The sequence below is a fragment of the Amblyomma americanum genome, chromosome 3 (genome assembly GCF_052857255.1).
Source record: "Amblyomma americanum isolate KBUSLIRL-KWMA chromosome 3, ASM5285725v1, whole genome shotgun sequence".
Lineage (NCBI taxonomy): Eukaryota > Metazoa > Arthropoda > Arachnida > Ixodida > Ixodidae > Amblyomma > Amblyomma americanum.
The window spans coordinates 164,863,179-165,007,357 of NC_135499.1; the positions used below are offsets into that span (position 1 = coordinate 164,863,179).

Genomic DNA, 144,179 nt, shown 5'->3' on the forward strand with positions numbered 1-144,179 from the left:
GTCAGCACCGGCGAATCTTTGTAGTGTTCGTTCTTCAAAGCTGCCGGTACGCCGCTTTATCGCTTTGTTTACGATGCAAGACGCGACCAGATTTATCTCGATTGATCTCATCCAGGCGGAGCCGATTCTAGTTGGTCCAGAATGTTGCAGTAACTTTGCATGGTTTATCTCGAAAGTTCGCTATCAGCTTTAAGTTGAGCACGGCCGAGAGCGCCGAGGATTCTGTTCGACGACCGCCGAGCACGCTTGTTGCCACGCCGCCGCCGAGTGGTTCAGTTCATTGTGTGCGCAAGGGTCGTTTAGACTCCATTTTCGCCGTCTTTCTGCTCTGGATTGCAGTCACCACTTCGTGACATATCTGACCAGCTTCGAAGAATGAACAAACAAAACTTAGCTTCGATTAATACCATCCGAACCGCTGGTGATGCTGCAGTCAACAGCAGAGGTGGGCATTTGACCTCAAAAATCTTGACCTCACGTCAACCTCAAAAAGAATTTGCCGACCTCACTCAACCTCAAGACGCCCTCACCTCACTTTTCCTGGGGCTACTGCTGACCTCACTCAATTTCACCTCAACCTCAAATTGTGAGGTTGAGGTCGGCTAATAATTGGTTTTGGGGGAAAGGAAATGGCGCAGTATCTGTCTCCTATAACGTTGGACACCTGAACCGCGCCGTAAGGGAAGGGATAAGGGAGGGAGTGAAAGAAGAAAGGTGCCGTAGTGGAGGGCTCCGGAATAATTTCGACCACCTGGGGATCTTTAACGTGCACTGACATCGCACAGCACACGGGCGCCTTAGCGTTTTTCCTTCATAAAAACGCAGCCGCCGCGGTCGGGTTCGAACCCGGGAACTCCAGATCAGTAGTCGAGCGCCCTAACCACTGTCGGCTGCTTGACCTCAAAAAACAAACGGAAAACAAAACAAAAAGCGATTAAGAAACTTTTCGCAGTTAAAAACAATTCTGAGAATCCTGTGAGACAGGAAAGCCAAAATGATGATGGTATAATAAGGTGTGTACAGACAATATTGATGTGCACGCAAAAAGAGAAGCTCGTAATCTGGGTGAACCCTCAGAGAGTATATGGCCTGCGGGCACGGGTGTCCCATACGCGGTTACCATGCACCAGTACGTCGGTGAGTACTTTATATGTGTCAATATTTGGCAACCTGCTTCGTGTATACTTGTTCGTATTGGAAGCCTCTCGCTCATTCACGCACGAATGTTCGTATTGGAAGCCTCTCGCTCATTCACGCACGAATTAACGCTCATTCACACCATCTACCATAAATTGGGAGGAGGGGGAGGTACTCACAATACTTTTTTCAGGTTTCAGAATAGTTACCGAATGTAAAGATACTGGTCGTCGATGCACTTCTCAATGCGACGGTTATGCAGACGCACATCAGTATAATTCGTTTTTCTAGCTATATCCGGCTTAGCGAGGATGCTCTTCTCAGTCCTCTGTATGTTGCCTTCGAAAACACTTAACAAGCTGCGACTGTAGTGCACCAACAGGGGCGTGTTATATTTATGTCTGCGTAGAAGCGAGCGGCTTCTTTTATTAATGCGAAAGCATTAGATGGCTCACTTTCAAGGTCATGTCCGCAAGAAACGGCGCCTTACGACGTCACAAGCCGACGAGTCGCGCGACGATGATGACGTCACATAATTATTGAATACTAATTAATATAATTAGGTAACACTAATACTGATTAGTGATGACATCGTATGAGTGTGACGTCATACCAGGTCACTTTACAGCGATGTAATGTGCCATCAAACCTAGTCACGTGACGACGCTGTAATATGACATCACACCTACTCACGTGACAGCGATGTAATTTCTTGTCATACTAGGCCCCCATCCACCCCCATTTCAAGACCCATATGGATCCCACATTACTACACATGCGCGCATGACGCATTACAAAGAGTGCCCACAACCCGGTCCACATTAATGACATTCGGATTGTCCAGAAGGTAAACGCGCCAGTTCTCATGTATGACATACTGCAAAGATCATGAAACGACACATGCCTTTGACTCCCGAGATGATGGCGATGATGATCACGCTAACAGTGTATCCTTATGAGCCCGGAGAAGTCTGATATAACGCTACAAAATTAAATGTTGCCAGAATATTTATTAAACATTGTACATTACCCAGCAACCGAAGACAATTATTGTGCGGGAAAATGGGAATACCTGCAGCTAATAATTAAGGATGATGATGCTGATGTTCCTGGGAGGTCAAGACCCTCCCCCGTTCCCGCCACTTCCCTACCTCACTTCGCAAGTACGTTCATTATGCAAAGTACAGCCGATTTCACCGAGCGTTGCTGGTTGGCCTTCAAGTGAGCCAGAGGTCAAGTGTGACTATAGGCGCTTTTACCATATGCGGTACACCATGGTGTCGCACCACTTGACCTTTCGATTCGCCGGTAGAGGGCGGTAGAATAAGCCGCAGCGTTCATTGGGTGGCCAACCACACGCGATCAACCATTAACTTAACTGCCACCTTCCACGGTGGGCGCTTTCCCTATCCAGTGTGTGGAACGCACTCAATGTTACAGACGCCAAGCCGCGTCTACTTGCCCAATACACCACAGCTCTCGCTCTTTAACCAGGTTCAGCAGTAGTTAAACCGCAGCTAATTTTTGTTCTCGATACGTAGGGGCCTTCCCGCTTTGCGTCGTTCTGCCTCTACATCTCGTTCTAGATGCACAGAATCCACGCATGCGACGGCAGGCGGCAGCGTTTGTTGTTAGTGCCGCAGCCTGTTCATAAATCTCCGCGCGGAGGTTCCGCACGTATGCACCTGTCAGGTTCCTCTTCCGGCGAGCGAACAGGCTTCGCAGGAGGTAACCCCTACACTACGTAGCTTCCTTCGCCATTAGTAACTATAAGGCGAGAGATTATTGTTTTATTTTCATTTCGTTTGATTGCAGTCGTGAGGTAGTGATAATGCGGCGCGCCTTCCCGCGTGCCATGTGCGCATGCAGGCATGGCACCGACCGACTTGTCCGCTCCACCCGAGGTCGGTATAATAATAAAAATAACTGGTTTTTGAGGAAAGGAAATGGCGCGGTATCTGCCTCATATATCTTTGGACACTTGAACCGCGCCGTAAGGGAAGGGATAAAGGAGGGAGTGAAAGAAGAGAGTAAGAAAGAAGTGCCGTAGTGGAGGGCTCCGGAATAATGTCGACCACCTGGGGATCTTTAACGTGCACTGACATTGCACAGCACACGGGCGCCTTAGCGTTTTGCCTCCATAAAAACGCAGCCGCCGCGGTCGGGTTCGAACCCGGTATAAATGGCTGCCATCGGTAAAGTAGACAAGACACCAAGAGCGCTCACGAAGGCAGTCTCGAACCTCCTGCGAGCTTCTTATAACTACCGTTTGAACTCCTATACGTTTTCGTGTAGGTTTTAAAAATTATGGCAGCATGTTTTCTGTTGCCCGCTTTCAACTGTATTTTCTGCGCTGATTATTAGTGTTTGCCTAACTGCAAATAACGTCTTTTCGGCTCTCTATCGTTTGCTGGTAATTACAGCCATGTGTTTGCGCTTTGAAGCACTTTTCTGAAAAATAATTTACACTTTGTGATGGGTCATAAAAAATTGCCAGTGGTTTGGCTCTGGTTAACCCTGGTCGAACGCGGAAAGCTGCATCTCCCTGGCTATATACGCTCGGGGTCGGACGACTGGCGTTTCCATAGACAGCCATACTGACACACACACACACACACACACACACACAGTAGGCATTTTTTATTTGTTAAACATCTTGCTTTTTTCCGAAACATTAAGGGCGCTCACACAAGGCAGCATATATTTAATATAGCTTCGGTGATATTTACAACTGTACTATTGGTCTTTGTATGCGGTCATATGGAACCAAATCCGGGTCCAAACGACGCGCAAACCCTGCATATAATTACAGAAAGCCAAATTGAAAAAGAAATTGTTTTTTTTTTGGGGGGGGGGAGGAAATGACGCAGTGTGAGGCGTTTTTTTTTTTTTCTGGGGGGGGGGGGGGGGGGGGGAGTGGCGCAGTGTCTGTCTCGCGTGTCGGCGGGCGCCTGGGCCGCGCCGTGGTTGAGGGCTCCGGAATGATTTCGACCATCTGGGGATCTTTAACGTGCACTTACATCGCACAGCAAACAGGCGCCTTAGGGCTCATTCACACTTGAGAGTCGCAGAGGTCGCGCGACCAGCAGTCGCCTGCGACTACACCGCAGTTCGACAACACCGATGTTCACACTTGCAAAGGCGACCTGCGGGTCGCATTCTCGTTCGACTCTCGTTTGAAATGAGAACTCTTGGGAATGACGCCGCTCGCACGCTTTCGAGAGTTTCGTCTGCTTTGGCCGCGTCTCCTGCGCTCGCGCTAGATTCTCGAAAGTGCTCTGGCCCCTCGATATTAGCAATACGTACTGCGACGACCTGAGCGAAGAGGAGGATGTAGCGGCAATGTGCACCGCGGCCGTTCAAGCGGCCTGCCAGCCAGCCTGGATGCCGGCCGCTAGCGTCGGAAAAATGTGCTAGTATGTTGTTTGTTCCCGTTCATACCATGCTCTGGGAAGTCGAAATTTAAAAATGAATCAGTTTTGAGGGTCGTTGGCCAATACCGAGCTGCTGGATACAAGCGAATTTCTTCTTATAGCCGCCTTGCTGCTGTTGCCCAAAGCGGCTCGATCGCCTGGCGTCTGCTTCCTCCGCTGCTGAAGGCGTCGCGGAAATCGAGCATATTTTTATATTACCATGAGACGGGGTTCACAATAAAGGCGTGACGAAAGTAGCATCTTGGTTGCAGCGCTGGTCAGTTCCGAAACGCCTTCAGCTGCGGCATCGACGTGAAACCGGCTAGGCTTAGCGGCTTAGCGACGACTACGGCAGCCAAGCAGTTCGTCGTTCGGCGCACCCGCGAGCGGCGTCGCTGCCGAAAGCTCGGATCGCTCGCTGATTGGTTCAGCGGTTTGCGACTCGCAGTCGCGGGGCTGCAAAATCGAGCAGCGAGCGACCGGCCCGCGACTGTCGCTTTTCAACCAACGCGACCGTTTGCGACTGTCGCTTTTCGACCAAAACAGTCGCGCGACCTCTGCGACTCTCAAGTGTGAATGGGCCTTAGTGTGAATGGGCCTTAGGCCCATTCACACTTGAGAGTCGCAGAGGTCGCGCGACTGTTTTGGTCGAAAAGCGACAGTCGCGGCCCAGTCGCTCGCTGCTCGATTTTGCTGCCTCGCGACCGCGAGTCGCAAACCGCTGAACCAATCAGCGAGCGAGCCGAGCTTTTGGCAACGACGCCGCTCGCGGGTGCGCCGAACGACGAACTGCTTGGCTGCCGTAGTCGTCGCTAAGCCTAGCAGGTTTCACGTCGATGCCGCAGCTGAGGGCGTTTCGGAACTGACCAGCGCTGTAACCAAGATGCTACTTTCGTCACGGCTTTATTGTGAACCCAGTCTCATGGTAACATAAAAATATGCTCGATTTCCGCGACGCCTTCAGCAGCGGAGAAAGCAGACGCCAGGCGATCGAGCCGCTTTGGGCAACAGCAGCAAAGCGCGCCTGTGAGAAGAAATTTGCTTGTATCCAACAGCTCGGTATTGGTCAACGATCCTCAAAATTGATTCATTTTTAAATTTCGACTTCCCAGAGCATGGTATGAACGGGAACAAACAACATATGGGCGAATGTTTCTGACGCTAGCGGCCGGCATCCAGGCTGGCTGGCAGGCCGCTTGTACGGCCACGGTGCACATTGCCGCTACATCCTCCTCTTCGCTCAGGTCGTCGCAGTACATTGCTAATATCGAGGGACCAGAGCACTTTCGAGGGCCTAGCGCGAGCGCAGGATTCGCTGCCAAAGCACACAAAACTCTCGAAAGCGCGCGAACGGCGACATTCCCGACCGCGGCGGCTGCGTTTTTATGGAGGAAAAACGCTAAGGCGCCCGTGTGCTGTGCGATGTCAGTGCACGTTAAAGATCCCCAGGTGGTCGAAATTATTCCGGAGCCCTCCACTACGGACCTATTTGTTCCTCCCTTCTTTCACTCCCTCCTTTATCCCTTCCCTTACGGCGCGGTTCAGGTGTCCAACGATATATGAGACAGATACTGCGCCATTTCCTTTCCACCAAAAACCAATTATTATTATTATTATTATTATTATTATTATTATTATTATTATTATTCCCAAGAGTTCTCATTTCGAACGAGATTCGAACGAGAAGGCGACAGGCAGGTCGCCCTTGCAAGTGTGAACATCGGTGTACTCGAACTGCGGTGTAGTCGCAAGCGACTGCTGGTCGCGCGACCTCTGCGACTCTCAAATGTGAATGAGCGTTTCGCCTCCATCTAAACGCAGCCGCCACGGTAGGGTTTGAACCAGGGTACTCCGGATCAGTTAGCGAGCGCCCTAACCACTGAGCTACCGCGGAGCGTCGCAGTGAGATGTTCAGTGCTGAGTTTTGCGTGAACTTAAATAACCAATACATTCCTACAATTATTCGGTTTGCGTCGACTTAGCTTGAATTTTACGAACGATGCACGTACAGACCTAAAGCCAAATGGTTTTCGAGTACATGTGTTTGTGATTGCACTGGGCGCTTGACGTACGCTAAAATACAAGCGTTGGAAGAACATGACCATATCTGAATTTATGTTCACGCAACATCAATTTAGGAACAGACCTTGCACTCCTGACGCCACATATTTTTCGAGCACGCGCGGCACCATTTCCAGTTCGCACGCTCGCCGAACTCACGGGTAATTTCAGCTGATGTTCTCTAATTACTTATCGATCTTTACTGCCATGCAACTTAGATGGCAGGGTCATAATTATCATTTTGCAGGCAGCTCATTTCAAGTAAGAAACAAATGTGTTGAGGTATACTCACTCTGGAATACTTCGAAGCAATCAACTCACGATGTATTGAGCGCATCCACTGCTGGCGCCGTTCTTCCCGGAAACTCCGGGTACTACCGGGAACTCCGGATCAGTAGCCGAGCGCCTAACCACTGAGCAACGCATTTTACTTCGCTTGCGGCGCGGTTAGGTTGTCCGCCGAGATATGTGAGACAGGCGTCAATTCCTTGTTTGACCTCTAGTTACCAACCTGTACACATTTCTTATTGTGTGAATAGTTTGCGTATATTACCTCTGTCCCTACCCTTTCTATCTATCCCCTCACCTCTTTCATTTCTCCATTCTGCCTGCTATCCTTTATTTCCGCTGCCCCAGCTCAGGTGCTTCAGTATCGATAGCAGATGCCGGGGCTATCAAAAATCTTTTCCTTCCATTTATTATTATTTCAATAAAATCACTCACTATCTTGATGTTCCTGGGAGGTGAAGACCCTCCCCCGTTCCCACCCCTTCCCTCCAGGTGGCGACGGTAATGGTTTCGAAGACTCGGTGAAACCGCGGCATTTTGAAAGAAAGCGCTAGATTACGTCTTCGGACACTGTGCCAACTATTAAAATCACACGGGTCAAAACAACTGGCCTAGATTGGGCAGCGTGAGCCGCTCTCTCTGTCAAGAGCACCATGGCTCTCAGCTCAAGTTTTCCCGTAGCGAAAAAAGGACAAGGAATCAGCTACCACATCACCATGCATTCATTATAGCTTTGTATTTTTTCGCCGCTGTAACACCGCTATATGGCGCGTTCGCCTCGTGTTGGGGTGTTTCGGCATAATAAGCGAATTTCCGAGAAGTTACAAGGAACCAAAAGAGAGGTTATTCGGAAGGATAAAAAAGTGATATTATATTTGCATCTTCTTGCATTACGGAACGGTAACATACAGAATTGGTGTGAGAATCGAAAGGGGAAGTCACCGATCAAAAGCTTCGACGGTGTTATACAGGTTTTTTCTGGCTTCGTGCTTTTTTAATCAGATCAGCAGGTGTCCCTATTAGGCCCCCACCTGAATCACATTCTCTCGCCTGTGCCGACTACTCAAGTTTTTGTTAAGTAAGCTTGTAATGTACAGCAGGATCCCCTTTATTCGGCTGCAAGGCAAGAGCCATGACGTCAGCGCCGGCAACGCATGAACACGAAGCAGTCTTGCTTGGGGCCATCCTTGCTGCGACGAATTTATTGCGTGCTTGTTGGGCTGAACTGATTTGTTTGAACAAATTGTTGTATTGAACAAAGCTACCGCGGGTCAACGTGAGTTACGTTCTTTGCGCGCTCCCGGGAGTTTGAGGCGACCGCAGGCAGCCGGGTGCTACGCCAGCGGGGCAGGGGGGGAGAGAGTGGCGTGCTGTGACAGTTCCGGGAAGACCAAAGGGGTGCGTCTTCCTGTAGTAGTATTTATAGGGACCCTACCTGTAGGCTCGGACTGAACGGACATTACGCAGCACCGGAAGCTATGAGGGAACTGTGGCATCCGGTTGTCCAAACAGGGGAACCGAACACCAAGCGTCATTGCATGAACACTGCGGTGATGCGCTGCAACTCCGCTTCGGAAGCGGCACTCGTCAGAGTAAGACGCGGCAACTGCAAAAAGTCTCGACCTCACTCAAACTCACGCGTGAGGTTGAGGTCTGATTTGCTGACCTCACAAAATTTCGAGCCGTCGCCGACCTCACCTCAACCTCACGACGTGAGGGTGAGGTCGACCTCATGAGGTTGCCCACCTCTAGTCAAACAGTGACTCTGTAAAGCTAGGGCAGCAAAGCGTCAACACCATGTAGAGCAATGAACGTTTTATGGTTATGGTTAAGAAGTCATATAGGGACTTCAGTTGTAGCGGAAGGGTCGGTCGTCGTCATCGTCGTCGTCCGTAGCAGGAAATGATTGGTTATCAGAAAATGAAAGGCGCACTAACTGTCTCTTCTTGGTGGACGCCTAAACCGCGCCGTGAGTGAAGGAGGAAGGTGGGAGTGAAAGAGGAATGAGGTACCGTAGTGAAGGGCTCCAAAATAATTTCGACCTCCTGGGGATCTTTAACGTGCACTGACATCGCACTGGCGTCTTTTGCGTTCCGCCTCCATCAAAACGCGGCCGGGCTCGAACCCCAGTTATAGTACTCCGGCTCAGTATAGCGAAGCAGGAAATAACGCACGCGGACAAGAGCAAGAGGAATGCGCAGGGAATAGTAATTAAGCGAGTTGCGAAGGGAATGAATATAAGAATGAAAATTGGCTATGAGGAAGGAGTGACGCAATGACTATATATATATATATATATATATATATATATATATATATATATATATATATATATATATATATATATATATATATATATATATATAAGGTAGAATTCGTTTTCGGGTGTTATATTTTTTCAAATTCGGGTGGGTGGGGGGGGGGGTGAAAAATCTGGAGCTATTTTCCAACTTGATAATAGAGGAGAAATCTGGTTTTTCGTGGAAACATTCCGAAATTCGGGTTTGTTCGGGCTAAATTGACAAGCTGTAATACTTTATTCGATTTTTTTTTCAATCGGAGGGTAACAATTAGGGCTATGTTTGAGACTGGTAAGCGGTGGAAATCGGTGTTCTCAAGAAAATTTTCCGGAATTAGGCGTTTCTTTGGTAATTAATAATTACTAGTAAAGAGCCTATATATGTTTTGGGACATGAAACATTTTATTCACACAAGCTGGTCACTGACTTCTTACATGTCCTTGTTAACATACCTAATCATCCGCATGCTCAGCATTTCGGTTTCCATACGAGACCTGTCCGGTCTTTGGAGGTATCTCGGCTGAGAGAACGTTCTCTATGAATACCAAGGAACACACGAGCAACTACTAGAGGAAGTCAAGGTCAAATGCTACGGCAAAGACCAAGTCGAAAGTTATAAAGAAGAATACCGCGGAGAAGATAACCCCACGATGGACAGACCCATCACGAGAGAAGAAGTGATGGAAGCGGTCGCGTCGGCAACAAAAAACACAGCGGCAGGAGCAGACAAGATCCGAAACTCCTTAATTCGCAACCTCAACGACGATGCAATAGACCAACTGACCAAATATCTAAACACGCTATGGCAGGAAGGAAGAGTCCCGGCGGAATGGAAACACGCCGTCGTCGTGATGATCCCGAAACCAGGCAAGAAACTCCAGATAGAGAACCTCAGGCCGATATCACTCACGTCGTGCCTGGGGAAGCTCTATGAGAAAATAATAACCAGAAGAATCCAAAATCATCTAGAAAAGGAGCCACTGTACCCGGACAGCATGTTTGGGTTCAGAGCCAACCTATCCACGCAAGACGTGCTACTCCAACTCAAGGAAGAAGTGCTCGAAACGATGCCGAAAGCGGGCGAAAACGTGGTCATGGCCATCGACATAAAGGGGGCCTTTGACAACGTGAGCCACGTGGCCATCATGGAGGGCCTGAACAACGCCAACTGCGGAAAGAGAACCCACGGCTACGTCAGGGACTTTCTCAGCAACAGAACGGCAACGGTGGGGCTAGGCGAGCTAAGAAGCGACGTCTTCCACACCCCGTGTAAAGGCACACCTCAAGGCTCGGTCATCTCGCCCGTCCTCTTCAACGTGGCAATGATTGGACTAGCAAACAAACTAAAGAGGATCGAGGGAATTCAGCACGCGATGTACGCCGACGACATCACGGTCTGGACCACCCGGGGATCCCTAGGCGAAAAACAAGAAAGGCTGCAAGAAGCTGCCACCTGCGTGGAAAATTACACAAAGGAAAGAGGACTGCGGTGCTCGACAGAGAAATCGGAGCTCCTCAGAATCGGCAGACATCCCACCCAAGCAACCCTGGAAGTCACCCTCGAGGGTCAACTCATACCCGAAAAGAACATGATAAGAATCTTGGGCATGTGGCTACAAGGCAGCCGCAAATGCAGTCACACCATTAGCCTGCTAAGCAAAGCGGCAGAGCAGGTGGGCCGCATGATCAACCGCGTCTCTCAAAAGAGATACGGCATGAGAGAGGAAGACACCCTCAAGCTAGTAAACAGCCTCATAGTCAGCCGAGTTGCGTACTCCCTGCCGTACCACGCAACCACCAAGGCGGAAAGAGAACAAGCCGACACCATCCTGAGGAAGGCTTACAAGACGGCTCTCCACTTACCCAGAAACACGTCAACCGAGAAACTGCTACAATTAGGCATCAGCAACACTTTCGACGAACTCGCGGAAGCGCTGCTGGAAGCACAAAAAGTCAGACTAAGAGGCACTCCTGCGGGACGGGCGCTCCTGAAAAGGCTGGGTCGGGACACTCGCGGACTGACAGACAGATACGCGGAGATGCCGGACCACCTTAGAGAAACCTTTAACGTTAAGCCTACACCGCGAAATATGGACCCTAACCTTCACGCAAACCGACGCAAGGCTAGGGCGGAGTACGTAGAGAAAACGCTAGCCTCGGAAGAAAACACAGTATACACGGACGCTGCCGTCTACCCGTGCGGGTCAGAACACGCAGCCGCACTGGTAGTCGTAGACAGCAAAGGAAGAATGCTAACGAGCGCCGCAGCAAAAGTCGCGGGCGCAGCGGAGGCCGAGGAAATTGCCGTCGCGCTGGCGGCAGCAGAAGGCTACAGAACCGGTCGCCCACTCAACATACTAACAGATTCGAAAGAAACGTGCAAAAACTATACAAAGGGCAGAGCCAGCAAAACGGCCCTTAGGATACTCGGCGAGGTAGCCCCTGCAGGGTTGGAAAAACTCAGACATAATTTAATTTGGATCCCAGGCCACGCGGGAATAGAGGGGAACGAAAGGGCAGACAGCTTAGCTCGAGGGGAAGCAATCCGAGCCGGGCAGTCACACGCCCCGGGTCTTCACCTTCAAGCCTGCGAGGGGGGATACTCAGAACTTTTAAACCTATGCAAAGGCGTCAGGATTAGATACCCGCCACCACACAAAGCTCTGACAAAGGAGGAGGCCACTGCTTGGCGCAGATTGCAAACGAACTCCTTCCCCAATTTATATATACTAAGCAAAATGTACCCATCGCAATACAGGGACACCTGTCCGTGGTGCGGAGCCATACCCACACTCTACCACATCTCATGGGAATGCGAACGTAACGACGCATTTCACAAACACAAACACCCGAGTGCGGAGCAATGGGAGAGCCGTCTCACCAGCAGCGAGCTCACGGCCCAGAGGGCCTTTATAGAGCACGCGACCGGTGCAGCACGACTCAGTGGAGCCTTGGAATAGGGGCCCACCCTTGCTGAAAGAAGACTCTAGTCGCCGGCACAAGCACGAAGACGACGGAGCCTTCGATCCGCGAATCCCTTTGGAAATCAATAAATGTTTTCACTCACTCACTCACTCTCTCAACATCACAGCTGCCATTGCTATGCATGGCAATGTCCACGCGGCATTTACTAGCCGGCGTAGCGCAGAGTTGCGTCGTGCGTACCAATAGTCCATGACCTCAACACCTGTATTAGTATAGGACTGCTTTCAGCAAGTGCTGGTTAAACTCCTCGCAAAGTGATTCTACATCGTCGACCACGGAAATCAAGATAGGTCGGTAGTCATCAAACGACCGACTCAGCAGCCCCTTCTGCAATGGATCCAGTACGGCTCTCGTTGTTGTTGACCTCACACAATGGCACATACCCACAAGGGGGATTGGCCATAACCAGGCGGTGACTATTTAAATGACCAGTTGCATGTGGCAAGCATGGGATGACCTACCAAAATTTGGATCGCACAGTTTCAATTTCCATAACGTCAACTGCTTTTCTTTGTCGGCCACCTCTCGCCCGCACGCCAACTGGGGGCAGAGTAGTTTCCGCGGGAGTAGTGCCAGAAATCGGGATCAGGAATATGTTCGATCGGGGTGCAAAAATAGAATAAAATCGGGTTTTACCCGAAAACTAAGAACCCTATATATATATATCTCACCTTTGCTCGAAACCTAAATCGCATAGTGATGCCATGAGGGAAGGATGAAAGAAGGAGTGAAAGGAAGAGGAAAAAAAGGCGCCATCGATCCCGCGTCCTTGTGCTCAGGAGCCCTCGAAGTGACCAAACATGTATAACGCATGAACCACCCCGGCGGGCGTTTGGGGGGAGGGGGGGGGGGGCGAGTGGTGGACTGACGACAGGCTCCTCAGTGCAGCAGCTTTCGCAGCAGCGATTTCCTGATCTGTAGCAGAAAAAATATGGCATGTTATAGCAGGTGTTCCAGCTGCAAATTTCTGCTTTTGAAGCCGGAAAGTTCACTCATTCACTACGATAGCTGTAGGACAAAAACGTAAAAACATGAACTCATACGGTCTTTGCAGCACAGGTGGTTCCTTAAAGCCCTCAAATGCGCTAAATGAATATGGTTTTGCAGAAAACCATTTACATTCAGGACGACTAAGAACAAACATAATAAACTGCACAAAATGCAAAAAAATCGAATGAATATATCCTTGAAGTTGAGAATTGCAGGTATTAATTCTTGCGTGTTTTCATTAACTCTAGATCAAAATATGGAACTGGCGGAATGATGTTAGTCATTGCTATAGGAAGGGCAAAAGGCAGCGTATGATATGGCGAAACGCAACAACACGACTCGCGAAACCAGCGATAAGATGCAGCTTGGGCTAGAACACGCAACGCATCGAGACAAGCAACAACTCTGGAAAGCCGCTCCAAATGCGACATCCTTCACGAGGCTACATAGTGCTCTAGAATACCAGGCTAGCCCGATTAGCGCTTGCGTATCGTAATTTCCGCGATGGGCCAATAAATGCTCTCATATTTGTGAGATAATCAGCTAGCCTATAGTGATTTTGTTAGCCTATAGTAAGCTGCAATTCCGCGTGGCAATTGTCTTGCCGCTGTTTGAAGACTGTTTTCACAAGAGCGCCAGCAAGCAACATATTGAGAATCTTTCAGGATTTTTTTTATTGCGAAAGCAATACTGCTCGAGGTTTCCGCTTTTGGCCGTCGTCCCGGAGAATCCACCATTGACCTTTAGCGTGACCTAGGTGTGACGTCATACCAGCTGTGGAAAAGCGGGGCCCCAACTCGGCTCGTTACGATCGTCCCAGCGAATCCTCCATGCTGCAGCTGCGCGCCGCTGCCGCGAGGTGCGCTCGCTGTACGTGAAGTCATGCCAGCTGTGGAAAAGCGCCCCCCCCCCCCCCCCCAACTCGGCTCGTCGCGATCGTCCAAGCGAATCCTCCACGCGCCGCTGCCGTGGGGGAGGCGCTCGCTCTACGTGACATCATGCCAGCTGTGGAAAAGCGGCCCTCCAACTCGACTCGCCGCAGTCGTCCCAGCGAATCCTCCACGGTATGTCGGATGATGTGTATAAGGTGAAGCTGCAACGATGTGCTGCAGCTAACAAGCGGCGGCGTGCGGAAGAAACGGATGAAGAGCGGGAACAACGTTTAGCTAAACGGCGTGCATATTGTAGTCGTTATGGAGAGCGCGAAGGATCCGCAACAAGGACAGAACGAAGCGAGCAAGAGACAACGCGCTCAAGAGACGCCAGAAGAACGTGCCGCAAGACTCGAGAAGCGTCGTAACGCAGTTGCGGCTAGAAGTGACACCTCCCTTAGTGACTCTTCAACTGCGGAAGAGACCGCTTTGAATTCTCGAGAGCGTCGGAATGAGACGCTGCGTAGACGACGTGCCGAGGAAACGAAGCTTTCGCAATTCGAATTGGGTTAACCAGAGCTAAACCACAGACATTTTTTTTTTAATGACGCTCCATGTGCTCGGGGCGACAAGTTCTGTTGCGGCTATTGATGTACAGTTACATCCTTATAACGAAGCTGAACAGGCCCAGCGTTTACTTCGTTATAGCCCGTGTTCACCGAGCTTCCAAAAAAGAGGAATCGTAATCCGTCCGTTATATTCGTTATAACAAGGTTCGACTGGAATTCCATTGACGCAGTGAAGAGAGCGCGCGTACCATGGCACGCAATGATGAAAATTGGTTTTTGGGGAAAGGAAATGGCGCAGCATCTGTCTCACATATCGGATGGCGCGAAAACGAAACTAAGCGTAAGGGAGAGTGCGTGCAGGTCGTGATGCGCGAGGTACAACCACGTACAACTGCATGTGCTGGCTCCGGATATTTGTTTCCGCCATCCGCTTCGGTCGCCGCGACCGCATTCCGCTGCTTCAGCAGGCGCCGCTATCTTCCTCAAGCCCCGCTTCTATGCGCACCACGCATCTTACCATGTAGTAGTCGAAAACAATAGCACAGGCGCTCGTGTGCATACTTCACTGGTGCATTCACGGCACGTTGCCGACTTTCTCGCGGTGCAATGATGTGTCGGCACATGCTGCAGTCTCTATGGCCATCAGCGCATTTCTTTTCTGCCAACCTTAGCATTATCGTGTTCGGTTTTGCTGCACAAGTTCCTTTATGAGGTGTGTGTATCGGACACCCTTAGGTCGGAAGTATGGGGGAAAGTTGTTCTGGTCTCGCAGAAGATGCCATCGATTTAACAAGCTGAAGAACCCTTAACTACCAAGTGAAGACGGGGTGGGGTGGCCATTTGGTGGCCAGCTTATGCCGGTCGCCAGACAGAGAATGGGTTGAAGTCAAACGTTCACAGTGCAACAAAGTTTAACAGTGGAGAGACGATACACAGCAGTTACACCTGACACATCAGAACACATGCAGAAAGTGAACTTACCAGAGGATATACGATGCAAAAAGAGAGACGTTACACCAACGATGCATTAATATGTGAGAGGGGAAAACAACAGATGCGCAGATTGCTCGCCGGAAATCGCGACAGTCTGAAGACCGCGGGATCACGGAAGTGGCCGTCCTGAAGACTGGCGCGCATTCCTTCGCTGGTCCCTTGGCTGAGCTTGACTGGCCCCCTGGACAGCGGGGCTGATCCCGGGAGTCGCGTGATAGCACTTTCCCCATAGCAACCGAAACGGCATACCTGCGGAACGGCTAGACGCCCTTTATTTACATATAGGTGCCCCGTCTGTTACTTCGCATACTCGACGGCGCGATTCTCTTGGCGCCTCACCTATTCGTAAACGTGCGCCGAACTTTGTGGCAACAAGCATAATAAACCATCAAGCGCCGTTCAGAAACGTCACGAAGCTAATCTGCGAAGGGCGAGGTATAGCATAGCTCCTCAAATTGAACTGCAACGGCCGCCAAAACACGTTAACCCGAATGTCGCCTAGTGACATGCAATACGGTAGGTATACCGGAGCAAAAGCAATCTACCATTTCATTACTCCGTAGGTATATATGAGGCACAAGAACCCTTTTGTTTTTTATACAGGTTTGCTCTGGACGAAAAGTTTAATCTACAAGTCGACATTTTTAGCATCAGTACAGAAAGAAGAAAATTCGTTTTGAGTGCAAACTACACGAATTCGTCACTTTATATCACACCCACTGAGTGCATTCAATTCGAGTGTATAAATCGAGGCATTCTCACAATTTCTTTTGTTTTGTTTCCGCGCACTGAACAAAGCGCGCAAAACGCCGAAGGCGGGCTGTTATTTACAGAATACCTGCGTCGCCTCGAAGGCATTATCGCAGGGGAGACAGTTTGAAAACAACGTGTTCTTTTCACAGAAAAAGCAACAAGAACATTAAGCGAAGTTAACATCTAAGTAAAACAAAACAATCAGTGAACATTATTAAAGGTAACAGAAAGCTTGAACAATAGTAAGACAGGAGTAGGTTCTTAGGAATACAGACGAGAATAAAAATCGCGATTATCAAACACACTCTTCCGGCAACAAGTTCGTCTTTCACAGTTTGTGGAAAGAAAGATTTAAAAAACTGTTTGTATTGGAATTGTATTCGCGCACCTTCTTGGAGTGGTCGTGCCGAGTCGAGACGTAAGTTGCCTCCAAAAGGTAGTCAATTCCTGTTTGATTATAGAAGATGCGGTGGAAAAATTTAAGTCGTAAATTTCTTCTTCTGATGTTTAACGGTTCCCAGCCCAGCAATGATTTTATCTCAGTGATACTTTGGAAGTGGTTATAATTATTGGATACGAAGCGTGCAGTCTGATTTTGGAGTTTTTCTATTGCTTCAATCAAGTATGCCCGATATGGGTCCCAAATAATGGAGGCGTAATCGAGGATGGATCTCACGTGCAAGAAATAAAGTGTTTCTTTAACGAATCTTTTGATGCTGATTTGAAATTTCTACGAATAAAGAACATTTTACTTGCCTTAGATATTGACTGCTGCATGTGTGTGTTCCATTTAAGAGTCTGCATAAAATAAACACCAAGGTACTTGCACTCTGAGACGCTTTCCATGGTTATGTTTTCAAAAATGGACGTGATTACATTTATTAATATTCAGATTCATCTGCCAACGCTGACACCAGTTTACTATTTTATCAAGGTCGCTCTGCAGGTGAATTTATCTGATGGTGTATTTATTTCTCTGTAAACAACGCAGTCATCCGCAAACAGTTTTATAGGGGACTGTATGCCATTTACAATGTCATTTATACAGATCAGGAATAAGAGTGGCCCCAGGACACTGCCCTGGGGCACTCCTGAAGTTACGGTTATGTATGATGAGCTACAGCCGTTCAGAACAACACACTGTTTACGATTGTTTAAGTAATTACACATCCAGTTATGGGTTTTATTATGTATATTCAAACAGGTTAACTTGATACTTAGCAAGGGATGCGAAACTGCGTCAAACGCTTTTTTGAAATCTAGGAATATTGCATCTACATGTTTATTCTTGTCGAGGGAGTTACCTACAAAGTGCTGAAATTCGACTAATTGTGTGCTGCATGAGTGCCCATTACAAAAACCATGCTGCGAAGCAGTAAACAAGTTAATGGATTCAAGGTATTTAAATAACTGACTGTACAATATATGCACAAAAATTTTACAGGAAACTGAAGTCAAGGATATAGGCCTATAATTTTCCACCAATTTCTTGTCCCCTGATTTGAAGATCGGATTGACATCCGCGACTTTCCAGTCCTGTGGAACCAACCCAGTATCGAGCGAGGCTTTAAATATGATACAGAGATACTGTGCTATAATGCTGTGGCATTTCTTTAGAGCGACGGATAGGATTCTATCAGGACCCATAGATTTAGAGGGGTCCAGTTCTCGTAAAAGAGTCAATACCATGTACATAGATGATTATTTCAGGCATGCAGTGATCAGTGGCACAGTTAGGAGGAAGTGATGCGGTTGTGGCAGGCATCAGCCCCTCAGAAAACACCGATTTAAAGTACTGATTAAACATTTCAACCTTTTCAGCGTCTGTCTTTATAGTGGTATCATTCGATTTTAGTGCGGGAATGGAAGTGTCATCGGTTCTACTTGTCTACATTTTTCCAGAATGGTTTAGGGTTTTGTTTAAGATATGTGTTTAACCGGGCAAAAAATAAGCTCTTCGCTTTCTTGATACCTAATTTTACCATCCGGTTCGCATCCTTTAAATGTTGGCGGCTGAGGGAAGTGTTACATTTAGAGCACTTTTTGTACGCGCTTCTAGCTTTCCGTATCAACCTACGTTTATGTTTATGTTTTTTTCTTAGCCGCAGGACTTTTTTAGGGACATATTTCTCTAGGAGTTCCGATACTCTCATGCGAAACGCGGACCATAAATGCTCAGTGTTGCTACTTTCTGAGAGACACTGAAAGATTGGCAAGTAAGATACTAATTGTCTCTGGATGGCGTCAAAATTACCTTTCTCATATATAAATACCTGCCGTGGGGGTTGCAGACGAGTTGGTACTACTGAAATGCTTAAGTTCGTAATCACTGTGTCATGATCAATGAGGCCAGGCTGAGTAGACACTTTGGTCACAACTTTGGGGTTGTTACAAAGTACGCGGTCTAATGTAGCCTGTTGTCTAGTAGGAACTAATACATATTGGGTTAAATTATTTAATGTAATCAGTTCACAAAAAATTGTATTAATTCGTGCTTTATTAGTTATTGCACCTTCGGAAGTCCATGTTATCTCCGGGAGATTAAAATCTTCGCCCAGAAAAACTGTATCAGAGAGCACAGATAAAGTGTCAGCAAGATTATGAATTGGAGTTTCATTATTATCGGGTGGACGGTAGAAGGATCCAAATACTAGTCTATTTCCCTTTGGGAGGCTCACTCGACACCACACGGATTCCGCAGCACTGTCAAATTGAAGTTCCTCGCTAGGCAGGTCGTTTGATATTAAAATAAAGACGCCTCCACCATGCCGATGTTTATCTTTACGGTACACAGTAAACCCCGGTGGGAATATTTCGCTATTCATAATACTGTTGTCTAACCAGGACTCGGTGCCTAGTACGTTTGGTTGCACTGTTGCAACCATTAAGGAAAAAGCGTCAGTCTTATTTTTGATGCTTCTGCAGTTTACCAAGAGCACCGAAAATTATTTGGGTTCAACCAAGTCGATGATGTGGCTTTGATGTGTCTTATGATCTGCATGTCATTCCCCTTTGTTTGAATGCACACGCGCCCTCAGTAAAGCAGGTTGCCTCATGTCAAAGTCCTATATATATGCGTTGCCATTTATAATTGCCTTATCATATTTTAGTTGTACACGAATTTTCTTTCTATCTCGTTTTTCTTTTGTATATTTCCAGAGAAGACGCCGTTTTTCTTGGACAGTGCGACTAGTCTTCCGAGACACTAAAAGTGGGGTCTTTAAATTTTAGCGCATTTTGTAGTACACTATCCCGTGCTTTCCAACTCGCAAAGTTCGCTATGATCGACCGGTTTTTCCCTTCCCAGTATGCTCCCACCCGGTGCGCCCTTTCGATAGGTATGTTATCAAGTTCTAGGTTGTCTTGGCAGATGCCTTTGACTAGTTCTTCGGATCTTTGCCATGTTTCCTTCGGCTCGTTGTCGCCGATTCCAAAAAAAAAACAGATTTAGTCTCCTGCTCCTGTTTTCGAGATCGTCCAGTCTAGCTTCAAGCTTCCGCTACGATTCTTCGACTAGCATAATACGATTCTCAATTGCAGTAGACTTCGCAATTACGCTGTCGATCTTCTTTTCGAGTTCTATTTGGTTAGTTTCGATGGTTGTTAGCTTTGTCAGAATGGTTGCCTGGTCTGCTTTAAGCTGAGTGAGTACCTGTGCGATCTGTTCAAGCTGTTCCGCTTCGGCTTTTGTCATGGGACCGGGGTTTAGCTCTACATCCCCGTACAGAAGCAACAGCTCGCAAAACGACAGATATGAGTCAAAAGTCAAGCATTTCAGCCCAGACAATATACCAACACCAGAGCAAATAACTCAATGGCACAACAAACGCTTGTTCAGGGGACAAGACACTCTTACAAGTAGAACGTTATTCGATCGGTAACAAAGCAAATATTTCATGTAACCAACCTGGTACACAGAGCGAGGTGAGTACAGGCCGTGAAGAGTGCCGTGTCCCAGTTGTTGCTGGCAAGATGAGCTGCTTTTATGGCTACAGTAGAACGGAAGCGTTCCACGATGCTTTGCCACGTATCCATCGGTGATCAGACACAGATTGCCCGAGACCACGCATTGCTCAGAAGGATGACGTTAGTGCGCAGTTAGAGGATGCGATCGCGCAATTTGGGTGGAAACAGCAAAAGTTTTACGAGGGGCAGTATATGTGCGCCTCTCCGTGCGAGATTTCAAGGAAGGCGCTCATGCTTCAGACGCTTTAATAATTTTCGCGTGCACTATCTCGAAAGGTTTGCTCGCTTTCTGAAAAGGGAGCCACCACAAAAATGACGCCCCATATATGGGCTAATAAGAAAGCTCTTCACTTCGGTTGCTGTTCGTTCATCCTGGAGACATTTGCCCCTGATAGCACATAAGCCAGGATGCCTTGACTTCACCCGGTTAATTACGTCAACCTCAGGACAAGGCCTGTGCCATGGACCTCCAGTTAGGCCTGTCCTAATGCGGCTACTTAATTTCCGAAAATTATCTCCCACTCTGTCTCCCTGTTGTCCCGTGCCTACCTGTTCCTTCTCTTGAATGCACTCCGTTACCTTAACGGACCATCGGGTATCTGTTCTCCGCCTTACATATGCCGCCGAACATTGGCCCAAAATTTTATTACCCAAGATAACAAGCCCTAGCATAAAGAAGTGGGAGGCCCTCCTGACTGACTTCAACCCGAGCACACAGCTTATGGTGGTAATGAGGGCCAAGGCGGCGGCGGAGGCCAACGGGATCCTGGAATAGGGAAGACCGATCACTGAAGGTCCAAATCCATCACTCCCCCACTCCCAAGCCCTTAACTTTTCTCTTCCAAAATAAATTTTTTGCTGGGACTGCTTGAGGGGAAGCGCGTGACTCTCTCCCTTTCGGATGATAAATTTTCCTCCGAAAAACGACATTAGTCCCCATCTTCTGTTAGAAAAAAGGAGAGGGGGGGGTGTTAGCTTGATTTTCCTTTGGAAGAGGTTATCGATCGCAAGAGCGAGATATACATCGTTCTCGCATAGGTCATGCTCATGTGCGAAGAAACTCATCACGAAACCAGGAAAGTATATAGGCATCATAATGCCCACAACGTATTGATTTCAGGATCCGAATGGTGAGCGATTTAATTACCTTTGATAAAGGGCATTTTATTCTTGAGAGCTATCAGGTGCAATGAAGATACGCGCAATTATTGCGCTAAATACCATAAGCTAGCAGTTTGTTCAGACTGTCTACATGCAATTTTTTACTTGCATGTTGCCTTTATATGTCTGTGAATATGATAGTTCGCTGCTGTTTTCTTCTTTCCTTGTTCATGTCAATAAAATATCACTGCCGCAAGGCCACCGCTTGTATCTGAATGAATCAATTGGAAAGCCAGAGCGTGGTCGCTAAGGTCTTTGCCAGCAGAACATATCACTTCCTCTTAGTCAATATTCATGTTATCACATCTCCTTTAGAGGATGATCTGAATGTGAGCCCACTCCCACAACTCAAATCATAATCTGAATGCGAGTCTGTATTCATTCACGACTCAGATCATAATCTGAAATGAGCCAGAGTAAGTTGCCTCACGAGTGAGTCCGCCAACAGTCTCAACCTCTCCGCATTCGCCACGACTGTTGGTTGCTGGAATAGTATTTTGGCACAGCCTTGGTGCAATTTAATCAAAAACCCCCAATTTGTAGCATGTAGCAGAGTTAATGCAATGGTGCAGGTTGGCACAATTGGTGCAGCATTCCCACCACTGTAAATGCGGAAAAAGGTGCATCTGATTTGCTCTAAATTTTTTATTAAATCTGCAATTTCTACGAAATAATGTGCAAAAGAACGGACCAGCTTATGTCCCATACAAAAATGAGCACTTAAGAGTAAATACCAGCTGATACCAGCGTGAAGTTATTGTACATGTGGTAACGAGATTAGACACATCTATGACTATCGGCAGCTGCGGCTTCAGAGCAGAGCACGTTAGGCCTAGCGACACTGAGGGAGCGGTCATTTGGCGGGCTGCTAGTGCATTCATGTTGCAGGCGATAATCGCGTTTTATTTTTTAATTTGTGATGCGAATTCCTATTGGGGTACTGCTGCCTGCTGCTGCAGAGTGACAGCGGTTCTAGAAGTCTGAACAGAAAGACATGTCGCTGGCATGGTCGTACAACACGCCGCAAAACAACTTTGAAGAGTCGGAACAGCCATATCTCTGGCGCTTGGTCCAAATCAGTTTTCGAGGTGCATATGACGTGTACTTGACAGGCAGGGAAGGGAGCGCACGTGCGCATCATTTAAAGCCGCCTCTTTGGCGCCAAGAAGTCTGGCTGTGCATGGTCTCAGGACTAAATCTCATAGAACGGAAACGGGCGCTTTTACAGTTAAACCTGGATATAACAAAGTTGAAAAAAGTCCGAGATTTTTCGTTACATGCAGTTTTTGTAAGAACACACCCGAAAGGACAATGCAGAATGGAAACCAAAATAAGAAATAAATGTAGGTGAAATCACATTGAAAATGTTTACAGAAAACCCCATTACTCGAAGTCATAAACGCAGAGAAATGTTCAGTGATCATGCTGATAGCACAACTGCTGCAGCAGCTGCCGCCACCTCCGCTGCAGCTCGCGCAACGCCACTATGAGTGGGGTCGAGAGAGAGAGGGGAGGGGGCACCGGGTGAGCTAGAGGAGAGTGCACACGGCTGCACTGTTGCCACAGACCGGCCGTGGAGGCACATGTTTCTTCCCGCATTTTCCCTCTCTCGGTCTGCCTGCCACTGTTGCTTCAGGAAATGGACTCTGCGCCTTGCTTTGCTGGCACTCTCCACCATCCCTGCTGCAGTCTCTAGATGCGTGAGGGCTATCAGCACTGAAATCATGCGAGCATCGTACTGCGCTGCGGCAATGAGCGCGCACTGCCCGTGCCGTTTCGTTTTTGATATGCCCTATCATTTTTCGCAGAGCAGAATGTTGACTCAACTGCGGTCGCTCGTTGCGATCGTTAGCATTCCTCTCATGTCAGTTTGTGCCGTATCGTTGTGAAAGTTTCCTCCCTAATTTTCGTAACTCAGTGCAAGCTAACAGATGGTCAGCTTAGCGAGTTTGTATATCAAGGTCAACCGCCACTGTGTGTTCGTTACATGGAGGTCACAAATACACACACTTCAATGGGGGCAGCGTTGGGGAGAAACTTCGTTACATCGAGAAATTCGCTATATGAAGGTTCGTTACATCCAGGTTTAACTGTATAACATGCGGGAAAAAGAATTTAAATGGTTTTTGAAAGCTAGAGTAGTGGATGCATTTATTATGCGAATGTGTCAGTCAGATTTTCGATTATACGACGGTTTCACGCGGTCCCCTGAAAGTCGTATAATCGAGGTTCTAGTGTATTTCCACAACTTCTCACTTGCTTCTAAATGCACACTGCCTAGTAGTGCTCTAGTTGTATTCAAACTGTCGCATCTGAACACAAAAATACTTTGTAAGCAAAAAAACTACACCAACAAACAAATGCTAGTGCGACTGTACAAGATATAGAGAGATGTGATGATGCTTTTCAGTTTCAATGTTGACAAACCAGTACTACTCTTATAAACATTAATATTATTTGTTTTGCATGAGCGTTTTACACAGCATTTGAAGAACTCTTTCCCCAAACTAACAGGACCATCTGTACATGTGCTACAGCATAACATATAAATACTTTAGGAATATAATAGCCTATGGCAAAATATATACACAGTGTGAGAACCTACATACAAGCACACATACCACTTCTCAGCTATGTACATAAACTCAGCTCCTTGACAGCACAAGTCAATGTCACCGAAACAATGCCAGCCGGTGCACTGCATTCAAGTCTCTCACGAGGCCCTTGAGGGACAACTTCAGCCGCAGCATGTCCTCTTCTTCTGTTATGCTTGAGTCTGTGCCGTTGATGGAGCTTTCATGCTCAAGCACTGCGTTGAAAGGAATGCAACAAAATGGGCCAAATTGCATCAGAATGAATGAATTAACTGCGTAGCAAGTTAAGGAAACAACAGTATCATCATGCAGGCTTGCATATCAGCAAGAATGCACTTTCTTTTTCGGGTTTAGCTCCATGTAGTATGCATAGTATTCGTGAAGAAACTAACAATGTATTGTACCCTACTAATTGCAAGCATACAAACCATGACTTGGGTACATGGGGGGGAAGAGACTGAGGTGTTTTATCCAGAGTCCAACTCCGCTACAACCAAGTACTAGCGATTCCCTGCCGGCAAACCATATAGAGCAATGCCATTAGTTCCCCCACATCAAACAATTTTCAGATTGTGGTTCCAATTCAACAAAGTTTCCGTGAGCTAGCAGCCAATTTTTTTTTTTTTTTCAGATCCAAATATGCTCACAGAGTTTAATATCTTATGTCGTTTCACCAAAAACGGCTGGCGACATCACTTTCCACTTTCAGTGGTGCGTTACTGACATTACTGCAGAAATGTGCACAAAGCGATGCGATCCGGCGCACAACTGCCTGCAACGGTTTTTCCAACTGCTTGGACCAACGTAGCATGGACTCTACGAGCGTGCAACTCACAGTTGCCGCAGCTGTTGGTGCAAGGCGGCTTTCGGCTGGCCTGCTTTTCACTCATTTCGTTGACAAAGGCATGATGGAAATCACTGTACTGTAAAACCTCGTTAATTCAGACTTCAAGGAAGAGGAAAAAACGCCCGAAATATCCGTATGACGAATTAGCGAATGCCCCCCCCCCCCCCCCCCCACCCCCCCCCAAACTGCCAAAAACTGTTGCGTGAAAGTGAAATTTATTTTGTAGGAACCTGGGCAATTGTTTCATTTTGAGATGGAAACTGTGCGACAACAGCGATTTCTCGCCGTTCCATCAAATTTTTCATTTTGTGCATGCTATCGGGAGTGGCGGAAGCAGAACTGGTGCACAATGGTAAGGGTCTCCGCGGCTTCTTTCAGCGTCCGAAACAATAGTGCTGGAGCCTCTTCGCGCGTGGCATCGTGGGGATCGACTTAAAATCGAAACCAAAGCATCACACCATAAAAAATAAAGGCGAGACAAATGAGATACAGTAGCCGACGGGTGATTCAGACTCCAATAATTCGGACCTTTAGGATATTTCGGGCCTCGATGAGGCACCGTAAGTCACCCCATAGAAGCGCATACATATTCGCAACGGATATTTTGGACTTCAAAAGTCCGAATTTTGATTTTTTTGGACTAATTTCAGTCGCCTGTGGGCCAAAATAGGCCATCTGAACGGCTTTTCGCCGACGCAAAAGGCATCTTGGATTGAGGTGGATTTACTCTGCAGTTGGATTGGCTTGACATAATTTGACATAAAAGTATTGTGAGAGTACTGCGGAAATTTTTTCACAGAGTCCATTTAAAACACCTGGCCTACAGGGTTCTGTATCACTCCAGTAACCAATCACAGCAGCAAATGAAATCAACATTTTAATGTTTCACTCTACTGAACAAGCCAGAGGAATCAAAATACTTGGTTTTAATTTCGTCTTGTGATTAGCATTTTGTTCACACAACAAGAGAAGCATCAACAATGGACTAAATTCCCTTGTTCCGGAGGAACAGTGTGTGGCGGTCACGAACTACCTCTTCATCAGCCTGACTACGCCCAGTGCAGGGCACAGGCTTCTCCAATGTATCCAATGTATCTCCCGTTTTTTGCCAGCTGCGGCCACTGTATCCCCGCAAAACTTCTTATCCCACCCGTGCACCCAACACTCTGCAGCCCTGCTATGCTTGCCCTCTCTTGGAATCCACTCCATTACCTAAGGACCCATCACTGATAAATCTAACTGTACTAATAAAGCAGTGCCCTCACCTCTAAGCTGCTCCTCCATGGCATCCATCCTCTCTTCCAGCTGGTCCTGCATGTCAAGGGCATGGTGCAGCAAGTTCACCTTGCACGCTTCGACATCCAGGCTGCTCTCTCCTGCCTCTGTGCCGTTGGCATGTCTGGCTGCCGTCGTGCTCCTCGAAGAGGAAACTGCAGATGTCTCAGCTAGGGCTGCACTGCTGCTGCTGCCACCCTTGGTATCTTCTTCGGCTCCCACCAAAGTGATCTCCTCTTCACCACCGATGACATCCAGTTCCTCGCCCTTGTTGACAACCTCTTCGATGCAACCCACCTCAAAGGCCTCCATAGCCATGTCCTGCGAAGGACATTGCAATAGACTAGCAGACTAGCAGTTCTGGCTCCAGAAAACATGTACAATTAGAACTCTGAGCCACGTTGACACTTTCCCTGGTATACAGTCGACAGCTGATTTTTCGGACCCTCTAGGGACCGCAAAAACAACCGAAAAATCACAGTCCGGAAAATAAATTTCACCAAAAAAAATCATGAATTTATTGCCATTATGCTGGAGGAAGAGGTCAGTTGTGTTGCACACATTCTAAAGCTCCTAATGACTAAATATCGGCACGCGACACGTGCACAGACGACGGGCAGCGACCGCTTTCACGAGCTCGGCCTGGTTGCGCTGCCCTCAGCATTGCGCCAATGAACGCACGGGTTGGAACAAAGTCTAAACGGGAAAGCGAACACGCCGCTGCGGGAACTGCATTGTGCTTACAGTACGGTGGGCCCAGAACAAGAACGCAAAGATGGCGAAACAATGAGCCGAGAAACGGCTGAAGGAAGCACTCCGTCGGCATTGGCCTCTGTCATTAGGCCTAGTGACTAGAGCCAAAATCTACATCGTATTATGCGATATGCACTCTGCGGTGGCTTGCGTATAATGAGGGGTGTCTTGCCTGTCATCGAAACGCCACTTATTTACGGTTTTACGATAGAAAAGTCAGGGTTGCGGTGCGTTTTGCCGCGGGTACTCTGGCCTCGCTTTAAAATGCACCGTTTCCTCCCGCGCTTGCCGTCTCCGTGAAGCCGTATGCCTCCCACCCGCTTCGTCGCTACCTCTTTCCGTATTCGGAATGAAAGACTCGGCATAGATGAATTCCGCGAACTCTGACTGCTTTTAAAAAAGTTCGTGCGGCGGTAGACGTTTGAGAACCGTACGAATTCGAAACCATGCGCAATGTGCCGACTCGCGCAGAATTTCAGTATCGCAAGAGGCCCCCTTTAAGCTTAAATTTTGTTTTATTTGATCAATTTTTCGATCTCTTCTGCTGTTTGAAGTAATGAGGTTCCACTGTACACATTATATGGTGGCTTGCTTATTGGCGGCGAGTGCGAACGAGGTCCGAAAAATCGAGCAGTGAGTTGCGGTGCGTCCGAAATTTCAGGCGCTCTTATACATTGGCTCTATGGGCCATGTGGCGGTGCCGCGAAAAAGTCCGAATAATCAAGCATGTCCAAAAAATTAGGCGTCCGAATTTTTGGTCGTCGACTGTATTTAACGTCCCAAAGTGACTCAGGCTATGAGGGATGCCGTACTGGAGGGCTATAGAAAATTTCAACCACCTGCAGTTTCTTAATGTGCTCTGACATCGCACGGTGCATGGGTCTCTAGCACATCGCCTCCATCAAAATGTGACCACCGTGGCTGGGATCAAACCTGCGTCTTTCAGGTCAGCAGCCAAGCTTCATAACTGAGCCACCGCGGCAGCACAAATGGTCTCCCTAGATGGCTGTTTGTATACGTTCTTGAAGTTAGTCCTTCTAGAAGCAGAAATGCTCTCCCTAGATGGCTGTTTGTATATGTTCTTCAAGTTAGTTCTCAAGTTTTCTTCATGCATTTTGATCGCATGTGCTCTACAGCCCTACATTGAAGTCCACATGTACAATAAAAAAAGATATGCATAGCATATAAACAGATGCCATTTGTCTTCAGAATGATTGTCCTGATGCATGTTAAAGTTGCTTCAATAACCAGCAGCAGTATAACAGCAAATGTGGCATACACTGAAAAACATGCTAGCCATCTGGTTAACACAATGGCCAAATAGCTTTGTTTCTGCTGCATCAAGTAAAAACAGAAAGGAACATGAAAGGCAGCGCAGCTAGTGAGAAAGGCCTGCTGAATGCAGTGCACTGCAACAAAACATCAGGGTTCCCTGACCACGTTTACGAATCCATTTATACCATAGTAGATTTCAAGCAAACGAAAGATAAAAGAAAAGGAATCTCAATCACGGGACCGCACCAAATTTGAATGAAGCCATTGTTGCAGGCACAGTGAATGTGATGAGTGGTTTGAAGTCCAAGAGCTTGAGGTTTTCCTCAATGCAGTTATTGCGCTGCAGAGTGTTTGCCACCCTGAACAGCCACAAATGTCATGTACTTGCGGTTGCCATAGCAGCAAATGTAAGACAATATAACAGTTCTGCAAACTGTCCCGATAAGCAAACAGATGATGGAGCAACATTGGCTTGCTGTTTTCATTTGTGTAACTAACTCAGTTGACCAATCTGGATGCAAAACGGGAAGGCAGGGCAGCAGTCTCACACATTATAGGGCAGATAGCAGAGGCAATGAAAGCAACAGCAAAAGACGGGGTGCTGGGCTATAAAGAAAATGTGCAAGAGCCATCCAATCGCTGAACAACTGCCATGGCTCTCCACCACACAAATGAGCGCTTTTGTGATGTTGGCGATGAGGGCAGATAGTTATGCCATAAGAAACACGTAAGGGCCCATTTTTCAAGGAAGATATTCAAGCAGAAAATTTTGTTGAGCTGGTTGGTACACATTACAGAAACGCCACATGAACAAACTTAAGAGTGTGACACGGACAAGCAGTTGTCCGTTTTGCTCTCCTCCATTTGTTCGTGTTGGCACTTCTTTCTGTAATATTTTTCCACTTATCCCTGCCTTTGCTAACTTTTGAATTCCCAAGGTTCACCAGTATGCAATCTTGACACACTGCCTGCATTATATTTGTTGTGTAGGCAGTACGCAGTTTTAATTTACAAACAACTTATTCCTGCAATCCCCCCCCTCCACATCCCCATCCCAACCTTACAAAAAAAGTCTGCACACATGAGTCGAGAACACAGGCTTCCAAGCACATTCTTCACAGAAATACCTTGCCACCTCCACATTCAGACTTGTGCTGCAGCATCCATAGGCTGGTGAACACACACTGGCTCACTCAGGTTCATTTCAGATCATGATCTGAGTCATGAGTGAGTCTGGAATCACTTTCAGATCGTGATATGAGTCGTGACAGAGCCCAGATTCACATTCAAACCATGATCTGCGTCATGAGTGAGTCCGGACTCGCATTCAGACTGCGATCCGAGACCTCGCCAGTCCGGTAGAGCCTAGGCCTATCAAACCAAATAAGTCCATGATGTGAGGTTGAAAAATCCCATGATCCCAAGTGAATCCATGATGCAGATTGGGGACGAGTTTGTAATGTTCATAAATGCGAGTTTCCCGTGCACTCGTAATACTGAATACGCTTTGGGTCGAGATGATGATGCAGAGCCATTTAATTGTTTCGTGGTATGTAATTTTTGTGGCTGCTGCAGTCTAGAACATTAGTAAAGGGCAAGAAAAGTTGACTAGTTGCCGCACTTGGTCTTAGTAAATATTAGCTGTGGCTTGCTGTATCACGGCTGCTCTCGTTCTTCCTTTCCTTTTTCAATTGGAAGCAGAACACGCTCAGTGGCATTAGATATTAAAGTGCTGCGAGCAGCAACTACAGGCCTCTAGGCCTCTCAGCCAGGCCTGGCTGCAGGCTAGCTGCAGTTAAGGGCTCACAGCATCACCATGTTTTTAACTTTTTTTTTTTACATTTTAAGCATGTAACTGGGGCCGTTGGGTGTAAAAATGATTCAGCTGTACGATGTGTGAGCTTATCAAGGTAGGCTCGCAGCTTCTGAGTCAAGGTAAGCCAGAATAAGTGAGCACAGATGAGTAGTGAGTCAAAAGAGGTGACCGAGTCCAGATGAGCACAAAGTTGAAATGAGTGAACCCAGACGAATCCCTAGTCAAAGTTAGCGAGTCCAGGCGAGTCGAAATGAGTGAGCCCAGATGAGTCGCGAGTTGAAATGAGTAAGCGAGTCCAAAGAGTCGTGAGTTGAAATGAGTGTGTGAGCCTAGGTGAATCGCAAGTCAGAGTGAGACATGAGTCGCTACGGGTGGTTGACCCCCTGGATGACTGGTGAGTGAGTGAGCCTAAGTCAGTTGTGACCCTAAATGAGTTTGGGTTGTGCTGTGCTGGGTTTAATGGCTCATAAGCAGCTAAGGTTACCATGAGCCAAGCTCAAGGTATAGGGAAATTGTTTTCTGCAGATTTTTACTAATATGCGAACAAAAATGGTGGTGTACCCTAAATGAGTGAGTTCATGAGCTCAAGTGAGCCTGGGCTTCTGCGAGTGTGAGTTCGAGAGAGCCTTTAGGTTGTCCAAACTTTTGTGAGTGAGCCTGAGTGAGCATTCATGGTTTTGCCTAGGTAAGGCTGCATCATAAGCACGTCCTGACAACATATGCATTTGTCACATAACTGGCCTGTGCCAGGGTTACCATGGCCTCTGGACAAAGCACATACAGCAGAATCTCTGTGATACGAACACAGTTGATACGAAGTTCGCGATGATATGAATTCGCAAAATTCCCCGACCGGAGTGCATTGTGCACAACGTACGGAATTCCGGATGTTCCGAACTCTCTCCCGCGCCACATCGGATGATACGAACAAGCGAGCCGCAATCGCACCCTCGAGCACCAACCGCGGCCCTCACATTGCCGAAATCGCGATCACTAATCGCGTCATACACACTGCGAGCAGCGGACCGCGATCGCTAATTGCATGGTACACACTGCGAGCAGCAGCAGTGTGCGGCCCTCACATCGCCGAAATTGTGCGGTACGCACTGCAAGCAGTGAACGGTGGTGCGCGGCCCTCGCATCGCCGAAATCGCGATCGCTAATTGTGCGGTATGCACCGTGAGTAGCGTGGCTGCACGGCTGTGAATAAATCCCATAAGCCGTAAACAGATCTGCATGGTTGCATTTTCTATGCTTCTGCACATGAGTTTTGTTCGTTTGGATGATACGAATTTTTGCGCGACCCTGCGAGATTCGCATCACCGAGATTCTACTCTATACTGTCATGTTCAGATGCTCTTGCAGCTTTACTGCAGCATACGCACCAGCCTTGAAAAACTAAGACTGATGTAAAGCCCATTTATTTGTTAATATAAGGCAAGTCAGACAAAATTTGAGAAACCTAAGCTGTTTTTTTTACTCTACTTGAGCAATCATTTGGGTACGAAAACATGCTCCGCATTCGTAATAAATCAGCAGGTCCCAGCGGTAAAATTTCTGAAGCGTTCCTTTGCATCCAGTCAGTCGCCTACTGAATTTTCAGATCCGACAGGACCCAGAAAATGGTTCGAATCAGTGTATCTGTGCATTTACTCTGCTTGAACAATCATGTGGGCTTGCAGCAGAGTTTGCTTAAGAAACATAGCAATGTAACATTGCACTTAAGTTATGCATTAGGTAAAATGAATGTAAACAGGCAACTGTCACAAACTTGTGCAGCAAGAATTGCAGACAGGTATGTATGGAAAAATAGTTCTGAGCTAAACTTGTTGTCCACTTGTTGTAACTAACTTGTTAGTTAGTTGTCTATACCGAGATTACAGAATATATATCATAAAAGATGGGACACCGCGCTCACTATCAATTAATTTATTAGGATCTGATTTACTTGTTCATTTGTCTGTTGGGTATAAAACATGCTTAGCATTCATAATAAATCAGTAGGTGGCCAGTGGTAAATTTCTGAAGCGTTCCTTTGCACCCAGTCAGTCGCCGACTGCATTTTAAGATTCGGCAGGACCCAGAAAATGGTTCGGATCAGTGTATCTGTGCATCAGTGCATCTGTAAGCATGCACTGATAACAGTGGGGAAAGACGAAATGTCTAGAAATCTAAACATGAAATGCTTGCAGAAATAACTGCATACAGAACAAGCGAATTAGAGGCAGCTGGCAGATGTTTGTTACCTGCACCAGAAGGTCGCCTGCACTGCTATCACCACCAGTGCTGACAATGACATCTGGCGCTTCCTTGCCCAGTTCTGCGGCTCCGTCCTTTTCGGGTGCAAAGTAGGCATGGTCGTAAGTTGACAGGTGCATGTTCCCACCTGCCCTTGATAGGTCTCCGCTGGAGCTACTTGGTGGAACATCTTGCTTCGCAAGAGACCCCAATGCTTCGCTGGTAAAATTTCTTTTCACCCATGGAGTAGTGAAGTGCCTCAGGTCAGGATGGTTCTTTTCACTAAAAGAAAAAGATGCAATCCTTAAAAGAGGGCTAGTGTTTATCAGTCATTCACTGGTAATGGCAAAAACTGCAACCAAGATCAGTAGATAGCATAGACATAAGGCACACACACAGTGCAGTCCTAGGCTATTTTTTTCTAATGGAGAAAACAATTCTGTCCATATGGAGCTGAACAGAAGAAATTTAGCAAAATGCTACCAAAAATGGCAAAGCAAGCCAAGTAACTACAATGGCAGAATACAGCTTTATGCAGCAGTTTGGCATGCATTTCTCAACGCAATGTACACAAACCGATGTGGCACGATGTGTGTATTAGTGACATGGCAGATTACTGACAGCATCCATCCTACCTATTTACAAACAGTAAGAGTTAATACGTTTTCTTCAGCGCTAACCAGCTTGCCCTGCTTACATCCAGTGTATACATCGTCCCACCCTTTATGTTGATTTGTGAACATGACTTTCTAAGCAGCACACCAAACGAAATGTTACATCAACTAGCCTCCGTATGAACGCTGCTTATTGTGATTGCACTCGATCACAGAATGCACATGACATGTGGACATGCCACAAGGAGGATGCGCTTTAAGTGCAGCTGTCAAATATTGTTGTACTTGCAGTGCGAGCTATTTTAGCCCATTTTCCCCCACCTTGCCATGTTGATCTTGTGCGTGATGCTGTGCAGCACGGCTCGGACATTGTGCATAGAACACATCAGGTCATGAGTAGCCTTGATGGGCTCTGGGTTTGGGAGGTTTGCAGGCCTCTCTTTGAGGAAGCCAAAGGAGGCCATTTTTCCATGCTGGAACCATTCTTGGTCTTGCCTGAACCGGGAACTTTCTCGCATGCCTACTCAGAATTGAAAAAAAAAAAAAAAGGGGGGGGGGGGGGGGAAGGGACAGGCCACAGAGGGAGGGGAGAAAAGACAAGTCAACCCTCATCAACACTGCACAAAAGGGACAAGTGCTCACAGACTGCAGACTGTGTAAAATTGAACTGAAAATGTAAAGAATTACATTTGAAGCTACAGACAACACAATGCTGCTAGGCAACTTTCTAAAATCACCACAAAAGAAGTGTTATAGCAAACCGTTCTGCATAGTGGTCATCCAAGCGAAACAACTTTCAAACTTCTCCCAACAGAATGGAATTCCTGCCAGTTAACCTTCCATGCCAGATATTTATTAGCTGTTCAAAGTTCTCGGTTCCCAACAAGATTTCTGTTTCAGATGCATGACCTCACAACAATAATCACAAACGGTAAAAAAACAAATTTGGCTTCGAGGTCAAACGAACTAGCATGCCTCGGTTACTTTAATATCATGTTACATATCAAGCAAGGTCATAATCAGTGAGCAAGAAAAAGAAAATAAATCACATCCCTTGCATGTAAGAATCTCACAGAAACAATCAAAGGTTACCGTATTTACTCGTATGTAACGAGAGTTTTTTCTCGGATTTTTTCCCCTTAAAGTCTACCCTCGCGTTATAATCGAATACCGCACTTCGACTGGCCTAAAGCAGTGCCGCAGTGCAGCCATTTCAAAGCAATCAGCCTGGTTTCGGATTCCGCAGTTTTGCGATCTTATGCTGACAACATGGGTACCACGGAAGCCAAATCCTCATCCATCCAAAGTCAAAGCATTGTTCTGTCATTTTGTTGTGTTCGTTGCGACCTTGCGCTCTTGTGGCGTCGCCCGTGGTGTATTGATTCTGTGCGCATGATGGCAGCGCATCGTGATCAATACGACGCTCGTTTTAAGAGAAAAGCGATTCTGTTAGCTGAAGAGGTGGTGAATTCTGCGGCAGCTAGAAGACTTGACCTCAACGAGTAAACCATCCGCGGATGGCGGCTGCAGCGTGAGGGGCTTTTTAAATGTGAGCCCGACCGCATAAGATTTTGTGGGCCTCGCCACGGCCATCACGTCGAGCTGGAGAAAAAAGTGGTGGACTTTATAATCAAGCAGCGCAACCGTCTCATGGGGGTCAGCGTCGAGCTGATCTGTTGGAAAGTTGAGACGTTGCTTGGGAGATAGGAAGTTCAGAGCATCTCGTGGGTGGTCCCAAACGTTCATGAAGAGGAATGGATTCTTTCTGCAGCGAACAACATCGATACGGCAGAAGTTACCGGGAGACTTCGATAGCAAAAAGTAGGACTCCGTTTCCGAGAACTCAGCCTCCGAAAGCGAGGAAGATGAATAAACATGTCGGCACGATGTCTATTAAAGGTACTTCGTTTTGCGTCCACAAGCCTAGCGTTACATTCGCGGTTTTATTTTTTCCCGCTGGGCAGCATGTAAGGTCATCCCTCGCGTTACATTTGCAGTCGCATTACATTCGAGTAAATATGGTATGTGAGCCTATAAAATGGTCATAAAAGTTGTATGCAGGCCACTCGAACTTAAAAGTACGTTAAAAACAAAACAATGACTGTTAGAAATAATAGTTTATGCAAGAGAAAAAAAGCAGAACTGAAGCAATAAAATTTTTTTAGAGAACTCGATTTTTTAGGTGCCGGCTTCCAGACAAACATGCTTTTAGATTAACTGCAGGCAGAAGCATTAAGAGAAAAGCAAAACAGTGGCAGCCATACGATAAAAGTGCCAGTTCACAAATGAACAAGAGCAAAAAAGACAAACAAACAGGCGCGCAGTGAAAGCATCAAAGAAATTAAACACCTTGGTCAAGATCTTGGTTGCACTCCGTCACGGCCTGCAAGTCCACATTATCTAAAAATGAGAATCAACAAAGGTTTCACGTAATTTAGGAAGGACTGCAAGGGCTTTCCAATCGCTTTATTTGGCAAGAACAAAACAAACTGGCCACAAAACTACAGCTGCCACATGTTGAACATAAACTAACTTCTGTCAACTTTTGGAATTTGGGAGACATCAATTGGCATTACAATAGCTTTCAAGGACTACGGCAAATAGAGGAGGGAGTGGAACAGCAATACCAATGAATACCACAGAAAGAGTCTTCTAAAGATAATGAAAAAAAAAGAAGGGCTGGCTTTGGGAACAAAATAAAAGAGAAACAGGCAGCCAATATGATAGCACATGTGTATGAATGGCTCCGAGTAATTTGTACCAATACTGATCGTGCACAAAACATTTCCCCAAGGTTCGGATATTGCGCATTTGTGCTTGATGACATGGCTGCTCTTTTAAGTTTTTGACAGGGCAAAGAGGTTTAGAGCCACCATCAACTAGGTTGCTTGTTAGCCATATTGCTGCAGTAAAAACTTTCAAAGAAAACTTTGGATGCATTTTTCCTGGTACACGAAATGAGATATACACTTTGCACGATAGCCCTGCAAAAGGACACGACAGTGTAAAAATGAGCGACAGCCGTGCAAAATTAGCTCAAGCCATACGTCAGCATCTACTAAAGATGCAGAGTGTTTCTAAGCCTACGCATGCTGTTTCAATGTGCAGCAGCCTTAAGCCTTGCATGCATGTGGCAATAAAGCATAACTAACGGCACCAAATAAGCAGAGCTTAAAGAGGCCTTTTAACATTTTACCTTTAGGTGGAAGACACAAGTAGCAGATGTACTTGTCTGGAACATCTTTCTCCTCCTCAATTTTGAAGCATGCTCCGTGCTGCCATGTCAGGCATACTTCGCACTGTTCGAAAGGACAACAAAAACACACAAGCTTTAGTGTGACACATCTACAATGTGCTGCAGCAACCTGACAAAAATGCATGAATTGGCAGAAAGAGAAATACGTAGGCCTTAACTAATTAAAAGAATTCAGAAATTTTTTAAATTATCCCCTGGCACCTAATTAAATTAACCTAGTCATACTCTAGTCATTGTCATAGTACAGCTCTCGTTCTGTTCCCTCACTGCATCCGTGTTTGTTTTCTGGGCTATTATGTCTTTCCGAAATACCCTTAAAGTTTAGTTTCATCCATGCTGACGACAATACAATAAATTATATACTGCATTACATACAACCGATAACATGAGCCGTATGCAGAAAAACAGATTGCTGCTAACCACATGCAACTAAATAGGCACTTAACATGAGCATTTTTTTTTCCTACTGCTCAGCACGGACAGTAAGAACAAAGCTGCTTCATATCCTTTACGAGTTTAAACTGTTCAGTTCAATATGTACTCATCAAAACAGAGCATAGTCAAAACAAGTACTGCTTAAATGCTTTTGTTAGCTGTAATCCGAACTCTTGCTGGCTGCAAAAGCAAAAAAAAAAAAAAAACAATGGTTTCTGTCTGAAACAAGCATAGATGCACTCAAACCAAGGGCAGAAATGAATGTACATAATGATGAGTAATTCTGCAGCTCCTTCATGTGATTAAAAAAGGCCATAATAAGTCAGAAGGGTGGCATGACTAAAAATTTCTTTCACGTGGTGTGTGAGAAAGCCAAGTTAATGATAGACCTCAAAAAAAGTAAAAGGACCTGACAAAGCTGCCAGAAAACCTGTACCTGCATCATCAGACCACTTTCCTCTTCACAGTTGCAAACACACATCACAACTTCGTCACTCTTGACCTCTACAGGTGATTCACCGGGGTCGCTTGTAGGCATGCTTTCAAAAGCATGTCCCTGGCTTTCCTTGGCTGCACAAAGAGGTGTATGCACAACTCAGCACAAAAATCTGTCGGCAGCAAAAATCTGAGTGCAAAAAGAGTGCATGCAACAACAAAGAAAAAAGCAAACTACTTGCCAAAATGGTACTGCATACTGCTAGGTACTGGCTTTTAAGAGAAGCAATTTCAGGCTCAAAAGCCAAATAAAGTTGACTCGAAGTACTGCAACTCTGAGAAGTAAAAGCAAGGCTTCCTTGCATGAGATGATGAGTGAGTAAAGTAACAAGTGCAAGAATAGGCCTGCCCTTGTGCTTCTCTGCACACTATTAATACTGTGAGTAGAGCTGAAGGTCCAGAAAAAAAGAAATAGCACCTTCAATGAAAAGCTTTTCCGGGTTTTGTCGTGGAGAGGCAGCAAAAAATGGCAAGGAGCAGTGGCAAGCTGCGCAGCAGAGCCAAACACCTCCACATAGCCATTCATCTTCTATTCATCTTCCGCTACTTGTTCACCAGTCAGGCTTTGTTCCCAAAAGACAAAATCAATCCTCACCAATTTCAGAAGTCCTCGCCTTGCGGCCTTCTTCCTTAAAGGTTGCACAGCGCTTGCTGCCGTCGTCAGATTTGTCGCTGCGTGTGCTTGACGTACGCTTGCGCTTGCGATCACTGCTGGTCCCAGCCGAAGTCCTGCGGTTGGCCGCAGCCTCCATGTCAGCAATGAGTGCCTTCTCCGTCTTGGCTATCTTGCGTTTCTCTCGGCCTTCCACCAAGCTTGTGAAATGGGGGATGAAGCGCATGCGTCGTGGCTTGGCGAGAGAAATTGTGGGAGCAGCAGCAGTGGCGGGAGGGACAGTGGCTACTACTGTACCCTGTGCTTCGACGGCACCAGATCCTGTTGGTACAGCTAGGAACTGCTCTGGCACCGCTGGTTGGCCTGGTGGCGCTGCTGGTACCTGCTGCTGCTGCTCAGAAATGGGTGGAACTGTGCAATGCCAAAAGGAAAGGCCATGGAATGCACTTCTTAGCTAGGAGATGCAACAAACATCCCAGAAAGAACACTGAAAAGAAGCTCTTGACAGACCGATCATTAAAGCAAAGAGAAAATTGAAACAACAACAAAAAACAAGTGAAGTCTAGAGGTTAAGAAGAAATGGTATAAAATAGGCCCCTAAAAAGAGAGAGAGATGCAAATCTGCTGTTCAGTTTTCTAACAAATAGAGAAGGTGGGAAGGAAAACAGTGCAACACTGTGAGACCAGTGCTTTCACAACATATTTAATGCTGTAATGCAGTCTCGGGTTTGTGCACCAGATTTCTGCCTATTTCCACATAGCACAGGACAGCATGCCAGCCCTTCAAGCAGCAACAACATGGCACTGAAACTCCCCCATCTATCCAAGTCAATCCGCCTGCTTATTGAATATTTTAAATCCAAGACGCGTTTTGCACGATGGTGATGGGTAGGCCGATTATCGCAGCAGTTCTCGCTCACGACCAGTTGACTCTGAGAAATCACTTCTGGGCTCTACTGGTTGCGTGCTGCCACTCTTGGTATGACTTGCATGCACGAACAGTGGCCTGGGCTAGCTGCAGGGCAATTTAGTGGCTCAGACAAGTGACAAGCCAGAGAACAAAAAGGACAGGGTTTCCACAGTCCAAATGTTCTCACTCCCCTGCTCTTTTTTTCCCAGACTGCCCATCACTCCAGAGAGTCAAGACGTCAGCACAGCAATGAGTGTGCTCCGCCTGCCTGAGGCAGATTGCTTTGACTTCTTTTGCTTTGACTTCTAGCCTATATTCCACTCAATCCCTGGCTTTGTTTTTTAGCAACAAAAGGGAAGCAAACACAAGGCAATGGCCTTGTGGCTGCTGATGCATGCATGCACTTGCTCCCAATGCAGTGATTAGGCAGGTTCTGAGAAGCGAATGCATGAGTTGTTGAATTCCTCTTCAAGAATTATTCACAATGCTACATCACCCTTGTCAAAGGAAGACTGATATTCATCCTCAACAGCATAATCCATGCATACAGGTGTGAAGGCCACCTCTCTAATGCCTCTCAAAATTGGCGTCCCTTGGCAACAAGCACTGCCAAAGACTACTGTTCGGAGCAACAACTGGCACTGCTCTGAAAATATTTATGCATAAGTGCAAAATTTTTGCAAAGAAAAAGAACTAAGGCTTCTTTGTGATTTTGCTAGGCAATTAGGTGCATTCCAATATTGCTAACTCGGGCCTGTCATTCCACTTATCAACATTTTATAGCCATAAGTACAATCACATTATAAGCGTTGAGGAAGGGCACGAGAGCGGCCTTTAGAATGCAACTGCCTATAACAAATATTAGGTAGCTCTGACTAACTACTATCTGATTTGTGTTTTGGAGTAATGAATTTTTGTTCCTACTGAGGTTGAAATCATGCACGTCGCAGATGACTCCGCTACCAAATAAAGGAAGTCATTGCAAATTTCGTTGGTAATATCCTTGAAAATACTTATAATTGCAACGGGGATGAGTTCTGGCCCCGATTCAGTTTTCTGCAGTTAAGGTGAACAGGATTACGTCTGCAACAACCCTCATGCGTTTCCTGCACAGAGTACGAGCAGTGAACTGTGTCTGGCTTCGTTCATCAAACATTTCATCGCCAGTTTTCTTACTGCACCACAGTGGTATTGCCTTCTACTTGGTCAAAACCAATCCACGGCAGCAGTGCCAAGCATGCTCATCTATGCACCAAACTCATCTCTACAGGAGGAAGCAGTGTGTTGGGGACACATGAGAGGGAGGAAGCTTCGGCAGTTCGAAATAGCAAAACCTTCTTCTTTTTACTCTCGAAGGCATTGCATTTCAGTCACACCAACTTGCCCTGCAGCGTGCTTGGGCCACTGTTTGTGTGTTGCGTGTCACACTGAGCATGACTGTACATGTTCCTATAAGGTGTGTCACGGTTTCCCAACAAAGTGCAAAAAATTGTACACGTCCGAATTATAGAAGTTCCAAAATCGGTTGTCAGTTGTACATAGCCACATAGGTAGGTAGGCTATCCAGATGAGACCACAAGGAAAGGATGAAGAGGAATGGAGTGGAAGACAGCCTTGATAGAAAACACGAGCTCCTGTGGACAATCAGTGGGAATGCATTTTTGCGGCAGTTGCACCCAGTATTTCACGTGCGTATCTGCAAAATCTGTTTTCCTTTCTTTTTTCCCGAGAACTCGAACTTTCCCCTTACGTTATATTTGTGGTCACGTTGTAGTCACACAAATATACATCTTGTGCTTTTTCAAGGCTTCTCTACTCGATGCTGTTCCAACTGCTCCATTTTTAGTAAACAGCACCAAAGTTAGGATGCCACATGAGTGCTTCATTCAGTTTGCTATCAAGCACTGGCTCAATGCCGTTAAAAGAAAAACGATCCACACCAATCAGACCCTCCTTGAACGACGGCTAACTACCTGCATCAGTCATCCTTTCCTCCAGCACTGTTGATGGCTCCTGCTTGATTTCAGTTGGCAGGACAGCTGCCACACTAGTAGATGCCACCTCCTCATCTTCAGCTGGCATGTTTTCCTCGTCAAACTTGGGATGGGCCTCACCTAAGTCTTGCAGCCCAGTCTCATGCAGGAAGGTGTCTGATGGAGGCCCTGGCTTGATGATTTGCACCATTGGCTCTTCTAGCTCCACGGTGTCAGAAGAAGTCGGACCAGGGCTGCTAAAAGGCGATCCCAGGAGGATGCCATCATGTGCTGTCATCGCATGTGATGCTGAGGTTCGTCTGCCCCCATGGTAGTGCTTGAGGTGCGAGGCCAGAAGTGGTTCCTTGCGGAAGCTTTTATTGCACCCCTCAAAATGGCACTTGAAGTGGTTGTGGTCCTCCTCGATGATGAACTCCTTGGGGGCAACTGTGAATTGAAAAAGGTATAACACCAAGACAAACCACCAGGCCAGCAATCGCTTATACCCTATCGATACAGTTCAACTTCTATTTGACCTCTGTGTTCTTCTAACAAACCAGATATACTGTGTCTGGTCTGCAAGCGCCCACATGAAGTGTACCGGAAAGGAGAAAATGGCCAGCATAGGTGCTCATGGAACCAACAAGAGCAGCCCACTTGAGAACACCTGGCTCAGCATATTCAACTAACTAAAACCTAGAAAACGAAATATAAACTAGTAATGCATATCAAGCATAAGAATTCCAGCTAGTCCCTATGAGAACCTTGCATTTTTTTCACATCTCCATATAATGTTGCCCCTAAAGGCAAACACAGCCCTGGTCAAAAGTCTTCAGGACACAGAGTTTTCTCCTGGGCCGTTCAGCTGGGCCAGCTTGTGGAATCATTGACATTTGCTCGAGAAGTCTAGATGAATTAGTAGCGCGAGATTTGTACTTATCATCCAGAAATATCCCGTTTCAGGGCTGCAGTAAATCCACCGCTAAATGGCTCGGGAGCGAACTCTATGGCCCGAAAATTTGACTATAGTGAGATGAACTGCACTTTCATCAGAAGGTCTGAGGTGTGAAATGCAACGAAATGGTCAATAAGACATGAAGAATGACATTCTAAATACAACACAGGCGTGACGCCGCTCATGTTCCTCCTACATTGCACGTGATGCCGCAATGAAGGATATTCTGTGAATGTGTGCTCTATAACCCTATAAATTGTATATATGGAGGCAGCCCACCTATCAGAATGATCAATCCACTTATTAGAATATATCGGAGGGCTTATGACCCCCAATGTATTCTGACAAGTGGACAGAACTAGCATATTAGACAACATTAGTACAACATGCACAGTTACGATTTCAGATTGAAAACACAGATATTTGTTTCAAGATGATAACATGACAGATGGCTTGGCTAGTTAATGCATGCAGGGGCATTTTGCATAGACCAACCAAGCAGAATCTCGATGATACGGATCTCTAGGTGTTGTGAAAAATATTTGTACCACCCAAAATTCTTACCACCACAAACAAACGAAATCAGTAGTACAAACAAAATCAGCATGCTGAAGCACAAGAAGTGATGATGATGATGAATTTTTATGGCGCAAGGGCATCTGTGGCCAAAGAGCGCCATGACGCAAGGTTGTTTCTTCTACTCAAGGTGGGGCGAATGACCCATCCCCCAAGCATTTCACCCTAACGAAGCTGAGCACCAGGCAGGGGATAGCTTGTGCCCACTGTATGACCAGTGGGTGTGGGTACCTGGCGGCACTGGGGATCGAACCCCGCACCTCCCGCATGCGCGGTGGATGCTCAAACGACCAGGCTACTGCTGCAGTGAGGCATAGGAAGTGCACTCACGCAAGTCTATTTATGGCTGACAATTTATTTGCAGCAGCTTGCAGCATATACTGCACGTCTGCGGTGTTGCTGATGAGTGGCTGTGCGAGTGGTATCACAGAAATGCACCAACGCTCTGTGCTTGTGTACTGCATGACTGGCTATTATGGCATTGCTGATGCTCCTGGTTTGAAATCCCGAAAAATGGCCCAAAAATTTATTTGTTGAAAATCATTTTATCAGGTTGTATGCCTTGTTTTTATGCTTTCCCGAAGTTTGCTTCCCTGAAGTGATGAATATAATGTAGTTCCTGTCTCGCAGCACGGCAGTTTCATTGCAAATAGTCAATATACGCTCTTGCCAATATGTCTGGCGACAGTCAGCGCAATAAGCAACATTGTGAGCAAGAACTGAGGCTAGCAAAATGTCAAATGCAATTGGGACGAGTAGCAGACAAGCCGCATGTGGGCGCCAGGAGAAGAACTGCAGCGCCATTTATGTCGTCATGAAACGCAGGCGTGTGGAACCACGCTTTGAGCCTTGCCAGTCTGCACACTTACTCGTCTAGACACCTTAGTGTTTGGAACACCCGAACCCGAATGTTTGCTCACTGTACACAATGCACTTCAGTTGCAGAATTTGAGAAATTCCAAATTTGCATCATACTGAAATTCATATAATCCGTGATCATATATCATCGAGATTCCACTCTTCATGAATCATGAAAAGATTTTCTGGTCAATGCAAACTCTTCAATGTTGGGCATGCAATTGTGTGGGTGTGCTTGCTAGCAGATGTTAAACAGAGTGACGTCGACAGTGCGAAGAAGACAAGGGCTTACTGCGTCTGCCATCTGGTGTATACTGCGCAGGTGCTGACACCTCTAAACCTTGGCAAGTTAAAAAGAAAAAAGAGAGAGAAAAAGGGGAGTCAGTTAAAGGGCACTTTATAATAATTATAATAATGATAACAATAATAAAAAAGGACCACTTCTAACGACCGCAAGGCACCCACACAAATTTACGATTCTCAGTGCAATGTGCATGCACTCGGAGCTCTAATAAATTGCCAGCTGGAAGACTCTCTGAATTATGCAAACAAGGTTTTCCTCCAAAAGAAAGCTTTATTTGCAAAATGTCGGCTCGACCATGACAATGAACATAATGCTGGCCAATAACAATTTTCTTCACCAAAAATATGCAACACGCAGGCCAATGGCTGTAAAAACAAATACTGTCACAAATTTCACAGACCAAACGGAAGGCTGCTTTTCCACACAAATGTGCCATAATAAGGCTAGGAGTATGCAGCGCTCCTAAAAATAAAAGAGAAAAAAAGAGGAAAAGTGTCCTACCGGTGGATCCATAGTAATCTTGACTTGCACTGGGATGTGCAAGGTCGAGCGAAGTACAAAAACTACCATCTGTAAAATCTGTTAATGAAAGCATTGCATGCAGTTAGCAAAGCAGAAAGCCCAGTGAAAGCAAACAAAGCAGTGTCAGCTAAACTGAAATGGCAACAAATGCGGCATGGTGTTGCACTCTCGTGTGTGAAAGTGTTTCTGTGTTTGCACAGACAACCAACTGCGAAACCAACTGTGTGATCCAACCAACATTTACCTTTGTTTTTATTGTAGTGCCGCTATTTTATTTTCTTCCACAACTGAATGAAATTATAACATGCATGTACCAAGGAAGAATGCGTGTAGTGCAGTTGCAACCATAGTATACGTAGCACGCTTTGGCGAATAAGCGAAGCTCGTGTATTACCTTTAGGAGATACTCTATACGTAGGCTAGCAAGCGACGCTGGTGCGCTTGCCTGTAAACACAAAACATTTTCATACCTTCTTTGCGTAACACGTGAGAAATGCTCAAACACCAATCTGTGCACCGTAATATTTTGGCCGCCTTTGTACATCAGATTCTATGGCACTATCGGCATATGAATTTCATGACGCTAAGAACCGGAAAAGTGCAAAAGTGCATCAATGGGGCGTCACAAAGTACTGGATGCAGCATTTTGGTCAGAATAGTTACAGTAAGAGCTCGTCACTTCAATCACCATTAATTCGAAAATCCGAATAATTCGAACACCTATTCAAGTCTACGCTGTCAGACTCGAAAATTCGGATACTAAGGGTCTCCCAATGGTTAATTCGAACACGCTCTCGACGGAAGGCCATGTCTATGTATTACCAGCACAGCAAGCGATCGTCAAAATAGCCCTCCTCAAACCTTAATTGCATGCTGCAGTGGTGTTTGCTCTTTGTGTAGTAAAGCATCCTCGCATGCAATGCAGCTGCTTGTGACGGGGCTCCACCGCAACTACGTTGCACTGTGATGAGTGCCGAAGAGGCCCTTACCAGTTTGGAGCAGTTCTGCTTCGACACTTCTGACAGTGTGCACGCAATAGGGCGTTGATGCAAATGTGAAAAATAGTTTTTTTGCACCACTCTCATCTCTAGAGAAGGCATGCATTACCCAGTCTTTCACTAAATAAATTTACTGCGAGTTAAGCGGTTCTTGTCAGTTTTTTCAGGGCCTTTCTATAATTCGAACTTCACATAATTCTAACATTTTTTCTGGCTCCTTGAAGTTCGAATTAACAAGCTTTTACTGTATCAGAAAAAGCAGACTATAAGTAGTTTATAAGCTATATCATACAAGTGAACAAGAATTTACCCAGAAAGTACTTGAGACTGTTGCTCTTTCATGCTTTAAATGACTACAGATATCTAATTTTAGTAGCATGATTTTCTTCTCTGTACTGATGCATATGACATTAGAATACAGTCGAACCTCGTTATAACGAAGTAGCATCGGGACCGTAAATCAGTTCGTTATATCCGATATTCGTTGTAACAGTAGACATAAATATCGGCTGTGACAAATTCGTAATTTGGCTCGCGCAAATATTCTAGACACTAAAATGCATTATATACTTGGCTTTGAACCCACTACAAACGTGGTAATCCTTACCTGTCTCCTTGTGGCATTCAATCAAAATAGGCCGGAATATGGGAAGGTTGACACGACTGTTCTTACGTCGCCGCGCACGTGAAAGTGCGTGGCGCGAAACGACTGCACCATGTGTCTGCGCATAGGCGACTTGGTGTAGAGAGAGGAACTCGAGTGAGACACAGCGGGAACCATCGCGCCTGCGTGCTCTGCCGAAGCGCGATTGGTGGCCCCGAGAGGGACCGTTGAAAAAAAAAAGCTGCCAAAGCAGCTTTGAGAGAAGAGGAGGAGGAGGAGAGGGGGCGTTGGGCGAGAAGAGAAGGAGGAGAGGCGGCGTTGGGCGAGGAGACATATGCAACGCCAGCCCGGGATCAGACAAACAGGTTTGCATTCGTTCATTTGAAGAAAGATGTTATCTTCGTCCGGTGGCTTTTCACAGCGCTGCGCAGAATGAAGTTTTCTACATTGTACATGCTCAAGAGGGCCTTTTCTACGTCAGCAGTTTTCGTCGTCGGGAGTTTTTCCAAATATCCTTTCAGCCTCCTGGCCATGTCCGCGGCATCCGCACTGCTCATCGTTGGTTCATCCCGTTCACTCTCACCGCTGTCGCTGCTGCTGTCATCCTCGGGCAACAAAACGCGATCCACAATTTCTTGATCCGTCAGCTCGGGCGCCACGGCCAAGTTCTCATCGGCCGAAACGAAATCGTCGAATTCGACGCCTGGGACTGCCAGCCGATCCCAAGTTCTGTCCAGCTCTGCCTGGTCTTCGGGCTGCACTTCTTCTTCGTCGGCAGGCAGAACAAAACCGGCATCCGCGAAACAGTTCCTTATTGTCGACTGCCTCACCTCATTCCATGACCCGTACAACATTTCAAGTGTCGTCTTGATGTTTATTGTTGTCGATCTATGTCGATCGATGTCAAACACCAGTTGCGTCACCAAACGCTTCCTATAATTGCACTTAAGCGAACGAATAATGCCTTTGTCTAAAGGCTGCAAAGCAGAAGTTGCGTTCGGTGGCAAAAACTGCAAGCGAACTGCCTTCAGCACGATCGAAACTTTATGCGCCGAACAGTTGTCCAAAAGCAACAGGACCTTCCTGTGCTGCCTCTCCATGTCCTGGTCGAACGCTCTCAGCCAGTCCTCGAAAAGCTTGGTCGTCATCCACGCTTTTTTGTTTGACGTGTATTGAACCTGCAAATTCCGGACGCCTTTCAGGCACCTCGGATGTGCCGACTTGCCGATGACGGTGAGCCGTCTTTTGTCGGAGCCGTCCATGTTCACGGCAACGACGACAGTCACCCGGTCTTTGTTTTTCTTGCCCCCATGGCAGGTCTCGTTCTTCATCGCCAGTGACCGCTCTGGCAACAACTTGAAAAACACGCCGGTTTCGTCGACGTTGTATACGTCGCACTCGTCGTACTCCTGGAGCAGAGGACGAAAATTCTCCAGCCACGTTTGACATGTCTCCATGTCGACAGCGGACCCTTCGCCAGACAAAGTGTGGCACGCGATCTCGTGCCTATCTTTGAAACGTTGCAGCCAACCGCTGCTTGCACAGAAATCGTCATGCCCCAGTACGCAGGCCAGGCTGTGGGCCTTCCGTTGAAGAAGTGCTCCCGACACCGGCAAATTTCGCGCCCTCACATCTTTAAACCAAGAAAGCAAAGCCGCTTCCACGTCCGGGTGATGGCAAGGCCTAACTCGTTTACGGTCGGCTTTTATGGCGTCCTCGGTGTTGCCCTCAATCTTCTTTCTAGTGGCCAAAATGGTGGATAACGTACTTGGAGGAACGCCGAATTCCGAAGCAATATCCTTTTTCTTGCGGCCACTGTCCACAGCTCTCAGTATCTGCAGCTTTGTCTGGAGCGAGATCGCTTTCCTCTTCGATGCCATTTCGAGCGCTGCAACAACAAGACTGGCCGCTGTGCTGATGTCAGAACGCCGGCCTCAAAGTTGCCAATGTTGCTGCGCTTGCCTTTCTTTACCGCTGGACAAGTGGCGCCGCCTTTCGGCCCTCTGTCATGTCATGAGCTTTCAGAGTTTTTGCGCTCTGTTCACAGGTGGCGCGACCATCCAAACGCGATTTTTGTGCCAGACGGCAAAACTTTTTCAAACGATAAAAAAAAAAAAAATTCAGCTGTGTATCGGCCTTCGATTTTCATTTTGGTTTTTGTTTTTTTTTATGCTACTTTCAAGTTCTGAGCCTCGTGTAAACCAAATATTTCTTCGTTACAGCCGATATCGCGGCGGATCTCGCGTTTTCGGTTTCGTTATAGAAGAATAAATGTCACTGAAATGAAGCATGACCAACCAAAATTCGTAATTAGTTCGCTATAACCGATAATTCGCTATATCAGTGTTCGTTATAACGAGGTTCGACTGTACATGGATCACCACATGGTATTTGCCAATGTCACTAAATAATTTACAGATGAATTTATTCTTTCATGTGTTTCAGTTTCATCAACCATACAATGGCTATGACATGTTGGGAGTGCTTAGATCATGAGTCATGCAAAAAACTGCAATAAAATTGCCAATAGATAGTTTTAATTCACTATAATGTTTAAGCCTGCCTGCTTCAAGAGCTGGTGATAACGTTGCGGATTTTTTTGCGCCTTACGTGACCTAAACATTCTTTATGCGTTTCAGCCATCGTTCAGTTGATGAAATCGAAAGTGAAACAGCGTCAAGAAATTCAGTAACAAATTATTTTGAGCTCCTAGCGGAATTATAATGTCTAACGCAACATTTCAAAGAAGAAAACGTGCAAATAAGAGCGGAAAAATTACAGGCAACACAACCAGCATGGAAACACCTTACCTCTTCCTGTGATTGAAGTCTTTCTCTCCCGCTTCGGTGAAGGTTCATCTCCAGTGAGGCTTGCTTTACGCTTGTTCTGCACAGAGACAAGCATGAAGATGTCAACGTCATTTCACCAGATGGCATCTGATAGGTCAACAGCTATGGCTCAAATGAAGATGGCACAAAGCCAAATTACAAAGACCAGTCCTTAAGGACATCTGATTGATTCACAAAGCTTTGCATGAAGAGGTAGCAGCGCCATGCTCCTTGGCTTGCAGGTTTATGCAGTTTATGCAACATGGTTAATAAATGTGTTCCTGGACACTTTTAATGTGGGCTGCACAAAATGCTACTAAACTAGACACTTACATCGCTTCTGCGCTTGTAGCTTGTCGGTGTTTCTGAGCGGTTAGCCTTCTTGGCCATAAATTTACCTCCTACAAGGAGTATCTTCTTCTTGGACTGTGAGGACGTACTTGAGGTGCTTGTGGCAGGTGAAGCGCTGGCCTCTGCAAGCGAACAAAAACCCTCCCTGGCATGGCATACCACTGAAGCAAGGCATGGGCATTTTTGACATTTCTAGCTCGCTTCGTTGGAAAGGGACCTGAAGTGTGACGAGTTAACATTATTAACCACAACTCCTTATGCTGCCTCGTTCCAGGTTTGCAATGGGTGCCTCACACTACGCTGCTCACAGCACAGTAGTACTTCATCCATGCACTGAAGACCAAGAATGACTGGCACTGCTTACACTGTGACTGAGACAAGCCGAGAAGGAAAACGAAAATGGAACGACAAAAATCACTGACATAATGATGAAAGAGCCGACACTGAAGCACCATGTCACAAGTACACAGTCCTCACTTTACAGAGCGTCATTTTTCCTTGTGCATGGTTTAGGCATTACCGTATGCCTCCTAGGGTTTACTGCTGTTTCATCTTCACATATTTAGGATGAGGTGGCTGTGGTCAAGAGAGTTTCACGAACCTAACTAGAAGTTTGCTCAGTTGTGCAAGCACAGTGATGACATGTGCACATGCACTGTGTTACTGCGTGCTGCCGAGCCACTGGGATGTTGGCTCCGGACCACGAAGTAGCACCCGTGGGCTCAAACATTTGCTAGTATTCCAAAATAACGAAGCTCCGCTCTAAAAAAACTGTGGCTGCTGCCTCCAAATGTCTAAATAGTAAACCAGGAACCCTTGAGATCAGGCTACAATGCCTGTACTCTGCACATTCTTACTTTCATGACACCTTGGCAACACTCAAGACTATGGGCACACGAGCACATACCTCTCTTTTCCTGCCTTCTGCTCTCTGATTTGGAGCTCTGCTTGGGTGGCCGGGATTTGGCTGTCTTGTCACCGGTCTTCTTGGTGTCCATAGACACTTGTGCCTTCCCAGCCTCAGGATGTGGCTTTCTAGACTCCTGTGACAATTTGCGCTGCTCCCCATGTTTGGCATGACCCTTCTTCGAAGAGTCACTTGACGAGTCACGCTGACGCTTGCTTTCAAATTCTTTTTGAGGTGCCCGAGGAAACACCTGTACAATTACCACAAACAGACGAGGTTGCCCATTATGTGACCATGTGAACAACAATGTGCAAAATGTGGTGCCATAAATATCACAACAGTGCTTGCTAACAGCTAAAAACACTAATAACCTTTATCACTGTAGCCAAGTTGAATTAAGTGAAATATACAGAAATTAAAAGTGCAAGCTCTTATTACGGCATTTTGTGGGCTAATGAAACACCCCTCTCAACATCTTCACCTTATCTGGACCATACCTTGATTATTCTTCAGCTCAGAAGTGCCAAGTAAAGCTGAGAGCAATCCTAATGATCATGACACGAGAGCGTGCTGTACAATAATTAAAGTGACCATGTCCCTTTATAGTAACTCATCCCATGACTGCAGTGTGTGTCATGGCATTTTAAAGCGACAGCGTTGAAGACCCCATTCTCCAGAAAATCCGGTGTCCGCATTGTGAGCAAAAAATCACGGGCATGGCAGGCGGTCCACAGAAAGCAACCTAGGAGACAGGTGGCCCACCCAGGTCACATAACCTTGCGGCGTCATCACAACCTGCCCACCGGATAGTGAGCAAACTGCCCACCGTGGCAGGTGGCAGTTTAATTAACGCCCGACAGCTCGGGAAGAGCAACCAGGATCGCACAAGGCCCACCGCTGGGAGCACCTGCCATTGCTGGGCAATGGCACATCGCTTAAACAACACACCACTGCGCCAGGAGGGGTATGAGGACTCCCAGGGATCTATGAATGTAAAATAAACAATGACCTTCTGCATATACGGAAATTAACCCATTACGCTATCGAGTCATACCGTTAAGGCGGAGCTTAAGTGGGACTTCAATCCCTAAACCATTGCACTATTAAAAAGCATGCTCTGTGTTTGAGCAGTACATTTAACATATGTGGCCATACTGTTCCAAATGTAACTTGAAAACAATGACCATGTGAGGTCAACCAGTTGGGAAATGCCACAGAAGCGGCAGGAGAGAAGCAGCACAAGGCACACTCGCATTTAAAAAAAAAACAAGCAAAAAAGGAAATGAAGTATGAGGAGCCATTTAAAATAAAACTTGTCAGGCAAGCCTAGTAAATTTGCAGATTTTTGTCTAGAGGAAGGAAGGAAGAAAGAAAACAGCAAGTTGCTGAAATTGATGCACTGATTCTTGTTGAAATGCAATAAGATGAATGAGCAGATGATGTAGCTCGTACTAAGACATGAAGAGGTGAAGCAACCCTATGGCTTGTGCAGAATATGCTTTATGGCTGTTAACGTGTGGAGGCTAGGGCAGCACTAACTACTCAGCCCACGATTTTCTCCAGGCATTGCAAAGGAATGCAGAGGGGATGCAAGGGGCAGCCTTCTCGCCACTCGCATTGTGGTTGAAGGTTACATCTATGCCCTCTTCCGAGAGCTTTTGTGACTGCTCAGCACCCAGCTAACATTGCAGACGAAAGTGCTGCTGGCTGTTTATTTTGGGAGTTGTCTTGCTGCATTTCACCATGCAAACACTATTCTTATTGTCCTGCGGCCTCATTAGCATGTTAATGTCGTGCTTCCTGGGCACATTTACATTTGTGCTCGAGATGTCTTTTTTCTCTCACAACTGCTTGTACTAGGTGGCTGAGTTTCCTTCAGAGAACTATTCTGTTCAGCGATCTGTTACAAGGCAGGCTGATGGCTTTGGTGGGAAGGCTTCAATAAGTGTGATATTGAATTACAAGTCTTTTGGTGGGTAGTATGTGCTATGCAGGAGTTTAACACACCAAAGTGACATATGGTGGGCTATGAGGGACAGCATAGCAGAGTGCTCTGGACATTTAGACTACCAGGAGTCCCATAAAGCAAACGGAAATTGCACAGAACAACGGTTTTTGCATTTCGCCTCAACTGAAATGCAGCCACCATGGCAGGAATTCGATCCCATGACCCTGAGTTTCGCAGCCAAACGCCAAAGCCACTGAGACGCTGTGCAAGAGGGGAGGGGGGGGGGGGGGGGGGGGGGGGGGGGGGGACTTTTACAAGTCTTGTTGGCTGACAATGCAATGCATCGCACCTAACAGCTAAGACATTACTCTGTTGTCACCCCTTTCAGAATAGTCTATTCAGATCTTCAGATCCCATACATCCAACATCCGGTGCCCTGCTTCAACATCTGCTGACAGGGATGCACACAGTGCAAACAACTCAGGAGGTGGACCCCTGGCAATGCGGAAGCAATTGAACTACCTGCCTTGCAGGCATCAAACAGAGTTCACAGTTTTAAATGGCGAGCAGTTTGTTTCACATAGAGTCCTGCCTTGAGAGGAGAAAAAAAGAAGGATGATTAGCTTTAGGCTTCTTGGTGGGCTTTGCTTCTGATCTTGACGCTTGCCGAGAAAAAAAAAAAGGGAATTAATGAGAGGAAAGGAGAGAGGTCGGCCGGTGGTAACATGACCCTGGCCCGATGTTAGGCCTTGCAGATCTCTAACAAAGCAAGTCATTTATTTATCTGAGGCAATTTAACAGCAAAACAGAAAAAAGGGAAGTGTATGGGCATCTGGACTTCTGGCTACACCCAGCATGTTTTAAGAATCATAGTGGTGCTCTTTGAACCACCTTAAAAAGCATGTAGTAATGTTGCCGTACTCATAACAGAGTGTGGCAATAATAAATACAAATTGTCATCCTTCATTTCTGTCTCATTTGTGTTGCCAGCTATAAACAACATAAACATGCTAATTTTGAGACCAACCATGATGACAGGCATGGGCTTTTGTTTTCATAGTGATGCAAGAACTTTATGATTAAAAACAGCATGTGCCAGTGGCAACCTTGTCTAGATCAACTGCTACACACCTCGGAGTTCAAATCAGCGGACGCTTCTCCATGTCACAATGCACACACAACTGTGGCACAGCTGGAGCAGCCGCTAGACTATACAAACACCCTAAATACTTATGAATTCAAAGTATGCTGCAATATCAAAATTTTTACCTTAGAAGCATTCAGTACAGCCTGGTTACTATGCTAGGTAAGTTCATTCAATGTCAACAAATTTTTTTTTTTAGAAATGAGAACAAAATTCTCCTGCACAAACTGTCTGCATTTCGCAATAAACCTACGTTGCAAGTTAGAGCTTGTCTGTCCGTCATGTTTCCTTTGTGCTTCAATTCACCATGGACATTTTACTAAGTGCTTGCTTTCTGCCCCAGAATGTCACAATAGTGACAAACAGAGCTCTATCACTAGCAGCATGTGACGAGCCACTAAAAATGGCACCACATAGTGCCATTCGCACCCTGAATGATAGCATCTTTCCACTCCACACACAAAAAGTACAAATATAAGCATGTGAATAAGGACATGGCACACTTCATCTTAGCAATGCGGCCAGTCATTACATGCTGGGATCTGAAACAAGAACCAATTTGCTTCTACTGCTCAAATTAAAAAGTACTCGATTTTTCTTCTCATGCTACAGCTCACCACCAGTTTACTATTACTATGCCAAGATAAGATCATGCAGAATAAACCACAAAAGAAAGACTTACCACACTGCCTTTCTGATCACTGGGCATCTTCTCCACCTTAATAGCTTTCAAAGTCTTCACAATCCCATCATAAAAAAGTACTGAGTAAGTTCCTGTAACAAGCAACACGACCAGGCTATCTCACCTTTATCGTGAAAGCACACTTACGAATCAGAATAACTACAATAATTAGGTAACTATGAAACATTTATGGTAGAAAAAATGACCATACGGTACCTCCTTCATTTACCTCCAATATTTTAGCTGGGTACTTTTTACGGTCGCCCCAGCGTGCCAGCACCTCTTCCCCTTTCTTGTATTCCTATTGAAGAATCCCAAGTAAAGTAAATTTCCGCAGGTGTTAAACAACATTAAACAAATTATTGCAAAAAAGAAAAGTAACAGGTTGCTGCATGCATTAATGCACAAGAAAAAAAATTTGTACAAACATGCAACACACTTAAAAAAAAAGTGTTTCCTGATCCCTATTTTCCCTCACATCTTAATGGTCATGTTCAATGACAGCCTTCTACATTTCACGGAAAGACGGCACATTTTCTCTACACAAGACAGAGCACTAAGCATGCAAGCAATCTACTCTTCACCAATATAAGCTGTACTATTGTCTTACAAGCAACACATCGTGGAAGCAACGTGTCCCAGCACTGTGACTAAACAAGATCAGTTGCAAGAGCATGCTACCCATATGCCAAACTCTGATTTTAGAGGCACAAGGGTTATATACAGATGAAAAAGAAGACGTTTCTTGATGACAACATTCAAGAAAGAATAAAAAAGGGGAAAAATGACAGTGGAAGAAGAAAAGCGAAATTTAATAAAATAAGGTCTATAACAAGAATATTCTATGTAAAATAACTAAAAGAAAAGTTTTCAGTTGAAGTTAGGAAACAATCCGATATCAACAAACTTTCCACGGGTCACACAAGCTGTCAACAACAGCGTAAACCAGGTGTTGCATTTGTCACACCAACAATCAGTTGTGCGCACCAAATAGAGCCTTGAAAAAGAACTAGTACATGGTTGTTGCAACGTGGACTGGACCTACTACCTACGACAGGCTTACAGAAATCCAATGTAGCAGATGTGCATCCTGTGTAGCTTCTCTACCTTGTGCCCATGTTTTTTGTGACGTTGCGAAAAGATTAAAAATGATGGTCCTCCTCAACCCCTTCAAATCATACACACTGAAGTGCCAGAAATAAAAAAATATAGAAAACAGGCTGGGATTGCACCCCACCTAGACAAGAAGACTCACTGATTGCCCCCTGATGTCAATGGGTAGGGGTGGCTAATAATGCACGGCGAGGTGTTGTTCTAATCGATTTTGGAAGCATGAACTGTTGATTCATTATGCAAAATGAGTTGGCTTTGCACGATGAACATGAAGCAGTGCAATGGCACATGGCCTAAGAAGAGAGCAGAGGGAAGAGAAGGAATTGACACAACACAGCGCTCAACTATGTGCATAAATAAAGGTAAGGCAAAAAAAAGAAAATGGTCGGCAGTAAATTGGTTTTAAGGAAAGGAAATGACGCCTGCCTCATAATTCTGGTTGGACACCTGTACTCCACCATAGGGGAAGGAAAATCCCTTCCCTTACGGCGCGGTTCAGGTGTCCACCGAGATGCGCCATTTTTTTCTGGACATGAGCTCCTTAACGCTGTCGCATTAAAACACCCTTACGGCGCGGTTCAGGTGTCCGAGATGCGCCATTTTTTTCTGGACATGAGCTCCTTAACGCTGTCGCATTAAAACAAAGCTCAGCTATGCCAAAAAATAATCGAGGCCATAGAGATCAAAAAGCAGGGTGATAATGATAGCTGTGTAAGTGCTCCGTCAATCTCATTATCAGAAAAAGAATTTCGTTTCTTGACTGCGTCTTAGCCATTGTTGCCTTGTGGGATTGCGGTGTCATTTTTTTGATTGCCTTACCTGTATTTATGCGCAGCGCGCCAAATGAATGCCAGTTGCTAGTTCAGTGCCGTGTCATGTGGATTTCTCTTCCCTCAGCTCTCTTCTTAGGCCGTGTGCCGTTGCGCTACTTCACATCCACCTGGTTGGTTGCAAGCTACTGCGAGCAGCTATTTTTAAAAATGACTTGTAAATTACAGGGTCCATTCAGAGCTATTAAATTTTTCTCAAATACTCACCCTGACCACCTCTACAGATATGCAGCACTAGGATATGACCATCAAAAACATTTCAGGGTCCTTTTAATATGCTGACATGAACCAATTCACAACATGCAATAATTGTGAAATATGAAGAATTATTTTTACACATCATGCCTGTGATGTAAAAAGGTGCGAAATGCAAACATGAAATGCCCTGGCGTGCTTTTTCTTTTGAGCAAAATGTTTTGACTGCCTTCCACTATCATTCCCATGGAAGCTGTATAGGATAGCAGGGACCCTCAGATTTCAAAGTACTGGATGTTATGTTGCGCTACAAGGGAGAACTACGAAGAGACTTTTAACACAAGTCATATATGTCCTAGCTGAAATAAAAATGAAGCAATGGATGTGGGCAGGTCATGTGTCCATTAGGGTTAACACAATGGATTCCAAGGTATGGTAAAGCTAGCGGAAAGTAGCAAAGAGTCAGGTGGGTGGACAAGATTAGGAAATTTGCAGGGATAGAATGGCAGCAGCCAGTGCAAGAGAGGGTTTGGTTATTTGGAAGTCAATGGGAGGGGCCTTTGTCCTGCAGTGGACATAGGTGGGCGGATGACGATGACAAGGGAGTCAAATATGTTCAGATATTCAAGGGTCTATCCGATTATGTGTGGATCCAGAAGGATGACCGACACCTTTCCACAGTAAAAATGCACGAGAAATTATTGATCTCAACTTGCTTATGCTTTGCAAAATGCGATGTGTTGTGCAAACCGCGAATAACTTCTTGACAACTGCACTGAAATTTGAAATGTAATAGTAATGTGAAGTTCCTCAACATACCGAGCTAAGCCAATTTTACACTGCTGAAAAACCATACAAAATTTCATCAGTGGTCAGAAGACCTCACAGAAATGTTTTGATTTTTATAAAGACAAAAGTGGCAATAAGCACATGTGCGAGTGGTGTTCACCATACAGCATGTTAAAGGACAAGGGAAAGTGGAAGAACAACAGAAAGGGGCAAGCGTAAACGTCGAGTGCTCACTGATTTTTTGGAATGGGCCTTCACTTCCTTGCGTGTGTGAAGGTGAACCGCAAGCCGCAGCCGCGGACTATCCATCGGAAGCCACTCATCGTAGCGAGAACTCCAACCCTCGAAGTGAATAAGCACGTCGCCATCCTCTTCATCAACACTCACAACCTTAGCAGCATACCTGGACGACAACAAACAGCGGCAATTAAATTACTGTGATGCTGGGCCATGTCACGCCTCAGCAACGGCTATACACATGCCACCCAACTGGATATGGTGGCAGTGTGTTTTAGATAGTATGTTGCAGTCAGATACAAGCATACAGAATTTTCAAGCACATGTTGGCCTACCTCTCAAACAAACTGATCAATGTTTTTCATGCATGGAACGGACAGAATTATTTTTCAGCACCTTGATTAACTATTGCTGCATCTGTAATTGACGCAGTATGGTGTCATGGCCACAAAAGTCCATGTGCAACTGTAGACCACTGTCAGAATAAACAACGATTTCAAGAGTGTAGGTATCAAAGGCCAAATGCTTGACAAACAGCATGAAAATATTCGTCATTCAGCTTTCCGTGATTTTCTTTCCTGGCCAAACAGGGCTATATTCTTCCTGGCTGAACAGCCCTTTTCTTTTATACGCATTAGAAATATGTCTACAAAAAAAAATTACTATCATTAGCAGAAGATAAACTTCCTTCTTTAGTGTTTAAAGAGCAAGCAGTGCGTACTTATCAGTTGTTCTTGCTCTGCTGACTGCGAACTAGTGTTCAGATCAATCTTTCATGGGTACAGGCATGAACAGAGTTAGGTACAGGGGCACGCACTCCGCACCTGCTGACTGATTACACATATTTTTTTCGTCACATAAGCATAAATCTTTTCTGAAGCCCATCCTCACTCACTTAATCCCTTTCAATTTTATCTGCATCATGCTTTTCTGCTGCACTGGTCAGTCTGTGAACCACGTTGAACAAATGTTCCAAAAACCTCAAGTTAAAAGTCTATACAAAACACATGCAAAGAAAAGACTGTGTGCAGGGTACACATTGTGAACTACGCTACACTAACTGGCCACACCCTGAAGCCTTATTGCTTCAGAAATCAACATACATTTAACCTGGCATGAATAAAGTTAACGTATGTTGTTGTAGACTGCTAGGCTACAATTAAACTCTATTACTACAGTAAGGTAGGCAGCAAACAAGAGCATGCACTTATGGTATTGCTATCTAGTCCTTAGTCTAAGGCAGATCCAAAAAAATTGTTCAATGCATTGCAGTGACCCTAGTAGGCTGCCCTTTACATGACGTACAAGGGGAATTATTACTTTTTGTTTCACAAGACCCACACAGCCCGATGCACTGAATCCTTAGGCACACAGGACTAAGCAGCAATTATTTACATATAAAAGATGGGACAAATAATGCATGGGCCGCCGTGAGTGAACTTAATATAACACGCGTGCATTCTGCAGCATCAAGGATGTTTGAAATCAGTGTCGCAAAGTACGCTTGGGGGCTAAAAATAAACTAAGAAACGCGATAACATCAAAGCCATCAGCTACGTGCACGCGGCATTTTGTGTATCGTTTACGGGGCCTTGATTAAGAACAATCGCTCAATATCGTTGGCTTCGAAAGGCAATTACGAGGTAGACAGGGCAGCATAACGAAAGAAAGCCTAAATAGCGAGGCATACTGAACCTCTTACCGAGCCCTGCAACCTATTTCGCAGCAGCTTCGGGCAGTTTACACAGGCAGCAAGGACATCACAGGGAATAGAGCAAGATATGCAGTGCTTCCGAAACTTGAAGACAAATTTGCAAACTACGTCCTCGCATGCAAACGACCTGGGAAATAGCGCTACGACATACCACGTTAGATCAAAATGAGCACGTAAGATGAACACTTGCTTGTGTTTGTGAGGCTAAGAACGTGATCCACAACGTAGGGACAATGAAAGCAAATCTTCTTTGTCGAGCTTAGTGTTAGCAACCCCGTCACGCAACGTGAATCGCGCTCCAGGGATATACACCGCAGTTTCACAGAAAAGAAGGGTTTCCAAAAACTTCCTAGCGAAATTCACTTAATACCACCGACTGCTTCGCTTTGCAAGCGACGGCGAATCGCAGCGGGAGCGCCATTCGCAGCCACTCACCACTTGTCCTGAAAATCTCTCGCCTCGACTCGAGTCCCAGGAGCGTAAACTGGCACAGCACGGGAACGCCTCCGCTTGTGGCCACTGGTGCTGCCGGCGCCGCTCTCGGCATCTGGCTCCGATTTGTCGTTTGAGGTTTCGCTACACCAACGTTTGTTCGGTTCTTCTTTGCTTCGGCTTTCACCCTCGTGGGACTGTTGGCCTGCAACGTTTTTGTCAACAGACGCGTCGCTTTCGTTTGCTATGGGAACGCAAGCGCCCTGTCGTGCATCCTCATCCAACGAAGAGGCTACGGGATCGTGCGCGCCGCGCGAGCTTTCCGACGCCACGCTGTCAGGCGCTTTCGTGTCCTCGCCGCTGCCATCGTTACTCTGCTCGCTTTGTCGCGTTGAGTTGTCGTTGCTGTCCAGCGTATTTTCACCGACCGCTTCGTTCACGGTGTCGTCCGTGCAGAACTGGCTCGATGTATCCGACCGGCTTTCCTCCACGTTTTCAACCACACTGCCGGCGCTCGATTCGGTCGTGAACTCCAAGCGGCCCGTAAATTGGGGCGTGATGATTTCGGTGCCCTCGACGAACCCATGATTGGCGTCGCAGGACGATTCTTCCATCATCTTGACTGATCTTGACGCACTTTCCGACTGAAGGCTGACGCGCGCTCCGAGATTGTACGGACCGGAGCCACCTGTCAGGCTCAATGGCACTAAACCGTAACGGAGCTCGAGCGATCACGGGATGCAAAAAAGTTTCAGGAGTTATGTTTTAAGTGAAATGTGCTTCTTTCGCCGGCTTCTAGGCAGAGGCGCGAACTTGAAGCAGCTAACAAGCGTCGGCATTACTCCGGTATACAACGTGCTGCGCACTAACGGGAACAAACTGATTCACAGCAAGCACGTCTTCCTTCGTGAAAGCCGGCTCATAGTCGCTTGTGCCCTTGTAAGCTGCGCCCATCAGGTAGCATGGATAATGAGCACAATTTGATGCACAAAAACCACTGCTCACGCAAGAGCTACACACACGGACGAAGCAAAACCGCCATGACTGAACGCAAATGTTGCGTTTGATTAGTTTCATTACGCCTAAATACGCAACCGCAGAAATAAAGCAGCAACTCCACTGAACAAGAATGTAAACTAATAAAAAACAGTAATAACTAATATTATTATTTTTTTGCAGTTGTACAAATGATTTTGCTTTGGACAACTACCTACGAAGCGCGAAACTGTGCCTCCCGTTTACAGGCTTGTCATGGAATACACAGTCACGTGGTTAGTCCCGTGCGTTTTTTTTTCCTGCTGGTGTGCGAGCTTTACGAGGAAGGCTTTGTCACTTTTGACGTTGTGTGTGCACTCACTACTCATCGTATGCGAATTGTCTTGACTAGAGCTCGAATGCGACTAGCAAACGGAGGTTTACTCGCTTGGTAAGAGCTTACGATTTTCATATCCATGGTTTTTAAGCCTAATTCACTAAGTGGCCTTGGGACTACCAAGCAGGCGTCAACAAATATCACGCTGGAGACATCACTGTCGATTGTGTTTTCGCAGCTGTAGTTGTCTTATAGGCTCGTTCTCCTTTTGTGTCATCATTAACAACATTGACGTGAATTGTTAAATTCAGTGAGGCGGCAGGGGTATGTCGTATTTTCAAGTTTGCTTCGTGCGCTTTTGCCAATGTTCGAGCGTTACCGCTACTTCCTGCGCGATTTGTTGAGTGTGTGTCAATCAGCATAATTCTTTCTCATTGTGGAAGTGTGTCACGGCAAGATCGCATTCATGTTCAAATGTGCTGGTCCCTGACAGCATCCGTAGCTGCAGTGTTACACCAGTACGCGCGTTCATGCATGTATGATACGCGGAAGTGTTTACTGTCGGACACCCCATTCTTATTGCCGTTTCTTTGGCCCTGGGTGTCGTTTAAATTGAATCGAGCATGATTAATGATTCTAAGCATAGAGATGTCCCATGCAGCGAGAGTGTGTAGGCCTACTGAACGACGAATCGCACTAGCCAGTTAATCGCATTAATACTGTTCATACTTTCTCAGCACATGGAACACAAACGTTATGGTTAACTCATTCTAAATGAGATGCGTTCACTACCGTGATGCATTATCAGTGCATTGTTCACGCTGAGTTAGCTGCGGTGACCAACTTGGCTTTCCTCTGCCTATCTTCAGTGACTGTAAAGCGCGTGTTTTTACTCGCTATGAGATAACGAACGCGCGCCGTCGGTCATAGTATAATTACAACAGTTTATAACAACGCACAAAGGTTGAGTTTCGGTGCTTTTCCGTGTAAACACTGTTGCGCTATCCGTTCTTTGCGTGTCTAGTTGCTCAGCTTTCGCACTATCAGCATTTTCGACACGGAAGCTTAGAGCGCGCAAAAGCGAGTGGTAGTATGTTGTGCGCTTGTTAAAGGTATACAAATTGAATGCGGCATTTAATACAGCGTACCACATTTTGCAGTACTGTGCTGATAACTGTCGTTGTGCTGCTAAAGGCATTTCACACTCATTGCGCGTTTATTTTTAGTATTGTTGCACACACTAAAATACACTAATGTAGTCACAATAAAAGATGTGAGGTGTGCTAAAGAACTTGGGACATGGAGAGAGAAGGGCGGATATCAGTATTATTGTTTTGCATGCTTTTTGTGGTTTAGCCTTTACTAAACATTTTTTTGTTGTTTTAACATGTTTCTTGTAGTGACAGGTTTTGCTGTAAACACACTAGTTTTGCCAAAGAGCACTAAAATGTGTTAAAGAAGGAATATACCATTCAAAAAATGTGTTGTACCATGTCATGTACTGACATGTGAACAAAATCGGGTGGTGGGCATTTTGATCCAGTTTTGTATTGTTTTGTGGGGAAAAAATGGGGAAGTTGTTGTATGGTTGTTTCATTTATAGAGGTGACATAGGTTGTCAGGCATTTGAAAAGAGCATGCAGTGAAACATTGCTAAACAGTTATGTGTTGTATTCTGATTGCCCTAATTGCACAGTGCTGCGTGTTTTAATCATCTTTCAACTTACTAAAGAATGTTTAAGTAATTTTTAAGCTTGGCAGTTCTGACCACGGATGAGCACGCAAAACCATTGCAAGAAACTGGATTTTTGTCTGCAAAAGAAGCCCTGGGATTCAGTGTGCCTAATGAAATGGCAGGTGTCTAGTGCATTAAGTGTTACCTCTCTTGCTCTGTATAACCTTTTCATAGGTCATCATTCTCCAATTTTTCGCTTTTTAATCGTTCTGGAGACTTCCAAAGGAGTTCATAAACGGTTCCTTGAAGTTCTTTCACCGTCGTGGCTTTGTGCATTTTTATGCAAAATCAAAAGGTGCTTTGAAGGCTTTCGTATTGTGCAGTGTTATTCATAGCAATATAACACAACTATGAGCAGTGACAATGAATGCAATCACATTTACTCTTTGCAGCTTACAATACAAAGATCTGTGCAGCATGCTTACATTGCAGTCAACACATATGGCAGAGACAAGTGATAGTACTAACCAGCCTGCAAGTGAAACATTGAATAGAACATTGCGCTTATTTATGCATGAATGCATAGCAACCAGTATGCATGAGCCCAATGGCTTGTTTGTGTAAGGCATGTTTAGCTCAGCAGATATTCATTCAGGAATACGCGTAAGATCCAACAAGAAGGAAGGAAATAACAATGCAAATGTTCACTCGGAAGATGGTAGTTAGGTTCTCTGTAAGCCTTCAGATTTCGTTTTCATCTTTTGCATCCAATCTGTCTCTAAGGTATTGAAGTTATGCCCTGGCAGCCTCTGAAGTATTTTAGATTTGGAGCTTATGACCTCCGGTCGGCATTACTTTGGTGGGTTGTGTTGCAATTCTCTGGCCACACATAACTATGTATTACAGCTGTATAGTTCTTGAACTAAGTAGCACAGTAAACGCGGACTGCGTATGGTGCTTGTTTACTGGATGCTTTAATTCATGCCCAAATGCCATGAAGTGGAATTAGAAAACATAAGCCTATCTCAGCTCTGGTGGAAATGGTGAATTGTACAACTTCATGCTTTTCAAGCATGGATGTTCACAGCTGTGGTATGCCTCTCGAGAATATGCTGCTCATCTAACGAGGAGGCTTGAATGTGAATTGATTGATAAATATTTTGTCGTTGATGAGTTCACACAGCTGAAAGGGTCAAGTGCATAGCAAGGTCACGTGGCAAGGAAATGTAGACGGCCAGGAACAGTAAAGAATAGAAAGATGCAGCGTTCTGTTTGGGCAAAGTTGTTTAGTGACCGTTCATGCACTTTACTTGCTGAGTACATTCTAGTCTTCTGTGTTTCCATAGGAGAGCTGAAGGACGAGTAAAATTAAAATAAAGAATGGTAAAGCAGTGATGCAGTCTTTTGTTTCAAGGTTTTCTCAGCCTTATCTTTATTGTGGGTGATAGGGTCGGCATGTCTTTACAACATTCTGGGTCTTACCTTGTGCAGGACTCTCCGATGCGACGGCAACGGCGGGCTGATCCACTTGTGCTGACGGTGTAATGTTTCCTCACCGCAGAATGCCATACCACATCACCATTCTCTATGTCTACAGCATCATCAGCCTCGCGGCGCTTTTTCATGCAACACTGGTGGCGGCTGAAATTGTTGTCGTAAGTAGATTCCTTGCATCTGTACTAGCAAGGTGCACTTGGTGCAATCCATAATGTAAACCGGCCACATAGGGGCCACATGAATACATACATGTAATTTAGAAACGGTGGTTAAAATCGCATGTGTATTATTTTGCAGTGGCATATTTATCAGTTTGAAGTGGTTCTGGGGCTTTCTTAGTTTTTGTAGTTCATCATGGCACATGTACAAAACAGGTACCAGCACTTGAACCTTGTCACAGTAAACTCCGATTGAGGAAGTCACTGTATGCAACAAAGTAGATCGGTTTGGCATGCTCTCTCATTGGGTGTTCTATGCTAAAACAAAGGTAAAAACAGATTCATTACCATGCCACTTACAGGTGAAACAACTAGGTGAAACTACGTGTCATAGGTTGGTGCTGTCAAATGTATTATTTGAAAGTCTGTTTGCTGATGGCCAATGCAGCCGCGTTCCAAAAACAAATGGACCAAAAGATTGTGGATTGGGTCATGCTGTGATGAGGCAGCAAAAACAATGACACAGAAAAGCACAGAGGCAGTAGGTATGGTCAGAAGGTGCTTTCTTGTGTTGTACAGATGCTGGGAAGAAGAGTATCATAGTTTGCAGTGCCAGGAAAACCAGTCAGTTGAGAATTGTTCTTGAGATGAAGTGAATTGTCGGTCTGCTGAGCGTTAGCTTGAATAACCTCGCAATTCTTTCTCTCCATATTTATTAAAGCCTCTTAGGGTGACAGGTTGAGATGCTAATGTTTATACTTTGGCACGTTTTACCACATTCAACTATTGCAGCACTGTTCTCATTTCCACATTTATACATAGGCCTGATTGTGCATTTGTTTGTGCTAGTTTCTGCATCTGCTTTTTATGGTGAGTGTTGACCACAACAAGTTAGTTTTTCCTTAGAGTACAACTTAATATTAGGCTACAATGACTGTGGTTCCTGTGCCTGTGGCAAACGCACTGAAGGATGAAAGAAGCTGGCAGGGGCAGAAGGCAGCAAAATTGAGCAGGCTTGGTGTTTTACCCTGATTACCTTATTTTTCCCAAATAGTAATTTGCCCCATGCTGTATCCAGTCGCTTATCTAATTTGTGGTTTTTAGGCAGACAACAGGTAAGAATAATTAAAGTTGTGGAAATTGACATGTATCATGTCTGCCTGAATAGCTATCAACATATTAAGGAAGCCAACAGTTACCAAAACCAAGGGAAGCATACAGGGGGATGTTCCTATGTCTTTTAACTTGTTGTGTGTTCTGGCGTTGAGGAGAAACCTGGTCCGGAAAAAAATTGGCCACATGATGTGTAATGATGTAGGGTATTGTGTGCTTAAAGTTTTGTTCTTCCGTTTTTAGATACCACATAGTAACTCCACACCAGGGCTGAAACACATCTTTGACCAAGAGCTGAGCTTCTCGGCTATGGTACCTGATGAAGGAGTTCCTGTAAGTGCCTGTACCTGGAACGTTGATTCAGCGCACACCTCTCAGTAGTCCATTTATATCTAATATCAGGGCATGTACATGTTTTATAGTAGGTTGTCCCTTCATGAAAGCAAGTAAGGTAACCAGCACTGAGTGGAGTTATGTTGACAGCACTTTTTACTATGACCCCTCTTCTCAGCTTTGTCGTATATTTAAACAGGGTTTCTGTTTTTGTTGAATCTTTGGATATGTGATACCAAATGCGAGCTTTTTAGATGCTTAGTGATGGGGTAGGGATGAAAATGAAGTGGCTTTATTCTGTGGTAAACCTTCCGAATATCACAACTGAGATGGGAACCAGGGAAGATTCTTGCGCAAAGGGGTGCACTTCTTCATAGTTTTACATATTGGGTACCTTGGCACATTCAGTGGGGTAACAGGGATTTTTTAGGTGACGGTGCTATGCTATCCTAGTGTTTAAGGTGGGGAAGCTTTTGATGAAGTGCTGACCTGTTGCAGTGGCTCTGCAGCTATTCATGGGTCTGCTCCCACCTGCGGGAGCCACATGTAAGGGAGGTGGGATGCAAGAGCATATGTGCGCTGAGGTTTTGGTGCATGTTAAGGAACACTATAGGGTAGAAATAAATCAGAAGTCCTCCAATATAGTTGCCTTGTAGCCAACAAGAAGATTTCGTACTTTAAACTCATAAACATTTACAGAGCTTCTTCGCTGCCAAACTATTTCAGTTCTTTATTCTCAGACCATGCCATTTTATTTCATGCTATGCTGACTGGAGTTTTAATTTTCCTTTCTTGCAGGGCTTACTCACTATAGCATCTCCTTTGGCAGCATGTCAACCAATTGCACCTCCACCATTTCCATCAAATGACAGTTTTGCCTGGTTTGTCCTCATTGCCAGGTTTGAATGTGGGCTGGCAGACAAAGTAAGTGCAACATTTTGCTAAACAGGGAAGAGTAATTAATGGGTCATACATTTTTGACCACTGTGGCTTGAGGTACTTTATGCTGTGAAAAAACTTGCTTCTCTTAAACAGTAGCATCAGGTAATCTAAAGAAGTCGGGGACAAAAAGGCTCTGCTGCCTATCTGAATAGCTGTTGTGGAGCTGTGTTGTATGCTGTATGCAACTCAACGCTCTTTCAAGCCAAAATGGCTGCTGGTTATGATCACATTTATTGCATGCTGGAGCTGTTGAGGGTCAGTATCTACTTGGAAAGAGAACTGAGATCGAGCTAGGAGGTTTTATTTGAGTGCTCTTTGGTGTTTACCATGAAAATTATAGTGGGGCAACAGCTCTCAGTACTAAATTCTTACAGTTGTAAATAACCGGAATGCAGTTCGTGGTTTGCAACTTAGTGCACTGCAGGCTTCGTCAAGTTTGTGGGCTTTGTTGTTTTTGGGCATTGAATTGAGGCTGGTAGGGGTAATGTAACAGGCATGCAGTTTTACTTTGCGGACATCTGTTTTCATTGCAAGGCAGGACTGTGCGGCATTTCACTTATTTCATGATGAACGTGTACTCGTATGACACTGTGTTTTAAATGGTTTCTCTTTGTTTAGGCATAGCTTACTTAGAGGAAGGAATATGATTCAAGGGACCTCTGGGTATGCATTAGTATGTAAGTGGCCTGTGAATGTCCTACACTCCTAATTTTTACTTTCAGGCACGCTTTGCCCAAGAAGCGGGGTATGATGTTGCTGTCATCTATGACCGCAAGGCACACAATAGTGGTCCTTTTGAGACCCACATTACTCCGGAGCCAAAGTACTACCATGTCAGAGGTACAGCTCTTTCAGTATCTGAGCATCTGTCTATTCCTAGGCCTGCAGAGTAGTCTTAGCCATGATTCCAAATCTTGGCATAGAAGTGTAGAAATGTCGCAGGTGGTCAAGCCATAGAGAAGGACATCTGCAGGAGCTCTAGTTAATGCTTAGAACTGATGTAAGGTGTAGTGGAGTCAGAGTTAACTTGAATAAAATTTTCCGTAACATGTGTACTGCTCCACGCAATTCAGAACTGTTTCTTACATGTGAAGTGCTTCCGCTTGTCATGTGCATGTGCCGCTGCTTTGTGTTGCCAACGTATTGCTCACTTTTGTGACAAGAAACATCAAGTCATAACACAAAGCATGCCATATGTGCTCATTAGCTACTAAAATGTGTTTCACAAAAGTTGTTTATGTGCTTTTACTTTTGTTTGCATGCCTTCATTGCCCTTGAGTGCCTTCCAGGGCCAGCAGCGGAAACTGAGGCGGGCTGCATTGCTAATTAGTGCTACACATTTGCTGGGCTGATATAGGGACAATGTCGTTTGTGTGAAATTCAAGGACTTTTTTGTTGTTGTTGTTGACACATTGTGTTGAAGCATCAGTTATTTTGGGTGAGGCTTCTCTTCAGCTGATTACGTCAAAATGTTGTATCAAGCTTGTCAGTTTGTGTAGTGACGACTACATCAGAGCTGTTGCCGGTGCATTTACAATAGAACTGGAAATTTCAACTACGTTGCAATGCAACATGTTTGCACATTAATATGTCGGTAATCTTGCTTCCCGAAGTAAATGATGCTAGCCAGCTACGTTATACGGTTGGCCTTAGCGAAAAACTTGTTGGAGAAGCCAGTTCTGGGCAGTAGAACCCTAATGTTGTGTCTGATTGTTGGATTAGTATGAAGTTAGGTAACCAGTGCTGTATGCTGAGGTATTCAAACCACATCTCTCAAAGAAAAGAATGGGGAAGCGACATTAAAAAAAAAGACAAATGGCAGGTGGCATGTTTGTTTAAAAGAAGTGCTGATAGATGCTAAAATGAAAGGAAGCACAGATGTTGTTTCTATAACAAAAAAAATAGTAAAAAATGATGCCACTGTGCAGTTTGTGAAGATGAGGTGCTTGTCCTTTTTTTGTGCAGTAAAAAAAAAATTTTGGTTTTGATAATGTAAGATGTTATTTTCAGTGCCGTAGGTTTTGTCATGATTTGTTGCTTAATTTGCAGTGGTGTGATGACACTCTTGTTGCACTTTTTGTTCTGTTGACCAACAGACTTTACTATTGGCTGCAGCTTTAGAATGGTATAATATTCGAAATTTGTGCAGCATGTTGCAATTTCCCAGTGCCCCGTGGCTGCCTCTCCCAGTGTATTAGTACAGTTATTTTGTATGTGTACATGTGCGGAGTAGAATTTCAGAAATATGTGCAAGGAAGATGTAACAGATATAAACTGCCTCAAAGAGAGATGTACAAAACATTGCTGAGCACAGCATACCGTTAAAACCTGTGTATAATACGTGTTTTTTTTCCCCGGATTTTAGCATGTCAGGTTTCCGCCTCGCATTATCTGCGGATCCAAACAATTTCCGGCCAAAATCCGCAGTTCCCGTTTCATTATAGAGTGTCGTTGCCACCATGCTTCGAGCGAGAAGAGGCGCTATCTAGCAGTGGTGTAGGTCAGTAGTCAGTAGTTTCGATTTCGACGCGAGGTCACTACTCGACCTGACCTCGCGGCGCCCAGCACGATCGCACTTCCCATGGTATCTGGGCTGCGAAAGCAGTCCTTGGCTGCTTTTGAACGGAAAGTAATCGTAGCTGCTGAAAGCATCAATAACGCATCAAGCGCTGCTACATGGTCTGGCTGAGGTAGGGAGAGCCTGCAGTTACTGTCGCCGGACATGGGCCTCTCCAGGCGCGCTGTGCAGTTGGATGGCGGATGCTTGGGCTAGCATTCCCGAGGAACTCACCGGTTGTAATTTCAAGAAATACGGTATATCAAACTCGCTCGATGGTACCGAAGATGTGTTTCAATGGAAAGATATCTCTGACAAGGGTTTTCCGGAAGATAGTACACCCGACGACGATGGTCACTAAACCACCGACTACGGACACTTCCGAAGTGTATGCCCGAGCCGGACTGCGCATGCTCGTGGCGAAGGACACGAGTAGACGCATGTGCGGCGCCTGATCTGTATCTGCCAGATATTTGGTGCCCATGCTACATGCGTCGTATCCGGTGCATCGGGCGTACACAAATAATCGGGGGACGCTCAGCTTTCGCGACTTCCGGAACGTCTTCGAGCTGACTGCCTTACTCGCATTATGCGCTAATGAAAACCTTTTTGCCATTTTTGCTATCCCCAAATTACACCTCGTATTATACATGCAGGTCCCTATTATACACGGGTTTTTACGGGACATGCAATGTAGCCACGTTTAGTAGGTGCGTAGAGAAAACATGATTTAGGCTTGCTGCTGTGGGTTTCAAACAGAACATCTGCAAATGCATGTACAATCACTAGCAAAAGTTTTACAGGATCTGGGCGTGTCGGGAAAAAAAAAAACTTAAGGAGACACTTAGTAAGCTCTGCCAGGGGCATGACGCGATAGCATTAATGGGTACCTGCAGTGACCTGGAGTCCTCTGCGTATCACTTCGCAGACACTTTCATTCTCTACTTTACATTCCTAGATCACGGAGAGCCTTCATGCCGCACCTGGTGCAGCGGTTAAGCGATGCGCCACTGCCTCGGCAGGTGGCAGTTTCAAACACAGCCACCGGTGGGGTTGTGAGACTCGGGTTGCTCTTCCCGAGCAACCTCTTGCGATTGATCATTATTTTAACTGCCACCTAACACAGTGGCAAGTTTGCTCACAATCTGGTGGACAGGTTGCCACCTGCCACAATAGGCAGGTTGTGATGTCACATGGCCTAGGTGGCAGATGAGCCACCAGTTTTGCTTCTCTGGGAATTTTTTGCTCGTTCCACTGCCACCTGGTTTTCGCTGAACGGGACTCTTAACGCCCTTGCGTTAAACTTAACTTCAGCGCCATCACGCAATCAAGTCACCTGCCTAGCCTGCAAGTATGACTGGACATGCATGGTCCATTTGCTGGTATCAACTGGCGACTGGGTTGCAAGGCAGGGCTGCAGTAAATTTTTTCCCAAGCACATGCACCCCGTTAACTTTTGCTGCTCACTGTACCTGCTTATATTTGTGCATAATCATTCCCGCAAGAAGGACGACAGCTGCATGAACATCTCGGTCACTTTCAAACACTGCTTCCAAAGAAGGCGGCATGAAGTGAAAGGCAGTGGTAGGTAGGCCTTGCACCGAGTGAGGAGATTCTTATGTGCACGTCACATCCATGTGACTGGTTAACTGAGTACCACTTTGGTATCTTTTAAGCATTTTAAATGTTTTAAATAAAAATCACGTTAGGTGACTCCACAGTTACTTCTACAGAATTACTTTTGTTACATGTTTCGTGTAACTAGCTCTCAGCCTTACTAAAAATTTTGTTCAAGTGGACCTTTAAGTTTTCTTGGATTGTCCAGACTGTGGTAGGTTGCTACAAAAAACATTTTGCGTGTGCACCTGCTCTAGGTACCAAGGTAGACTATTTCTTTCTTATTTGAAAAATGTTTGTTATGCTGCATCCCTTTGTTCTGCATTCGTGTTGATATGCCTTGCATAGCAAGCAGGTGCAGGTGGTCTTGAACAGTTCTTTTGCAACTATCTTTTGTTTTCTTTTCTGCATCAGCAAATGGTGTGAAAGAAACGGACGACCTCAACATCTATGCCGTTATCGTGAGTGAAGAAAGTGGGATTCGGCTCAAACGATACACATACAAAGATGAGTAAGTGCTCCAGTTTTTGCATTACGAATATACCAGTTGTGCTTTCTTGTTTATTGCATACAGTCATGGGCATGCCATGAGGAATGGCATACTGCCCTGTGGTTATCTAATAGCCAGCACGCATTTCTCTCCTTTAGTTGTTTTTGCCCTTCATGAACATCAAAGCAATATTAGTGCTGTGAAACATGGTTACAAACACATAGTATCTGACAGCATGGAATCTAATGGTGGTTACTGCATAGTATTGCCATTTTACACAAATGACCACCTTGAAATGTGTGAAGCCGACTTCTTAGTGTGTTCAAAAATAATTTTGGCTGAGGCATGGGTAGTGTGCGCCCCAGTCCTGCTGAAGTGCATAGAGCTCTGTAAGGAAAAAGAACCTTTTTGTATAGAAATCAATTCAGTTCTGCTTTCATTAATTTGGACTGCTTGCTGCAACAGCCATTTACCACTGTAGCTCATTGGGGCTGGCAGTCGCTTTCCTAGGCGAGTGGTAGGTAGTATGAGGGCAAACTTCCAGTGGCCTCCAGGGCATGCATCATGCTGAAATCCGAAACAGGACTGTTGGCAGTTTGGTCTTCTGCTTACCAGGCTAGTCGTGCGAGGCACACATAAGTGTGGAAGACATAGAAGGTTGTGGAAAGGCATTGAAGGTGTGCAGTCTTGTTGCCTTTTATCTGTAGTTCCCTTGATTAATGCCCTTGACATTTCATTCTTGCTTGTCTGTTACTTTGAGATGTCCATACTTAATGTGTGGTATGATGCCATCCAGCATGAAGTATGTATGCCAAAGCGCTCAAGGAAGAGTTTGCGACTGTTTGGGAACTTGACGATGGAAAAATCAGTGAGGATGAAATCGCGAAGATTTGATCGCATGCTGCAGTAGGTATACTAGTACAGTCGAACCTCGATATGTCGAACAGCGCGGTGATCGCAAAATAGTTCGATATAGCCAGAATTCGATATATAAAATCACGTAGAAAACGTGTCAAAAACTAGCATAAATCAATCAATGAACGAATCGTGGCGCAATAGATACTCACTTGAAGCTTCAAACAAAGTATTTATTTCGTGGGCTGAAAGTACCGTAGCAGCGTAGCCTGCTTCATATTGGCAACTGCCTTCTTGACCACGGCGTCCTCAACATAGTCCAAACGGTCCACAAGAGATAGTCCCGTGCCTTCTATTGCGCCGCAGTAGCTGCGTACAAGGGCCAAGGCAGCTACAGCCTCAGTTGCAGTCGGGAGCGGGGCAACATCAGCGTTTGCGGGATCAACCTCGGCAGCGTCTTCGTTTGGCCACTCAGCAGTAACTTCCGCCGCGATCTCCACGTCTGTTAACTCCGCCACTGTTTCGGTGCTGTCGTCACCGCCAACGAAGTCATCAATGCATATGCTGTGCGGCTCAGCACCGACAAAGCACTCCAACTGGCTCCAGGTTTCTTCGAGCTGGCATTCTTCCTCTGTGCCGTCCAACGCCAAATCTTTGGTTGCTTCCTCAGAAGCTTCTTCAATGCAGCTCACGAAACCCGCATGTTGAAAGCAGTGAACTATTGTCGACGGCTTGACGCTGTCCCACGAGGCTTTCGGCATTTGAATGGCACCCAAAAGGTCAATCTTTAGGTCTTGGCCCATCCGCAGCTTTATTAGCAAAATGTCGATGAGCCGACGCTTATAAATAAACTGAAAGCGCGAATAATGCCCTGGTCCAATGGCTGCAGCTTCGACGTCGTGTTCGGCGGCAAAAAAATAATTTCTATTGCTCAGCTGGACATCAGTGTGGTGTGCTGTGCAGTTGTCAACGATGAGGCAAACCATCCGGCCTTGACGCGCCAGCTCAGAGTCCCATGCCTTCAACCATTTTTGGAATATATCCCGAGTCATCCACGATTTCTTGTTCCAGGCATATGTAACTGGAATGCTGGGGCAGTTGCGCATGCACCTCGGGGTTTGGAACTTGCCTATGACAAGTGGCCGCAGCTTCGTGCTTCCGTCCATATTGGCAGCCAACAGAACTGTGATACGAGCCTTGCCTTGCTTGCTGCCGTGGCACTTGTCTCGAGCGTTTGTCGTGGAAGCATTTGCCAGAACAGGCCCGTTTCGTCAGCATTAAATATCTGATTGGGCTCATACTTGGCGAGAACCTGTGGCTACTCTTGTTCAAGCCACTTCTTGATCTCGCCTTCATTGGCGTCCTCACTTTCGCCCTAGACTGTCTTACCAACAATGTTAAAGCGGGCCTTAAAACATTGCAGCCAACCGCTGCTGGCATTGAAGTTCTCGGCGCCGTGAATGAACGCAAAGTTCTGGCCTTCTGTTGTAGCATTGGCCCTGATAAAGGAATATTCCGGGCCCTTGCGTCGATAAACCACTTGTAAAGCGCCTTCTTGACGTTTTCAAAGGCAGCTTTGCGCACCCGCCGCACGCCTGAGTGCTGGTTTTTTTCTGCCTTGGCCTTTATGTCACTCTTGTTTTTAAGTGGAGTGCTCAAAGTGCTCCTTGGTATGTTGAAAGCTTCGGCGACGCTTGAATTTTTTTCACCATTTTCAACGCGCTGTATTGCTTCCAATTTTGCAGCAAATGTCAGGGACGTCCGCTTCTTCGCGTTTGCAGCCATCACACCAACCACGTCACGAGAGGCCTAAGCCACACACAATAACAACGACTGGCGTAGCACAAGCGGCGGCACCGAGACGCATGTGTCGTTGACATTGTCAAACTAGCCAAGTCACGCTAAGCTGGTCATGCCACACGAAGCCGCCGCGTGCGTACACTGCTACATTCAAATGGCGCTCTCGGCGCGATCAATGTGGGCAGCTATCGTATGCAGCAGTCGGGAACGCCCATCGCACCGCCGCTATCTTCGAGGGTGTTGCGAGAAAGCCTGCCTCCTGTCAACACAGCGAACTTGGTCTGGGGCGCCGGAGTTCGATATATCCAATTTTACATCCGGCCCCGTTCGAAATAAAAAATTAAAAATGCATGCGATTTTCCACGTGATATAGAAAGTGTTCGATATATGCGATAATTCGATATATCAGTGTTCAATATATCGAGGTTTGACTGTACATCCTTTATTTTACTAGCCATGGCTTAGGAAGGGGGGTGTCTGCTTATAAGTAGTATTTGGAGTCAACTTTCTTGGCCAGTGAAGGGTGTGTGAGTTGGGGGGACCAGCTTACATTCGGAGTCTACTTGCACATACAAAGTATGGCAAGTATCTTTTCTTTCAGATATAATTTTAGACTTCTTTGTGCAGTTTTAGAATTTCCTCTGCCATGTGGAGATCACATTGGTTGCGTGTTGCTAATCATGTTTACCACAGAGTAAAGAATTTTGGTTTAATTTTTTGGTTTAATTTTTTTGTTTAAGTTAACTCGTTTAACATTTTTTATTCTTATTCTGATGTAGCTTTGAAGTGAAGCTGTATCCCGAGAGTTTCCAGAGCATATTCAGCTACTTGCTGCCATTCCTTGCAATTGTTGGGATCTGCATTGCTGGACTTGCAGGCTTCGTGGTAAGTTGCCTTGATTGAGGTGGTTACTCCTTCCCATGGGTGCTACTATTGTTGCTAAGGGAAACGGATGCTTTCCTCACTTCGTGTGGTAGGCAGTGGACGACGAGAGCCATGCATTGTGGCTTGCTAGCGCTGAATCTGCTTGTGGCTTAGTTCATGTTATCGCTTGCAACAAAATTCGTGGTTTTTCACAGCAAAATGCTTTTCTTTTTCTTAAGTTTACAGGTTTTTCAGACTGCTTAATAATTTGGGCCATTTTTCAGTGTCCGCCGAGTCAGTAATCGGTCGTGATTGTAGTCAAACATTGAAAAGCTGACTTCGTTTTCTGTTGGGATTGGTCAGCAAAGTAATACAGGATGCCATGGACCATGGCTCATTGTTACGAGCTGTGCTTTTTTTCTTTTTTTGAGGAGAGGTGTGTGTTTTCAAATACAGTAGCCGACGGGTAATTCGGACTTGTAGGATATTTCGGACATCGATGAGGCACCATCAGTCACCCCATAGAAGCGCATACATTTTGGACTTCAAAAGTCCGAAAGTTTGATTTTTCGGACTAATTTCAGTCGCCTGCGGGCCAAAATCGGCCATCTTATCGGCTTTTCGTCAGCGCTGAAGGCACCATCTTGGATTGAGGCGGATTTACTCTTCAGTTGGATTGGCTTGACATACTTTCAGTACCTCATTTTTGCTAGTAGAGGTCCCTGCGATCACTGCACTTCGAGGTGGCAGTCGGATTGTCATCGCCGTCAACTTGATTTTGTTGCCAAAGTTGTCGCGGGTTTCATATGTTCACTATTCGCAGTTTGAAAATGAAAATTGGTTTTGGGGGAAAGGAAATGGCACAGTATCGGTCTCGCATAGCGGGGGACACCTAGCTGTGCGTAGCGGTAGTGCCCTAGAGGTGCCATAGTGGAGGGCTCCAGAATAATTTCGACCACCTGGGGATCTTTAACGTGCACTGATATTGCACAGCACACGGGCGTCTTAGCTTTTTGCCTCCAACGAAACGCGGCCGCCACAGTCGGGTTCGAACCCGGGTACATTTGTCACTTGCGTTTCTCCGACCGCGTCGACAGAGTAACGCTCCGTCTTCACGAAGTTACATCCGTTTGCCGTTTTGTGATTTCGTCCGGCGGTACCACCGCTTTGAACGAAAATGCCAAGTCTTTGCGTGTATTTGACGAGCTGTGTGGTGCATGCTTGGGTTTTGGGCAACATGGCCCCGCCGGTGCCGCCGGGTCCATCATAGAAGCGTGGGAAGTATTAGCTGAACGCCGTGACCTTGCTGTCTAGCGTGTACAGTGAAAGCGTAATTTTGGCGCAATTACAGGCGCAAATCGTCGCTAGCAAGAGAAATTTTCCACAAGGTAAAATCAGTTACTTTTTTAAGCAGATTTCATCTCAATAAAGTGATTTTTTGTACTTAACGGATTTTTCGGACTGTTCAGTTATTCGGAACATTTTTCGCGTCCCTTCGAGTCCGAAAAATCGGTCGGCGACTGTAGTAAAAAAAAGTGCAAAAATTTTGATTTTTCAAAAATGGCATATTCTGGTTCAGTGTACTCTAATGTACCTGCCTACAAAGTTTAAAGGTCTAATTCAATCTTCAGCTTTTAAGAATCGATATATTTGATGCCTCCGAAGCGCGAAAATGGTGATTTCGGAGCAAAATGTGGCAGACGTGCCCATCGCTTTCTGCAAAAACATTTCTGATGGCCGCCATCTTGGCCTTGTTCGAAAGCTGGGGCTTTTCCCTACTTCCCGGTATCACTCACTATTCTGAAATCTCTTGGAACGTCCACCTCCCGCCATTTTCTCAGGCCTCTATGACGACCTCCGAATGGCTGGAACACGCACTTCAAATGTGATTTTCTCTACTTCATGTTTTTTGCCAGCATGACTAGCCTTATGGAAGTTTTCGTTATGTTCTATGGTGCAATTTCAGTTACTGTTGTACCATTGAATTCAGAAACTATGGAGCTATGCTGTTTTTTTATGGCTGAGTCTAACATATCAAATTTTGTAAACAATAATGTCACCTAGTTATATTTCATAATTATAATGCTTCAACATATTTTAATATTTTTATGTGATTATGTACCTCAATAACAATATAAATCTCATAGCTCCCCATGCCAGGTCGTCGGCTACAGATGCATTTAGTAGATTGGAACCAAAAAATGTTGAGGGAAAGTGTTGTAATGACCCATAGGAATTTACCTTGTCAGGCTTCAGTTATTTTCTTATAATATGGGAACTAATTGAAACATGCTGAAACTAATTATTTTGAAAACAGGAGGAAGAAATACATATACACGTAATTTCATTACAATATATTTAATAATAAAAGTTGACCCACATCTCCCCTTAAGTTATATCCTACTTCATAGTTGGCACAACTCAAGAATGAAGCGGTAAACATCTCTCAAAGGAGGCCCTCCAGCCGTTTCATGGTTTTGGTTCCGCCGCCAAAACTTGATTTTATTGGCACTCCCTTGCAGGGGCCGCAGAAGTTGATTTCTATCTTTACTGGCGCTGCACTTAGCTTGCTTGTCACTGACCTTCACGAGGTATTCTCGCTGTCCTTGTTTACTGAGCTTCCTTCGAGTTCTTCAGATGCACAGCAAAGCAGCAATATCGCGGAACTCACTGCCCATTCTCTTGACACCGGCAGCGATGACTCTCATGCGTTATGTGTGCAGACTGCAATAAGGCACTGTGTGCACACCCGTGTGTCAAGGAATATCACACTTGGGCACACTATTTTTGATGTTCTGAGTGGTGCTGACACCAAAATACTGTTTATGATTTTTTGTTTACTATTTCTTCCCGACTTTACACGTTTTTATATTCAAAATTTGCAATAAAGTAATTTGACCATCTGGGAAAGTTTTGTTCAAAAAAATTCGACCCTCGAAGGGTTAAGTAACCCCAGTTCATAGGTATGAATTTGGAGTCTTCCACGACAGCATACCTCAGCCTACAGTGTTGCTTCGGAACATATGCCTACAAATCAGTAATGGTTAGTAAGTGACCTTGAATGCTTTTTGCCTGTTATCTTCACACACTTCCCTTTCCACTTCCATAATGTTAGTGCTACTCTTTAGTTCCAATGTCTTCTAGTTTGAATTATTTGGTGTATTTGTATTGCTGGAGCAACAAAAACTGGTCAAGCCTATGAGCTTATGTGGGCTTCCCGTAGTGTCTTCTCCATAGTACAATGGAAGAAGTGTAATTTTACATGGACACAACAGCAACAAGGCAAAAGACATCCTTCTCACTTTCAAACTACCATTGTCTCTAATTCCTGTTCAAAATCTCTTCTCAAAACCGCCCTGTTTCAGCGGAAAACTCGCTCACTGCACCGCTCAAACTTCTTGCTCGCCAAGAACCTCTTGTTAAGTATATCAGTACTTTTGTGCTTTTTGCCAGAAGTCTTGAGTTTTAAAGAGATTTTCTTTCTCTCTCTCTCATCTGGAAAAAATACAGCTTTGAGGAAATGGCCCAGTGACTGTATGGTTTCGCAGTGGACACTGAAAAGGCACTGCAAGGAAAGGGATGGAGGAGAGAATGAAAGAAGAAAGAGAAAGAGGCACTGTAGTGGAAGGCTGCGGAATAATTTCCACCACCTGGGGAGCTTTATTGTGCACTGACATCACACAGCAAACTGGTGCCTTGGCTGCTGCAGCCAGAATGGAACCTGTCCTCAGGCTCGGCAGTGAGTGCCCTAACCACTGAGCCACCGTTGTGGGTTCTTCTTGGACAAGAGTATGCTTTTTTAATTGTACAGAGCCGATGTCAAAGAGCAGCCCTGATGAGTTCAGCAAGCCTGTGTGCAGGAAATTGTTGACATGCTTTTCACAGATTTTGGAGTGTTGCTGCCACTTAGTGTTGACAAACCAATACCTTGGCCCTGTGCACAGTACTGCGACTGTAGGGCAGTTTAATTGTGTGCCGCAGTTGGCGCGCTGCATCCGTGACTGGCGCAAGAAGAGGAAGTCGCGCCTGTCACGCAAACACCTGAGGCAGCTGGCTACCACAAAGTACAAAAAGGGAGATGCATACGAGACCTGTGCCATCTGCATCGAGGACTACGTCGAAGGGGACAAGTTGCGCATTCTGCCCTGTGCACATGGTGGGTACTGCAAAGAATTTTTTCATCATTACTGCTAACCTGCTGATGCTCTGTCTTTCTGTGCTGCTGCTTCAGTGAGTTAAGCACAGTGGAACCCCAATTATACGACTTCCAGGGGACCGTGTGAAATTATCTTCAAATTAGATACCTTCCGCAATGGATGCACTCGCGTAATAAACACATCTGCTACACTGGCTTTAAAGATTTGTTTGTTTCTCCCCATGCATTATAAAAAAGCCCGTTTTGGTACTGCAAGAATTCATGCAAAGTCTGCGATGCCAGGAGGCATTTTGCTGTGTACAAAGTGCGCCGAGGCACACATGAGTCTTCTCGCTGTTAGAAGTAATAGAGATCACATGCTCCTCAAAATTGGTGCTTTGAATGACTCACTAGAGACATGGTTGCTCCAGATATGCCCGCGATGTGTAGCTTCGTAAAGACTGCCTAGAACCGCTGCCACATTGCCATTTATGCAGCTGTGCCTTTACTTGGCATTCGTGCCCGAAAGAAAAAAAAAATGCAACACAATCATGATGTTTGCCTATGGCCTGTATGCAAGATGCGAGCACTCATGTCAGCGCTGCACTCCCTGCACTGACATGTCGCTCACTTGGTTTAGCTAGGCTTAACATGCTGCACACTGAAGTGTATTTGGGACTAGCCACCGCTTGTTGTAAAAGGTCTAATCTTATTAGGTACTAATTACCGTCAACACCATAAGTTCACGTTGAAATGAACATGCCATTGATTTCTACAATGTCTTTGCCAGCGAAGAGAGCGAAAATTCTGGACAGGCTAGAGCCGCCTTGCACTGACGGCCGTGGGTTGCATATGCATAGTTCGAGCCGCCGGCAGAATAGTCACTGCAGGAAGCCTTGCGCCAGATTTCATCGTTATTGGCACATTTCTCTGCCTGAAATTCAATTCAGAATGCCTTAGGCAACTTAACACTTACCACTTAAGGTGCTTCACCAGCGTCTTTCATTCCAAGCTGTTCCCGTCGCCAGTTGTATGAAGCAGGGTGTGTACATTTACACATTGTGTAATGAGGACATTTGATGCATTATATCTGTGAGGGGTTCTTTGGGCTCCCGCCAAGCTGGTGCAAAATGCGGGTCGTAGCGAGACCAGGGCACCCACAATTGGGTGTTCTACTGTTGCTAAAATATATGAGCAGTGCCGCTACAATGCATTTAGCTATTCCACAGGAGTTCCACTGATGGGATGTAGTAGTGTTATTTGTCAGGGCTGCATTTTGAAGGAAGTAAATTGAGTGCTGCATGGGCCTGATGGAAGCCCGTCATTCGCACAGGTCACATGCCCAAGCTCATCAGAGTCGATGAAGACACAGAGATACGATGCTATTTGTGATGCTAAGGTGACATACAAGCGTTGTTGTTTCAGTGCTGAGCATGTGGCAAACACCCTGCCACTGCCGGGCGAAATACATTGAGCACTTCCGTGCAAAATCTTATTTCAAAATCTTATTTCATGCAGGCATATAGCTTGAATAAATGTTTTACTGCGAGTTTGTACACTGCAGTGGTACTTTCTCGCGATGTCTGAGGTTTGCTTTTGTTGAGCACAGCAGCCATGAATAAAAAAAACTTCATGGCAACAAAGGGTTAACAAAGGCTGTTTGAATAGGGCCTTACTGTATTTGTTAGTTAAACCTCGATTTAACGAAGTCTGTAAAATCGACAGTTTACTTCATAACACTGAAATTTTGCTACAGCAAAATTCGTTTCTTAGCATGCTAAGAATCCGCCGAAAACTTGCTGTGAATAATTATTGAAAAAAATTTCTATTTGCGACTAAAGTGGCCCTTTACTTTTCCGTTTCTTTGCCAGCAACAACGGCGTTAAGCGCATCTTGCTTATGTTGCTAGCTCGCGAGCCACTACTGTCACCGCTGCAACCTGATGGCGGGGCACGCTGTCGGCCCACGCTTCCCTTAGCCTCTTTTCTTTCTTGATGTCGGCAAGAGTGAGAAGTGTCCTCCAATCACACGTACTCCAATCACCAACCAATGAAATGAACACAGGCCCACTCCGATCCTTGTGTTTTCTGTCGTAAGCATGAATGTGTGTCTTTTTGCACATATACGCATCTTATGAGTGAGAAGCAAGGTTGTCAAGTGTGAACCCATGACAGCCTTCACAGCTGATGGGTATGCCAATGGCACTGACTTTTCCAATCCTTTTACCAAGTTTTGGGCATCTATAAACGCAATAAACGCGGCGCCCTGCCTTTGAGCACGGGCAGCGTGTTCCATTCAGTGCTGATTTTGGGCGGGGTAATGAAAGCCACAGGCTGGCCTGTCAGGCTGCCAAGGCTGTGCATATGCTAGTGCTAGCCTCTCCCGTACTACCCCAGATGGCGCGGCCACCAGCGCGCTCACCACTATGTCGTCGAATTTGTGTTTGCCTGTGCGCTCTGTATCTGAAAGCCGGGTGGCGGCCAGATTTCGTACATGCTCTGATGCGTGCTTCAGCAAGTGCTCCACTGAACCACTCGCGCCCGCGATACAAATTTTCCTCGGGTTCGTTTTCAGCCAGCAGTGAAATTTCATTACTTTGAAAGTGCAGCAAAATCAACTTTGTTATAGTGAAGCAAAAAATGCATGGTGTTCTATGGACGCAAAGTTATGAAATCTGGAATACTTCATTACATCAAGAATTTCGTTATATTGAAGTTCGTTACATCAAGGTTTAAGTGTATTATTTATTAATACCTCAGATGCCCTTGGTGTTGGGTATTACATGAGGGACGGGCTGTGCATTCAGACAATAAAAGGTTCATCAGCAGCCTTGAAATGACTTGTCGAGGTGGTGCACAGTGTCAGCGGGTACGTGATTCTATTCCCAGGTGGTCTTGACAAAAATTTCATGTAGATGAGCAGCAGTTTGTACTGGGGGAGGATACATGGCTTTTGGTGGCTTATGCAGCTTGAAGAAAATATAGAACAGCTGCATCTTGCCAGTACTAACTTATGAGGCAGAAACATGGAGGCTAATGTAAAGGGTTAAACTTATATATTGAGGACAGCACAGTAAGCTATGGGAAGGAATATGATAGATGTGATGTAAAGAGACAGGAAGAGAGCAGAACGTGTGAGGGAACGAAGGGAGCTAAGGATATTGTAGTCAAAGTCAAGAAGTGGGCATAGGCAGGGCATGTATAATGCGAAGGCAAGATAATCAGTGGTCAAACCACTATAACCAATGGAGCTTCAGGGTCTGTTAGGCAGATGAGATTAGGAAGTTTTAGGTGGCTTATTTCGATATTAATAATGCCAGCTTCTATTTTTAGCTTGATGATGCTGGTATGGTATGAATGATCAGAGTAGATAAAGCGGCAGCATTATGTTAGTTTCCGATACGGATTGCTAACAGAGCATGTGCATTCCAGCTTACGTTTTCGAAGAAGGTGATGGGTGTTGTAAATTCTGGCAAAGGTAGCTTAGGGTCTGATTGGCTTCATTTGTGAAAAGCATTATGTGGGATGTCCAAGTGGGATTACTCTAAAACGAGAGTTCACAATCTTTTTAGCCTGTGGTAATCCTAGTGGCTTTCAAAAGGTTCAGAGGAATCCTGCGTGTCAAGGCTTCCATTCCTTCTTGCCCAGTATGCATGCAAAAGGGGGCACGCAGGCACATGGCAGCTTAAGAAATGCCAAAATTCAATTAACAATGACTGGCTACGTACTAAAACACTCTAATATAATGCTATAAGCAGTTAAAGTATGATTAGCCCCAAGACAAAATGGGTGGAAGGAATGGTGGGGGTTGCATACATAGATTTAGATGCTCTGAGACCTCCAGAAAGCACTCCAATGAGCCCTGGGGTTCCGTGAAACCAAGTTTGAGAGCTGCAGCTCTTAAGTTATAAAGGAATGTTTGCAGTTCTGAACATGTGAAACAAGACGGGCTGTGGTGCTTACTGTTGACTCTTTTTATGCCCACCCAATTTTCGGCTTGCCCTGTGTGGGCTCTCTTGTCTGATTTCTTGTTTAATCTATAAACCGTATATCTTTATCATATTTCTTGTAACTGCAGTACAATACCAATCTCCATGTGTTACTATTATCAATATGTACTCGCATGTTGTCTTAGTGCAAGCACTTACAAAGAGGTGTGTGCAAAATTTACTGCCCTTAATAATATGTTATAGTCCTGAAGCAGGCAAGGAGCAGTTAAGATAAATTTGAGCAGGACTGGCTTGGTTAGTTGAGCACTTAGTATGGAGCAGTTTATTTTAGTGAAACATTGGGATGCTGAGGAAAAGTACCCTTGTTTATTGTGCTTTGCAGCATATCACTGCAAGTGCATTGAGCCATGGCTGCTGCAGAACAGACGCACATGCCCTATTTGCAAGCGCAAGGTGATTCTTCCTGGAATGGATCCAAACTCCGACTCGGAATCTGACGGAGAAGGGAGCAATGCCACAGAGCGAACGCCGCTGCTGGCGGGCTCGGGTGGCAGTGGCGGCAACACGTTTGGTGGTACATTTGGAGCCACAACCCCGCTGTTGCACCATCAGCCGTCGACAGAAGAAGCAGCAGACCAGGGCTCTCCCGGCCGTCCCATTGTACACACAGCGAGCTTTCATCGCGAAGACAGCAGTGCGCCCACATGTAGCTCATGCCCAACACACGTGAGCACAGCACATTCTGTTAACAGGGATGCCGATTCTAATAGTATCAGTAGTGGCACTGACGACGAGGTGCAGGTCAGGCCTGGAAGGTCGGCAACTACGCAGACTGACAGCCAGCACCACCTGCTGTTGTAGTGCATTATGTGTAACTCGCTAAAAGGGGTGGCACTCGTCGTCGTTGGCAGCGAGGCTTTCTTGAGCTAATGGAGGCTTGTACCATCCAGTTGGGGTATGCTGATGCATTGGCTGCCTGCTAATGCACTTGTTCAATCGATCTAAAAGTAATCTGAGTTGCGTATACCAGGGCAGTTAGGCTTGCATCACACGTTAGTGGCTCTTTTTCTCAAGAAACTAGAGCAACATGCACAGCGTTGTTGTGTGTGTGTGTCACATTTTTTAGTTCCCATTCCTCTGCCTACTCCCCTGCCTCTGTTTTCTGTCTGAATGTGGCAGGGCTCTCTCGCTTTTCCAAGGAAGAGCATTAGGTCTTAGCTAACCTTAAATATGTGTAACAGAACAGAAGAGGCAAAGCATGCTCACAGTATCACAAATGCAGCCATTTTGGCAAAGCTAATCTACAGTACTCTTCACAAGTTCTCGGACCGCTTTGCATGTGATTGGAACCCTTTACCACAAAGCTTTGTGGCGGTTCTGCTATGAGAATGACCGTTCTGATAATGCATGGAGTGAGCCAGGACAGTTTTTAAAGAGTAGTTGCATTGTATAGAAGCCTCTGCTAAAATTGTCATTTTTAATGCCTCAGGCTAGCAAGCTGTGGATTGTCATGTGATGCGAGCTGTCATCGCAGTCTGAAACTGAGATGAGTGCTCGGGAATCATTGCTTGCAGGCATCTCTCACTTTAGTATAGTTGTGCAGATGAGGGAATGTGAGGGGGAATTCGATTTTATCAGTGAAAGAAGCAAATGGAAAATGCTACATGACCTATGACCCCAGGTGCATGGTTTGTTTTGACGAGAAACGCTTGGATCTTTGGATTTTTGGATTGAAGACAGCTGTACAGTGAGCAGCTTTAAAGTAAAGTCCAAATAGTGGGAGTGAGTGTAAAAGGTGTTCGTGACTTGGACAATAGACTGATCTGCAACAGTTGACGCATTGTGTGTGTATGCTGTGTTTGTTTATTGTTGAAGCACCTAGAGTTTCCAAGCTAGCAGAGCATTCAGTGCGCAAGAGCCTGTGCTCCCAGCTTGTGGTGCTATGTGATCTGCAAGAGTTTCTACTGGTGTGTAATGCAGAAATTCTTTTATTTCAGCTGTGTGCATCTTATTCATTGTTTTGAGGGAATGTAACATTCATGATTATATATCGTATGTGATCTGTGGCATAGAAATAGGGCAGTGCTTAGGCAGCGACAGTAATATGCATAATTGTGCCATCCATCATGCATTATATTACATATTGATTAGTTTCCTGCATTATATTACGTTGATAATAAAACAATTACAGTAACCTTTGTGGTTTCAAGGTTTTGGGATGTAATGACAAAAGCTTGGCCTTAATCTAACTTTCATTGCACATCATTCATGGCTTGCCTGCACACGCTGGCATCCATGTGCAGTTTGTGAACACTTCATAATGAGTCATAATCATGGTCTTTGTTTTGATATAAGTATGTACATTCAGTTCCCAATTGTGTGATGGCTTTTAATATACTGTGAAGGAGTGGTGGCGGTAGTGATGCATCTATTGCCTAATGCTCGAGGTAGTTTCTCCAGGAAATCCGTTATTATACGTCTATGCTCATTTCATACTGCCTCAACATCTGGGGCCAAATTACAGAAAGGTCACAATCTCAAAATGGTCACAAAGCCGCACTGCTATTGGTCATTATGTTCGCTGGTCATGTCAACCTGTAGACTAGAGCACGAAATAAATTTGAGGTCCGCCATTTTGAAAGCATTGTGGCGCCATCTGTTGAAAGCAGACTTCCGGGCTGCCATGCGAGTGCGACACGATGTGGCGCACAGGGGAACAGCAGCTACGTAAATGGCACTGCGTTGATTTTCTATGTTGTTAGCAGCATTGATTTATATGGTCGCGCTGAAATAGCGCAGCAATCCATATTTGATACAGGTCGACATTTTTAAGGCCCGATGGGAAACTATGCAGGCTGAACACTCCACAGCGGCAGAGCTCTCGACACACGTCGCGCATATCCGTAATTTAAGTTATAATTTGCAGTGATCGAGTTTATTATCCTGCGACTTTCAGCGAGGCTGCTGTTTTCACTGGTGATGGGTTTTGCAGGCCCCTTGTCTACCAGAGCAAATGCCTCCAGTGAGTGCTATTTTCTCGAACCATGTGTTAGAATTCCGCTGTATGAAAAGGCGTCCCTCATAGCCGGAGTCATTTTGGGACGTTAAACCCCATTAAACCTAACCAAACGATGAGGTAGGGTTCAGTAACGCAGCGAGAATCGCTCGAAACTTCATCTGTATGCCGCCCTTTCCGCGATAATACGTGTACAAATAGCAGGTCTGATATGCGTCAAGCCACCATCTCAAACTCTAGCTCCGAAGCTGGCACTTGTTGCGAGCTACCAATTATGAACGTGCGTAGCCAAGATATTACGAAATCCGTGGTATACGATAATTCGGGGGATCTTGACAAAGCGTTACCCACTTAGCACATCAGCACTCGGGCTACAAATGCGAGCCGATTCGAACGAACAAAATCGGCTCGTGGGGGATCACCCCACTCCACCAAATTCATGGGATTCTACGGTCATACTGCAAGCCACCGCGCTATTTCAGTGTATCCATATAAATCGATGCTGCTAACAACACAGAAAATCAACGCTGTACTTCAGGCTGTACGGGCACCGCTGCGGCGCATGCAACCTCCGCAAGGAGCGACTCGTACCAAGAAAACAGGCTTCCAACTCCACAAAGGAGACTTACCCCGTGGCCCTGTCCTGAATGTCCGTGGCCCTGTCCTGAATATCAGCATGTTTCCATAACACAGTCATTGAATGCTAAACTTATTGCGATAGCCACGCAGTTAGGTCGACAGTTTCAAACAAAGTACTTACTTCTGCTTTTGTAGCGATAGCTACATTACGGTAGCATTTTGAGCCTTCGGCGTGGCAGCGCCGCCACACTGTCACAGGGTGCAGAGCAGCTGCCGGCGGCGCGGTGCCGGCGAAACCGAGGTGCAATAGCCGTGCACATGCACCGTGTCAAGTGGGACGCAGGTGAAGAGGGAACGCCCAGAGAAACTGAACGGTGAAAGACTGACTTCGCAATTCAACTGAGCAAGTTCCACTCGGCCAGCTGTAGCTATCGCGTCACTCCAGATTTAACCAGAGCTAAACCACCGCCAATTTTTTTTGTACTTGCCTTGTATTTCGTTCTATGCACCGCAGCAATCCATATTTGATACAGGTTTACATTTCTAACGCCCGATGGGAAACTATGCAGGCTGAACACTCCGCAGCGGCAGAGCTCTCGCACACATCGCGCATATCGCACACAGCACTCCACAACCGAGCTTCTTTTCCTTCCTCTGGCTGGTAATGCATGCATAGGCAATGCAGTGGTGCCCAGACAACTTCTCGTACTTCGAAGATGACACGGACATTTTAAGGACTTAGAGTGGCTACAAAGCTAGCTTGTTGTGCATGGCACAAAGGCACTTTGTAACGTTATGGTAGCCCGGCGGAAGATGGCACCTGTTTCCTGGGTTTCAGAGTGTATGCACAAACTGGTCCCAGCGTGGGAGTGTCATGTTCTGGTCTATAGGAGTGCAGGGCTTTGGGACTGTTTTGTGACTGTTTTGGGATAATGATCATTCTATAGTTCGGCCCCTGGTTACAGGAAACTGCATGCCAGCAGTCATATGTTGGTGGTGTATGTATTGTTGATTTTGAAACTGTAGTTTAAGTGCAATCGCTGCTTAATAATGCCATCTTTGTTTACGTAGGCAAGAGCTAAGTCATCCTTCATGTAATGGTCGTTGCATCCCTAATTTGGTACTCTGGTTTTAAGATATACTCCAATTTTGCAGGCTGAAGCAGTGCTTTGCATATAGTAAAGGCATTAGATATGCTAACACTTAGATATTGGGAAAATTGTATATAAGCAGTTTAGTAAAAAGCCTGAATAATGCACACCACTGTTGCTTATAGGTTTTTCTTTGCAAAGGTGTGCATGTATAGCTGCAACGTCCCTAAGTGGCATGGCAATAGAGCACTTAAGCAATTTTATGGCAGCCTTTGCAGGCACATCTGTGTGACGAGCACCACTGAATTGGAATATGTTTTCCATTGTTCATTCACATCTAGGCGCTGCCTTAATGATGCTTTTCTTGAAAGCTGGGCAAATTAGTTTGGTGAAGAGCTTGGAATGTATTGCTATGGCAGCTTCATATATTGCTATCAGTGGTCTTCTGACTGCTGCTTTTTTCCCATTCTGGTTAGAATTGTTTGAGCATAATGAACACCTTGGTTTATATGTACACTTTACCTGACCACCTTCCTATGGAGGGCCCTCCTTGATAATGGACTTTGTATGAAATGGTGCTGCATTCCTGTGTGACAAAACAAGACTCTACTGTGTACAGCATTTTTTATATACAGTGCAAATGCCTAATTTTGTTTTCTCTTGGTGCTCCTTTGCTGCTATTGGCACTAGTCATTGTTCTTTCTGACAGGCCTGATATAGAAAAATGTTGACGGACTCGCTGACCTTCAGCTTATTGTAAAGCTTGTGGTATAATTCGCCTGGGGTGCGTTCCCAGAGCTTGACACAAATACCACTTCTGTTTTCCGGGAGGATGAAAATAAATGTTTATTTAAATTATTTTGTGTCTGTTGTCAGTATCTGGAAAAAACACATACAAACGGTTTAATCAGGGGCTGGTAACATCCGAAACAGAACAGTGACTACATCTAACTTTAAACCTATTCCTGAACTAATGAGCACCACATTTAGACAGCACCGCATAACTTGAGTGGTAAGGAAAAGTGCTGACTTTGCGACAAATGACGAGTTCACGTGGTATTAATTCCAAGCTACAGAATGCAATTAATAGGAGATGAGTATTCACAGAGTAAATAAAGGTTGCACTGTGGATAAAAATAGGGCAAAGAACTGGAGTGACACATCAGCTTACAAGTTGAACATTTCGCTTGTCATTAGTAATTATCAAATAACATATCACATGTGTGGTGGAGCATTTCTTTTAGATGTCCCTTTTCAAAGCTTTGAATTACTTTTTCATCTGATCTTGGGCAGTTACCTGTTTACCACATGCATATATGAAGTCATTTTTGGATGTCCAGATGAGTTCAGCTTTCAAGTAGAACAAAACCATACCCACTGCAGCCCAGCTGTTCACGGTTGAATGCATCAATCATAATGCAACAAAATTACTGCACAGTGTGATCTCAGTGCCCTTCGGTAGGTTCCACTGTAATGTGCTACAGAACGCTACACAGCAAAGCAGTTATCGGTGGTCAGTGGCTAAGTTATTTCCGGACCTTCCCAAAGTATTGCACAAAGGGACTTTGCCACATACTGAACTGGAAAGCTATTAGCTATGTCATCTTATAGTACTGAGAAGCATACTGTACAATTGCAGGTAATGTTTAAAAGAATAGATGATTTGTGTTGAAATTAGCTTGGGCATGCACACAGTGAAATCAACACCTGAAGCACAATTATGAAAACTGCTGACACTGGTGCCTTGCACTGACTGTATTAGACACCTTTAGCTAGGCTGAGTGGTCTTGCAGCATGCAGAGATGGAAATTCATTTGAATTACCCGGCATAAAGGGTTTCAACATCAGCGTTATTTTCTGCACAACTAAGGCGACTGCTGCTGAGAGAATTGCAAGTTAAGTTCAATAAAACGTTCTGTTGGGCGAGTTGGTTCATCATTGAAAAAGAATACTTTTAGTGCAAAACAACTATGAAACAACGAGAACTTTTTCGTCTTGTGCTCTGTCCTCGTCCTTTCTTAGTTGTTTGCGCTAAAAGTATTCTTTTTCAACTGCAAATTAAGTACCCAGTTTCGTCTCCAATTTTCATCCCCATGCAGCGAGGAATGTGATGTGGGGAGTTTCTAAATATTGCCTTGCAAAAAAGCTGCTGCCACCATCTGCGCAAGTTTCTTAAAGGATTCATCCACCATGGGAATGCCAGGAAGACAGCATGGCGTACTTGGCTTGGCCTTAAAACATGACTACGACTGCCAAAATACAAATTTTTGCAAATTATATGTTTCAAGGAAGCGTCATTTTGCAATCATTATGTCCTGTAATAAAATATGATAAATGCACATCGCAGTAAATTAGCAGATTAGCATAAACGACCACCGAATTTGCCCATGGCGCGAGAGAGGGCTTTCTCTTCATGCCGCCAAATATAGTGAACCGTGGGAAATATTTGTTTGCATTAACAGACATAGTTTTTAGACCAAATACTTAAAAAAAATTGTTAGTTCTTAAAATACTTCACTTTAGAAGCTTCCGTTTTTCACACTGCGAAAAACAGAAAACGTTTCATTAGTGTAGTCTGCCACTGCGGGACACGTCCTTTATACAGGGTGTTCTGTACTTATCTGTCTGGGTAAAAATTTTTGCGCAAACTAATTGCTTGTTTGGGCTCAAGCTTGGACCATAGAGTAGCTTATGATAGTCTGAGTTTTTCGGTAAATAATTTAACATTGGAACTTGCCTGAATTGTCCGGAATCGGCGAAAAACTGCAGTTGTCTGCTCAGAGAAGTTCCGTCTAGGCGAGTGGAGTAGCAGACTTGACAGGCTGCACCATCTGGGGTTCTGCGAGACCCATGCCTGCCTGTTCTGAGCCGAGATATTGGTTGCGTCGTAGTCCGCCAGATGGCGCAGCCTCTCAAATCGTCTATCCCGCTCGCCTCGATGAAAATTTTGTGCATAGACGACTCCAGTTCTTCACAGATTCCGGGCAGTCCAGGCAAGTTCCGATATTATTTATCGAAAAACGCAAACTATCATAAGATACCCTGTGGTGTGTGCTTAAGCAGGTGGTTTGCGCAGGACAATTTTTTACAATTCGGACAGATAAATACGGAATACCCTGTATGTCCGTGCATAGGCGATGCTCGTGCAGCGATAAACTTGCCTGAGCCCCCGCTTTTCTATGAGAAACTAGTTTGCATGCACTAAGCGCCGGCCTTCTGCATGTCCTGGCGCTGCGCTTAGATTTTGCCGAGAAAAACATAACGTCTCTCTCCTACCACAAGTAAGTGACAGCCGTGTTCATGCTGAAAACTGCAACATGCGGGTATTTGTGTGAATTAAGTCATGAAGTGGAAGTCGTTCATGCATGCAATGCGCAGCTACCGCCAGTCTTCGAAATGAAGCAAACGTAATTCTCTGCAAGTACGGTTAACATTGCGCTTGTCGAAGTGCTTTGCACTTTTAAAAGGTATACGTGTCTCCGAGACTTCTTCGAGAAACGTGGAGAGGGGTCACGGAGCAGACTGCCGAGTTCTCAGTTCACAAGAAACCTTGTTCCCTCCTTTCACACTTTAATGCACAGGTTACCGCGGAGCAAAAACCAATTGGCTCCCAGTGAGGGGGCAAACGGACTTCAGGACTACCAGGCACCAGACACTGTGCTGAGCCCACTTTGAGTCAAGGCCTTCGGATCTCAAATGAACTGCGTGTGTAGCTGCACTAAACAACCACAAAGTGCACAAAACATCAGTAATAACTAGTGGGGAAAACGAAACTGAACAACCAAAACAATCTAATCCGTAGCACAGTCAGCAAGCCACTAGATGTCAGGCCGGTGTGCTGTCTTCCCGGCATGCCTCGGGCGTCCATGGTGGATGAAGTAAAAAGCCGCCAGCTTTCCATCTAGAGTACATAATAATATTTGGTTTTTTGGGGAAAGGAAATGGCGCAGTATCTGTCTCATATATCGTTGGACACCCGAACCGCGCCGTAAGGGAAGGGATAAAGGAGGGAGTGAAAGAAGGCAGGAAGAAAGAGGTGCTGTAGTGGAAGGCTGCGGAATAATTTCGACCACCTGGGGATATTTAACGTGCACTGACATCGCACAGCACACGGGCGCCTTAGCGTTTTGCCTCCATAAAAACGCAGCCGCCGCGGTCGGGTTCGAACCCGGGAACTCCGGATCAGTAGCCGAGCGCCCTAACCACTGAGCCACCGCAGCGGGTTCATCTAGATTACACAAAGTAAGAAACTCTGCGGGATTTATGGACAACTCTTGGGGTGAGCGGTTCTAGATTTCTTATGGCTATTCAATGAAAAGTTACGCACTGAGGAGGGCGGTCGGGGGTCTCCCTGCCCCGTTCTTAAATCCGCCACTGGATTATCGGCGGGCCAGATAAAACAAGCGCAGGGAAAAACCATGGGAAAACGCTCGTCTCGCCGGTCAGGCGGGCCCTCTGTTACAATATGAATCAGGAGATGGCGCCACCATAGTGTGTCATCGAAGGTGCCTGCCATCCTCAAGACGACACAGCGGCGGCCTCGCAACGTACGGCAAGAGAGCAAATGGCCATGAGCCAACACCCTCTAAATACTTTCTTCAGGCCTCTCCAGGCCCTCCTTTCCACACGCGCTACGTCACGCCAAGTGTCCGGTCAGGCTGCTCACCAAGCGCGGCTCCGCTGCTCCGCTCCGCTCGGTTGTCTCCCTCGATGTGCTCGCGCTTGCCCGGGCAAGCACAGACACGAACGCAGTCTTGCAGTGAGCGTCTAGCTGCTGCTTGAGTCTTTCAGCCTGGCGTTGGGTGCATTTCCGTTCGCTCCTCGCACGGCTGTGTCTGTTTCGTGTGGCCGTTTCTTGTGTGGCGTGCGTACCTGTGCTAGCGCACGAATGGGAAACTGATTGCCTGCCGTGTAGCGAGTGCAACTTCGTGAAACATGGGCCGGTGCTGTGTTCCCGGGTGCCGCGGGAACTACCAGAATGGTCCCAAAGTACGTGTTTATTGCTTCCCAAGAGACGAAGTACGAAGAAAAGCCTGGTTGCGAGCCATTCCACGGAAGGATTTCACACCTACAGAGCATTCGAGGGTAAGACTCTGAAATATTGCTTAACCCTTTGTGGGACAACATATATGTTTTGCAAGAATTATAAAAAAATTTTTATTACACTTGAAAATGAGGCGTACAGAAATGATTCTGAACAAATTTCACAATTTTATTAGGTATAGTTAAAGAAAAAAATGTGGGACGCATTTGTCCCATTGACACTAAATGGGAAAATGAAATGTGGGACGTATTTATCCCATTGACCTACACGGGTGCCACACTAGGTTAGTGTTGACTAACCACTTCATGGAATGGTCCAAAACAGGTCACACAAAGCGGGACTGAGCATGCCTTGCACAAGAAACTTGTTCGCACTTCTTTCCCCCTCGTGGAACACCAACGGCATCTGCGCCTATTTTCCACTTTCACAGGGTTGTGCTCTCTTCCCATGAACCGAACTTCATCCGATACGCCAACCATTTTGTGACCATTTTTTCTACCCTCCTTGTTCATTCTGAACGGCTTCCTGCTGCCGGTGGTTCTGAATGTCTGGCCATTGATGAGTTCCCGTCCAAGAACCAATCGAAACCCTGCATTAGAAAGCAACGACAAGTTCTAGATCAAATAATTCGAAAATTACCGCTCAAAATTCTGCCATTAGGCTTAGCAAAATGTGCAACTTTTTTCAGCATGGTATTGAAAATTTGCATTTATCTCATTATATGTCAGCTCAAATCTCAGAAACAAGAGCTGATTTTAATCCAGGGTTGTTTCTCTGAATGCAGAAAAAAGGAATTACTTACCAGGCATGTTGATTTTCTTTTCTGCCAGATCGCATATAGTCGAAAACTTCCAATGCATCAGAAAAAAAGAACGAAGTTTCAAGTTCTGGACTCACTGCCTCATCTAGTGGAGGCTGCTGAAACTATATTTAAAAGAAGTGCTGAAACCTCTCAATAGGTGGCAGCACATCACAAGAATGATTCCGGTTTCCTTCTGCTTCGTACGAGCCCTTTAGAGTCGAGCACTATGTGGGACGTATGTGTCCCACTGTCCCACAAAGGGTTAATAGGCGCTGGTAATTATCTTAGTTGTGAGCTGTCGCTCCCGGAAAGGCATGCTGTCTTTGTAGGCAATGATATCACTTCTTACACTTATGTATGAATTGTCCAGGAAGCATTTAGTTCTGTGGATGTGCATAAGGCTTGTGTAAAAGCTGTGTAAATATGTAAAAGCTGTTCACTATTCAGACTCTTTTTACTTAGTGTTTTAGGCAATGGAGAGTCATGGCGAATGGCCTTGCTTCATTTTCTCGTGCAGGTGTGTGAACTGCACTTCCACGCAGGCGACTTCATTACGACGTTGTCACACCAAGATGAACTGACAGGGAAAATAATAGAGGTGAAGCGTGACAGGCTACAGTTGAAGATTGATGCTGCGCCTTCTGTTTTTCCAAACTGCCCAAAATACTTGTCCTCAACGCCTGGACGGAGTGAATCGCCAGAGACGAAAAAAGCAAGAAGGGAAAACGCTGCTTTGCAGGAGGCTATGAGGAAGTCACTTCAGTCTAATGAGCTTGAACAGAAAAGAAACAAAGTTTCATCTTACGAGGAGTTCAAATCTAAGTTGCCTGGAATCTGCAACACGAAATTCTGGACCGTTTCTGTCGATGAGCAGTGCGTTAGGTTCCTTCTCATCGAGAATGATCCTTCACCTAATGTGAAATGCGCCTTGGTAGTTCTCCCTGATCTGTCACTTTCTGTTTTCTTGAATGGAGTGAAGCTTCTGTCGCTTCCTTCAGGCAGGATTCTGCCAGCTCAAGTATGCGACACCTCCAGCCTGTCCTTGCTGCTAGAAGAACTCGAGATAGGCTTGCATAATATACCTGAGGTGACGAAAGAGTCGAAACATACTAAAGTATTGCAGTTTGTCGGTTCACTGCTTGCAGACCTCATTGAGGACAGTGATACGACGAAAGAACAGTCTTCTTTGCTGAAATTTCTGGTTGAGCAGATAGAGCTTCTCCTCGCGAAACAGCATGTGTATAGCGCAGAGCTGCTGGTATTCGCCAGTATTTTGAATTCAATTTCTCCTCACGCATATCACTTCACAAGAGCTGCATCAAGAATCATTCTGCCCCATCCTTCCACACTGCGCCGTGTTTGCTCAAATTACAAAGCTGACCCTCTTGTGGAGCAAAATCAACCGCACTGTCTCTCCTACATCCGAAAACGAGTCAAATCAATGAAAGACCACGAGAAGACAGTGACCCTGATGATCGATGAGATCCACATAAAACCATACTTCGACTACAAAGGGGGCACAATAGTAGGATCGTCGGTTCATTCAACGGAACCAGCAACAACAGCCCATGTGTTCATGGTACAATCACTCCTTTCTGCAAACAAGGACGTCATTCACATATTACCTGTGAGCAAACTGAGCGCAGAAATTTTGCACGAGCATGCTAAGAACATAATCATTAATGTTGAGAAAATGGGGCTCAAAATTATCGCTGTGATAACGGACAACAATGCTCTGAACCGCAAGATGATGTCGTTATTTGCTACAAGTCCTCAGGTGAGCATTGTCTATCCCCATCCAGCCGATAACGCTCGCCCTCTTTTCTACGTGGTCGATCCTGTGCATCTCTTGAAGTGCATTAGGAACAATTGGATTAACCAGAAAAACCCTGGAACATGCCTCTATTTCCCTGAAATGGACTTGAGTGGAGCAATGCCCGAAGGGCCTCCTCGTATGAAAGCTGCTTCTTTCGCAGCTGTGCGGCAGCTTTATTCTTCAGAGAAGACGTCGCTTGTGAAGGCTGCTTACAGACTGAACGCAAAAGCCGTGAATCCAACCTCAATGGAGCGGCAAAATGTAAAGCTCGCTCTCGACGTCATTAATCAGTTTGTTTCAAATGCCCTCAGGACACATGGTTCCGCGTTCAAGATTCCTCAAGCTGAGTCGACTGCTCTTTTCATTGACGTTATCCTCACATGGTGGCAAATAGTCAATGTTAAGACCCCTTGCAAAGGCCAGAGGCTAAGGGACAGCATGCAAGACCCTGTAAGGTCTGTTGATGACACACAGTTAGCTTTCCTGAGCGGCGTTGTGGACTGGTTGGACGCTTGGGCAAGAATAAACATCACCAGTGGCTCGCTGACGAAAGAGACTCACAGTGCTTTGCGACTGACATGCTATTCTCTGGTAGAACTCTCGCGCTACTGCTTAGAAGAACTTCACTTCAAGTACGTACTGCTGGGCAAATTTCAGACGGATGCGCTAGAAGACCGGTTCGGCCGTTACCGCCAGCTGGCAGGATCACAGTACCACATTTCCGTGCGTCAGCTCTACGAATGTGAGAAGAAGCTTCGTCTTCAAAAACTTTTGACATTTCCACGCGAGGAAACAGAGTTTGAAGACGTAAGTGAGGATCTTGTCCCATGCAACTTTTCTGTGGCTGTCGGCGACGACGATATTACACACGCCCACTCTGACATGGATGCTATTGTCTACATTGCAGGATACGCTGCTCATGCTGCTTTAAAGAAGCTTTCATGTTCTGCTTGCTTCAGCACATTGGTGATTGAAAATCGAGAGATCGAAGCGGAAAATACTGCCATGATAGCTAACCTGTCGAGAGGAGGGCTGAAGTTTCCCCAGCCATGCACAGTTCACATGGTACTGATGACTAAACTAGTTGCAGAGAAGTTGTCTTTTGGAGCAACCGCGGAAGATTTTCTCTCCTGTAGAAATCAACGTGGTGTCGTGATTTCACAGACGATTTCCCTCCTGGACGAACACGACATTGAGACATGTGAAAATGGCCACACTGCACAAACTCTCCTGCGCTTGGTAGTACGCGTTGCAACCAACGTTGTTCTAAACAACTTTTGCAAACTAAGAAATGATGCCATACAAGACAATGCGCAGCAGAAGGCCGCAGCCCGGAAAGCAGCAACGCTTAAGAAGAAGTAAGTTTTATTCCCAAGCAATAAAAATGCTTTGCGCACACTTCATTGCTGGTGTCTCGTCGTTTTTTATTGTAAGGGTCAGATTAGCTGTACAAATACTCAACAGCGCAACATTATTGTGAGTGTCATTATTGCTGTGTGTGAAAGCTTTAAGCAAAACACAATACAGAATAAAACTAACACAATGCGCAGTAGACGGTGTTTTTTTTTTCAATGTTCACGAACTTCTACTTTAACAACTAGATATACGCATGTGCGGTCTGTGCGGATGGATTTTACCGCACGGCAGACATCATGTACGTGATAGAACCTAATAATTAGATGATTAATTGAAATTAACTAATCAATTTTTTATTATAATGACCAATAATGCGAAATTGGCGGCCGTATGCTAAATTGTTTATTATAAAAAACTGTATTAGCAGCTCGAACTTTCTTGACAATAAGGTGTTCTGCAATAAAAAAAATATATAAAGCAGATAAAATGATAGCCTAAGGCGCGCACAAACTAGCGAATTTCTTTTCTGCAGCAACGACAAAAATGAAAATGAAGGAATCACTTATAAGGCAGCTACGTACGGCAGTACCCGAATAGTGCAGACGGGCGCGGCGCGCTGAAATCGCGGAGCGCGGGGCCTGCACGGTCCCTTGGCGTGACGTCACGCGGCCGGTGGAGAGGCCTTAGCATTGAGAGGGTGTTGCATGAGCACACTGTGACCCTGCTGTGACCCTATAATAGCTCGTGCTTGGCTTGCGCTTCTGTAGCACGACGTCTTCAGGTAGGCCGAGATGGGGTGGTTTGCGAAACATGCGACACCGCATTCTTCTACCACGGTAGCATTCGTTGTGCTGCTTTCAACTAATAATCCTTGGGCACAGCATTCCCGCCGATATTGCGTTACACGACATACCGATGAACTAATCGAGGTCGGCGAAGAACTTTTATAGCGTTTCAAACTGGGCTAGTTCATTTTTCACTGGTTTTTGCATCTATTGCGCTTTTCAAGAAACTTGGACAGGACGTTGAGTGTAGCCGCGCCGGCGCCGTGGTGGCTCAAGTGGTTAGAGCGCTCGGCTACTGATCCGGAGTTCCCGGGTTAGAACCCGACCGCGGCGGTTGCGTTTTTATGGAGGCAATACGCTAAGGCGCCCGTGTGCTGTGCGATGTCAGTGAACGGTAAAGATCCCCAGGTGGTCGAAATTATCCCGGAGCCCTCCACTACGGCACCTCTTTCTTCATTTCTTCTCTTACTTCCTCCTTTATTCCCTTCCCTTACGGCGGGGTTCAGGTGTCCACTGAGATGCGAGACAGATACTGCACCATTTCCTTTCCTCAACAACAATAATAATAATTGGTTTTTGGAGAAAGGAAATGGCACAGTATCTGTCTCATTCATCGTTGAACACCTGAACCGCGCCCCCGTAAGGGAAGGGATAAAGGAGGGAGTGAAAGAACAAAGGAAGAAAGGTGCCGTAGTGGAGGGCTCCGGAATAATTTCTACCACCTGGGGATCTAACGTGCACTGACATCGCACAGCACACGGGCGCCTTAGCGTATTGCCTCCATAAAAACGCAACCGCCGCGGTCGGGTTCGAACCCGGGAACTCCGGATCAGTAGCCGAGCGCTCTAACCACTGAGCCACCGTGGCGGGCTTCCTCAACAACCAATTTTGAATTTTTTGTTAAGTGCAAGTACGAAGACAGAACGATATAATGCGCAAAGCATGCGTTGCGCTTTCGTCCTCTTCATGTTTCTTGAAGATGTCAGAAATGGAATAATCGGCAACTTCTTGACCGGGCGCAGCCACCGTTATTAATGTCTTTCGTATTTATATAATTTTCTGGGTTTTCATTAAAAATGAAATATTTGTCATGAGACAGCAATCTTTGTTGTTTCCTTCTGTCTGTATTTCGTCCGGCCGCGCTGTTCCACCAAAATATGCGCCTATACCAACTCGCCCAAGTTTCCATCCTATCATTTTAGTTACCAGTAGTACTCTCGGTCATTGTACCGCTAAGGTAGTCACGGCACAACCTAGGTTATGTGCGGCAAGTATCGGACATTTGCAGTTTAGGAGCCTTGGGGAACATTCTATAAGGGTGCTATTTTTTACGCTCCAGATATCTTTGAAATGATGCGGGAAGAATGTGGAACTTCTGCCGTCTTTCTATAAGCTTGGGCCGGGACAGTACAACGATTCTATTCCAATTCTATTTCTTTTCATCCTTCGTCATAACTATGTGCCGCCACGCCGTTGTTATCGCCGGGAGCAGCCAATCGGCGCAGTTGATAAGGCTGAAATAGAACCTAGTGGAAAATTTGTTCTATTATGCCGGCCCTGCAGCCTATAGTAATGGATGATGTATACTGGGAGTCACAATTTGTGTGCTCTAGACACACTAGAAATTATGTGGAAAACAGGTGCAGCATCTGCTATTGTACTGTAAATCTGCAGTCTCGTATAACTGCAATACGTATGACATATTGAACTGAAAGTATTACAATTTCTACGTACTAGATACACTGGAAATGATACGGGAAGCTGCGACATCTACCGTTGTCATCCTGGCATCCTCCATGTAAAGTCCCCTGTAGTAAAGGTTGATCCTGTACGTTCCATAACCCTGAAAGTGAGAAACATTTTACACGACATGCTAGGTAATTAGTGGCACAAACGAGCTCCAAGAATGAAGGAATAAATGCGGTTTGCATTTCAGCCATTCCACTGTCCTCACCACAGGTGGCGCTGAACGCTGTTAGCATCTTTAGTCACCTTATTAATTTTTGCGAGAACGCAACTTTCTCAGATGGGTTACGATTCACCAAGTTATTCTCGGAAAAAAATTCGCTCTGTTACATGCAATAAATTTTTATATTCTGGATAAGCGTTGTTTCGATGCCATGTGCGATCGCCGACTAATGTGTTTTGTATGCATTCCTAACTCACGCGTTTTCAGTGTGGCGCTTATGGAGAGCTGTATATAATTGGTCGCATCACGGCGCCGAGCAAAATCGTATTTTTGAAATTTAATAACTGCAATGGCTGTTATTAAAAGCCAGCACCAAATGCCTAATGCAGCCTTGCGCCTAACAATAATGTTGTAGAAGTTATCTATTAGAATGAGGCTAACAGGACTGCAGGTAGCATTCGCCCGTTTTCTCAAGAACCCGCACTCTTATGCATTCGTTATCGCAGAGAATTTAAAACATTTTCCAGCCTCAACCGCTGGCTCAGTGAAACTGCGCACGAAGCTTGCATATCGCGGAGTTTTTGTTTCGTAGTAAGTTTAACAACTGGTTAGGCTGCGTATCATGGAATCGTCTGCGCCTCTGCAGAGAAACCCGGTGTTCACGGTCCCTAGATCTCAGCAGACGATTCCGAGCTTGCACAAACGTCACCGCAATATACAAACTCATTGCGTAGTTTCGCCGCAAACGAGCTATAGTGGTTGAGGCAGGAAAAGTTGACTACAATAAAGGTACACGTCACGGTATGCACCTCAAGAACCCTACTTTTAAATATTAGAGAGTGTATACGCGAATACATTCAGTATATATCAGTAGGAGGCAGGAAAAGGTCATGCGCATGATGCCACTCCTGGCGATTGACATATTTCTACAGAAGCGGTACAACGTGTTGTGGGTGCCGCATTCACTTTTCATTTCATAGTGAGCGGGACTGTATACGCAGCGCCAAGCTATCGAGAGGACCTCGAGGGTGCGTGGCTGAAACAGCCATCTGTGCAACGTGACAAATATCGTGATATTGGAGAGATTTAGTAAAGCGCGATCCGCGCAGGCGCAGTTGGCACCGAGGGGCGCACACGTGCGCTACGCAGGCGCAGCCCCGCGTAAGCGGACCACGTTAACGTAACGCGGATCGCTCTATGCTAAATCTCTCCAGTCGACTACCAGCGCTGTCATAATACGCATTCTCAGCAGCAATTACGGTAGGCATTAGAGAAGTGCCACGCGTGCGCTTCCATCTTTTTAGGGGCAGGGTTTCGTGGCAGTGGCCTAGGACGTGTCCACCGCACCAAAAGGCCCGCATGTTGCTAAGCCCACCTGAACTACATGACCACAAACCACGCAGTTACCCCCCCGCCCATAACACCCTTAGCGGCAAACAATCGCCAACCAAATATTGCGAGAATGCGGCTACTGGGGCCGTATCCTGGAGCGGTTGGGTTTAATTCCCAACTGCTCAGCTTTCATTTCGTTTGAAAGGAGCTGTTCTCTCGCCGAAATTCGTGTTTTTCTTACCTCGGAAGCCCGTATGTATTCATCGTCAAACTGAAAATGGCAATGCCCGTTCTTGCTTTGTAGAAAAGGGGGCTCGTGTTGACCGCAGACACACGTGGTACGTCGGTTCACGACGCATCTGTTCATAAGTAGCTGTCATTTATATATCTCTCGACAACGCGCACGTTTTGGCTTACGCCAGAATCAACGTCTTTAAACAGCACAAGAAACTATGCTGAGACGGTCTCTAAACAGCGCAGAAATAATCACGGATTTAATAACTTATTCGCGTGTGTTCCCTCCCGTTATGTGAATAAGAAGAAAAGAATTGTGCCATTGTTTAGCCTGATTGACGACACTGGCTACAACACTCCGTTTGATACATAGCAGGCAACGCTGCGGAGGCTGCGGAAATAGTGCGTCCGGGAAGCCATATTTCCGCCACATATGATTTGTTCTCGTAGCCTTGCTGAGTGCTTGGACAAATACAAAGAGCGGTATAAAACGAAGTGGTACTGCTTCAAACCACAATCAAAGCTGTGAGGCGCTCAGTGGTCGGGCCTTGTGACTACAGTATTTACCGAGTGTGGACTACGTTTTAGGCGCGGATGGAGTCAGAGCGATTCGTGCTACAAGCCGAGTATCATACCACCAAGTCTCAATGAGTCACAGGACGGAAATGTGGCAGGAGGTAAAACGAAGTGCAGGAGGTTGCCATTCACGTTACTTGAGACTTGCGCAACGAAATATGTCGATGCTCACTGTGCTTGTATAGCGAACTACTTTTTGGGCGCGGAATTAGCCTGCGCCACGGTATGAAGGATATTCATACACCACGACCTGCGCGTACAGGCGCGCTAACTTTGGCAGCGTTGACTGCTATGTATGAAACAGAGTATAACTGTTCGATTGTTTTCGCCTTACATGACATTTCACTCCGAGTGGCAATGTCCGCTTGCATTACGCGACCGACGATTGCGTCGCCTTGCTGATATCGTCCTGTCCACCCATAGTCAAGGTAAGTGAACGTATACGGGCTCATGACGTCCGAGTGGTGACATCTGCGCGTGTGTTCTTTGTCATTGGGGGTGTTTGCGGGTCATTGCATCGCTTGTGGCAAGCAACGGCACGAGACCATATATTGATTTGTGCGAACTCAGCGTCGGCGCGATTGTCAGAACGATCGCGTTATCTGCGCTACACGTGGAGCGGGGCTACTAGCAAGAATAACAAGTTGGAACATGTGTTTGTGAACAATTGATGTATGGGGGCGGCAAGGTATAGGAAGCGACGAGCTTCGGGGACGAGTCATTCATTCGTAACGCAGCGTGATCGGCTTTCTCATGAGGCAAAGTACCTCAGTGCATTAGTAACGCCATACGACTGACCAGCTGCATTCTGCTGCTTGTAGCGAGCGCACGGCATAATAGTTGCATCATTCCCGGGAGTGGCCGGGTGTGGGATCTGCATATGTCACGGTGCTTTTCTGCCGCGGCGACCGCGCTGCACGCTGACTCGCCTATGCGGCAATCTTATTTACGAATAGGCTTTCTTTTAAACGCGGTACGTCTAGACGCTGGATGATTACGTTTGCGTTTAGTCCTGGACGACCGAGTGAAGCAATTCGATACGCGCCATCGCTGGAGCTTACCATCAGTAGCGCAAGCATGAGGTACAGCGTACACGTCAACGTCTCTTCGTATTTCTGGAGAAAAAAGAAAACTAGGCTTAGCAGCGATGGGCATAGAGCGAAGGCAAATAAGAAAGACCAAGAGTGGACAGGGTACTTACAAGACCAGCAAAGCCTTCGTTGCTGAAGATGTGGTCCTGTGGAAGCAGTGCTTAATATTATCTTTTAATCAAGGTCAACCCTATATGTCATATCGTGTGCGATAATGCACTAGAACACCTCGCTATGTTGCGAGGTGGAAAGTATGCGACCAGACGTAAGTTTTAACCTGCAGTAATATGACATAGCAGCTCGAACGATAAGCTTCTTTGCCGCCAGCAGTGCGTATACGTTAGGCGAGACTAAACGGCGGGAATCGAGCATATCTCGTGTACCTTCTAAATGCCGTATGCAGAGAGGTGAATTGCAAACAAACGCGCTGGTGTCATGTAGGCGTGCTAGTCGGTTTCCACTCACTATCAGAAGGCGCAGTTGATCGTAGACGACGGGAAAAAACGTTGCTCCGTGCACGACGTCGAAGATGGCACCCGTGCCTTTCCAGACTACATTCACGATAATGAGGGCTTTCATGCTCTGTTGAATAAGAAGAGGCGCGTGTGTTTTTTATTTATAGATACCGCGGTCTTAAACATAAGACTATAGCACCATAGTAGGTTGGTTATACAAACATTTGCACAGTAAAAAAAAATAGAGAAAAATATACAGCAGGTAAGGCGTCACCAACAACAAAATTACTACTCCATACTACAGTAGTATACAAACATTAGAAAAACAACATCACAGAGGTGTCATCCCACACGAGCGCATAATACAAACGTTCGAGCAATTGAGTGAGCCAGCTCAGATCACCAAGTAAGTTAAAGCACCAGCTATTGTAGCAGTGACTCAACCAATGACAACGAATTCGATGTAACTGCATGGTAAGCAAAATTGTTCCATTCAGTAATGCTTCTAGGGAAGTAGGAATATTTATAGCAGTTATCTTGCTGCCAAAGGTTTTATTGAAATGGAATGTCGCATGCGTGTAGCATAGCCTCTAGATTAACAAATTATTAGCGAGGTGTCAATATTGTGTTGCCCATTGGTCATCAAGTGGAAAAAAGAATTTCAAGCGATAAATACGATTCATATCAGTAATGGATGGTAATCCACTTTTTCTGAGAAGGTCAGTAATGGAGGAGCGGCCATAAGAATGAGATAAATCTGGCTGCTTTTTTTTTCTAATCCTTTCTAATCTGTGAATATTGGTCCTAGTGTAGGGGTTCCAGATGTTTACAGCATATTCTAAGATTGGCCGGACAACAGCGTTATAAGCAAGTGAACGAGCTTCAGGTGTAGCAAACCGTAATGTGCGCCTCAAAAAGAACAGTTTCCGCAAAGTTCGCAGGTATAGTTTTGCATTAATCTTGAGCCTAAACGAAACCGGCGAAGTCCAAACTTAAGATGAACACCTTCGCTCAAAGTTGTTGACATATTTCCACGAGAATAACGAGTTTAAGTTCTGTGATTAGGCAGAATTAAGAAGACAGAAAATATACAAGGCACACGAGCGGACCAAATGTATCTGCAAGCTTGAACGAGTCTGGACAGTTGTCAGTCCTTTATCCAGTTTGCTATGTTCCGTCATCTCCCGTTGTTTATTATGAGACACTGCAAGTGTAATAACTACGAGGATTGGCAGCCTCTGTTACGGCAGCGCTAACCAGCTGTCATATTTAAAAGATAAGCTAAAAAGCGAATCTTGTTCGTGCATAGCCTGTCCATATTAAATAACGAAAGTCCAGCCATATTCCATTGTACTCACGAAGTAGACGCCAATCAGGAGACCAAGGTCTGTCACGACTCCGGCGAGGAAGCGGACCACGAGCGTTATCACGTACAGAAGCAGAGCTGAAACATTATACATGCTCAACACAAATATACCTACATGGAAGTAAATTTGTAATAAGTTCTCCTATAGTGCACTTTCTACAAAAGTGAGGGTGCTAGAGGACAGCTTACTCTCTTTTTACTCCCCTCTACGTAGAGTGTATACTATATATCGTCTCAGCATATATGACGACGCTATGGCTATGTGCGCTTGTTGCTAGCGCTTAAAAGGCCTACACGCAGAAAAAAAAGCATGCTTACACTTGATATGCAGCCCGTGCAAGTTTTCTCGAGGACAATCAGGTAAATTAAAAGAAATATACCGCTTTATATCCGTGAGATAGGCACGGCTGTATTCACGCCTGAGAAACCATTTCATAACATGGGCCAAATGTTGCCGGCTCAAATTGTGCTTCATTTGATAGTACTGCGTGTCTTGCTGTTGTCTTCACAAGCCACCTGCCCTGATGCTTTCATAACTGCGCTACAAGCTTCGACGCGACAGCGACATAAACAGCAGCGGATCACCCAGAAGCGTGCTCATAATCGTGTGTGACAGCAGGGGGCACATTGGCGAAGTCATTTTTGTTGAGGCAATAAGAGGCTCGCCGTCATTAATAGTATATGTAGTATATACCGTAACCAACATCCTATAGCTGTGGCCACGACTGAGTGCTGCTTGTGCCGTTCCGACTCAATTCAAAAGCGATGTAATATTTCTGAAACGCAAGAAGTAGATTTAAGAGACGGGAAAAATGGCGTACAATAAAAATAAGTAAAGGCGTAATGTTCTCCCTCGTGTTAGTCTAATGGGCGGGTTCGAATCAAAGATAGGTCAAGTGGCCGTGATCATCCGCCAGACTACGCCCACTGCAGGGCAAAGGCCTCTCCAATTAACCCTGTCCTTTGCCAGCTGCGCCCACCGTATATCTGCAAACTTCTTAATCTCATCCGCCCACCTAACCATGACCATATTAGGCTTAGACGAGGTGCAAACAGCGCGAAGTGTCAAAAACACGAGTTCGTCACATTAACCGCAGATTGCTCACTTACGCTGTTGTTCGATGTCGAATTCCAGGAGCACCTTGTCTTTCAACGTGAAGAACAGCAGGATGGAATTTACGAGCTGGAAAGAGCCGCAGCGGTCCAGTTAGGCCTAACTCTTAGACTAGCGCGATACGCCCCTAATTCCGGGACGTCGCTGTTCTCAAGGCGCGCGTCATTACTCACTAGGCATTGCAGAGAAAAGATGGCGATGCTCAGCTTGGTCTGGAGCTTCAGCCAGGCGATTCCGGATCGAAACATAGCTCCTAGTACTTGCTGTGTTGCTGGCGCCTCTGGCTGCGATTCGCACGGGTGCGCGACGAGAGAGGACACGCTCTTCTTCTTCTTCTTCGTCTCTTAAGAGGGCTCGCTTAGACGGTAGGGGAATCGGCCGCGGCTCAGTGAATTTATTCGGTAAGAATGAAGATTAATGCAGTTTTTTTTTGTCCCCCTTCGCCCTGTTTAGTTTGCGAACGAAAGACACTCCAAGAGATGCGGCTCAGTTGGGGAGCAGCTCGTTTTCCCTGTATTTTTGTCGTTTGCTTCTTCGTACTTGCAGACCGTGGCTGTTTGTTTCCTTCGTTCAATGTAATCACTAAACTTTTTTTTTACTGTTCGGTCGCTGCCGTTCTTCTAATATTTTATTGTTTAGTGGAAGTACCAGCTGGAATAGGTACAGTTAGGAAATATGCAGCATGTACGCAATTCGCATATAAAGAAGAAAACACACAGAACAGCACTGGCACTTGACTGCTTCCTTACTGGAAAAGACACCAATGCTATATATGCATTTTTTTGGAACTGTCGTTAATCGTGGGCGTTTCAGTTTTTCACGCAGCACATTTCACTTCTCGCATAAGGTGATCTTTCCAATAAAGAAATTGTTGAGTGTCAGTGCTGTTCCATGTGTTTTCTTTTTTGTTTCGGCATGTTTTGCGTGTGTTGATGTCATTCAAAAATAGGGTAGGAAACGGCATTTTGTGGCAGTGCTTCTTCGTTCCAGGGTTTTCCTTTACTAGAGGGCGGGAGGTGAGGGATTTACACAAATGAAATGTGTATACCAGCTGAATGGTTTTCTTCTTTTTATTTCTTTACATTTTCTTATTGGGTGCATCGCCGTCCCTGTTTTTAGCATATCCACGCCCATGCTACTAGCCTTGGGGGCCTTCTCATATATTTGACTGCGCAAAAATTTTTTCATCTAGCGTGGCTGCCATTTTGGTGTGCAGGGCACTGCCTAGCTTGGAGCCGAACACGATGCAGTGATGCCAGGGAGGCATAATGAGATAACCATACATACACACTGACGCTGCTCGCTTATAAAATGTACCGCCTGATTTGATCCTGACGTGAGGCAGTGTCTCGGTTGACAAGGACTTGAAGAAGCTTTTATTAAGCAATAATTAACTCTGCACAGATTTAAGCAATTGGGTTAGGCCAGCTTTTAGGGCACATATTCTACATTCAGCTGCTTGCTCTAGAAAACGAGATTTTCGGGAAAGCGCCTTTTCGGTTCCTTATGTCGACTCGAAAAAACTCAGTCGCGTTGAGCAACTTTCACAAAATTTTGGGCTTGATTTGACTGTATTCGAGAATTAAGGGCCCTATGCTCCCCTTCGGTGGCTTAGTGGCTATGAACCTCGGCTGATGTGGTAGTGGTGTTTCATGCTGATGTTTCAACATTAGAGGCTTTTAGAACAGGGTGACCCTCTCGTTTAGAGGCATAGGGGAATAGCGAGATTCCAGTGCACAGGCGCAGGACAATCAAAGAAGAGCAGGAAGATCAAAGGAAAGACCGCAGACAAGCCAAGCTCGCGCCGGTCGAAGGTGTTGTTGGCGCTAGACTGAAAGGGCGCGTTTGACAGCGTGGCTCATGGCCTGGCGGTGGTTTTAATCGTCGCATCGTGACACTGGTACTGGTTTCGCAGTAAAATAGAGGTGACCCGCCTATACAAGCACGAACGAAAGCCCTACCTGGCACAATTACAGCGGCAATCTGAATGTCCTGTACACCGATGCGGCCAAATACTGATCGCGTCCCAATGTCCCTAGCGGTAGCTGACGGGGAAGAAAAATCGACGGCGGTACCATCCGAACGACACTCAGCGAAAAGTTGGTGGGGAGCGCCGTAGAGCTGGTCGTCAAACACGCAGCATACATCAACCGTACAGGACAACACACACGCCGTTATTACGGTCACTCAAGCAACACGTCGCGCCTTCTCACAAGGCCTCATTGCAGCACAATCCCACTGGTTACTACAACATTTATACAGCACCAACATCCCGAACGCGCGAATCGTCTGTACTCCTGGGCACGCCTGTCTCCCTGGAAATAAAAGCGCGCTAATTTGCAAGCTCGAGATATCCCTAACCGGGCGCAGGAGAAAGAGCTGTCCAACCCGGACGAAGCCCTGCCAAAGGCATTCACCTATACACATCCATTCTCAACCACTAGCGACACGAGAGACAACTACGACCACCACCATACTGGGACCTCCCTTACAAAAATGGTCTATAGACAGTCTATAGACTTCTTATCGACTCTATTGCCTTCATATATATATATATATATATATATATATATATATATATATATATATATATATATATATATATATATATATATATATATATATATATATTTATCTTTGTCTGTTCGTAGTCTATACACTGTCTCAAAGTGTATGGACTGAAAGTGTATGGCCATAAATCTGTAGATTGTCTATAGACTGTCTATAGGATTTGTATTGCCTATAGACTGTTCTCTAGGGTTTGTCCATAAAGAGTCTATAGACTTTATAGACAGAAGTCTGTGGACAGTCTATAGATTGTGTAAAGAAATTTTTGTAAGGCCTAAACAGGTAGAAGCCGTCCGGTGGCGGCAACTACTAACGAACTCTCCTCCATGCCTATTCCTCAAGAACATTTTCAACCCGACCGTATTTCCCTACTACTGCCCCTCCTACGGGACCAAACCAACCCTGTACCGCTCCACTTGGAAGTGCCCTAACCCTGCCCTACTCAACCACCAATCCCCAATCCCACGCCTTTTTCCTGGGAAGCTGCTCTGACCAGAAACAGCTCGCCGGAACAACGACGCTTGGTCAAGCAGGCCTGCAGGATCGCGGCGGCAGGTAGAGTCCTGGCGTCCTAGATACGTAAAATTTCAGCAAATCTTAAAAGCTCGAAAAAGAAAAAAAATCGTTGTTTCCTAGCTTTTTCAGAGAAGTATGAAAAGTTGGAAAAAAAACTGGAACGCCCACTTTCATTAAGCACGTTTATTTTGAAACTCAGAAATAATAATAATAATAATAATAATAATAATAATAATAATAATAATAATAATAATAATAATAATAATAATAATTGGTTTATGGGGAAAGGAAATGGCGCGGTATCTGTTTCATATATCGTTGGACACCTGAACCGCGTCGTAAGGGAAGGGATAAATGAGGGAGTGAAAGAAGAAAGGAAGAAAGAGGTGCCGTAGTGGAGGACTCCGGAATAATGTCGACCACCTGGGGATCTTTAACGTGCACTGACATCGCACAGCACACGGGCGCCTTAGCGTGTTTCCTCCATAAAAACGCAGCCGCCACCGAAAGTATATTTTTGCACCAAAACAAAGATGCTACAAAGCCTTTTCATAAAAAGATGGTGTCATATTGCTCAACGTGACTACCGTGTTTACTGCCACATTGGTTGATCCGTCGTATAGGTCGGCACCCTATATATACGGGAACTGAAAAAAAAAATGTCTGTAGGTTGGAATATAGTATAAGACGACGACCGAAAGTTCTGAGCCGCCAACACGGGATTGAGGCGCGCGACTTGCACAGCTTATGGCATCTCACTCATGGAGTGGCGCCGTGAGGAACGCGTCATGGAAGACATCGCTGTATTTGTGCACAGCCCGAAGAAAAATTCATAGACGTGATAGGCAGTACGCGAGATGGAAGCTTTTTTTTTTCGTTCTATTAATAATTCTCCGGTGAAAAACTTAAACGTCCTCAGTGGCACCGATTTCGTGATTAGCGGCAGTATTTATCGATAATAATAATTGCTTTTTTGGGGGAAAGGAAATGGCGCAGTATCTGTCTCATATATCTTTGGACACTTGAACCGCGCCTTAAGGGAAGGGATAAAGGAGGGAGTGAAAGAAGAAAGGAGGAATCGAGCCAGTTTGTGATTTCTTGAGCCAAGAAATTTCATTAATTTCCTTGCTAATTCCCAGAATTCTCTGAAAACGAACGATGATTCTTTTTTCCCTTTAAAGCCAAGTTTAGATCGAAAATTCTCTGGAAAAGGGAACTTTTCCGAATAGTAAATCGCTGTGCTGAGCCTAACGTGATGGGATCGGATCCTAGCCGCAGTCGAACGCATTTCGGTGGAGGCAGAATCCAGAATACACCTATGCACTGTGCGATGTCAGTGCATGTTAAAGAACCCCGAGGGGTCGAAATTAGTCTGGAGCCCTCCACGACGGGGGTCTCTCATAGTCTAGGTACAGCTTTAGGACATTAAACCTCGCATACCGCATTAATCGTAATCGCACGAACCAGACCAGCTCCCATGCGGTCCAGTCCGGTAAACGGAGAGACCCTCATGCGCTATAGTCCGTTTAAAAATAATGCGATGCCAGTGCGCAATAAAGAATCTTAAACGGTGGAAATTAATCTGCAGCCCTCCATTACGGCGTCTCTCATAGACAGTCCTTGTGCAGCTTTAGGACGTTATGCCCCTACATACCATACCATACCATACCATACCATACCATACCATACCATACCATACCATACCATACCATACCATACCATGCCATTTTAACGCGATATAGCTTTAAGGCTCTCGTTCTGCGAAAAACCCGGCGGTGGCCCTTTTTTCTGCTGCGAAAAAGCAGGTGGCCTTCCTGCCATATACGTCACGTGACCTTGTGACCGACGTAGGTCGTAGGTCACGGGATGTTGTGACGTAGGCCACGTCGGAATAAAGACAAGAATAGTGTGCCATGGACCTCAAGCGCGCCGCTACCTACTGCACGGACCACAAAATCGGGCTAGTGGCGGTACGGTCAGACGCGCAAGCAGAGAAAGACCCAATACCCCTGTTGATCAGATTTAGACATCGGACATGGATGAAGACGACGAAGAACAAGACTTTGAAATTGACTTGGATAGGGACAAATGCATAAAAATGGCTGAATTGCATGCGTGCTGTGAACATAAAAGAATTTGTCATGATTTTCAACCATGTGTATGTCGTCAGCGTTCCATCTCACCACATCTCATATTTGCCGTAGAAGTATGAGGTCAAGGAGGGGCCGGCCGGGGAGGGTAGCAGGGTTGTAGTGCAAGCACGCAAGAAACTGAAATTGAGGAAATGACTCAAAATTTAATCACAATAAGAACAACATTAGACACCAAACGTAGACACCATAGAAGACAACCTAAATGCTAGCGCTTTTTTTTTTTTTTGAGAATGGGCTTAAGAGGGCCCTTAAGTTTTTTCTGGCTTGTTCCACTTCAATATTTTTATGTGATACTGCATTCCACATAATCTTTGTACACTTCTGACTCTGTCTCTCTCCTTGATTTTGTCCACCTCTGATTCGCTTCAATCGACGGGGACGCCAGTATCACTCTGTCTGATTGAGGCACTGGCTCGAAGCATGGTTTTCTTTCGGCCATTGTTTTGTATGGTATAATGCGGGCTTTATGTAGTGGCGTCCTGACTGTACAGAAGATGTAACTTTTGCGCTTTGAAATACGTTTTGACAGGACAGAGGTTCCCCTGGAGAACTCGTTTGTCGTACTGCGTCATTGACGTCGGCTTGCATTGTATAGAAGGAAAGTAATAGCAAAAAACAAAGGCGACTGCTGCGGCCAGCAGGATGACGCTTGCTTTGGCAATTACGTTCGCTGCGGTTTGCCCTTTTGCCCAACGTCTGTACAGTCGTCCAGCCTTTGCAGTCTTCGAAGAGTAATGTTGCGGTCTCTTCTAAATTTGCCCTTCTACACTACAGCCCATCTCTGACTGACGCCGTCTTATTATTATTTTTTTCTTGAGTGGACACAACCTCGGTTCATTTTATCATTTAAACAAGTGTCTGGACATGGCAACTTGTAGCCAGCGCAATCAACGACGAGGACAACCTGACACACACTCCGAGTTTCGCTATAGCAGTGTTTTGCAACCGTGTGCGGTGTCTGATGGGTTCTCTTGGTCGATATCTCGTTTCTTTTTGTGTCGCGATACTTGAAAGGCATCGTGACCAGTTTCTGTACTGTCGCGCTTGAGCATTTACTTTCCAATTCCGTGCGAGAGCACCGGTACTTATATTTTTTTTTTTGCTGATGTCAGTAGTGAAGACATTCGAAAAAGTCACAGAGAGAGAGAGAGAGAGGGAAAGCAGGGTCGAAGGGACATCTATGCTCTGCAGGCAAAGAAATCTTTCCCCATCGAAGTTCCATACGCCTGTCTTTCTTCACCTATAGCTCAGCTCCTTCGACTAACAAAGGGAAACGCTAGTCAGTGCTTTCCGCGCTGCAAATATTGCGTGTAACAATCTGACACAATTTGCTGCTCCTGCTCGCTACCGTACTTCTCCTGGCCTGCCGAGACACATTGTGGGCTACTTGTTGCGACGAATTGCGCAATGCGGGCCCGATCTCGCAACTGGGACACGCCGCCCCCTGTTTCATTTCTTTCGGGTTCTCCTTCGCCTTCCACTTACTCATCCCGTTGTGCAGCGCTCTTTTCTTTCATGTGGTCTTTGTCAGTCGTCGGGCGGACGCTTGCCTCCTAAGGTGGAGAGTACGTTATTACGCGTGTCGGTTTGCTTGCTGCCGTCATTATTCGGTACAAAAGCCTCCACTCGCAGCCTGGGTTTCGAGGCTTCTTCGCACGATTTGTCGCTTTGCTTTCCTGTGTACCGAAGCTCTTCACGTTCTGTCAGTTCTCAAACCTAGCGCGGAAAGAAGGACAAAGGGACATTATCGAAGAGTGAAGAGCATTTACGTTCAAGCACAGTTGGCGCGTTTTGTATGCCGAAAGCGAGGTCTGCACACTTTACACTTCAATGAGGGCGGTCCTCCTCTTAGATTCTGCGTTGAACTAGGAAGGACAGGAGCACGCCAGACAAGTCATCGCTCTGAGGGCGGAAAGCACTCTTTCAGAGGACTTGTGTCGGAGAGGGTCTGAAACATTCGGGAGCTGAAAGACTGGACAAATGTGGACGCGTCACACTATACACAAGGGTGTGCTCGACTACGCCGAGTTGCTTTTGTCTCCGTGTTTTCCATTTACGTAGCTGCTTAGGCTGCAGCTAGAGTCGCGGGAAACAGCGCGTACAAATATATAGACTGAGGCTCAGGCGCCTCACCGCTTAGCCCGTGGCGACAACCTTGTCCCCCTCACCCGTGCAACTCCCGTGCGGGCGGGCGCGCTTGATTTCATCGAATCTCACAGCTCGTTACGTCTGCTTGTGCCTTCATTTGTTTCGCTATACACGAGGGGGAGCCCATCAGGCGGCGCTTGTGTCCGTCCGCTTGTCCGGCGCGGTGCGGGGTCAAGTCGCGTAGGCCTCCGGTCCCGGTGGTCCCCGCACGGCCGTTGGTTACAAAAGCTATTTCTAGTACATCAGCCCCCCTTTTACCTTGTCGCAATAGACGAAATTCGCCATTTCTTTTACTTTTTGCTTTCACTTGCCCTCTATCTAATCTCTTGTCTCTTTCCCGTCCTTCCTGCGCTTTTAGAAACCTCGCGGGGCTGGCTCCTCCGTGCCATCCTGAGCGCGGCGTGAGCTCGCGGGTCGGGTCCGCAAGATTCAGGAACCCCAGGGTCCTCAATTCCCTTTTTGTTTCGCAACGTTCTTTTGCTGAGGCGGCGCCCGCGTTCTGTTGGGTTCCTCACCGCCTGTTCCGTGGCCCCGTATCTCTCTCTCGTCCCGCACTCCCTGTCTCTCCCCTCTCCTCTCAGTCTTCCCTTTTTCCCGTCGTCCGTTTCCCGTTCGTCCCTACGTGGGCCGCGACCGCGCCACCGTCGGCCGCGGCGGCAGGGCACGGAAGGAGGGGAGAAAAAAAAGAAGCCTTCTTTTGATTTGATCGCCACGGACGTGCCATTTATTTTCCGAGTAAATTGTGCTGCCATAAGGAGATTGGACATCGCTTCGCTTTTGTACGGTTTGACCGCTGAACCTGCAGGGGGCGAGAGAAGGAGAGGGGTGAGGGGGGAGGGCAATGAGTTGGCTTGGGAACAGAACAGGCCCGAGGCAAGGTCCTGCTGCAGCAGCAGGAGCCGCAGACGAAGCGGTCTCTCTTTGGGTCGATCATGCACCACCGTACAGCGAACGAGGCTTCTGATTCTGTCTCCGTTCTTTTTAACCTTCGTGACTGAAAATGAAGAAGCAGGCACAAAGAATGTGGAGCGGAGGGACGAGCAGGAGGTCAAGACGGAAGTAGATGAAAAAAAGAAGGAGGAAAGAGAGAGAGAGAGAAAGGCGATCACGATTCTTGTGTTGCTCGAAGGAAAAAGAAGAGAAGAAAAATGCGAATGGGAAAGGAATGATTCACAAAACGGCTGCCTGGCCCCCTGGCTGACCCGTGAGCGATTGCGAGCTGAGGGGGCTATTGCCGTGCTTCTGTTGTTAGTTTAACCTCAGATGGCGATTGCTGACGTGCGCCCGCAGCAGTTATCAATTTAGGGAGGAAGGCAGTTTATTTTCGTAGACGTACTATTATATACACACGCGGCGGTTTCTGTATCGCTTTTGTCTTTCGACGCTGGGGCCTTCAGCGCAGTAGGGTAGATGGGAAGAAAACATTTATCGAGCCGCGAATGTTCGTTTCGCAAGCTCTGTCTATAACTCGGACGTTCAACTCGCTCTCGCGATTTCGCATCTGTAAAACATCTCTCGTCGCTTTGTTTTCGCAGTGCCGAGAGGCCGACGTTTTTGTGACGCCGTTCGACTTGGTGTCCGCAGCTTTCGTCACCGTTTATTCGAACACGCTGTTTCTTTCACCACTCTTGCTTCCACGCATTCATTGTTCGAACAGTGTTTCACGGTTGTACAAATACCGTTATCCTCAGATCATAGACAGCGGAGAGTTCGCAGCTGAAGGTCTTTAATGTTTCTATTTTCTTGTAGTTCCAAAGGCGCAGCTATGTAAGTCGTCGGGGCTACTTGCCACGCTTCATTTTATTTTTAAGTGTCAATATATATATATATATATATATATATATATATATATATATATATATATATATATATATATATATATATATATATATATATATATATATATATATATATATATATATATATATATATATATATATATATACGAGAACGACACGTGTGTAAAAAGAAACAACAGCGTTATAGCGTGCTCCGTCACAGGCTGCAGTGAAGTTAAACTGGAAAAATAAAATAAACCAATTCAAGAGCCAACGCTAAAAACGTGTGTGCGGGCGTGCGTGCGTGTGTGTGAATCTAGACGCTCGAGTGCTTATCTGAGCGCTAACGCTCTAACGTGCTCCGTGCTTCGTTAAGCGTATTCATTAAGTCAACATTTTACTTCGTTTTTTTTTATAAGTCCTCCCGCCAGCAAAGACAAAATAAAGCCATTCCCCGTAGTCAGCGAAGTTTCCGACGAAATCGGGTGGACGCGCTTTCGGCCGGGAAACGTCTTTCGGGAGCGGCGATAATGCAATCGTGCCGTTGAAGGCAGCGTCTAGCCTTAACGCGTATATACGAACAGGCTGTAGTCGCGAGGGATGCGCAGGGCACGAAATGACCGTGAGGCATTCGGCTTGGCACCGGGGAATAGCCGAATCTGGCATTGACGTCACTACGGGAGAGGATATAATGGTCGTTACCAACGGCTCAATGAACCTAACTTAGCCAGTGTATTGCCTGCAAGCAGTGTAACTGTGGAGACGGGAGAAAAAGTCGTGTGTCCTTTTGCAATTCTCTCTGCCAATATCTTGCTCTTCTTGATCTCTCGCGATGCTCGTTTATTGCTCCGAAATTATTCTCTTCCAAGCTAATTTTACATTACTCAAATTGCTAAAATTTCAATTAGAACAAAAAAAAAAGTGTGCGAGCGAAGCACACAAACGGCACCAGATGGGCGTTGACTTCCAATCGTTGATTTGTGCCAACGTGAAGCCAATTTATTCCATTCTGCGCATCAAAGTAATTAAAAAAATTCATGTCTACAGATAGCCTTCAATGCATGGTGAGCATTTTCACCTCGCCGATAAACTCAGAAGGGGTGCGTACGCTGCAGTCGCCGCAGGTGATTATGAAAGCAGCCGAGGCTATTACTCTTGTCTTTGTATGCGCTGTTATCAAAACCTTGTTGTTCTCATTTGTGGAGAGAAGTCGCAACGCGGTTCACTGCAGTTGTCGCTGGTGCTCTTCGAAACTTTAAATAGCGCGGCGGTCGAATTTCGATGGAGGCGAAATTCTAGAGGCCCGTGTACAGTGCGATGTCAACAAGGGAAAACTTTGTGCGGTTCTTTTACCTTTTAAACAGTGGGACGTCAGTGCAGGTTAAAGAACACCAGGCGGTCGAAATTTCCGGAGCCTTTCACTACGGCGTCCCTCATAGCCTGAGTCGCTTTGGGACGTTAAAACCCATAAACCAAACCAAACCAAACAAAACCAAACCTTATTAGTGAAGACGGGAGCACCGAACAAATATATAAAAATAAATATTTGAATCTGCAAACATAATCTTAGGCAGTGATAGCTTTATAAAAGGCTATTAATTATCGGTGAAAAGGAAGTGCTTTTCTTCGAACGTTATATGCAGTTTCGTTTGAGTGTTGAGTTGTGTTGAGTGTTTTGATGTTGAGCCGGTGTAAATCGGTTTTAAGCTTCACTTAATAAACTGTTGAAAGTATACATAAGCGGCTGTCTGGGTCGTCTGTGCGCTTCTCTTCCGTCCTCATCTTATTCACGGAGAAATTATTGCCACCTCCTTCATCAGCAGCAGCCTGACTGCGCCATAACCCTCCAGCTGACCCTATCTTGTGCCAGCTGCAGCCACATTCTCCCCGCAGACTTCCTAATCTCATCCGCCCACCTGACTTTTTGCTGTCCTTACTATATATGCTTGCCTTCTGGAATGCAGTACGTTGCGGTTAACGACCATCGGTTATCTTGCCTTCGCAGTACATGCCCATTTCTTCTCGATTCGATTAGGATGTCATAACTCGCGTTTGTTCCCTGTGTAGGGATGCGTTTAATCGGAGTGCACAGAGAGACTTAGTCGCTGGTACGGATTTTGCGGCTACCATCATTTACTGGTTCAGACGAGGAACAAGGCAGCGGTGAGCGGGAAAGAGCGTCGGCGGCAGTATGCTCGAGGCCGGAGGGATAAATGACTCGACTATTGTACTCCTGTAGGCGAGTTAGGCGGCGCGACTCACTCAGCTTTCTTCCTGTCTCTTTAAGTTACATCTATCATTTATTTTCCATAGCTCGCAGAGTTGTCCTCAGTTTAGATTCAACCCTTTTAGTTAGCCTCCACGTTTTAGCCCCATAGGTGGAAACCGGTAAGATACAGCTGCTACATAGTTTTTTCTTGAGGGACACTGGTCATGACTAGTTGAAACAGCCATTAATTATATGAGGCTACTTGCAAAATGCACTCCACCCCATTCTTGTTCTCCTAGTTATTTCACTATGGTGGTCTGGATCTACCGTCACTAGCTGGCCCAAGTAGATGTACTCCCTTACGACAGCTGCCTGCCGTAAACATGCTATTCTCTTCCGAGACTGTTGAACATTACTTCATATTTGTTCATGTTAATTTTCAGGCCTACCGTTTTTTAATGCTCTCTATGGCCTCGATCATGCTTTGCAATTCGTCCCCTGACTTCTTAGCTAGCCAATGCCATCAGCGAATCGGAGATTACTAAAGGCGTTCTCTATTTACGTTTATCCCTAACTCTTCCAAACCCAGCCCTCTGGGTACCTCCTGTACACAAGCAGCCAGTGAACAACACAGGAGATATAGTGTCTGTCTGCCTGATACCTTTCCTTCTTGGCATTTTATTACTTCCTCATGCTGGACTACGGCGGCATCTGAGCCGCTGTAGATATTGTCTAGTACTTCTGCACATCCCTCTTCTACACCCTTGTTTCGCAATGCCTCCATGACAGCTGAGGTTTCGACTGAGTCAAATGCTTTCTCGTAATCTATGGATGCTATATATGTATGGGTTGGCTATATTCTGCGCATTTGTCTAGATAGTGTGAATGTGATCCATCGTCGAGCAGATATGCTGAAAGCCAGGATGGTCCTTTGGTTGACTGCAGTCTTAGGTTGCCCTGATTCTATTAAGCGATCGATGCGTAGTTTTTCAAGTCCTTGACGACTCCTCACTATGGATTAAGATAAATTTAGCGTTCTTCTAAGATTCCGGTACGCTCGCGGTCGTGAGGCATTGCGCATACAGGGTGGCCAGTTTTTCTAGATCAATCGCCCCAGCGCCCTCATGCAGATCTGCAGTTACCTGATCACTACCAGAGTTGTGGTTTGGGCTTGTTGGCCTTTTCCCGAAGAGCATCGCGAACTTGGACACAGACAGAAGGAAGACGCACAGACGGGTTTCCAGCTCCCGTTTGTGTGCCTTCCTTCTGTCCGAGTCCAAGTTCGCGCTGTTCTGGGAAATGTCGTACCAACTCGCCCAAGCATCCGTTTTGTTGGTCTTGCTGCATGGCTAGGGGGAGCAGCGCGAAGAGACGAGGACGAACGCAGAGAGAGAGAGAGAGAGAGAGAGAGAGAGAGAGAGAGAGAGAGAGAGAGAGAGAGAGGGAAAGGGAGGGAGGTAGGGAGGGGGGGGGGGGAGAGAGAGAGAGAAACGTTTAATGCATAGAATGTTTGGGTGGGCCCTCATTCCAGGAGCCCAGAAGCTAGCAGGACAGGCGTCTGTTCTGTTAACTTCTGCGTTCGTCCTCGTCTTTTCGCACTCCTTCCGTGCCTGTCCTGTTAGCCTCTGTGTTCGTCCTTTTCTTTTCGCGCTGCTCCCCCTAGCTTAATCATTATCAACTACTTTCTCCTTTTGGATCGATTATAAAGCTTTCTTCACTTCCTCTTTCGTTACCGGCGGGATGTCCAATTCCTCTGCGCCGCCTCCTCCGTCATTATCGTCCTGATTGTTTTGGCTACCGTATAGATCTGGTTAGAACTACTCAGCTACCTTAACTATATTATCCATATAGGTAACAACATTGCCCTCCTTGTCTCTCAACGCGTACGTCGGACTTATGGCTATGCCTAGCTTCCCCTTGAACGCTTTTAAGGCGATAGCCTTCAATGGCCCATACTCGCGTCCGTCCGTTACATATTAGGCCACGTGATATCTCTGCCACGCTCGCGCCAGCTGCTTTTCTCCTCTGTCGTGGAATGAATTCAAGCGCGGCAAATTCAAATCAGTGCAATGAGTCGCAAACGGTTTTCGCTTTCCCGCAGTTAAGAGATATCTAAGTGCCTCCAACGAATTATTTAGTATACCTTCGTTGTTTAGAGCATTCTCGATTCTGTGCATATTATAATTACCTATGTCGCTTAACTTACGCTTGCTGATTAACTTCGACAGCTCTGCCAGTTCTATTCTGTGGAGTCAGAGGTTTTCCTGCTTTGAAATGTATTAATCACATCTTCCCTCTCCTGAGAGAGCTTGCCGGTATCCTGTCTAGCTACCCTACTCCCTATTTTTATTGAGCTCTCAGTGATGATATCTGTGAGATTATCGTACCTCGTTCGAGCACTAAGGGCGTAGTTCTAGGTTAAAGCGGAGTATCTGTTCTGCGTAGAGACCCTGAATTTCTCTACGTTTCCCCTTACTGCTAACTCGGTGATGGGCTTCTTCCTTTCTAGTTTTCTCTGTTCTCTCTTCAAGTTTAGGCTAATTCGAGACCCTTCTATCCTATCGCCACTTCATCGCACCTTGCAGAGCACCTCCACCGCTGCTGAAAAAAGTTGTATGATGCAATAAACTGATACAGTTTGTCATACAAATGTCATACGAATGACATTCATTTTTGCAAAATTGTACATTTGTCACGCAGCTGCAATACAATATTATACAAATTGTATGACATTTTTATGACGAAGCCTGTATGAGGTCATTGCATCATAGAACTTATTTCAGCAGGGACATGCTGACTGTTGTGTGCTCATCCTGCCGATGGCAGGATGTACGCACAATATGAAGTCTATTTGGTTTTTAGTCTCACCTTTCGGGCTGAGGTATTCATGGTCCGTAAATTATGCTGTTCTGTGAACTCTACTAATAACTCCTCTCTGCTCTCCCTAGAACCTATGCGGTAGTCGCCCACTACCTGGCCTCCTGCCTGCTTCTTGCCTACCTTGAAAATGAATTCGCCCATCCGTGCAGACCCGCCGCGGTGGCTCAGTGGTTAGGGCGCTCGGCTACTGATCCGGAGTTCCCGGGTTCGAACCCGACGGCGGCGGCTGCGTTTTTATAGAGGAAAGACGCTAAGGCGCCCGTGTGCTGTGCGATGTAAGTGCACGTTAAAGATCCCCAGGTGGTCGAAATTATTCCGGAGCCCTCCACTACGACACCTCATTTTTCCTTTCTTCTTTCACTCCCTCCATTATCCCTTACCTTACAGTGTGGTTGAGGTGTCCAACGATATATGAGGCAAATACTGCGCCATTTCCTTTTCCGAAAAACCAATTATTATTATTATTATCCGTGCAGTGTACTGTTTTTACTTTGTTCATTGCCAATTCTACGCCTTCATCTGGTCATCATGATTGAATGTAGGCGCGTTCAGTTTGTACCTATTATTAAGCTTAATTACGATAATTGCCACCCTATCGTTGATGCTATACGACTCTTTTATGTGTTGCTATATCGTTATTGATCATGAATCGCACATTTATTTCTTCTCGCTCCACTAAACCGCAACAGAATGGTATGTGTCCACCCTTTAGCACTGTATATGCTTCGTCAGTGACCCTGAACCTCACTAAGCTCTATGATATCCTTTTTAATACCTGATACTTCTTCAGCTAGCCTCACTGGACAAGGTTCTAGTTTTAAACGTAGCCAGGTCCAGTATTCAATGGCGGCCTGGCCGGAGTCAGAGATCTTACCGCCCTACGCTTCGTCACAAGTCTGGCCGCCACCTTAGTCAGTTGCTCCGCAGCCGCTGAGGACAGAGCGCCGGGGGATAATTAGTCTGTTCATTTGGAAAGTGGCGGACAAGTAATACGTCAGAATTAGTGGCAAAATCCTGTTGTGGTGAGGGGGTGCGTTGTCGTTTCTTGTCACTGGGATGGGGCCGAACCCCAGGCCTCGCTATACAATTCCAGTGACACACTGATTTATTTTTATCCGGTGGAGAATTGCGCCAGGACCGGGATTCGAACCGCGTCCTCGTGCACGCGAGTTGTTATAGTTATTTATAATATTTATTATTATGGCGTTATGGAAATAAGGCCACTTATTTTTTGCTACTGAAATATGCCATTTGGTAGCCGCAAGGCATGGTACAACAAGATATTGCGTCAAATGTTACACTATAGTCACAGGTAGCCTTGTCTTATTAATTCCAGTAGATTTAAGAAATATCACAGGACTGTTAAAAGCAGCTGCAGGTAATAAAGAGACTTCCATCCTGTACTCGCATAAGTCAAAACGCTTACGTAGGAAATATCTAGGTTGCTGGAAATGTCCGTAAGAGCTTTCCAAAAAGTGCTTTCTGCGTGTCGCCGTGTTCCTCGCTGTACACTGTTACGCGCACCTGGTGCAAGCACGGAGAAAATTGTTGAGTCGAGGAAATCAGGACCGTTGAGACGCCAAGCGGACAGCTTTATTCCAGCCAGGCGAATACCGGCACGAGCACAAGACGCCTGCCAGCCGCCGCGAGCCTCATGCGAGCACGCAGCAGCGCAGCCAAGCCAAGCCACGCAGACGGCCACTGCATGTGGCTACTGCCTATAACAGAAGTGGTGACGCGAGCTTTCTGCACCTGTTCGCAGCGGATAGAAGAGATGTTTTATTTATTTCTTTTATATGGCTTTCGACCCATGCCACTGTTTATTTTTTGGTGACTTAAGACGATGATAACCCATTTATTTCGATAGTGTATAAACAAATGTGGTTATGCTAATTCTTTCGCATGCGCCTCTGACACTCCCTAGCCTAAGTGTGTCTCGTGAAAGGGTACCGCCTTTGCGTCGCCTCTCGTGAGAGATGTTTTCGAGTGCACTTGAGTATCTCATGCCAAAAGTGAGTGCGGAACAAATTTCTTGCTTTTGTTCAGGACCACTCTGGTATAACGCTGTGGATATGTCATGGCGTAAGTATATTTGGGTTTAGTTCACTTATGCCTGTACAACGATGACCACGTTATCTCTTTCAGCAAACTTGAAAAGCTTCTTTTTATTTCCTAATGAAAATCCACGGACATAACAACTGCAAGCGTCAAGGGGCGATCGAGCAGTTTTGGAGCGAAGACAGAAGGCTGCTTTGGACACGTGTCTCCCATTTCAGTGCCTTCATGACGTAAATGATAGCCAGTAAATTATTCATCGTCAGGCGTTCTTCGTTTTTGTTTTTTTTTGTAGCGATAGCTACATTACGGTAGCATTTCGAGCCTTCAGCATGGCGGCGCCGCCACGCTGTCACGTGGTGCGGAGCAGCTGCCGGCGGTGCGGCGCCGTGGCTGATCACGTGGTTCGTCACGTGGTTGGTCACGTGACCAAGTCCCATTCAGCCAGCTGTAGCTATTGCGTCACTCCAGGTTTAACCAGAGCTAAACCACCGCCATTTTTTTTTTGGTACGCGTGTGTGAACATCACGTTTCTTGGCACGTGGTGTCACGCTTCTTGTCGGTATCGCCGTCGCGTTGTTTCCTGTTCACGTTGGAGTTGTGTCCTTCTGTTCATGCCTAGTCTTGTTATTTTGTCAAAAATTAAATTTTTTTGGGCCGATCGCCTAACGACAATTGCTTCCTGAGAACGTCCGCAGCCATCCAGGGTGCAATTAAATACACCGGACGATATGGTTTTGTCCGTAACTCTAATGCGTTGCGCGACTGTCGTGCTGCGGAAACACAGCCTTATTTAAGACACTCTGTGCCGCCGTAGTGGCTAGAGGAAGTCGCTGTTTCCGGATATGAGGTGGGTTAACACTCGGCGTACTACTCGGTCTCTTTAGTCTGACAAAAGGGCGAGCAAAATTATGCAACCACCAAAAACGCAGCGCCATTTGAAACTCCGTCGTGTAAAAGGCGTCAGATATCTTTATGATTAGAATTCCCCCAATGTTTTACTTCCTGTACTCCATCACCTTACAAAAATTTAGCGCACGCACGCACGCACCATGGACGAGGAAACAGCAACAACGCCCGTGGTGCTTGTTCCTATCTCTGTACAAAGACCATTACAATGGCTCGTTAAAACAGCTCCCGCTCCCGATAAAGACAAAATTTTTAATGACTAGAGCAGAGAGCAGGGTCGCCTGAGCGACAGATATCTTTTCTGCTTCTTTTTAAAACTAGCTCAGGAAAATGAAGAAAAAGGGGGGGGGGGGGCGGGGGGCATAAGAAGGGCGAGGCAAGACCGGGCGAGCCGGGAGGTGCGACACGTGCTTCCTCTAACGATTTTTCGGCATGTCGGCGGTCACGAATATAATGATAGAAAGCACAGAAGAGGACAGGAAGGACCAAAGAAAGAAAGGAAAGAAGACCTAGATTAAATTCTTTGAGCTGGGGCACACACACATAAAGGTTACTGAAAAGAAGAACGGGAGTCTTTCGAGCCGGTAGCTTATCTTTTCTGCGCGACACACACCGATTCAGCTCAAGAAGCGTGCGGGACAGAATCTTTTCTTCAAGTCGAAAACGAAACGTGCGCGCAGTACTTCACCACAATTCGGGACGATATGGCATGATGTCAAGGAAGTGAGTTTTCCACCCGGCCGCCCAGCGCTGAGTGCGCCCTGAAGATCTTCGTTTTTTGGCCAAAGTCAGCAGCAGTCCGTACCGTCACCACTCCGAGAGAGGACTCAGCTATAGGAGCAAAGATAACTGACCAGACTCGCTGGCCAAGCGAGAGCCAGATCTTAGGACTGGCTCAGGACACGTCCACTGTGTGTGCGTACCTTAATTCCCCCAAGTGCGGGAAGCTGCTGCTGCTTTTACGCGCTCCTCTATTTTTTCCCCTGACTTCTCTTTTCCTTTACTCGATTCCTTGCTGCAAAAGTTCCAAGGAAAGAGAGAGAGAAAACAAAGAAGGAGAGAGAACTTCTTGGCCGCAATCTTCTCATTACAAGTTACAGCCACGCGTGGACGGTTTTAATTAACTTAAAGAGGCCGGGGCCACGAAATGAGTCCGTGTGCAGTTAGGTGTTAATATTGCACGAACCGCCCTCTCGCGGTGTCTTCGCAAGCTTTCGGCCCTTGCGTAAGTATCCAATTAATCAGTGTTCCTCCTGGCGCATTCGTACTGCCGAGGGACTCGCAAGATTAAACATGAACGAACCTGCGGCGCGTGCCGATGTTTTCGCATAGGTGCAGCAATGGTAATGCAGATGGGATTATAGGCTTTTTTTTTGCAGTGAATTCACCTTGCGAAACTGAATAGCGGGCGTGCGCGACAAGAGAAAATGACACTGGTTGCATCGCGACAAAACCAGCTGTGCGAACATAGGACCCTGATGCGCGTTTCATGTTCCCGTACGAAACGCTGCAAGCCTTCCTCGCCTCTTCGCGGTAACTGTACGTTAGAATTCTTAAAATAGTTTGGCACCCTCTTCAAAGCCGCCCAAAGACTTAAATTTCAAGCAGCCATGAACTCGCAGCTATATGCTGAACCAGAAAAACAGAGTAACTGAACTCTCTATAATCTCGGCAAAGCAAGGATTTGCTCTATTTTGAGTCTCTGCTCAATGTAGAGCAACCGTGGTATATGCGGCAAAGCAATGCGATCTCGCCACCGTTGCACAGGGCTTGAAATTATTTTTCTGCTCTTTAGCGGGAAGAATGGGCAACCCAGCTTCGACGATACGGAGGTAACTATATATCCCCCAGTAATCGCCGCATATTGGCTACCTTGTAGGCGTAAAGCGCCATCATGCTGCGCACTCGTGTTACTAAGCATAGATACATATTTTGCGATGTTGCAGCTTGACGAAACGCCATTTTCAAAGTATTTCAGGGCGGAAAAATATATTCGGGAAACGGTGGATCATGTATCATATTTTTATCCGGAATAACGAAATCCAGGCGGGAAAAAAGAATAAATAATTGCGCTGTCGCGAGGCTGCGCTCTATACAGCCTGGAGCTATTAGGATTATAAAGCGCGGAGTGCCGGCTCATATGTCGAAGGCCGCGGTAAGAGAGGAATGTTGGCATGATTACACTGTTGCAACCCATATTAATTGCGACTGTCACGTTGGGGCCGCTGCCTTGCTCTCGTTCTAGAGCGATGAAGTAATCGTAATAAAGAGGAGGGGAAAAGGAGGAGAGACGCAGACGGGCAGAAATTGAACGTAATTTACTCAGTAACAACCAATAAGTCCCGTATTTGCCATCAACGCTTTTGGAGACAAATTTAAATTGGTCATCATCATCATCGTCGGATAAATGCCTCTCCTTTGTCGTACACTGAATTAGATTTCGTGCAAAAGAAGAAAAGAAAAAGCTGCAATGATTGGTCGCCGCATTTACCTCCTTGTTTTATATGTTTGCAAGGACGAGCGTATCTCCGCAGCAGCAACTGTATTAGAACTTGCAGGGAAGCTTGCATAACAAGCATGTAACGTGTGCACAGTATGCTAAGATAAATGCAAGCGTCTCGTTATTCTGGCGGCGCTCACTAGCCTTTCTAGCGTGCGCGAAAGTTACATCTTACGCAAATGGCTGCCTAAGTACGCAGATAACCTAATTGTTACGATTCGTTGCTGGCGTGATAAACTGTGACATGGCTGACTGGCTCCTGCAGTTTTGTTTAAAAGGAAAGAGCCTAAAGAAATGCAGACAAAGAAGGAAAGAGAGAAAGAAAGGCGGAAAGGAAGAAGGAAAGGAGAAAGAGAGAGAAAAAGAAAGAAATAAAGAAAAGAAGAAAGAAAGGAAGAAAGTAAGAAAGAAAGAAGGAAAGGTGTCTGTTAGTGCGGCCTTTTCCATTTTTAATTATATGAACTTGCGTAAGAAGCACCCGAGAATGTACGTACACCTTTCCTGCTCGCCTGTAATCCATCATCATGAGCAGGAAACTAACCGAGGCTTGTCGCCCAAATGTTGGAAGCGGAGAGTGTCAAGACTCCTGCGTCTACAACACAAACTGACCCGATTCGAAGCAAATGATAATAAAAAAATAATCGAAAAGCAGAAGAAGGAAAATAAGTAACGGCGTCCACGTGTCTCGTTTTTCGTGCTAGCCCCGTGTCCAATGACGCGGCGTTTGGGACGGCGGTTTTGTTCCCGCTTTAGTACTAGCTCTTTCCTTCTTCTGTCTTTCTGTCATCGGAACCGGCCGGGAGCAACAGCGCAGGCTCAACCGGCTATCGGGCTTTAGTGTGTGGGGACGCAGAGAGCCACCAACAAAGAACTCTCTTTCTCTCGTCTTTTCCCCTTTCTGCTATTTTCTTGCACTTTCTCTCGATCCCTCTATCGCTGCGCCCCAAAGCGAGCAGCAGCCAGCGGCGACGCTTTGGTCACGATTCTAGGCCGCGATTGAGAAAAATGAAGTCGAGACAAATCGAAAGCAATATGTGACCGGCGCTGCTGGCTTTCGCCCGAGCTCTGTGTGTGTTGCTCCTCGCTCGACGCTCGCCGCTGGAGGTACAGGCCGCTAGGCGGCGGGAATTTTCGGGCCGTCCAGGCCTCCATCATGCGCGGCGTCCTTTTGCCGGACTCCACCGGCTCACGCCGTCACCACCACCGGAAAGCACGCGTCGTATATAGCTCTCTACGTGGGTGTATATCGCCATATAGATACAGACTCTACCGCCACCGCGCTCTGCAAGCTCTCGCGGGATCGGTCGCAATCATTGGACGTCTCTGACGCTTCAACCGTGCGCACGCACGTACTAAAAATACACAGGAAATAACACAAGCAGTGCGCTGTTTCAAGGTGCCGGAGGATTCTGAGGGCCACACAACACAAAATGAAACAAGAAAAATTATTCTGTGAAAAAAAAATCAGAGCGCAAGCTTATCATTGCTGCATGCTCTGTATATAGCTGTGTTGGGGCCTACATGTCAGCTCAGCGCTGCCACATCAGTCAAGAAGCAAGAGAGCATTGAGGAAAAGGGAAATGGAAAGGGAAAAAAAGGGGGGGGGGTGATATGAACGCTGCTCTGCACCGAGATTAATGAGCCGGTGCTCTTTCACGTTGGCTTGGAACTCTTAGGTAGGCGCTGGAATGAACGAGCTGTTTTGATCGGCCCTTCGGTTTTCGTCCCTCGAGGAAAAGCAGGTAGGTGGCGGCTAGCCACAGCGGAGCGCGTCATCGTCGACCCGTCTGATCCGACGAACTTGGACGCCCTGTGTGCTATCTCCCCTATCTTCCTTTTTTTAGACGCGCCCTTGTAGGCATCGGAAGTGGCTTCGTTCCCTTTAGTATTTTAGCTTTCTTTACTTCGGCCGTTGTCGATACATCAATGTAGCAGTTTACCATCTCTCCCCTCACAGTGTAATATATGCTGTGTGTGAAGGCAGAATGAACTTGATAAGCTTGAAAAAAAAATCTGTTTTATATAGATTTATAAACTCCCCCACTCCCCGAAGTAATCTTTTTTTTCCCTTGTTCATCAGCTCTTCATTGTTCCCTCCCGCGAGATCCCGTCCTCCCCCGAAACCCATCTGTCAACGTACTTTTAAACTTAACAACGTTGGCAGTGCCATCTATACTGCATGCTTGGCTCTGTTTTAGCCCTCCGTCCCGATGGGTGTAGATTCCCGTGGCCGCTATCTCTCGCGCAGTTTGCTATTCCTTTCTTCCCGAACATTTCCCCCCTAAATGTCTTCTTGCGGCTTTCGCGGGAAGCGCCCTCCTCGCGTCCAATGGTCGCGGCTGCTGTGGCAGCCGCCGTACAGTCTGGCCGGGAAACGAAGACGTAGTGCTGGCTGCTGCACGCTGGGTGCTACATGTGCCTCGCTGTGCGTCTGTGTGTGCGTTAGCGAACAAAGCTGGTACGGAAGGGCCGCGATAAGCGAGCGAGACCGGCGGGAGTGGGGAAGAAGGGATGTAGAGGTGCGCCCGTGGTTCGTTGTCCCGGATGGGGAGATGGGGACGGCGGGTGAAAAATGGGCAGCGTAGGAGCTGGTGTGTGGGGATAGAAAGGAAGAAATAAAGTGCGCGAGAATGTACACACAGTGCGCTCGCTTTTACGTGCTACTCCCGAGCGTGCGAGCTCGCGCAGCCGCGTCAGATCCCGAACTGTGTGTGTATTCTGTAGGCAGGCCGGAATGACTGCCGGACGGGGCGCGCCTCTCTGTAGGAGTCGTCGCCTTCGTGCCAGTCGCCCGCCAGCTCGCAAGATGGGCGCCGCCAGCGGGAAGAGACTACGAGTTCCATATAGCGTCTAGACGGAACTCCGATAGTGGGTCGAGATTGGGATCGTGTAGGAGGAAAAGGAAGTGGGGGAAGAAGCGCCGTACTTCCCTGTTTCTCAAAGGGAAGTAAAGAATCTAAGGGACAGGAATGAGGGTAGGACCGTGTTTTAACGGGAAGAAATGGGGAATAAAGATGGGAAGTTTTTTCCCGCGGGATTTTTTATTTTTCAACTCAACTCTTGCCCCAAGACGAGAAGAAGACGGTAGTAGTCGAGGTTCGTTGGACGGGATCGAAGCTTTTCTTTTTTCTTTGAACGCCTGATACGCGTGATGCATGCACGCGCAGACGCCCGTGTTTTGTACATGCGCTCGACGAGAGCCTTCCCGAATCTCGACCTCTTCCTGCCTTTCTCTCCCCGTAGTGAGATGCTCGCGCCTCGCTTCGAAACAGCAGCGCCACGAGACGGGCGCTGATGCTGCACGCGCCAACCCGAGCATCTGACGAGCCGTGTGTTCTTGAGCAAGACGACGACGACGATTGGCGAAGTGGAAGGCAGCATATAGGGAGGGGAGGGAGGGAGGGAGCGAAAGGGGCCAGGTCGCGAGCGTGGCATCACCCGATCTTGTGGCGAAAGCAGCGGCATCCATTTGCTTCTTGCGAAACTCCGGCTCTCGGCGAGTTGCTGCTTCTGCTGCGGTTTGTTGCAAGAGATCTCGGCAAAGATGGTACATCACTGGCTGTGTGTATACGCACAAACTCCTCGAGGATGAAAGCGAGCAAAGAAATTGCTGAGACAAGCCGGAGGCCTGCGCGCTCGCACTGGCGATGCTATGGCTCGTGCGTACTCGAGAACGACGAGGTTAATTAGGCCTGTTCTGCAACAAGTTGCGGGTCGGAACAAGCTTGTGCCCTACAAAGGGTACGCTGAACAATACACGAGGTAATATGCGAAGTTGGGGAACGACTGCAGCGTTCCGCACTACTTGATGCCCTCAAGTACTGCGATGGCTAGATGATCCGCTAGTTTTGCGCGTGATACACATCACTTGCAAAGTTTCTTTACGTTATTGACTAAAGAACTAGGCAACTTATGAAAAAAATATGAAAAGAATGTTCAACCTCAGTCATTATTCCGCTGTAATATTGCCCTGGTGTGAAAATTTAGCGATGGCTTTTGATGAGTCGTTGTGTGGTTGTACAACTGATGATTTTGACGAGAACCTTTTTTTGGTTCTCTGCAAGGATATAGTTTGGGATGTTAGTACACATAAAAATTTCTAGGATGCTCCGCCATTTTGAACAGGTTACAGTATGTTCATGGTTGGTTTGGCTACCGCCTCGCTTTTTTCGAGAAGGAAGCATCTAAAGGAGTAAAACTCAGATGTAGAGTAAACCAACTCCAGAAGAGGTGCTTTCTCTCGGGAACCTTTGGTCCACCTTCAGAGAGGCTGTTCCACATTTCATCGACATACAGCCCATGCCCTTAAAACTTTCATCTTTGTGGTCGAATTTTTTTTAGTGAACTCGCACCTTCTATTTTTAATTCATTATTGTTATATGCACTCGGACGCCGAGTTTCACGTGCAAGGTTTGTTGCTGGGCGAGTTGGTTGGGGTACATCTTGAGAACACAGCGCTTGCAGACAAAGGACCAGAACAAGAAGGACACACACCTGCGCAGGTGTGTGTCCTTCTTGTTCTGGTCCTTTGTCTGCAAGCGCTGTGTTCTCAAGAGTTTCACGTAATGCTTTTCTTTTTTTTTCTCTTAGAGATTGGCTCCATGCTACTACAAAGGAATGAAAAAGCGTAAATAAAAATTATGAAAAAAAACAGTACATCCTGTTTGAAGTAGAAGAAAAGACACTTGAAGTTGAGAACTGCACAGAGCACTAATACAATGGTAAAAAAGTGGTCGTTTGTTTCTTGAGCATCTGACGCTTTCCTCGTTTAAAAACCTTGGCGCCATTTTTTTCTCACTCTTTTGGCTGGGCTTTTGGGACGTCCTTCAGTGAACTTTGTGGAAAGGCCTCCCTTTTGAATTCCTTCGAATTAGATTTCTCTCAGCGGAAAACGAAGATTAGGTACCTTCCCATTTATTCATGACTCTGGCCATTGAACGGGGAGGGGGGTGAGGTGGAAGACTCCACGTGCAGCTGTCGGTGCGCGCTCAACGCGGCCGCGTTTTGTTCAGTGTACCTTTATCCTTCTTTCAAGGGCAAAAGGGCTCACAGGATGTGCCTCGCTGGATTCACCGAATTGGAAGTCTGCTACAAATAAAAAAAAAGAGAAAAAGTACCCTATTGACGCAAGTCTTTAGAGCACTGGAGTCCCTATCCTTTATTTACTCGTACCCGTTGTTTTTGCTGCTTTCGGATCGACGTTGTCGATGTTGGGCAGTAAAGGATGTAAGCTACCTCGATCCCTATTCGCGAGCTCGAAGTCGGCGCTTGGTGCGCCGATGCTGTTTTCTTTCTTAAGCCACATGATTACCTGCGCGAACTCAGACAAGAAGCATTGCTTTCTCAGTTCTGCCGCTTTCTAATGCTTGCAGGTTGTTGCAGACTCATGAATGTGCGTGTCTGCGATGAAATCCAAAACAAGAACAATTAGAGGAACCCTTTCGTTTGGAAGAGACGTACGTCTAGTGAATTCGCTTGTGGTATCCGGTTTCATGATGAAATCGTAGTCATCGCGTGTAGTTTCTTAACTTCACATGCCCAACACGTATTCGTTTTCTGGGGTCAAGAGTTTTAGATTCCTTTGTCGCCGATCGAAAGGTACGGGCGCAGACGAGCGCCTTCCTTAGTCTTTAGTCAGCAACGTCTGGGGTATCTTATGCGCTAGAAAACTTTCATTTCTTAACGCGCTTTGCCAGCGACAAACTTATTATTTATTTGAAAAGTAGTGTCAGCCTTAAGGCTAAAAGTATTTAAGGTTTAGGAAGTAGTGGAAAGCACGAAAGTAGTGAAACAGGAGACGGAAAATACAAAAAAAAAACTTGGAGAGGACACTTCGTATCTTCCTTAAGGGTATCACGCGATAGTTTAACGGGGTAATTTTCATAAATGCAGAATGTCGTTCTCTACTTTACGTTAATAGACCCTTGGGAATCCTGATACCCATCCTGGCGCAGTGGTGCAGCGGTTAAGCGATGCGCCAATGCCCTGCGATGGCAGGTGTTCCTAGAGGTAGGCCTTGTGCGACCTAGGCTTCTCTTCCCGAGCAACCAACAATTAATTTAGCCGCGACCTGCTACGATGGGCAGTTTGCTCACTATCCGGTGGGCAGGTTGTGATGACGCCACACGTTTACGTGACCTAAGTAGGCCACATTCCATCTAAGTTGATCTCTGGGGTACACCTGCAAGAGCCATGCCCGCGACTTTTCGCTCCCAACGCTGACGCCGACGACGCCGACACCGGATTTTTTGATAAACAAGGCCTCTAACGCTGTCGTGTTAAAAAAGAAAACATTGCAAGAAATTCTGAACGGAAACAAATTGCACATGCAAAAAATGAAAGAGAACATCATGCTACTTGTCAGTCAAGTTAAGGGCGTCCGAGAGTAAGACGTAGCGACGAGCCTGGAAATTTTCTGGAATAACGTGACTGCATGCGTAAGACATATGACAGGCGTTGATGACGACGTCGAAAAGGGTGATGATGATAATGAATAATTTTGGAGCTGACAAGACCAAAGAACTCCGGTTTTATCCTGCATGTCTTAGGTGTTTCCGTCGTCTGCGTCCATCTACAACGGGTATAACTTAGCGCTTCTTTTTTCTAGCATTCTTAACAGCCGTGTCACGCTCCACTGCCGCTGTGGTGGTTCAGTGGATATGTCATTGTATTGCCTGGCAAGGCATTGCGGGTGTGACCGCAGAGGAGGAAGTTATAAAGAGAGGAAAGTCGCGGCAACAGTCAGCTAATGGACAGGAACCTGAAACGCATAGGAAAGGAGGGTGAAAGAAAAGAAGTAAGTGAGAAAGAGGTACAATTATTACCGAAATGCTCGAAATAAACTTGGAGCCCTCTACTGAAGCGTGTCTCACCGCAAGCTCAAGTTTTCGAAGCCACGGTGAACTTTGGGCGTAAATAGAGAGTGCTGGTTAGTTTTTTTTTTTACGAATGTGTTTGCTTACTAGACAAACGAATCCAGATTTACCACTACGGGGAATCAAGGACGCGTAGAACAGTTTTCCTTTGCACAATTCCGACATTCCTGCATTTAACTCTGCGGGAGGGACCCCACAGGAAGACGAGCATGCAGACATGGAAAGCAGTGAACTTGGAGAACTTTGTCACGGGCCCAACACATCTGAATTGGACATTTTCAGATGGTTTCAAGCCCCAGCCGCACTCGCTTCCAACAAGTCACTCAGAGGGAAGCAAATAAAAAATATTTCGGAAGGGTGGAAGGTACATTACAGCAGGCAGAAAGAAAAGACTCTTTCAAGAAGGACAAGGGCTTGCTGCTACTGTTCCTTATTTTTTTTTCTGGAAGCTTGCTTACAATCGCCTTCCTAGAAAAGAAAAGCAGGCAGTTGCCCTGGTTGCAATAAAGATAGACAAAGTGCACAACAGACGTCAAAATGTGTAAGCATTCTTATACGTGGCTGTATGTCTTGTGGGCGAAAAAAGAAGGAACACATAAGAAGAGGCTCTGCAGTGAGTATCAACATGGTACTTTCCTGACATCCGGGGCTCACTCTGTTGCCAACCACGAGCGAGCACGAGACAGCGGCTCCCCCACCGGAGATAAGAGCAACAAAGACGCAATACCCTCGCGCACGCACCAACCCATGAGGAGAAGAACCCCGAGGATGGGAGAGGCAGAATAACAAAGGAAGGGGGAGGGGGGGGAGGATGAAGAAAAAGAAGAAGGCACAACTGGTACAGTTTAGACGTGCGCACAGTATGTCAGGAAAAAAAAAAGTCTGTGTTTGGGTGACTTGTGTGCACGAAGCCACCCCGCGCGCGCGGAGTTCCGGGGCGGTGGCCGATCTCCACCGCTTCCTCGTGTAGTCGATTGTGGCGGGTTCAAAAGGGGCCGCGTCGTGCGGAAGGCCTCGGTGTGCGGCGCGCCTGAGCGTGTAATCAGCAGCGGGTTCTCAATGTGTGGGCACACTCGAACGAGTGCCTCTTTCGACTCTTCTCTGGCTCTGGCGTATGTATACAGGCCTCGCTTGCCGCCGCCTATTATATTCGAAGCCCTCTCGATAGGCTTTTAAAATAAAGCCTGTCAAGGAACAAGCCTAGCCTGGAAGTAGAATAAGAACAGGAACGAGAAGGACAACAAGTCTAGCCTGGAACACGGAGAAACCTAGCCAAGAGGAGGATGGATAAGAACATGGAGAGAAAGAAGAAAGAGGTGGAAGTGGAAAAGAAGATTACTCAGTGGCGTAGAGTAATATTGCGAAGCAGAACATAACGAGTGCTTAAATTCACTTGCGCCTCACGCCAGCTTAGGGTGATGACAATTACACCTCTCCTTTCGCTCCCCAGGCGCTGTTTCATCGCGATGCCGGCGCGAGGCGCGTACATCGAGGTGCCCTATCAGGAGACCGGAGATGGTGACGCAGGCAAAGTGGCCCACATCCAGCACTGGAATTAATATGTTACTTTATAAATGCCAAGAGTACTTCTGTGTACTTTTATACGACCAACATTACGGTTTAATTTGTACACGCAGCACCACAGGACCCATTAAATGAACTCTGGGGCAACTTCATGCAATGTTTGTCTAAGTAAAATTTGATCGCTTAGCTTTTTCTGGTTCTGCTGACGTTCGTTCGACAATCAAGGACTTGTATGCTGAGACAACTGAAGTTTATAATAGAATATGTTCCTCCCCCCCTCCCCCCCCCTCTTGATTCAAGCTCGTGACGTTGGTGATGACGTCGAAACTGTTCCCGACTCCATGATCATACATCTGGCTGAAGATGGTGGCAATGTGGCTTAGCTTCAGAAATGCGCATACTAAAAATGTATTGACGTCTTCGTAACTTGCTCGTGAAAACGGCCAGTGGCAGCGACACGTGTATTTTATTCTTTGGCGTTTTATAGCTTATAAATTCTTCGTTTTCAGCAAAAGTAGCCAACATTTTGTCCTTGGGACGCGGTAATCAGTGTTTGTAGAGAAGTTTCAATTCGTGCTAAGTGGCCATTTTAAACTAAGCACTTTAAGCGCCCCCGGACGTGCCAAGGAGATAACCGGTGCTTTGTTTTAGTAAACTTTTTCATTGAGCCGGCCAAAAATTTATCACTCCAACGTATATCATAAGTATTGTGTATTGACATTTTCAATTCCTAAGCACTTTATAAGCATGCGCATAAAAAGAGACTGCAGTGCGTAGCGCGAAGCGCAAGGTTAAATAAAAAAAATACATTTTTCATAGCCATCGGAGGACATGATGCGGCGCGTTTCGATCAAAAGTGAAGGAATTTACAGAAAAACTTCAATTACTTGCACGCCCCCCAAATCTGCTTAACAAGCTACCTGCCGAGTGCTTGTTAGCATGCGATATAACCCCTCTCGTGAGTGAGCAAAGCAGAGGTGGTGAGGTGGGAAGCAGAAAAAAAAATGCGTAATGAGAATGTACTTTACAGATTTTACGTTTATTTCTAAATTTTCGACAAGCATAGCGTTTGTACATAATATTGTCGTGCCGATCTCAAACCTTGTCTAAACGAAAATGACCTTGCGTTCTGCCGAAGTCATGAAAGGAAAAAAGCAGCACGCTGAAAGGCAAAAGTTAATTATAGAGTACAATTGTGTTATCTGGGGCATGTTTCACCATGGACAGACCCTTCTGTAAAAGCATACAAAGATAAGAGCTGCACAGCCACCATATTCCTCCGTAATGTACGTCATCAATAAGATTCTAATAAGGAAGGGTTTTAGGCAGGCAGACACGATCTCTCTAATGCTATTCACCGCCTGTTTATAGGGGGTATTCAAAGAAATGGATTGGGAACAGTTGCAGATAAGAGTTAATTGAGAATACCTTAGTAATCTGCGATTCTTTGATGACATTGCCTTGCTAAGTCATTCAGGGGATGAACTGCAAATCATGATCAGTTGCTTAGAAGGCAAAGCATAACGGAGGGTCAGAAATTATTATGCAGAATACTAATTTTCAACAATCTCGAAAGGAAAGAGCTGTTTATGATTGCTAGCCAGGCGCTGGAAGTGGTGAGAGAATACGCCTACTTAGGGAAGGCAGTGGCCGCAGATCCGGATCACGTGTATAAAATAACTAGAATAAGAATGGGATAGAGCGCATTTGGCAGGTTGTCTAAGATCATGAATGGCAGTTTACCTATATCCATGACGAGAAAAACATAACAGCTGTATCTTATTGGTACTTACCTATGTGGGTAAAACATGGACGCCAACGAAAAGGGTTAAGACGTTCTGGCACGCTAGTTGGTCACGAAGCACCATGAAGTGAACAGCGCAGTCTGAGACGCACACACAGAGGACAGAGAAGGAAAGCTGTGTTCGTTCTCTTTCTTAGTCCCCTGTGTGTGTGTGTGTGTGTGTGTGTGTGTGTGTGTGTGTGTGTGTGTGTGTGTGTGTGTGTGTGTGTGTGTGTGTGTGTGTGTGTGTGTGTGTGTGTGTGTGTGTGTGTGTGTGTGTGTGTGTATGTGTGTGTGTGTGTGTGTGTGTGTGTGTGTGTGTGTGTGTGTGTGTGTGTGTGTGTGTGTGTGTGTGTGTGTGTGTGTGCGCGTGTGCGTGTGCGTGTGTGTGTGTGTGTGTGTGCACTCAGATTGCCTCAGATTGCGCTGTTGACTTCGTGGCGAAAAGGGTTGAACTTTTGAGGGCAACGCTGTGAGCTATGAGAAAAAAATGCAGGTGTAATGTTAGGAGACAGGTTGAGGGCAGAATAGGTCACGTGACAAACGCGAGTTAATGATATCCTGTTCGAAATCAAGAAGAAGAAATGGGCTAGGGCGGGGCATATAATGCGAAGGCAAGATAACGGGTAGTCGTTAAGGATAACGAATTTGATTCCAAGAGAAGCCAAGCGTTGTAGGGGGTGGCAAACAGTTAGGTGGGTAATTAAGATTAAGAAGCCTGCGAGGATAAGGTGGTCGCACTTGGCACATGTCAGGGTTAGTTAGCCAAAAATGAGAGAGACCTTCATCCTGCAGTAGGCACAGTCAGGCTGGATATGATGACGATGAGACTCTTAGATCCTGAACAAATCACTGAGAGACGCTCATTCAGTTGCTTCTTGAATAATCCTGTTTGCCATCGTTTGGAACAAAGACCTCCTGACAGAAATCGTGTACTTAGGAATCGTTAGTCAGTTACGAGTTTTCACAAATGCTTGTTTGTAAACCACAAGGTAGCAAAAAAATCAAGAACCCGTTTTACATTTCCTTCGTTTCTTGAACTTAATGCGTTGTTTGAACTTACAGAATGGCGTGTACACGATAGAAGCCAACGGCATTTGAAACTCCGTGACCTTTAGTTATGTTTGTAAAGCGTACTCTGCCGCACGCAGGAATGTCCGAAGGTGAAGACATTGTTGTTGTTCTTGAGAGTTACTGTCACCGTTCTTGTTCGAGTACATTAGAGAGTAGCACTACCAATAAGTATAACATTAAGGAGAGAGGAATGGAATTTTTGATATGGGAGGCCACATGTGCCTCATCGTTATGGTGAGATATTTGATGACCGATAAAGTTCAAGCTGCCTACAGAGCGGCGTTTATACCAAAGCAGCCAACGGCATTTGAGAGAGAGATCTTCTGCTATGCCTGCAAAGCATACTTTGCCGCATGCAAATTCAGCTTGCGGTGAAGACAACTTTATCGCTGTGCTTTAACAGCCACCGTTTTTCGAGTACATTAGAGAGTAAGACAATCAATAAGTATAAAATTAAGTAGAGAGGAACGAAATTTTAGATATGGGAGTCCACGTGTGGCTTATCGTGATGAAGAGATATTTGATGACCGATAACGTGCAAGGTGTTTACAGAGTAGCACTGATACCAAAGAAGCCAACGGCATTTGAAACACCGAAATCCTCAGTTATGCCTGCAAAGCAAACTCTGATGCAAACCCGGCTTGCGGTAAAGACAATGCTAGTGTCGTGCTTGAGGGTTACAGCCACCGCTCTTGGTTGAGGTCGTTAGAGAGTAAGACGATCAATTCGTGTGAGTTGAAAGGGAGAGGGCAGAAATTTTAGTTATAGGAGACCACATGTGCCTTATCAGTACGACGAGAGATATGATGAGCGATAAGTTCCAAGCTGCTTACTGAGTGGCGCATATACGAAAAAGGCCAACAGCATTTTGAACCAAGGAAAGCATAGGAGAATTGAATGATTGTGATGTTTAGAGGTGAAATTAAGTGCGTTATTATTTCAGATACCAGATAATATGACAGAAAGAAGATGACAGCAAACGTAACAATCTTATAAGCTTTACTTTACTTTGATGACTGGCTCTTATTTATATCTCCTACCGAGATTCGCAGATCCCTGTCATTTTCTGAAGAATAGTACACCGAGGGTCTAATGCCATGACGTCGCGGTCGACCACCTTCCACATGCTAGCGTGCTCCTTATAGCAGCAGTGCAAGGCGGCATTGGTCTATCTGTGCAATGGCCCGATGCCATTGGCTAGATGGCTCTCTTTTAGGGCGTTTGCCGTCTAGTTGTTGAGTTACAGCCGACGATAATATACGGTTTAAGTGTGCTTTGGGCTGACTTGAGTAGTCGCGAAAACAACCTAAAATTTGTCCAACACATCTTTTCCGCATGGCAGCTAGATTTGATTACAGAGGCTTGCTTACGCGGTGTGTAGCCTATCTCTATTCAAGCTTACAAGAGTAGAGGCTCGAACGAGTTGGTTGTTCATGACAATTTTTTCCACAACTCGAAAATGACAGCACGAAGATATACTGGCTGAGAAGTCTAAGTGTAAAATGACATCCAAAAATTTGAACCTCTGCACCCTTTCATCTAACACACGTGAAAAACGTAAGAAGACAACGATTGTACCTTTTTTAATGGTTTTTCACAGTGCCTTAAGAAAGTCAGAAATCAGCAGCAAGTTAATGTCTTATTTTCCGTTCCTAACAAACTAAGAAAAATGGTTAGGCTTATAAATGCGCTCCGAGCTGCGCAGGCTCCTGGGAATGCATGTCACATTAGTTGTCAAAATTGGTTTTTCTCATGCATAAATCAAGTCGAATATTCTTTGGCCCTCACATGTGGTGGCTTTTCTGTCGGGAAGATCTAGTAGATGTGGTAATGTGCATCTGCAAGAACACAAAAAGAAAGTGGAAAATATAGCTGTATCTGAAAACCTGGATGCTCATTGTCGCTTCTGCAACGGGGGGCACAAAGACAATGTAAACGTGTTCATCAGCACAAATTATAGGGCAACGCCAGCTGATATTGAGAGACTGCCAGATTGTATCCAAGGGAAAATTTAAACTAATGAGGGAAATAAAAGAGGCCTACCAAATTGCCAAACACCACGATCCATGCATCAGTGACGCGTCAGTATCATTAACAAAGAAATAAGTTTAATACTTATTCCACAGATTCCAAATCTCTTACTCATTTAACATGGTGACCTTCCTGTATGCTCTCGATTGTGATTTAGATTTTTCGAGCTTTGATCTTTTTATGAATTGGCGATTTCTTGAATAAACTCATGAGTCGATCGTCAGTGCTGTGTGTAATCGGTTCTTATGTCCGTGCTGTGTCGTTTTCGCGATGAGGTAAATCTTAACTTTTGAAGCTTGTGCCCTTCTAAATCGTGCTACTTAGATCTTATTTTATTCAGCGGAAAACAAAAGTGGCTGCGTATATTCAATCCTGCCTTTTCTGTTGTTATGCCGTCAATCACGGGCTGCGGTACGTATAAAGGTGTGTTTTGGTTCGCTATGCTGGTGCTTCGAGAAGTGCTGCCTTGTCATGGTCGATGGGCCGGATAGAGCGATTTTCTGCAGATAACGATGCCGCATATTTAATTACCCGCCGCGGCGCTGGCTACGCTTTCGTGCGAGTGCAGAGCGGGAACATGGTGTAATTGGATTACATGGGCGCGTTACCTAGGACGAGCACCAACCGCTCTCTGTGCTGCAAAAAGTTAAGCCGAGAGAATGTTAAGCGACTAAAGCTTTATGGTTTGGGAGGGTCGTCGGGGGGGGGGGGGGGAGGGTGGGGGAGGGGGGGGGGCACGAAAATTGTGTTGCTTGCACAGAACAGATCTGCGAGAGCAGCTGCGGTAAAAATTTCCTTTTATTTCCGGATTTTGCTGCCTGTACGGGTTTTAACCGCAGTGGGCGTCATTTAAAAAAAAAAGACCTTAATTTTTCTTTAATGCCAAGTGGGCGTGGAGATAGAACATTACCAGGAATTTGGGACAAACCCCACGTGGCGTGGGGACTTGAACGTCCAAAAATAGCGCAATTGACATCATTCGTGACGTAAGAAAGAACGAGAATGACTGAGTGGATGCAGAACAGAGCGTGATAGGCCGCTAGGCTTAGCGGCTCTGGCTGGGCGCTGTCCTGAATGGGCTCGTAATGAAGATATTTAAATTTGGATTGCGTTTCTTTTTGCGACGATGAATCCCCAAAACAAGCAATAATTCAGCGTAACCAGTAAACTAGTCAAGAAAGCCTACCAGCGAAAGTGTGAAGATGCTTTTTTATTGAGACCTCCGAGGCTAGCGTCGCTGACACAAGTTTGACGTGAGAAAAAGCTAACTCATTACCGTAACTACGTTTACACACTTGGGGTCTACAAGTATGTAGGCGTGTCAGTATAATACACGCAAGTCCCGCATACGGACACCACATGGTGGCTATCGCACATGGCCATGATTTCTGGCCGCTTAAGGCCTTTCAGCTCGGTGGAACTTGACATGAATATAATGAAAGCAAGCGGAGCGGTTCTCTCAAGCGGGGGGAACAAACATGCGCACGTGGTGCGTACTTAGAGCTTTGTGTTGGGCTTGATGTCCGACATTCTGTCTAAAGGAGTACAGTCATTAAATGTTTGGTTGCGGGATGCATAATACATCAGTTTACATGGACCGCCACGTGGTATTCGCCTGCGACCAGGAAATAATTCACTGTTAATTTTCTTCTCTCATTCAGTTTTGCTTCGGATTCAACAGCAGGACAATGAGATTGACGCCAAAGTTCAGTATAGGTCACGTGAGGCGTAATAAACCTGCTACATACTTTCCTCTTAATTCGTTTTCATTTCGATTCTTGAGGCAGACTGGTTTAAGCGTTGTGCTAAATAAAACGACCAAGTAGCTACCACATCGACGTTTTTAACTTAACCAGCGTCAGATAATAAATTAAATTTAAATTATTTGCCAATCGTACGAGAAGAGCACATGGTGATCCGTGTATATTAATACTAATTCTAGAGCATCATTGCAAAGACAGAACGCACAAGTAAAATTTGGTGTTCGTGCTTTTCTAACAAAGTGCTCAACCTCTTTCGTCGTCACGCTGGGAGGTGGACTAACAGCTTTAAAATCAATGGCGATTTCAAACAAAAAATAAATTGTTTGTAAAACTTCTTGCAGGGCATGTCTTTTACACTGTACGCCATAATTAGGAATCTCACTTCTACTATTTTAAAGACAAAGGAATACTATAGGCAAGCTTAAATTGTGATTTCTCTTTTAGTACAGACGCGCATAAGGTGGGTAATACGAGAACGCATTTCACATCGCATGCGATGGAAGTGCATGCTGCGCTAAATTTGAACTTAATAATAACTAAGAAGGGTAAGAAGCATGGTTCTGGACAAGCTGGAGGTACCTGACACATAACGATGCGGCCAAGAATCACTGCCTGGCACCTAATCGGGACGCCGTATACATCTTCGCAGATATGGCCGCGCACTTCAGAAAAGTGGGGAAAGCCGCCACTTACGTCCCTAATCCTCTTGCTCGCTTCAGCCACTTGGTCGTTCCGTGGAGCGCACAAAAGCTAACCGCCCCCTCCTCACCTCCCCTCCCTCTCCCCTCCTTCTTTCCCTCTCTCTCTCTCACACTCAGTCTTAACCGCAGTCAGCGAGTTTGGCTCGCGTGGAAAAGAGTCATTCGTTTCTCTTCCTGAACGGCACGCGGGACTTGGAAATTTACGGTGTGCTTCGGAGCGAGCAACGGTGGTGTGAGGAAAAGTCGCTCGCGCATTACTTGCACGGCCACCTTGGACGCACATCTCATTACTCGCCCTTTTCTTGGCGCTCGTAAATCCCGGAAGAAGGCCCGCATAAACTAGTGCACGACGATGCGGCGTGCGCGGACGGCAGGCACCGACGAACGTGCCCGAACGGCCGAGACCGCTTGCTTGCAAGGCACGCGGGCGAAGTGCACACGGAGGTATCTCCGCGTCTCCTTTAGGACCGTAAGTTTGCGATCAGCGGTGCTGGACGGAGAGGAAACTAGAAAAAGAGAGAGAAAGGAAGAGAGAGAGAGATAGGCTGAGTCTCTCGTCAGCCGGAGACAGCTCGTTCATCATCCGGGCACGCAAATGAACTCTTTTTACGGGCTGAGAATCGAGGCATCGCGGCTTCGCGTGGCCATATAGAGAGCTGCGGCCAACGAGCAAACTGTTTGCATACAGTGGCGACCGCGCGGTATACTATACTTCCTGTGAAAACTGGGCGCAGGCAGCTATGCCGTCGGAAAGGCGGAAGCGTGCATGTTTGCGTGTGGCTCCATCTGGCGTGTCGACACAGCCCGACACGTAGCAAGGCAACGGCAGCCCCTCAATCCTGTCGTCGGCTTCGCAAAATTGGCGCCCATCAATCACAGTGTACCGCCAATGGAGGGCGATGTTTAGAAGGGTTGGAGAACGAGCAGCCGCCCTGCTTCGCCGCCCGCTCGCCTGCGTCTACGGGCGGCTAACGGCGCTTTGGTTCTGCGGGAAGCGGTGGTGGTTGTTACTCCGAGAAAGCTTCTTTTCTCTGTCTTTTTTATGCGCTTCATACACGGGCCTCCGCTTATGGGCACGCGTTGGCGAACCTTCGTGAATACGTAATAAAGTCGACGCCCATGTGCAGACGCTTTATGGAGAACACGTAACTTTGGAAAAGCCGCGTGCTTCTGCGAGCCACCCGTACTTTGCACGATAACTCGAGCTGCGTATGCGTACGCTAGCGCACTACTGTCAAGAAGCCCTTTGTAATGCGCGCAGAGCTGGCCGGAAGTTTGTTTCAAAGAAAAAGATATCCCCTCTGCATTTTACCTCGGTCACAAAAGCTTCGAAATAAGCTACTTGCGGCGATGGGAACTAGTAGCGAGTCAGGATCGCATACTCGGAGCTGCTGCGGGCTAACTTTTACGCCACATAGTGGCTGCATACTAATGGGAGCCGTAATGAAATAGCCTTCTTGTAACGTTGCTTCCAAGCGCGTGGAGAGGTGTTAGAGAACGAGTCACTTTGTCTTGAAGTCTTCTCTTTCGTGTGCGCTGCTCCTGCAGCCATCGTACGAGCTCCGCTTTTAATTTAGGCTTGGCTCGTAAAAATTCACTTTAAACTTTCATTATTCAGGGCACCTGGTTTATGTTTTTACATTGTGTTCGTACGCATATAGGTTTATTTGTGAGAAGTTGTGGCAACATATATATAAAATAAAGACTGAGGGCCGTAAGGATTTACTTAGATTCATTATTTCTCTTCCTTGCCATTGGTCAGCTCCTCCTTCGATAGCTGAGCCAACGAATTGCACGGCTTGTTTGGCTGTCAGTCATAACGTCACAAGTTGCTGCTGCCAATGGCACAGAAGGCAAAATAATGAAGAACATTCGTTATGAGATGCGGCCCCAGTAGTAACAGCGTTTGTTTCCTTATGACAAACTGAAATCAGCCTATCCGTCGCAGTGGCTGAGTAGATATGGGTTTCTTATATTGAGCACTAAGTAGCAGGTTCGACAGCGCCCATTTGCGCCAAATTTCAATGAAGGCAGTGTACAGAAACGCTCCTGCAAGGTGATATTATTGCACCTTAAAGAACCACAAGTCATCTGAAACAATCCGGAGCCCTGGATTATAACTTCCCCAAAACGCCGCCCCAGCTTTGACGCAGGAGGTTCACTAACTGTGATGACTAACTAGCCTATTAGTAATGTTCAACAGTTTCGGAAGGTAATAGCAGTTTACAGTTGGTAGCGAGGTGCTGAGAGTGGCAAGGGAACACGTCTACTTAGGGCCGGTAGTGACCACAGATCCGGATCACAAGATTGAAATAACTAGAAGAATAAAAATGGAGTTGAGTGCATTTGGCAGGTTCTGTCAGATCACGAATGGCAGTTAACCAATATCTCTCAAGATAAAAGTACACAACAGCTGTATCTTACAGGTACTTACCTATGGGGCAGAAACATGGAGGCTAACGAAAAGGGTTCGACTTAAATTAAGGGCAGCGCAGCGAGCTATGGACAGAAAAATGATAGGTGTACCGTTAAGAGACAGTAAGAGGGGAGAGTGGGTCAGGGATCAAATTCGAGCTAAGTACTTCTTGGTTGAAATCAAGGGAAAGAAATAGGCTCGGGCAGGACGTGTACTGCGAAGGCAGGGTAACCGACGGTCTTTACGAGTAACAGACTGGATTCCAAGAGAAGGCGAGCGTAGCAGGGGTGGCAGAAAGTTAGGTGGGAGGATGAGATTAAGAAGTCTGCGAGGGTAGGGTGGCCGCAGCTGGCACAGGACAGGGTTATTTGGAGAGATATGGGAAAGGCTTTTGTCTGTAGTTGGTGTAGTCAGGCTGATGATGATCATGATTTAACCTGGTACGTCCACAGCGCTCAACGGGAGATCTCTTGTTTACCGCTCTGCTCTTCATATGACATCGACACATGCTTTAACCTTAGTTGTGCCCTACCTTGGATCCTTTATCTACGGTGACCTCGTTTATGCCGGTGAAAGTTTTGCTAGTTGCGAAAGCCCTTGAACTCAAAAAGAAGAAGCGCGAATGAAAAAAAAGTTCCCGTCAGATGTGTAACACCTGATTGTCATCGCCACCACCACAATCATCATCATTATCAGCCGGGTCATTCCTACAAAAGCAGCTCCCACTAATCTCTACCAAGCCCTGCCCTGTGCCATCCGCGACCACGCTATCCAAATAAGTTTATTAATTTTATCACCCTACATGACTGTCAGCTGTCCTTGACAGCTTTTTTCTTTTCTTCGTATCCATTCGGTCACCGCAAGATACTCGGGTATCAGTTTTGCGCATTACATACAGTGAGACGGGAATGAAACGCGAACAGTGCATGTTGACAAAACAAGATATTTCACTTGTATACTTTGTGCTGCAGTACAGAAACAGCCTGATTCATGTTCCTCTGTAAAAGATATTTCGTAGTACATGTTCATAAACCAGTTCTGAACGAATATCTCGCAGCAAAGTAGAAAATTATGGCATATGCGCGTTCGCGTTTCATTCCTGCCTGATTGTACTTTGCCCGAGTTCATTTCATCTTTTTGTTTGCAGCCTTAGGATGTTATTGACTCGCGTTTGTTATCTAATACACGCTTCTCTCTTTTCTTGTCTTAACGTTACCATTGTAACTTTTATTTCCATTGCTGGCTACGCTCTTCTAAACTTGATTTCAATATTATCGTAGTGAACCTTCGCACTCTGATCTTTATTGTTTTGGAAAGGAGGCCCGTACGCACCTTATGTTCGATTTTAATAACTTCGTGGGTCTTTAGGATTAAATTCCTAACATTTAAACGCAAAACAGAAAATACGAAGAAATGTATTTCTTTTATGAAAATTTAGATGCGACACAAACAACAGGTGGGTAGCTGAAAATCCCGAAACGCAGGTGTTCATAACTCGGCAGGGACTTTTTTGGAGTCCTTTGTTGGTTTGCACATCACGCATTTCAAATGAGAAACCTCGGTTTCTAAAGATTGTGGCGAAACTTTTGTTTGCATGAATGCAGACTTCGAGTTCTAAACATGAACTCTTCGCTACGGTATGCAGTTGTTAGGCTACATAAATGTTGTGACCGACAATAAAATTTTATGCAGACGTTTCGTTTTTTTTTAATGCGACAGCATTTGGAGTGATATGAAGGCGAAGCAGTCCTCATGTTTAGGGAAGAGAAGAGAGGCGCGGGACTGAGATTAACTCTGCAAAAACGAATAAACGAAGCGATTACGAATGGAAATCGAATAAGAATAGAATCAGAGGAGGAATATA

General features: G+C 46.0%; 3 protein-coding genes and 1 pseudogene across 8 annotated transcripts; 1 reads left to right on the top strand and 3 right to left on the bottom strand.

Moving 5' to 3' along the window:
- Nucleotides 1-19,239: 19,239 nt before the first annotated feature.
- On the bottom strand, nucleotides 19,240-20,445 carry LOC144122821 (uncharacterized; annotated as a pseudogene).
- Nucleotides 20,446-23,918: 3,473 nt separating this feature from the next.
- Nucleotides 23,919-59,644, bottom strand: LOC144125358 (PHD finger protein 20-like). 5 transcript variants are annotated; one of them, XM_077658666.1, is made up of 18 exons: nucleotides 58,573-59,644; nucleotides 56,421-56,589; nucleotides 53,476-53,560; nucleotides 53,260-53,351; nucleotides 49,486-49,735; nucleotides 48,561-48,700; nucleotides 48,210-48,285; nucleotides 43,777-43,854; nucleotides 43,264-43,311; nucleotides 40,583-41,029; nucleotides 37,682-38,110; nucleotides 37,028-37,161; nucleotides 36,097-36,199; nucleotides 35,250-35,300; nucleotides 33,222-33,420; nucleotides 32,295-32,568; nucleotides 26,195-26,525; nucleotides 23,919-24,297 (listed from the first exon to the last, which is right to left on the bottom strand). In XM_077658666.1, exons 1-18 carry the CDS (start codon nucleotides 59,184-59,186, stop codon nucleotides 24,161-24,163), a joined length of 3,657 nt encoding a protein of 1,218 aa, XP_077514792.1. In that variant the 5' UTR covers nucleotides 59,187-59,644; the 3' UTR covers nucleotides 23,919-24,160. The 5 variants fall into 5 exon arrangements, with proteins under 5 accessions (XP_077514792.1, XP_077514793.1, XP_077514794.1 ...); XM_077658667.1 differs by lacking the exon at nucleotides 43,264-43,311; XM_077658668.1 differs by lacking the exon at nucleotides 35,250-35,300.
- A 181-nt stretch (nucleotides 59,645-59,825) lies between these two features.
- gzl (godzilla E3 ubiquitin protein ligase) lies at nucleotides 59,826-87,410 on the top strand. Of its 2 annotated transcripts, none has more exons than XM_077658672.1 (9): nucleotides 59,826-59,995; nucleotides 63,048-63,211; nucleotides 64,568-64,657; nucleotides 65,456-65,581; nucleotides 66,322-66,439; nucleotides 70,188-70,284; nucleotides 73,698-73,803; nucleotides 77,746-77,938; nucleotides 82,249-87,410. In XM_077658672.1, the coding sequence occupies exons 2-9, from the start codon at nucleotides 63,101-63,103 to the stop codon at nucleotides 82,725-82,727; spliced, it is 1,320 nt and encodes a 439-aa protein (XP_077514798.1). In that variant the 5' UTR covers nucleotides 59,826-59,995; nucleotides 63,048-63,100; the 3' UTR covers nucleotides 82,728-87,410. The 2 variants fall into 2 exon arrangements, with proteins under 2 accessions (XP_077514798.1, XP_077514799.1); XM_077658673.1 differs by having other exon boundaries at nucleotides 59,827-59,995; nucleotides 77,764-77,938.
- On the bottom strand, nucleotides 87,115-104,736 carry LOC144125360 (uncharacterized). The gene is made up of 8 exons (XM_077658674.1): nucleotides 104,606-104,736; nucleotides 104,429-104,501; nucleotides 103,311-103,396; nucleotides 101,963-102,079; nucleotides 101,608-101,643; nucleotides 101,468-101,521; nucleotides 98,090-98,198; nucleotides 87,115-87,431 (listed from the first exon to the last, which is right to left on the bottom strand). The coding sequence occupies exons 1-8, from the start codon at nucleotides 104,678-104,680 to the stop codon at nucleotides 87,403-87,405; spliced, it is 579 nt and encodes a 192-aa protein (XP_077514800.1). The 5' UTR covers nucleotides 104,681-104,736; the 3' UTR covers nucleotides 87,115-87,402.
- Between the last annotated feature and the right edge of the window lie 39,443 nt (nucleotides 104,737-144,179).

Coding starts and splice junctions, on each gene's coding strand:
- LOC144125358 (XM_077658666.1), bottom strand. CDS start 59,186: ATGATGGAAGAATCGTCCTGCGACGCCAATCATGGGTTCGTCGAGGGC. Junction 56,590..58,572: donor AGAGATTTTCAGGACAAGTG/GTGAGTGGCTGC, acceptor GTTGTCGTCCAG/GTATGCTGCTAAGGTTGTGA. Junction 48,701..49,485: donor CAGAAGGCAGGAAAAGAGAG/GTATGTGCTCGT, acceptor GTTCGCTTGCAG/AGGCCAGCGCTTCACCTGCC.
- gzl (XM_077658672.1), top strand. CDS start 63,101: ATGTTTCCTCACCGCAGAATGCCATACCACATCACCATTCTCTATGTC. Junction 64,658..65,455: donor TACCTGATGAAGGAGTTCCT/GTAAGTGCCTGT, acceptor CCTTTCTTGCAG/GGCTTACTCACTATAGCATC. Junction 73,804..77,745: donor CTGGACTTGCAGGCTTCGTG/GTAAGTTGCCTT, acceptor ACTGTAGGGCAG/TTTAATTGTGTGCCGCAGTT.
- LOC144125360 (XM_077658674.1), bottom strand. CDS start 104,680: ATGTTTCGATCCGGAATCGCCTGGCTGAAGCTCCAGACCAAGCTGAGC. Junction 103,397..104,428: donor ATTCGACATCGAACAACAGC/GTAAGTGAGCAA, acceptor ATAATGTTTCAG/CTCTGCTTCTGTACGTGATA. Junction 87,432..98,089: donor TATCATTTCCAGTGTATCTA/GTACGTAGAAAT, acceptor TGTTTTTTCCAG/ATACTGACAACAGACACAAA.